Source organism: Notolabrus celidotus, chromosome 4 (genome assembly GCF_009762535.1).
Source record: "Notolabrus celidotus isolate fNotCel1 chromosome 4, fNotCel1.pri, whole genome shotgun sequence".
NCBI lineage: Eukaryota > Metazoa > Chordata > Actinopteri > Labriformes > Labridae > Notolabrus > Notolabrus celidotus.
Window position 1 is genome coordinate 36,643,311 of NC_048275.1, and position 117,797 is coordinate 36,761,107.

The window sequence follows — 117,797 nt, forward strand, 5'->3', positions numbered from 1 at the left end:
GTTACGAAATAAAGTTATTTTCTAATCTATTCTATTCTCATCTACAAGCGCTGCAGTCTGAGAGAGACTATGTAACTGGAGTGCCCTCTATTGGACAAACCACATGATGCTTAAGACACTTAAAGCTGCCCTCAGTGGCTGTGCCAGCAGTGTGAACAGGATTAACACTGATACTTATACTGCTCCACTGCCTCTGTTATCAGTGTATGAACGTGGTGTGAATGGGTGAATGTGACATTGAATTTAAAAGAGCTTTGATAGGTCTGAGGAAGACACAGAGAGCTATAAAAATACAGTCAGTTACTATATGATAGTGCTTGGTACATATATTCATATGACTGTCTGACCTCTGGGTAAAAGTTGGATCATTCTCTGTAACACACCTCCCTCCTCTTTCTTGTGATGGCTCAAGTCCCTCCAAAACATCTTCACAATATCTTGTGATGTACTTATTCCCTCTCTTATGTCCCCAAACAGTCATTTGCATCTCTCAAATATATGTTCAGTAGTTTCACTCATCTGTTGTCTGCTCTGGCATTTCATGAGTGGAAAACAGTCTGAAGGCTCTGCAGATGCAACCTTGATGATGTATCTAAAGAAAGAAGTAGAGAGGTGTAGGAATGCATCCTGCACAGGGTAGAAGGTCTAGTCTTCCCACACATCAGAGAAACCCTGCATGTAAAAGCAGCTGATACTAAACAGTTTCTTTGCATTGATATGAAATAGTTTAGTAAAACCTCAAGTTAATTCACCTCCTCCCTTCTTCTCTTTCCATCCTTCTGTTTGGGTTCTCCTCTCATCTGTGCCGGCCCTTTGAACCTTTCAGCCTAGTTTGAGGGAACAAAAGCAAACAAATCACATTGTCCTCTGAGGAATTTTGGCTTGTTCACTGCCTTTCATGACCTCTTTTTTAGGCACCTCTCTGCCTCTCCTCATTCAGGGTCCCCAAGAAAGTCAATGGTTCCTTACATCCCAGTTTGACAAGTCAGGAGGATACATGCTAATCCCTTTAATCTGGCCTTTCTCCCGCGTGCAGCCACAGGGAGAGAGGGACCACAGAGAGTAATCCTGTCGGAGAAACAATAGGATTAAGGGCCCAACCCGTGAGTGACAATCAGGTATCCACTGACTGATCTGCAAAGCAGGAGCCCCGGCCACTCTCTCTTCAGTGTGACTTTATTTTTGTTTGGCGGGCCCGAGAGGGATGGGGGTGAGATAGGGTGGGCTGTGACAGGAGGAAGGATATTTCTTTGAGGGGCTGCTGGAGGTCTGACAGGCCTGTGGTCCCCTGAACACCAGGGACCCAGGGATGACTGACAGGTGAGGGGTGAGAGCTGGGTGGGTTTGGTATGGGAGGCTGGGAAATTTGTATCCAGGGGTGTGGACTGGGGGGTGATTTCTTTTCATATTTCTGCAGGGATAAATCCTCGGCCATGTGAGTGTGTGTTTTCTGGACTGGACAGAAGCTGCAGGGACACAGCTGACCCGGCCGCTGAGGTGGTTTTAGTTCGCTCATATTTAACTATGACATAGTCTCATTGTTATTTCTTATTGTTTTTACTGCACAGCATGAGGCTGGAATGAATGCATGGGACACACATTGTAATCAATACTTTTGTTATAACATGAAGTCATTTAATACACTGTGAAATAAAATGTAGAGACATGACAGCGTCTACAAATAAATAAGAATTCCCTTTAAGCGAGGCTGAGATTTACTCCAACAGAAGCTTTCAGAAAAAACTTCTGGGGGCTATTTTTCTTTTGCACCATTTTCCCCACATCATGCACAACATATATAAATATAAGAGGAAAAGACATCAAGTGTAACCATCATATTTCATATTTGAACTTAGGCTTTAAAAAGGGAACAAAAATGTCCTCTCTGAGTGAAAATGTCTGAAAAGTGTGTAAGTGTTTGTTTTAATTTATTATTTAATACCACAGTATTCAACAAGATCTATCACAAGATAACATCACATGTGCTCTACCATTTCATATGTAGTGTATATTATTTCAGGAACTGTATATATGGCTATCTAAATGTTTCATAGATAAGAGAAGATACTGCTTTATTGACTCCTGGGAGGAAATTGGGTTGTTGCGATGACACATTCTTAGTAGCAAAGTAGTACAAGAATAATAGAGCACAAATAGAGATGAAAATAAAAGTAAAATAAATAAATAAAAAGAATAGATGAATAAATAAAAATAACATTTAAAGGTATACAAATGTAACCCTGTGATAGGTTGGCGACCTGTCCAGGGTGTACCCTGCCTTCCGCCCAAAGCCAGCTGGGATAGGCTCCAGCCCCCCGTGACCCCTAACGGGATAAGCGGTCAAGATAATGGATGGATGGATGGTATACAAATGTTACACATTGTGTAAATAGTTGTAATTAATTAATTTTACTGAATTTCCTCCGGGGATAAATAAGGTATTTCTGATTTCTAATTCTGATTCTGATTTCTGAATTACAGGCAGTAAGAACATGTTAGTCAGTAGTGACAAGTTGACATGGTGAGATTATGGTTTGGTTATGACAAATTGTAGCAATATAAATAAATAAATAAATAAATATGGTTATGTAGATATTCCTGTACACAGAGGTAATAATACAGGCTAGTGTAACAGTTTTAAGTTTTATTTTATTATTGTGTCATACATCATCATCATACCCCCAGCCTATGGACACCAGGAATTCATGCAGTCCAGGGTCAGAGCGCACAGCACGATCATTCATTGTCAAGAACCAGAGAAAGTAAATGTAAACTAACTTTGGAGACAAAATCAGTGAGCTTAAACACATCAAAATCAAACAACCATTCCAGCTTTTGCTCATCCGTCCACCACAATATTTCAGCAATTTCATAACACAATAATTATCTGAGGTCATCTAAGTTGTCCAGTACAAAGAAACAGGTACTCAGTTTCCACTTCATCCAAATCAAACAGCTTACAAAGACTGCTTTCTTAAATCGACCAACCTCAACAGTTACAAGAAGAACACCAGATCTTAACTTTGCAACCTATGTGTGCAACCAAGGTGACTAATAATTCTATTTTTATATACTGTTGGTAAATATTTATTTGAAGTACTTCTTTAATTGTATTTATTGATAGATTGTAAACTGCTGTATGGAAATGCTGCCAAACCAAGTTTTGTTTTATCTTTTTTGCAATGACAATAAAGTGCCTATCCTATCCTAAGGTGTTTAATGTTTAGTCTAGTCTAGTCTAGTCTAGTCTAGTCTAGTTTAGTCTAGTTTAGTTTAGTTTAGTTTAGTCTAGTCTAGTCTAGTCTAGTTTAGTTTAGTCTAGTCTAGTTTAGTTTAGTTTAGTTTAGTTTAGTCTAGTCTAGTTTAGTTTAGTTTAGTCTAGTCTAGTCTAGTCTAGTTTAGTTTAGTTTAGTTTAGATTAGTTTAGTTTAGTTTAGTTTAGATTAGTTTAGATTAGTTTAGTTTAGATTAGTTTAGTTTAGTTTAGTTTAGATTAGTTTAGTTTAGATTAGTTTAGTTTAGTTTAGTTTAGTTTAGTTTAGTTTAGTTTAGATTAGTTTAGATTCAATTAGTTTAGTTTACTTTAGTCTAGTTTAGTTTAGTTTAGTTTAGTTTAGATTAGTTTAGTTTAGTTTAGTTTAGTTTAGTTTAATTTAGATTAGTTTAGTTTAGTTTAGATTAGTTTAGTTTAGTTTAGATTAGTTTAGATTAGTTTAGTTTAGTTTAGTTTAGTTTAGTTTAGATTGGTTTAGTTTAGTTTAGTTTAGATTAGTTTAGTTTAGTTTAGTTTAGTTTAGTTTAGATTACTTTAGTTTAGTTTGGTTTAGTTTAGTTTAGTTTAGATTAGTTTAGTTTAGTTTAGATTAGATTAGATTAGTTTAGATTAGTTTAGATTAGTTTAGTTTAGTTTAGTTTGGTTTGGTTTAGTTTAGTTTAGTCTAGTTTAGTTTAGTTTAGTCTAGTTTAGTCTAGTCTAGTCTAGTTTAGTTTAATTTAGTTTAGTTTAGTTTAGTTTAGTCTAGTTTAATTTAGATTAGTCTAGTTTAGTTTAGTTTAGTTTAGTTCAGTTTAGTTTAGTTTAGTCTAGTCTAGTCTAGTTTGGTTTAGTTCAGTCTAGTTTAGTTTAGTTTAGTTTAGTTTAGTTTAGTTTAGTTTAGTTTAGTCTAGTCTAGTTTGGTTTAGTTTAGTCTAGTTTAGTCTAGTTTAGTTTAGTTTAGTCTAGTTTAATTTAGATTAGTCTAGTTTAGTTTAGTTTAGTTTAGTTCAGTTTAGTTTAGTTTAGTTTAGTCTAGTCTAGTCTAGTTTGGTTTAGTTTAGTTTAGTTTAGATTAGTTTAGTTTAGTTTAGATTAGTTTAGTTTAGATTGGTTTAGTTTAGTTTAGTTTAGATTAGTTTAGTTTAGTTTAGTTTAGTTTAGTTTAGATTACTTTAGTTTAGTTTGGTTTAGTTTAGTTTAGTTTAGATTAGTTTAGTTTAGTTTAGATTAGATTAGATTAGTTTAGATTAGTTTAGATTAGTTTAGTTTAGTTTGGTTTGGTTTAGTTTAGTTTAGTCTAGTTTAGTTTAGTTTAGTTTAGTTTAGTTTAGTCTAGTTTAGTTTAGTCTAGTCTAGTTTAGTTTAGTCTAGTTTAATTTAGATTAGTCTAGTTTAGTTTAGTTTAGTTCAGTTTAGTTTAGTTTAGTTTAGTCTAGTCTAGTCTAGTTTGGTTTAGTTTAATCTAGTTTAGTTTAGTTTAGTTTAGTTTAGTCTAGTCCAGTTTGGTTTAGTTTAGTCTAGTTTAGTCTAGTTTAGTTTAGTTTAGTTTAGTTTAGTTTAGTCTAGTTTAATTTAGATTAGTCTAGTTTAGTTTAGTTTAGTTTAGTTTAGTTCAGTTTAGTTTAGTTTAGTTTAGTTTAGTTTAGTTTAGTTTAGTCTAGTCTAGTCCAGTCTAGTTTGGTTTAGTTTAGTCTAGCCTAGTTTAGTTTAGTTTAGTTTAGTTTAGTCTAGTTTGGTTTAGTTTAGTCTAGTTTAGTCTAGTTTAGTTTAGTTTAGTTTAGTTTAGTTTAGTTTAGATTAGTCTAGTTTAATTTAATTTAGTTTAGTTTAGTTTAGTTTAGTTTAGTCTAGTCTAGTTTGGTTTAGTTTAGTCTAGTTTAGTTTAGTTTAGTTTAGTTTAGTTTAGTTTAGTGTAGTTTAGTTTAGTTTAGTTTAGATTAGTCTAGTTTAATTTAATTTAGTTTAGTTTAGTTTAGTTTAGTGTAGTTTAGTCTAGTTTAATTTAATTTAGTTTAGTCTAGTCTAGTCTAGTTTGGTTTAGTTTAGTCTAGTTTAGTTTAGTTTAGTTTAGTTTAGTTTAGTTTAGTTTAGTTTAGTTTAGTCTAGTCTAGTCTAGTTTGGTTTAGTTTAGTCTAGTTTAGTTTAGTTTAGTTTAGTTTAGTTTAGTTTAGTTTAGTTTAGTGTAGTTTAGTTTAGTTTAGTCTAGTCTAGTCTAGTTTGGTTTATTTTATTTTATTTTATTTTATTTTAGTCTAGTTTAGTTTAGTTTAGTTTAGATTAGCTTAATTTAATTTAGTTTAGTTTAGTTTAGTTTAGTTTAGTGTAGTTTAGTGTAGTTTAGTCTAGTTTAGTTTAGTTTAGTTTAGTTTAGTCTAGTTTAGTCTAGTTTAGTCTAGTTTAGTTTAGTTTAGTCTAGTCTAGTCTAGTTTGGTTCATTTTATTTTATTTTATTTTATTTTAGTCTAGTTTAGTTTAGTTTAGTTTAGTTTAGATTAGTCTAGTTTAATTTAATTTAGTTTAGTTTAGTTTAGTTTAGTTTAGTTTAGTTTAGTTTAGTTTAGTGTAGTTTAGTCTAGTTTAGTGTAGTTTAGTCTAGTTTAATTTAATTTAGTTTAGTTTAGTCTAGTCTAGTTTAGTTTAGTCTAGTTTAGTTCAGTTATAATTCATCGCGTCATGCACCGAAAAGGTGCCCAGCCTGTATGGTCTTACAAGACACTTCAAAAACAAAACAAAATTGGAGCAACAACATAAGAAGAAAAATAAAAAGAAGAGATAAGTTACTACACTGCTCATGTCCAGCAATGATCTAAAGTAATTAAAAAGCATAGTGGTTACACTTCAGACATTTGACAGAGAGAACAACTAAATCAGACATACAGTGTGCTCCTACACTGCTGAACAGCATTTAACACAAACTGAGCAAACTGGAACACTTTGTGTGTAAACAGGTACTGAAGTCTATCTTCATCAGACATGCAAAACAAATCAGGACAGTTTTCTGATATTTTGTTGAAAAGACGGCACCTGAGATCATGATATGAAGGACAGAAGAACTGAAGGGGAATTTAATTTTCAACTTCCTCCAGATCACACAAGGAACACTTTCTCTCCTCCTCTGGAACAGAGTGGAAGAGACCTGTTTCTAATGCCAGAGGAAGGATACCACATCTCAGCTGAGCACAGACAGACCTCTGAGCTCTGGTTAGGTTAAGAGTGACATAAAGCTCTGGGTGACACATTTGTCTGGACAGACAATAAGTTCTTAGTTTGGGCTTACAGGACTTCTTCTAACCATTTGTTTTTGTAAGTGTCAAATAGTTTTGTTTTAATCTGACTCACTACAAGTTAACTTGTTTCTAAAGATGTATTGGAGACCTACCTTATCAAATATTAATGAAAAAGAAACCCAATACTGGAAGGTAAGAAAGAACAATTACAATAGTAAATTATTATATCACAATGACCATATGCAAATAATCAAAGGTTTTTATATTGGTGTGTTTATATGGTTATGGTCTCAGTATATCCTGTCAGTAGTCGAGATGTGAGCTCCACCTAATGACCACCAGATGGCCCCATCAGTACAAGTATCACATCAGAGTGAGGAGCCCTTTGAAGCTCTGCCGGTCAGAGTAAAGACAGTCTGTTCATTCCTCCAACACAATAATCTGTCCAAAAAGAGACTGAAACCTCAAGCAGTGAGGCACCTCTGATATCCAATCCTCTGTGTGCGCCCCGGCTGCAGCCAGGAGCCGGTCCCAGGCCTCAGAGCCGAAGGAAACAAGCCTCACATCCAGTGAAAAGAGAAGCTGTCCGCTCCATTCAGCTTCAGTGAACTTGGCCAAAGAAAACAGCGGCCGATTCTTCACATCTACTCATGTTACGGTGTTGGTCTTGTTAAGTGCTGGGGGTAAATTACAGGTTAGCCATTGTGTGAAAGGGAATGAGTCACCGCGCGATTTCCATGTGTGACAGGTGCCTGCAGTGGTTACTCTGTGTTTGTTTAGACTAGCAGCACCAGCACTCTGCTCTGTACTCTGGAAATTCCCACTGAAGCTTCATCCTTCATGTAAAGAGTTAACTAAGGAGTGACCAGAGTGAGGCCTCTGAGGGCTCCCTGACACTCACCCTCTCTGATAACTTGTATTTATTTATTTTCTGGCTGAAGGAAAATAGAAAATGTAGAGAACAAGGTGAACACATCAGGCTTGTTCACCTTCTTTTGGTGAGACGTGAAAAAGTTGATCACATGTTTGTTTGGGACGGAAGTGGAGTCAGGACTGAAGCTCATAGAAACAGATCTCTGAGGTCTCTGAGAGCTTCTGAAAGTCTTACAGTCACAGAGGTTACCTGAGTTGGTTTCTTCTTGTTCGTCTAATAATTCAACAAGATGAGGATTCAATCAGAGCAGTATTTACCTCCTGTGTTGTTGTGGTGAAGTTTAGTTCACCAGTTTGAACCTTTTTGATACTTATTTATGGTAAAAAGAAGAATGCAGTGAGGCTCCTAAGTATTTAATAGAGCTTTTTTACTTCAAACCTTTCCTTCTTTAACCACACTGAGTAAGAATACCTGTAGACTCATCTCTTCTCTTTTGAGGCTTTCTTAGCCATCACCAGCTGTGTTAAATATTTGATTCTTATTGGTTAACAAACCCTAACATCAGCTTTTAATTCTGAATAAACGGGTCCCTCAAGTTTTGGGTTGGGACGACCAGATCACACATTCATCCATTCATTCATTCATTCATTTATTCAGATCCCCATTAGCTGCCACCAACGCAGCAGCTACTCTTCCTGGGGTCCACATAAAACAAACATAACATACAAAATATACAGAAAATACAACAACTGAATATACTACAAATGTAAGATATAACAACTGAAAATGCTACAAATGTAAGATACAGCAGCTAGAAATGCTACAAATGTAAGATACAGAAGCTAGAAATGCTTCAAACATGCAATAAAAAAAACAACAACAGGATATTCCCTAAAATTCATTAATATTCATTAATGTTAGGGATATTATTAAGGTGTTCCTTTAAGAGTCTTTTAAAACTGGCTTTACTTGGGGCTTCAACTATAGTGACTGGTAAATTCCACAGTGTGATGGCTCTATACATAACAGATCTGCTCACCGCATCAGTTCTGGGTCTTTTGTTAACTAAATGACCCTGAACAGCCTGCCGGGTACTGTGACTGTGTTGGTCCCTCACATACTTTTTTTGTGAGAACCATAGACTGTATAAAATATGGACGTAGAATCCATGACGTCACCCATCTGTTCCTGAGAGCTGTTTTGAAGCCAATCGACGGCGGCAGCCATATTGGAAATGCGGAACTCAACCAGGCAGAGTGTGATGTAGTGTGAGCCTCCTAGCCAACAGCTATGAGTCACATCAGTCATGTCCTTATTTGGGCAAAAACTCAGAATCTTAATATCTTCTGAACCGTAACGTTTGGAAAAAAAATTCACCCCCCGTACAGTGTGTGCTGAAAGAGAAATTAGCTTCGTAGGGCCAAGCCGTTTTTTGAACCAGGCTGTAAACATGTTTATTAATGCTACAAAGATTGTCTTTTTCCCATTCATGTCTATGTGGTTTTTGGTGTTTCTGCAGCCAGCCTCAAGTGGATTCTCGATGTATTGCAGTTTATAACACTTCCGCATGGGCTTCATAGTTTGAGACCGGAGGTTGCCGCTTGGTGAAAACAGACGATTTGGTTGTTTACTAAAACAGATATTCCTGATAAAATTTGCAAGGTTGCAAATACAAGGTTGCATATACTCAGCCACACACCTGATGGACAGGCCAGAGTGACTCTTGTGGCTCTATTTTGAGCTATTTGAAGTTTAGACAGATCTTTTTTGGCTGCACCTGACTACACCGGTGAGCAGTAATCCAGATGAGATAAACCTAGGGGCTGTGTCACCAACACTCTAGTGGCAGGGGTGAAAAAAAGGGGAGCATCTTCTAATACATGAGATCCCATAACCCAATTTCTTAACAATGTTGCCAATATGTTTCTCCCATGTTAAATGCTCATCAAGTGTCACACCAAGCAAAGTTGTCTCTTGAACCTGTTCAATATCTGAAGAGATAGGCAGAGCTGTAGGTTACTGTTGGTGGCATGTCTGCCCCTGAACAAAATACTTTTTGTTTTAGCTACATTCAGAATAAGTTTATTTTCACAAATCCAATCCATCACTAATTTCAGTTCGGATTGAAGTGTGTTCCTTAATTCATTTATACTAGTTGATGTAAAATATATAGTCATACATGTCTAATCGCTCTGTGGAAAGAAGTTCGTGATTTCACCTCTTCCTGCTGTCGACGTGGCTAGTTTTCAGTAGCCTCAGCTAACAACACGGACGATATTCTTAATATTGCAAAACTTTAGGGTGGTGATTAACGGCTGACCAGTCACCAGCAGAGAAAGAAGAGACAGTGAGAACACTATGTTAACACCAAGCAGCAACCTCCGGTCTCAAACTATGAAGCCCATGCAGAAGTGTTAAAAACTGCAATTCATCGAGAATCCACTTGAGGCTGGCTGCAGAAACACAAACCACATAGACACGAATGGGAAAAAGACAATCTTTGCAGCATTAATAAACATGAAATAAACGGGTTAGCCCTGCGTAGCTAGTCTATCAGCACACACTGTGCAGGGGGTGAATTTTTTTCTAACGCAACAGTTCAGAAGATATTATGATCACCAGTTTTTGCCTAAATAAGGACATGACTGACTTGACTCCTGGTCGGGAACACATAGCTGTTGGCTAGGAGGCTCAAACTCCGCCTGTTTACGTCACACTCTGCCTGGTTGATTTCTGCATTTCCGATATGGCTCCCGCCGACGATTGGCTTCAAAAAAGTTTTCAAGAACAGATGGGTGACATCACAGATACTACGTCCATTATTTATACAGTCTATGGTTAACACACAAGGAGCTGAGGCATTGAGATGTCGAGCAAATTGAAGAAAACAGACACAGAGCAAACACGATGATATGAGCGTTGGTGAAGTTACAGGACTGGTTGAGGGAGAAGAAACGCCAACAGAGTGCCTCTCATTGGAAGACTCGTAATCTTAATATCTTTGAAATCGCGGCGTTAGAAAAAAATTCACCCCCTGTACAGTGTGTGCCGATCAAGAAATGATCTAGTCAGACTACACTTGTTTTTTGTACCAGACTGTAAACATGTTAATTTCTGATGTAAAGATCAGCTTATTTGAATTAGTGTGTATGTGGTTTCTTGTACTTTTGGAGCCAGCCTCAAGTGGATCCTCAATGAACTGCAGTTTTTAGCACTCTCGCATTGGACTCATATTTTCAGACTGGAGGTTGCTGCTTGGTAAAATATGGAATTTTACGTAATTACGTACGAAAAGTGATGCTTGAAGACATCTTGCAACCCCCCCATCAGCGTCTCGCGACCCCCCAGAAGGTCCAGACCCCACTTTGGGAACCCCTGGGCTAATGTATAGTTAGCGAGTAGTTATGCAGATTGAAAGGTGAACAGAACCCTGATGTGGAGTGGAAAGGTTTTGTCTCTTTTATTACCTGTTGACCATCTAAAGACTTCAACAAGTTTACACAAAATACTGATTCAAAGATGATTTAATTGATTTAAAGATGATTTATTTGAAGAGCTAAAACACAGTTCCTCTGATTCCACGGTCTGCAACACGTTCATGGCAGCAGATTCTTCTCAGCCTCCTTGTGGGATGAATTAAGATTAGACTGAACATTTACATCATCCTGTTCATTTGTTCTAATCCACATTCAAGTGAACATTCCCATTAAAGGTAACGTCAGACGAGGTGAACGGGACTTCTGCAGGAATATTGATGTTGACGTTTCTATCCTCACTCAGCTCTCCTTCTTCTCTTTGACGTTGACACACCTTAAAACAGAGACGAGACAAACGTCACAACTCTTCATACTCTCCTTTTCATCCCCATGCTTATGGTTTCAAAGCTATCACCGACTTAGAGATGCTCTCTCCAGCTCTGCTGCTGTTGTCTGGATTGCAGGACAGGGTGTTGCTCCACTTTCCCCTCTCAGAGATGGTTGGTGTCCAGTAGCTCCTCAGGCTTTCTCTCATGTTAGATAGAGTACTGTCACAGATGTGCTGACCACTTGTACTGTAGCTGCGTGCTTCTTTAGACAGTGGTCTGAGTATTGTTTTTTTAGTGTTCCTTGTCACAGATTATAAGCCGTGGTTAAAGAACAGGACCACGCTCAGGTTTGACTAAATATTCCAGCGAGGAGATCTGGTGTCCAGCGTGTTGATGTGGTGACTGCCTCTAACCCCGGCCTCTATGATTAATTCAACCGTCAGGAGTCCCCGGGGGTCACATCTCCTGCATGGGTGTGCAATGTCTGTACGCACCCTGGCCACTCCTCTTAAGTGGCTCTGGCATATTAGCTAATGGACGGCTTATGATCTAATATATGCCATTAATGACCAGCAGGGAGGGTCACTGCTGAGATCACAGTGGACACCGTGGACTGCTTTATTGTTGTTTTACGGTAAGTCTCTCCAGATGTAACGCTCAGTTTCTTTCAACTGCAGTCAGATTATTGTACTGTGTTGCTTCCATGATACCAGCCATGAAAGTCAAGACAGGGTTTAGGAGGCAGAAACATTGTACAGAGAGGTTCAGTGAGTCACATGATCACACAAGTTTGACACACCACAACTGTGAACATCAACAAAAGGTCCTGTAGTCACTGTTGAGGCATGTTTGAGTTGTCAATAACTTCACTGTGAGTCTATTTTCCCCTCCCAGTATGTGTCTCACATTTGGATTACTGTGATCTGATGAGCATACAAATGTGGGGATGCTCAATCTGGATTTTTTTCCTTTTGAGCAGATACCAAGTAATAAGCTGCTTATTATCCGGCTACTAACTTAAGATACACATACGTTGGTAAAAAACACTGAGTAAAGATTGATTTATTGATTTAAAATAATTAACTTTCACTTACATGAAAAACACCAGAGTCAAACTGATCACACGTCATGTCAAATCAATCCACAGAAAAGAGTTCAGACACATTTAGCTTCTGCTTGTTGACACCATAGACCAGGGGTGTCCAAAGTACGGCCCGGGGGCCAATTGCGGCCCAAGGTCCATTTATTTATGGCCCCAAGCTTCCATCTTAAATTGTGTTATTTATAGCAAAGAAATTAATCACAGTTTCTTTCTACAAACAAAACTAAAGTCAATCCAGAAATGTCTCAAAACGCTTCATATGGACTACCTGTCTAAAACCAAAGCACTGGGAATTCTGCAAGACGGCAATAAAGAAGAAACACAAGGACTCTTAAAGTTGACAAGTTTTCAAATTCATGTTTTTATCATGATGTGAAAATGTTCTCGATGAACACTAAAACTTCAGAAGACACAAAAGAGGACACAAGACAAGATCAAGTTATAAAATTGTGCAGAAAAGGCAAAATTTGGTGCATCAAAAATGTTCAGAACTCAGGAAAGTAATTATATAGTTCTTAAAATGTTGTCTGCTGGTCAGAAAGGTCTTAAAAAAAACATGAAAAAGAAGTGTGATGAAATCTAGATCATGATCCTGCCATAGGAAAATAATGATACTAAATATTAAATAAATATTTCATGTATAACTTTTAGGATTCCTAAGTCTCAGTAGGAGCCACTGGCCCTGAGGTATTCTGACAACATCATATGTGGCCCTGCCATTGACCATAAGGTGAGGTCAAACCGTTAGCTTCAGTTAGCATCAAAACAATGTTGCTAAAACGTTAGCTTCAGTTAGCATGCCAAAACAGCAGGTTACGGACATTTTCATCTAGGATCCTGTCCATCAATATGATGAAGGAGTGGAGCAGGTGAGAGAAACTTTAGGTTAGTGATCTCTACAAAGAAAGTTAAACCATGAGCGGTGGTGATGATAGCAGCAGGGTTCAAAGTTGTGACAATAGTTTCTTTTTAAAGGTGTGTGAACCACAGAGCTCAGAGAAGAAGTAGAGCTGAATGAGGACAGTTTCATGTTCAATCCACCACAACAGGCAGAGAAGAATCCATCACCATGGAACGATCACTGACGAGGAATCACTGGGACTATTTTTAAAAACTGTAAACATAAATCATTTAAATCAATAAAATCATCTTTAATCAATGTTTTTAACAACGTGTTTGTATCTTAAGTTAGTAGCCGAGTAATAAGCTGGGATTTGTCTCACCATGTCAGGATTCTATTTCCCATAACTACCTGCTAACCCCACATTATCTCTTACGTGTTTCCTCCTCTCTGATAACAACATACATGTTTTGCAGGTTGCTGTTTTATCCCCTCTAAAACTGTGAAAACATCCACATCAGCATCGCCATTTTTACTCTCTCACCGGCTTGTAGTAGCTGTTCTGAATATCAAGGCAGCTCACATACTGACACCTACTGTGTCAGGATAAATATATACAATATATACAGTTGTGCTCATAACTTTACATACCCTGGCAGAATTTGTGATTTTTTTTGGGCCACTTTTCAGAGAATATGAAAGATAAGAGAAAAACTTTTTTTTCACTCATGGTTAGTGGTCGGGTGAAGCAATTTATTGTAAAACAACTGTGTTTACTCTTTTTATATCATAAAGACAACAGAAACTACCCAAGAAATTATGAATTCTGCCAGGGTAAATGTGTGGCAGTGCCTTCTCTCCCCTGTTGTGTTAACCCTCCTCTCTGCCTTTGCCCCCTCCTTCCTGTGTGCTTGGTGTAGGTGTGGCTCAGGAGACACACCTGTGAGCAATCTGAATCAGCAGCACTACAAATACCTGGTCTTCCTGCCACTTCAGTGCCGGATTGTTCCTTCGCCACGGCGATCCGCCTGCTACCAGTTTTTCACCAGGCGTCTTGGAGCTGGCTTCCTGGATATTTTTGTTTTGCTTCAGTTGTCTCCACAATAAATTGACTGTACTCTTCAATTTGTCTCCGTCTCAGCTCCTGGGTCCCTCTGTTGAGAGCACACCCTGACACGTATAAACACAACTGTATACACTACCAGTCAAAAGTTTAGACACACCTTCTCATTCAATGGTTTTTATTTATTTTAATTATTTCCAACATTGTAGATTAATACTGAAGACATCAAAACTATGAAATAATCTGGTTTTGTCATAATCTGGATTACAACAGTAGTCAAATAGGGCTATCCATTGTGTACTAACCCTACCTCTGAACAACACAACTGATGGTCTCAAACACATTAAGAAGGCAAGTCATTCTACAAATGAACTCTTGACAAGGCTCATATTCATTAGAAACCATTCCAGGAGACCACTTCATGAAGCAGACTGAGAGAATACCAAGAGTGTGCAAAGCTGTCATGAAGGAAAAAGGGGGCTACTTTACAGAATCTAAAATATAAAACAGATTCTGCTTTGTTTAACACTTTTTTGATCATTCAATAATTCCATATATGTTCTTTCATAGTTTTGGTGTCTTCAGTATTAATCTACAGTGTTTACAATCATTACAATAAATACAAACCCTTGAATGAGAAGGTGTGTGCAAACTTTGACTGGTAGTGTATATACATTTTTATTATTAATTTTCTATCAGTTAAAATTGTATTAAATAATCTAATATTCCCATCATCAGCCTGATATATTGAGCATCTCTCCTTAGAAGTTATACAGTATCCTTACTATAACATTTTCTTTAGGAAATGAATCAAATTTACAATGAACGGTAGGACTAAATGTTAACCCCTGATACTTTGTGAACTAAAATGTGTCTGTACTGAATATTAAAAACTGTTCTCTGTATTTATATTTGTCATAAAGGTCCTGATTCACCTTCACATCCCTACATCTCAGGTCTGATGAGGATACAGATTGTCAGTAACGTGGCATGATGATGTTATTCAGTGTGATGATGTTATTCAGTGTGAAAGGTGTAGCTGAAACACCTCCTCATCTTTAGGAAGAATACTGTGAGTCTAAATCAATACTTCAGTGGTATTTTTAAAAATGTGCTTATACTTTTTAGAGAAACACTTACTGCAGCTATACTTTCCTGTCTGATCGTCTTTTTCCCCTCACTGACCACACACACACTCGAACATTAGCTCCAGCTGTTCCGTCCCTGTGTTCTAACACAAGGTGCACTGTATGTGTGGGTTTCATAATCCAGAAGTGAGATCATGCCGGTTTGATCTCTGTCCATCAAGTGGATCCTCACATTGTATGTAGTGGATTTAATGGGGGGTCAAACACTCCGATCCCCTCCGGTGTGTGATGTCAGGTGCAAGGGTCAAACACATGTAAAGCCCGACAGTGTGTTTCCAAAGGGATGAGTGTGATGAGGTTTGTCAAGAAGCTAATGTTCCTTAATCCCTTCAAAGGCGTCAGCTGGATCCAGAGTGTTGGAGGACTTACTCACGGGCTCAGCAGACGACACATGCACATGATTTTTATGTGTTGAGCATTTGTGCTCACAGTGCCTCAAGCTAGCGGATTAACCCTTCCCTGGCAGGCTCCAGCATGCTCCTCGTGTGTTAGAGGAAGTTCTGTCAGGCTCACTTTAGTCTGACTTCACTGAGGATGACGGGTTTTCTCCGTCCACCAGCATCTACATCATCATCATCAACACAGACCGATGCAATCTGAGACTTCAACTGTTAAGATCACAAAGGGTCCTACTTCTGAAACATTTATTATTACATCATGACTTTAATCTGATTATATCTGGAGATCAGTCATAAGAAAAGTTCAGAAACTTATCCTGAAGCGTGTTTCAACTGGAGAAGTGATGATACATGTGTTTTTCAGCTGGAGGAACTTTACCCCTGGACTACGTGCGTTTTGATCGGTGGACCCAGGGTCTAAATTAAGTTCAGGGTAGTTAATCTCCCCTCTGAAAAGCCCCTGCTAGAAGGGCCCCCTGAAAGGTCCAAGGACTTTCGGGGGGTGGGGCCTGCAACGCTGAACGTGTCTGATTGGTAGATTAACCTGCAGTGTTTTTATTCCGCCCGCCGTCCACAATAACATCACACACATCTGTGATTCACTTGATTTCTCTTTCTTTCATTAGTTTTTATTTGTTCTATCTTTTTTGTATGTGTGTGTACTTTTCAAAAGAAGAAGCTGTGATTCTCTTGATTTAGCAGCTTGTAACAGTAGTCTTCTCTCAGCCCACCGTGAATGCGTCTCTCCCGGTGTTACATTTTTAAAAGTGACCCTGTAAACTGGAGACCTTCAGCTGAACGTGTCAGTGTTTGTGGAGTTTACACAGCTGTTGAAACACAGAGGGAGTTCCTGGGAATGCAAACTGGTTTAGTTTTTATTAAGATTTCAAAATATCCTCATCAGATATTTAATGATCGTCTAAAGACGTTTATGAGGGATGCATCCGGCTGAAAGTCTCCAGTTAACAGGGTCGCTGTTTAAACCAAAACACCGGCCGATCTCTGCCACGGCTTTTTGAGTTCAAAAGGATTTTAAAGGCGTGTTGAAACGTCTTTGCTACTCGCACTTATCTCCTCTCACGTTCTGGCTTCTCTTCACTGGCTTCCTGTCAGCTTTAGGATCCAGTATAAAACTGTGTTGTTGGTTTTTCAAAGTCTACATGGGTTGGCACCACCATACCTGAGCGAGTGTTTGAACCTGCATGCTCCAGTCAGGGCACTCAGGTCAAAGCACCAGGTGCTTCTTGATGTCCCAAGAGCAAGGCTAAAAACTCAAGGTGACAGAGCTTTCGCTGTGGCTGCTCCCACACTGTGGAACAGTCTGCCTCTGAATATAAGGACCGCTCAGACAACTGAGAGTTTTAAATCGTTACTTAAAACACACCTCTGTGCTTTGGCATTTAGTACCTGTTGAGCGAGACATCAGACTTTTTATTTTGCTTTAATTTATTGTGGCTTTTTCTTATACTATCTATTGTGCTTTTTTTTTTGAATATCTACTCTTTTAAATTAACTGTTTTTTCTTTAATTGATTTTGTTTTTAAGCTTGTACAGCACTTTGGTCAACTGCAGTTGTTTTAAAATGTGCTATATAAATAAAGTTGACTTGACTTGTTTCAGTGAATCCATCTGTGATGAAATATAGCACCATCTAAAACAGCACCAGCTGAGTCTCTTCATGCTAACAGGCTAACTGTTGTGTTGCTCATAATGATACATGCCTGTCCGTCTGCTTCTATGGTGTCATCTGTGATGAATGGCATTCCTCTTTGTTTTACTGTCCTCTACTGGTCTGGTGGTGTAGTGCATCAACTTTTTTTTCCTCCATACGTCACTGGCCTGATTTGCACAATCTACCCGGGACTTCAGCCCGCGATTGAAACGCAGACAACAATGGGGGCACAGGAACCTTTTAGTTCTGGGGAAAGTAGTTCTGGGGGATAAAAGACCCCGGAACTCTTGGATGAAATGCACCTATGGACTCATATCTCTGCCTGTTGGACGATGTGTCTGTATCTGAGTCTGTTCTGTTTGAGTATTCTTGTGCAGGCAAAGTTTATTTAAAGAAATGAACCCAAACTGAAGGCAGAGATGAGAGCTTCTGAATTCAACATGTGATAACGATTCTGCTGGACCAGACAATGTCTTTTAAAATGTGACCAAATTTATTGTAAAAATAAACACATTTATTGCACTAATGAATTTAAACAGAGTTCATGTGTGTCATCTGATGTTACTGGGGGTCTGTCTGAAGTCCATCGAGTGCAGGGAGGTGGCCAGGGCTGCGTACAGGTGAGAGCTGCTGAACCTCAGGCAGTACACCGGGCTGCTCACCGGGTCCGAGCTCAGCTGGAAGAACTGAACAGAAAATAATTGTTTTAAGTTCTTTGTTTATCTGGAAATCAGATGATAAAATAGTGTTTTAAACTTCATCTCATGAGAGACACAGGATCTTATCAACTGTACACACCTGCAGGCACTCCGTCTGACGTTTGTCCCAAAATCGTACGACGCCGTAGTACGAGGAGCCGCTGGCTATCATGTGATTCCCGTCTGTCTGGATGCAGTAAAGAGCACTGTCATGAGGCTCCTCCCACTCCATCACGCACTTCCTGTAGGAAAGGATGAGAGGGTTTACACACTGGTCAAGATGGACAGGATATAAAGAGGTGGGCTTTCCCCTCACTAACGGTGTTCACTCAAGTCAGCCATGTCCTTATTTGGACAAAGCTTGTAAGTTTAATATCTTCAAGTATAACAAGTTATAAAATAATTCACACCCCGTACAGTGTGTGCTGATAGAGAAATGAGCTATTCAGACCTAAACTGTTTTTTGAACCAGGCTGTAAACATGTTTATTAACTGCTGTAATGGGTGTCTATGTGGTTTCTGGTGTTTCTGCAGCCAGCCTCAAGTGGACCCTTGATGAACTGCAGTTTTTAGCACTTCCTCATTGGCTTCGTATTTTAAGATCGGAGGTTGCTGCCTGGTTAAACCACATGCGCCACTTACAGGTACGGCAACACCACGTAGACAAAGAGTATATTGTGCTTGGGGTGGGATTTAAAAAAAAAAAAAGTCATTACACAATTTAAACTCAATTGTAATAAATCTGAAATTCTTATCATAGGCCCAAAATCCCTCACTTCCACCTGCCCAGACTTCTCACTCACTATTGATAAATCCACTGTTTCAGCATCCACCCACATCCGTAACGATGGTATCATTTTTGATCAGTCCCTCAACTTTTAACAACACATTAACAATATTTCAAAAAACTCTTTCTTCCACCTCAAAAACATCGCCCGTCTCCGCCCCTCCCTTTCCTTCACTGCCGCTGAAACTCTCATCCACGCCTTCATCACCTCAAGACTCCATTATTGCAATAGCATCCTCTACGGTTCACCCAGCACCCTCCTCAACAAATTACAATACATACAAAACTCAGCTGCACGCCTCCTCACTCATACCCGCTCCAGAGACAACATCACCCCAGTCCTCCAGAACCTCCATTGGCTTCCCATCCCCTCAAGAATTCAGTACAAGATCCTCCTCATCACCTATAAAGCCCTCCACAATCTAGCTCCCTCCTACCTCACCGACCTTCTGCAGCCATATAATCCCTCCCACAACCTCCGCTCCACCAACGCCAACCTCCTCACCCCTCTCACCAAACCCAAGCACCAAACCTGGGGGGACAGGGCCCTCTCTGTCACTGCCCCCACCCTCTGGAACTCTCTCCCCCAACACCTCAGATTCTCTCCCTCACTCACCAAATTCAAATCCGGACTCAAAACACACCTTTTTACAAAGGCTTTTAAACTAGAATTGATTGATTTTTTTCTTGTTTTGTTTTATTTTGCTTTTCTGCTTTTCTTTGCTTTGTTTGCACTGTTTTCCTTTGCTTTTCTATTGTATAATCTATTTTCTTGTAAAGTGTCTTGGAGAATCTTTTAAAGCGCTTTTATAAATAAAATGTATTATTATTATTATTATTATTATTAGAGCAAGAGTAGAGAGTGACTGGAACATTCATAGAAATGTAGAGGAGTCAAAAGTGTCGTATTTGTCTTTAAAAATAATACTCAAAAACAGAAACACTACATATCACATCGAGCACATTCATACCCTGACCAGAGGCTGCTATTTAAAGCTGGGGTTGGTAATCAGATTTAGATACACTTTTTGTTATACTGGTTAAAATGATCTTTATGTCCTGATGACAATCAATACATAATGTGTTCTTAAAAAAGAGGTAAAAAAAACTGCTATCTACAGCCGGAGTAAACCTGAGAAAACACCAACCAATCACCGTTTTTGGCTCCCCAAATTTTAAACCAATCAAATCCCGTCCAGCCGTTCTGCCCTCCTCCTGCGCGTACATTTCCCCGGCGTGCACTCCTCTGAGTCCCCGTCTCCTGCCTCTACTTCCCCTGACTCTACTGACTGCCCCTCTCACTCGACCTCGGGCCTGTCCCCTCTGACCTGATGAGGTGCTTTGCTCAGGACTGTAGTCCGGATCAGAGTCTAAAAAGCTCTCACCAACAAGCAGAATAATTAATGACGTTCAGTAAGTCCTACAGAAAATATAGATTTATTGTAGCGTCCGGACACTACATGTTCACGAATCGACTCGTCATCACATGTAGCGATGACGAGCCGATTCGTGAACACGTTGAGTTTTAATAACCGGTCACTGTCGGCCGTGATCACGACAACCAACAAAACAACAATCAATGTTTGAATGAATGAAGAACTTCTCCTCTTGTCTCTCCTCTCTCCCACTCGCACACGCTACACCTCTCCTGATGCCTTCACTGACCGTCAACACTGTAGGAATTAAGAACATCTACACTGAACACGTTTAACAAACAGTAGAGCTGTTACAGTATTACATGTGTTATAACTTTTCTCCTGATATCGTGTCACCGGTACAACTGGATAATGCTAGCATGACAGTTGTGAGTACTAACAGCAGCCATGTTTGTTTGTGTTTTTAACTTTCACTATGAGAATGTTTTGGTGAGGACCGGTTTTGAATCAGTCACGATCATATGGTCGAGAATCAGCGGCGCTCGTGCATGTGAGCGGGGGGGGCGTCGTTTTGGAGGAGCTCTGAGGGAGGAGGGGAGGGGTTAGACGGAGTCATGAGGAAAAGCTACATTCAAATTCATGCTGGTTTTCCGAGACTACCAACCCTAACTTTAAAGCGCCATCAGTGTTATTCACGAGGGATGCACCGCAAATTCGGCCACTGAAAATTTTCGGACGAAAAAGGCCCAAAAGTGCATTTTTCGTTTTTTGGCCGAAATACTTTCATCACCGAAACAACACGACCAAAACAGAATGTTGTGATGACGCAAGAAAAAAACGTGGCCAGTGCGCGCTTGTCTGGATAAGGGCCAGTCAGGTGTCAGCCAGGGAGCGCAACCGGGTCATAATCAGTCTGGCGGCGGAGAAACAAAGCGCTAATGGAGACCTGTCACTCAGCTGCAGCCCTCAGCTGAACGTCTCCGCTGTGAGGAACACCTTCAGTCAGCTGATTCACATCCAAACATGCTTTAAACTTAAAACTCCTCCCTGATAGATGAACCAAATATGAGACCACATGATGTTTGTTCCACGTGATAGAAAATCAAAACAAAATAATGTGTTTGAGTAAGTTCTTAACAATCAATTAATCAATACTTGAATAATTGTTGACATCCCCTGTACACAGTCATAGCCATAAATGCAATGGTACTAATAATTGGCATAATAATTTATTTCGGTGTTTCGGTTTTCCCCATCCCCATTATTCACACATCACTGACACAGCTACTGAGGGCGATTTGGGGTTAAGTGTCACTACAACACCTGTAGACAGTGGTACTTGCGATCAAACCAGCAACCTTCTGTTAGAAAGACACCAGTGCACCAACTTGACCCATTAGAGGTGAAGACGCCTTCACAACACATTTACTCCTGAAGTAACAAGACTAACTACAGAGAGCATTTCAAGAGAATGATGGCAGACACCCTCTCCACTTTTAAGAGTAGGCTTAAAACTTTCCTTTTTGATAAAGCTTATAATTAAAGCTGGATCAGGCTTGGACCAGCTCTTGTTATACTGCTATAGACTTAGACTGCCGGGGGAACTGGCACACTGACACACTGGGATCCTAACCATAGACCTTTCTGGAGTCCCTGAGCTCCCTTGTCTCGTAGGTTCCTCTGAGCTGCCGTAGACGTCCTCCTGCTACAGACGTTCTGGACTCCAGCTGATACGGACGTGCTGGACTCCAGCGGCAACAGCTTCTACGACTCGTCTCATCACTATCACCTCTCTCTCTTACTCCCCTCTATCTGTCTTTTCAGACCCAACTCGGTCGAGGCATGATGTCTGTCTAACATGAGTCTGGTTCTGCTCGAGGTTTCTGCCTGTTAAAGGAAGTTTTTCCTCTCCACTGTAACTAGCTAAATACTGCGAGGTGCAATGCTCATGATGGATTAAGGTGGGGTCAGACTGAGTCTTATCCTGTCTTGGTGTTGGGTCTCTGTTCATAATTTGACATAGAGTGGTCTAGACCTGCTCTGTTTGTAAAAGCGTCTTCAGATAACGTTTGTTGTGAATTGGCGCTATACAAATAAAGATTGATTGATGATTGATTGATTGATGTCACAATCTGATGTTTTAACCAGTGTTACATAACACATGTCTAATAACTGACCACACATTGTGGTACTATTTAAATAATATAATAGGAAAAGATAAATCAAAATTACATAAAGTTTATATAAAGGTGTCAGCTTTCGACCCAATTATAATGGAGTTTGTTCAGGAGTCTGAATCTGGGCTGTAAAACAGATGAAACAGATATACGTATCAGTCTTATCACAGATATCAGTAGTATAAAGTACAGATCAGTCTGACCTGGACCAGCACTGGTGAGAATCCTCTCTGTGTGTATGTTTAGAGCTTTGAGACAACACTGAAATTCCATCTCCTGTTTACAGGATAACCCAATACTGTAGTTAACAAGAAGGTGAGTGTGTGTTCCTCCGTGTGTCTGGGTGTCCTTGTGTGTGTGTTTATGTGTGTGTGTGTGTGTGTGTGTGTGTGTGTGTGTGTGTGTGTGTGTGCAGCAGGAGGCTGGGAGGAGGTTGTGGTGGCTGTGGTTAAGAGAGGGGAAGTATTTTGGGGATAAGTATTTTCTGCCAATAGACATCGATCCTCCATTAGTGCAGCCTCATCAATAAGTGATGGAGAGACACCGGGGGCAGACAGGGGGGCAGCAGAGATGTCTGGAGGCTCTCTCTCCCTCTCACATCAACACACACACACACACACACACACACACACACACACACACGTGAATGCACTCTCTAATTCTGGAGGAGGGAGGTCACGAGTCCCTGATGAACACTTTCTTTAAAGTTTGATTTGAATCATACTCAGAGAATCAGAGATATGAAAGAACGATCACATACAATAAGAGAGTATGAATTAATGCTTGCAGAGTCAGTGACGTCTTTTACATCTCTTCTGTAAACTCAGTTTAAAAGACTTTATGTGAATTCCCCTTTTAATTGCTTTTAATTTAATTTATTTTTATTTATTTATTTAATTGATTCATTTGAATGTATTTATTTGACTATTTACTGTTTTATTATTTAATCTTTTTTATTTATTATTCCAATGTTCTTAATCTATCCCTTTCTTTTTTCTCTGATGAGTCTTCTTTTTAAACCTTTTTATTGTCATTGAATGCCTTTTATTTATTGATTTGATTAAAATTTAATTTATTTATTAATTTAATCAATTTATTTTGATTTATTTCTATTTATTCATTTATTTATTTTACATTAATTTTACTTATTTATTCGTGTATTTATTTGATTTTTTTGTATTCGTGTATTTATTTTGTTTTTATTTTTATCATCTATTTATTTTATTTGTATTTACTTATTCATTTATCATCTTTATTTAACTTATTTATTCATGTATTTATTTTATTTGTATTTATTTATTCATGCATTTATTTGAAAAAAAAAAGACCCATGTAAAATGTATTTTTTGGTCTACTGTTTTATGACTTCATTCTGTTTAATTTATTCTTCATTATTTTATTGTTATTATTATTTTGTATTATTTTTTATTATTTTTATTACTCTTATTACTCTTATTAATATTATTATTATTATTATTATTATTATTATTATTATCATCATTACTACTAATATTATTATCATTATTATAGGAGAGTTCTTAAATGATTCCACAGACTTATTATTAATGTTGGAGCACACCTACAGGACAGTAAGGTTTGATCCTCATTAGGTTGTAGTTATTTCTCTCCTTCAGGAGTTTCACCAGCTTAGAGTAATAACATAGGGAATCTAACTGTTATTGAGAGATTGTAAAGTTAGACTGTGGTTGTGCGTACAGAATCCTGACAGGATGAGACCCTGGTGCAAACATCAGGGTCAAACACAAGTGTATCTTAAAGAGTTTTGAAAATGAGTTATCTTACGACCTAACAGATCCGTTAATGATCTGATGATGATGTTTGATGACAAGGTTTATAGAGAGGAGTTTTATCAGAACAAGAGTGGATTCTTTCCTCCAGAAGAGATGATCGCACAGAAGTCATAAAACCTGATCCCTGATGAGATCTGTGGAGCAGGATCACGTAGAATCTGCTTTATTTGCTTTTGTATAAAAGTGAATTTCTCGTTCTATTCGTGAGTCACAACTTCCAGACAACCTGGACCTCCTGGATGACCCTGGAAGCCTTTTGAGGCCAGTAAGGTTTGCCTGTATGAATTATTGATGTCTAAAGAGGGACCCCCCTCTGCCACCTTTACCCCAACCCAACCCAATTCAGAATCCCCAGAGCGACCTGCCAATCAGATCTGATTTGTCTTACTTGACTGATCTTCTGAAATACAGCCTGAACCCCTTTAATCCCAAAATAAAGGCTCGCTCTCTCAACACGTTAGAGACCCTGCAGGCTCTCACTGAGGAGAGGGGCTGCTGCATTTAAACACCTCCTCCTCAGTGGGTTCACTCTGCTAACACAACTCTCTGCTCAGAGGGATTTTAACTTCATGTCATTTCAAAGCTTTGAATCCTGCACAGATAAAACAGGACAGAGGAGGAGGAGGAAGAGGAGGAGGAGGAGGAGGAGGAGGAGGAGGAGGAGGAGGAGGAGTGTTTTCACTTTTAAGGTGTTTATTTTGAAGCAGTAACTGTGTGTGCAGGAAACACTGGAAAGGCTCACTCAAGACCTGCTGTCGGTCTGTGACAGACAAACCTTCATCAAAGAAATATTAATACATGTTAAATGCAATGAGAATTATCAATCAGGGATGGGATTACGTGATATCTGTCATGTTGCTTTGTTATGATCCATTATTGTTCTTTGTTTGTAGTTTGTTTTCTCTATGTTTCCTGTCTTGTGTTCTTTATTCCCAGTGTGTGTTTTCTCTGGTGCTTCTTAGTTCAGTCTCAGTGTTTCCTGTTTCATTTGGGATTATTTGTTCCTTCTGTGTCTGGTTTAGTTTTACTTCCTGCCCTCGTGTTTCCCTCCAGTTTGATTGCACCGTAATAAGTTCCAGAAACGGAGAAAATCACAACGACTGCAGATGTTTTCTTCTTCTTTTGCTATTTAATCCAGTTAGCATTCTTCTTCTTCTGTTACTTAATGCGTTTAGCACACAGCTTTGAGACGCTCTATAGCCACCGTCTGGCAGGAATATAGTATTACAACCAGGCACCGGTAAAAATGATGAAAAATTGTACTTTTAAAATGAGAAAACATTCAAAGTAAATCTTCAATTTTACTAAGTGAACAAATTTTTGAATATTCGAAAATCATTGCCCCTCCCTAATAAGCACCACATTTGTCTTCGGTGTGTCATCATTGGATTGACAGTTCCTTAAAGGTGACATATCATGCAAAATGGACTTTTTAATGGTTCTCTACCTGAAATATGTTTCCCTGGCATGTCTACAAACCCCCCGAAAATGAAAAGAATCCATTCTGCCCCTGTTCTGATTTCTCCACCTTTCTGTAAATGTGTGTGAAACGAGCCGTTTCAGACTTCAGTGTTTTTGTTACGTAACAACAATATCCGGTCTGTCACGGAGTCAGAGCTCGGAGCTTGTTCAGCCCATAGACTGTATAAAATAATACTGAATCCCTCCTCTGTTTTTCATTACCTGCACAAATGTGTGGTAACAAGGAGCTTAGGAGGGAGGCATGCTAGTTGTAGGCTGTCTTAATAAACACAAAGGTCAGTTTTACTCCCCACGTCTGCAGATTTGAAGATCTAGTGGATGATTTTTATTTGTCATGGATAAGTGCTAGCGCTAATTAGCATAGCCACATAGCTATATGTTCATAGCTGTAGCTGTAGCTGTAGCTGTAGTTTTAGCTGTAGCTGTGTACCAAGACACACGTCGACATACTGACAAATAAAACAACAAGAAACACAGAATCTGTGACCAATCCTTCATAAAAGGTCCTGCTGCCTTTCTGGCAGAGGTCGGTTTTACTCCCCACGTCTGCAGATTTGAAGATCTAGTGGATGATTTTTATTTATCATGGATAAGTGCTAGCGCTAGTTAGCATAGCCACATAGCTACATGTTCGTAGCTGTGTACCAAGACACACGTCTACATACTGATAAATAAAACAACAAGAAACACTAAATCTGTGACCAATCGTTCAGAAAGGTCCTGCTACAGGCGCCTCTCCGTCAGGATCAGATTCAGAGGGTTGAAGTAACGTGATCTCTGAGCAGCCGTGTATATTCAGCCAACATGTAAACATTAGATCAACGTGCTGGAGAGCCGAGGCACATCCACTTCCTGAGGGGGCGTGGTCAGAGGGAAAACAGAGTGTTCTGATGAGGAATGAAGAAGAGGGTTTTTCAGGCAGACCAAAATCTGATTTCAAAGTGTTTTTTTGAGCATAAACTTGAAAGACATGTTTTGGGGACCTCTTTGACCAATATATATTGATGAAAAAAGTGTGATATGTCCCCTTTAAGAGAAAAGTAGTTTCTGACACTTGGTCTCTTTTAAACCTCAGCCTGTTTATGTTTAGCATCTTTGGCCGTCTTTCTGTTTTCTATAAGGAGTTAATCCTGAGTTTGGGTTCTTGTCAGATGCACAGTAGCAGGGGTTTAGTTCATCTTTTTTTGAGCTTTGTTTGTTTTGGCTTGATATTATTTGGTCTTTTCTCTTTCCCCTTCTTGTTGTTTTCGATATTGTGGTTATTCCTTCGTGATAACTATAAGAACTCCTTTGGTCCACAATTGTGTCCACATTTCCCAGACAGCTTCATGTTGATTGTTGTTGTTCTGGCTGCTTGTTGCATTTTGTGTTGCAGAGTTTTGAGACCAACCTGACCAACCTGCATGGCTAACATCAAATGAAAACACACCAGCTTGTTGGACTTAAATTAGACTCTCTGTTTAAAAGCTTAGAGGGAAACAAGTATCAGTGTTTCAGCCTTCACATGCTCTACTACTGAATTCAGATTTATTGAACACTTTGAATCTTTAAGAAAGGAATACAAACTTAACAAACAAACACCTTCATGTTCAAGTTTGTAACTACACTCGTACAATATCCTTCAGAACCAGAACAGAGAGTTCAGTTTCCTCGTCTGTGTCTTTGCACATTCTCTTTTTGAAGTTATATTTTTGGGCAGTTTCGCCTTTAATGGACAGGAAAGCTGAAGAGAGAGGAAATATGGGGAGTGGAGAGTGGGGGATGACATCCAGTAAATTGTTGAGGCTGGAATCGAACCTGTGACCTCTGCGACGAGAGCTATGGCCTCTGTATATTGGGCGAGCCCTTAGACCGCTAGGCCAACGGCGCCCCCATCTTTGCCCATTTTCTGCTAGAAGCCTGAAGTGATGTTTAGAGAAGCTCTGTTGGTGTCATCCTACATTCACTGACAAACACTAAGATAAAATAATTCTGTTAAATCTAAAATCATAATCTGACAGCTGATCACGGTGTTCAGCCACATGTTCAGGAGTACCTCTGCTGCACTAAGTGTTAAGTTGAAGCTGACATGAGACAGAAGGTGACGCACCGTGGGTTTAATCGGAGGTCCCACAGTCGGATGTAGGTATCATAGCCGCAGGTGTACAGCTGGTAGGGAGACTCAAACACCATGTCCAACACACCGGCCCCGCGGCGAAACTCTGAGCCCAGACTGCACACACACTCCAACCTGGAGGAGAGGAGAGGAGAGGAGAGGAGAGGAGAGGAGAGGAGAGGAGAGGAGAGGAGAGGAGAGGAGAGGAGATCCAGTTACTGTGAGATAAACAAGTTTAGTTTGTTGTAAGAGAAATAAATCCATCTGCTGTTTAGCATGTTTGAAATGTGTTGCACAGACTTTATGACGCAGAGCCTGACACGTCGTCCACTCAGAGACATCTTCAAGCTTTCTTATGTTACATCTAGGGTTGCAAAGGGGTGGAAAATTTCCCTTAAATTTTTGGAAAGTTTCCTGTAAATTTCCATGGGAAGTTAAGCTGGGGAATTTGGGAAATTTATGGGAATTTATGGGAATTAACTGGGAATTGAGGGTAATTTAATGGGAAGGTATCATATCCAAGCATAAATATTTGTTTTGTTATAAGCAGACATCCATCCAAAATAATACAACTAAAACAGATTTATTTGTAAGTAGAACTTTATCAAGTGTTAAATATTTTATTGAACAATCAATTATTTCATTAAAGAACAAAAACATGGATGTTGAGTTAAATATTACTCATCCCCCCGACCCAACCCATTCAAAAATTAACAAAAATGCAATCCCAACAAAGTCCTATTTAAAGTGTTAAATGAAAAGAGCTGCTCGCCCTCCAACAAAGTCCCATTCAACATGCAAATAAAAAAGCATCTTTCCTCAAGCTTCTCAAGCCTAGCCTCTGCATTTTTGCTAAACCCTTTCAGGCAATGGGTTCTTCCTGGGTCTCATCAACATCCTTATTTTATTTTATTTAACCTTTATTTAATCAGATAAAAGACCCATTGAGATCGAGACCTCTTTCGCAAGGGTGACCTGGCCAAGAGAGGCAGCAACATACGTCATAGTAAACAAAACAGACAGATAACAACGACAACAAACATTAAAATATAAAATACAAGCAATTTGATCAAATAAAGTGCAGAAGTTATTTTACAGTTACAATCCTCCATGTCCACTTCCTCAACATCCAACTCCGACTCTTTCTCTTCAGTGTCACTGTCCAGCCCTGTTGAGGATGGCTCTGCATAGATATTCAACTGCACTTGCATGAAATCTTGTTGTTTCAGTCAGGATTATGCTAAAATATCTTTTCCCCAACTATATTTAAGTTCCCTATTAAACAGCCAACCTTCAATTTAGTCAATTTCTGGTTTATTCCCATAAATTCCCGTTAATTCCCATGGAAAGTTTCCAAAAGTGAAAATTCCAAGAATTTTGTAACCCTAGTTACATTGGACTGAAATAGACATCAGTTCAAGTTTTGGAGATTGAATCAGAATTTACATTTGACATTTTCACAAAAAAAAACCATGCTTCAGGTTATATCTCGATCTGTGAGAGGAGTGTGTTTATGGTCTGTGTGTCACTGACCCGTCATTAAAACAAGGCTCTGCAGGTGGAACTGGGAACCACATCATTTGAGTTTACGGACAAGTGAGAAATAAAGTGTCTGGGTTGAATTAGTGTAGCATGTGTGTGTATGTGTGTGTGTGTGTGTGTGTGTGTGTGTGTGTGTGTGTGTGTGTGTGTGTGTGTGTGTGTGTGTGTGTGTGTGTGTGTGTGTGTGTGTGTGTGTGTGTGTGACAGTCGCGCCCAGCAGCACCATGCTCTTGTGATCACAGCTCTGTCCTGCTTGCTCCTTGCCTCTTGATTATTGGAGAATAACTTGCACTCAGCGGGGCGGATTATTGCAGAATAACTGTCTCTTTGTTGCCATTTAATACCCTCCATGACCGTGACTGTGTGCAACTCCCGCACGTTTGATACCTGCCCCGTAGCAACCATTTAAAAGAGGCTGCTGGCCTTGGCGACCGAGCAGCCCTGCGCTTTGACTCGTGCCCCCCTCCCTCGCCCTGGAGCTCAATCCGCAGGCTCGGGCTGGTAATCCCCCAGCCTTACCCCAGGGGGCCTTCTTATTGGACCAGGGCTTTCCCCACAGGGCGCCTTATTGGGTGAGAGCTTTCCCATTGCCAGGGTCTCATGACTAAGACCAGGCCAATGGGGAGTCTGTGATGAGGCTGAGTTTGTGCCTGTGTGGGGTAGTGACCCCTCGTTTTCCTCTTACCACTAAAACCAAGAGGCTTAGCACATGCCACACAAAAAGAAACTCATTTAAGTCAAAGGGATACATGCCTGTTCATTCATAACTAAATCATGATGTCTCCATCACAGCACTGGCACTCTTACTCAACAAGATCATCAATTTATTACCCTTCCTTCCGAAACCTACAAACACGACGATTACAATCTAGAGCCGCTCTGAACGAACCGCCACACAGAGGAAAATTAAACCACGGTTTCCATAAAATGCACCTGACACCTGTGCACAGATCTTAAAGCCAGTAATAGCACCGTGCCATGAGTTAGTGCACGGTGCAAAACAGCAGGGACTTTACAAATTGGTAGGTCACTGGCTTTTATGGGCGGCATGTTATTACAGGATGGAGGCATAAGCATATAATCTGTCAAAATGACTGTATCTGTGAGCGAGCGGCGGCTCAAAGTTCTAATCTGACCCTCCTTTCTACTGCTCGTCTGGGTCCACAACGCTGAACACCTGAGTCTGGCCCCAAGCACACCACATGGACGGCTCTGAAACACACTAAATCATAACCGTCACACACAGACCGCTCTTAAAAGGTTGGTGTATTCAGGAGAACTTGAGAGGTGGGACGCTGTAAAGGTCAAAGGGTGGCTGGCGGTGTTAAAGCCATCAAGTTCACAAACAAACAGAAAAAAGCAGGTGACATGTTTGTCTTTTAACTTGATTTATATCTGGATTTTTAAAGGGCTGACACAGACTTTAGCAGGACTGACTGATTCTTTGTTCTTTGCCTTTTTCTGGTACAACAATTTAAAGAGACAGGAAGTATGGGAGAAGAGCGAGGGGACGTCACGCAGAGGACGGTGCCTTCAGTCTGGGTCAAAGCCAGGCCTGGTTTGGGAAGGACTCAAGTCTCTGTAGACCAGGCCCACACAGTAACCATAAAAGCTACACTTGAGCCACAATATCATGACTTCTGACCTGAAATGAAATCGTCCTTCTTTAAGTGGACTCTTCATTTTTTTTATTTTGCACCCATGTGACTTTGAAGCGTACTCAGAAGGCTCTTTTCTAATACAAGCAAAACTTTAGTAGAGATATGTGTGCTGATTATTCATTGTCTGCATCTGTAGGCTGTAATATTTTGCAGCCAGTGCAGTCCAAGCATGTTCTCCTTTATTTTTATTTTATTTTATTTTTCAAGTATTTATCTGATTTTATTGTAATGATTTGAATTTTGTTTTTTATATTTATCTAACTTTGTTTTATTAATTTGATCCAGATTAAATTTTTTTTATTCTAAATATTTCATATTACTTTCCTCTATCTTGTTTTCGTCTTGTATCTTTTTACCCATTTCTGTTGTTTGATGTCTCTGTTCTTTTTTGAAGCACTTTGGCCTGCATGCTTGAATGTATGAAAGGTGCTATATATATAAAAAATGAGCTGAGTTCAGTCTCCTGAACATTACATGAGAAAACAATGTTGAAGCCAAATCTCAAACATCGTTTCCAACATGTTCTTAAAATGAGCTTTCATGTTGGAAAAGGAAATTCCTGCAGACCTGATGGTCCCTAAACAGGCAGGTAATGTATAAAGTCCAGTGAGGATGTTTTCTGCTTTACACGATAGGTTAGAGTTGACTGTGTTAAACTCAAAATAACAAGATTACTTTAAACTGATCATAACACATCAGTTGGTACTATTCAGGCTTACTTTTCATTGGTATGGTTATGCCCTTGCTGTACATACCTAACACTTGACACTTTTGCATGTAATCCAATATTACAGTCTTGAGCTTAAATTGCAGAACTACTGACATATCCTGTATAATAAATGGACCTAGTATTTGTGAAGTGATCCATCTGTTTTGAAGCCAATCGTTAGCAGGTGCACTATTGGAAATGCTGAACTCAACCTAAGTTATGTCGAGGTAGTGTGAGGTAAAGAGGCGGACTTTGAGCCTCCTCGCCAACAGCTGCAGTGTTCCCGCCTGATCATCTCCTTTGAATGGTGTGTATGTGGTTTCTGCAAGCGGCAACCTCAGGCCGTGAGCATTGATGCCAATGTGGAAGTGTTAAAAACTGCATTGAGTGTCCAGTTGAGAATGGCTCCGGAAGTACCGGAAACCACATACACACTCATTCAAAGAAGCCGATCTTTACAGCAGAAATAAACATGTTTACAGTCTGGTTCAAAAAACGAGTGTAGTCTGGATAGCTCATTTCTCTATCGGCACACACTGTATGGGAACACATTATGATAGCCACATCTGACATGATCAGCAGGCGGGAACTCTGTAGCTGTTGGCTAGGAGGCTCAAAGCCCGCCTCTTGCTGTCACACTCGACAGCAGTTATGTTGAGTTCAACATTTTAAATATGGCCGCCGCCGCCGATTGGCCTCAAAACAGCGCTTCAGAAACATATGACATAACGGATACTACATCCATTATTTATACAGACTATGGGTTTCTGGTGTTTCTGTAGCCAGCCTCTAGTGGACACTCGATTAACTGCAGTTTTTAACACTTCTGCATGGGCTTCATATTTTAAGAGCGGAGGTTGCCGCTTGATTGCCGACTGCCTCAGTTGCATGAAAGAAGAACCTACCTGAGTTACGCCCAAATGATCAACTTAGAAACTGGAAACAAAGTCCGACAGTAAAGACAAAATACGTTAAATGCTAAGGTAATTAAAACTTGGTATACTAGAAAGTAACTGCACTGTTTTAATCATTTCATGGACTATCTGTGCAAGTGGTCAAATCTATAAGAAATAGTCCCTTAACTCAACCTTAACATGAACCCTTCTTTAAGTCTGACAAAAAAAATTTACATTTAAATAACAGAAATTGAAAAAGATTGTTTTTTAGTTGAATCATTTTGCAGCTTGAGAACGAAGCAGTTTGAGCTGCAGCTACTTTGTGAGATGGGTAGACTGTTGGCCCTGGGGGGCACAGACTTAGTGATTGTTATGAAGGGGCTGCTGGCTGTGTGACATACAGGGTCTAAGTCCTGATTTCAGCCTGTCTGGTCTCACTGCAGGAGTCAGGTTGGCTTTAGAGGCCACACACACACACACAAATTGGGAAAGGAATCATTAATGAATTGACAATGTAGAAAGAAAAACAAGAAGAGGCTAAAGGTATTATCCTTTAGTCTGGGGAAAGAAAAGTAGTGTGTGTGTGTGTGTGTTTTGTGACAGAGGAGGTTGGAGGCTCTTGTAAAGTTAAGTCAGGAGCCTGGGGACGCACCGGGGAACAGGCCCTTTCGTCAAAAGCCGTCAGACAGGTAGAGAAAGGACACCCTGCTGAGGTTTTTACTTGCTAAAACAAACAGAGGGGAGCCATGCAACCTGCTGCACGTCCACCCAATTTACTCTGCACCTCTGAGGTCTCTGCAGCAGGAATGTGAAAGACAGCAGAGAGGAGGGGCGCCGGCTGCTGGGACCCATCGACAATGACCACCTTCAAAACGTCACATACACACACGCGCACCGCAAAGACAATACTGCTGCAATTTGTACAACAGAGCTCCCGACCCGATGCAGACATTTTACCCGACTCTTTTCAGTTCCAGGAATGTCAGGAATCCTCGCCCGGCCATTTGATTGTAAAAAAGGAGGGCTCCCTTTCTGAAGGAACAGAGGGGAATCTTGGGAGCTGGGAGTGATGGTCGGGGTCCTTTCTCTTTGATGCTTTTTTCCCGCTCTGTGTTTAGCCATGAGCGGAGACAGTGTGAAAAGTTGGGGTGCTGCTCCAATGGCGCCACTTGTGTGGGATCCCTCTCTATATGACTGATTATAAGACCTCTTTGTGTCACCCGGAGGAAAAAAAACACAGAAGTGACTTCAATGAGGAGGAAAAGAGAGAGTGTTAAATTAAGTTCAAATCAAAGCAACACGAGATCAATGGAAGCCTGGGATTTATGACCTCTCGCTTTTTAATGTTACCAAACTTTACCAACCTGCTGTTAGCATTTCAGACAAACCAATGTGACATTTCTGACTGATGACAGGAAGCACAAACAACTCTGGAATTTATCTGAGCTGTTTTCTATTTGTGACCTTCAACATCTTTCATTACAGAGCCTTTAAAGACATATGAGGTCAAAGCGTCTGCTATCAAATGTTTGTTTCCTTTTCTTTGGTGTTAATCATGTTGGACTTGAGTTTCTGACAGGAAGTCTGTAAAGCTTCTCATGTCAGCAAAATAACTTTATCATGATCTGATTTAGGAAGAAAAAAGGATGATAAGTGAAGACTTTCTTCAGCTTTCTAACTCGTCAATGTCTCTCATTTTTCCAACAAGGACAGAAAGAGACAGCTTGGGTCTCTTTACGATGTTCTGGATGTGGCAGCTGTTTTCCTTGAGTGTTGTTTGGTGCTGCAGGTCTTAAGCCTGATTTATACTTCTGCGTTGAATCGACGGCATAGCCTACGCTGGAGGTCCGCATAGCTCCTGCACCTACGCAGAGGCCTACGCACGTAGCTGACGAGCACCTCCTCCAAAATGTGACAACACATTGAATTGACGCGGACCGCAAGCCCTGTGATTGGTCCGCTCGGCGGCATTGTATTTCCGGCATTTGCAGCACTTCCGGTATCCCCGCTCATCGGCCGTGTATTTCATCTCCTCTCTATTCTTCATGTAATCATGTCTGTATGATAAACAGCAACATGTATCAGCTGTAGATTAACAGAACACACTCTGAGTCTCTGTGGCAGAGAAACAGAGATTGTAGCCAGAACCTGGTCTCCTGGGTTCACCAACGTTTACAGTGTTGCTCAAAGACGAGCTGATGAACAGGAAACATGTCTCTGAAGGAACTGTTTGAGACGTGATGCTGCATCATATTTAAAATGAGCAGATATTTTTCAGTTTCCCAAACCTTTAGGAATTAGTGCTATTTATGATGCTTCTATCTGAAAAGTCAAAGAGACGATCAGCTTGAGGACGGGGTGCTCCATGTCTGCAGGTTGAGGGTAGGGAAAGTTTTCACATGCAGCCAGGGAGAAAAACTAATCAGTCGGACTATAGAGGAGGCATGCTTGGTCTGTAAAACCTCACACCATGTCAGCTTCCCTCACCACCTGCGAACTCGGGAATAACCTGCCCACCCATTCCTTCCCTCACTCTTCCTGTGAGTCTCATATCTTCTCCCCTCCTCAAATTTCCCAACCATTTGGAAGCAGGAAGCAGCTTCCTGTGTCAGCCTCTTTTAATTGGCCCAGGTAAAGCTGGGAATTAAAGCAGATCTGGTTGGGATGTATCAGGTTTAAGCCGCGCCTTTCAGAAACAGGAATTTTCAGAGACTCCTTGTTTTAAAATCTTCCTTCACCTACACCGGTGTTTTCAAATCGGAGCTTAGCTCTCTTATTCATTAAAGGCCAGATGGTGCCGTTTAAGACGACACTTCATATCGACCACATCCACGCAGGAACAGGTTGGACTTTAATCAGCGGCTGATTAATAACAGAAAACACCGGTTCATATGCTGAAAGACATTTCTAACAGGAGAGGGTGTTTATCCCTGTCCTGAACGCTCACTGAGGCTTGGTTGAGCCCAACAAGAGGAAGAGGAAGAGATGTTTTATAAAGACACAGGAGGGTTTACTTAAAAGGCAGGGAGACTGTATCTCTGATGTAAAGAGGATATTTGTGTGTGTGTGTGTTTCGTGACTTACCGGTCAACATCCCAAATGCAGAGCGGGGAGAGATTCTCACAGCATGCAGTGCCTGTGACAAAGGAGCTGTGGAGAGAGAGAGAGAGAGAGAGAGAGAGAGAGAGAGAGAGAGAGAGAGAGAGAGAGAGAGAGAGAGAGAGAGAGGGAGAGAGAGAGAGAGAGAGAGAGAGAGAGAGAGAGAGAGAGAGAGAGAGAGAGAGAGAGTTAAAAAAAAAAAGGGAAAACTAGAACCTTTCATAAAATGTTAAAATTGTATTTTATTTTAGTCACTTTTTATTGAATTTATTTATTTATTAATGATCTAGTTCAAATTGTAGTTATTTTTTATTTGATGTATTTATCTATTTTTAAGTATAGCATCTTATTTTCTTTTAATGGTTTAATATTTTAGTGTTTTATTATCTTAGAAATGTATTTCATTTTGGTGAGTTTAATTTCCTGTGTTGAGTTTTAACCAAGCAGCAACCTCCAGTCTAAAAATATGAGTCAATGCGGAAGTGTTAAAAACTGCAGTTCATCGAGGATCCGCTTGAGGCTGGCTCCGGAAGTACCGGAAGTCACATACACATGAATGGGAAAAGACGATCTTTGCAGCATTAATAAACATGTTTACAGCCTGGTACAAACGATGACTGTAGTCTGAATAGCTAATTTCTCGATGTACTCTCACTGTGAGGGGGGTGAATTTTTTTCTAATTCGGCAATTTCGAAGATATTGAGATTACCAGTCTTCCAATGAGAGGCACAGCTGCCTGTGGGAACACTGCAGCTGTTGGCTAGGAGGCTCAAAGCCCGCCTCATTACGTCACACTGGCTCGACAGAAGCAATATGGCTGCCGCAGCCGATTGGCTTCAAAACAGCGTTCAGAAACAGATGGGTGACGTCACGGATACTACGTCCATATTTTATACAGTGGTTTTAACATCTTATTTTTTGTGTTACAATGTCAGTGTATGAAAAGCGCTTTATAAATAAAGTCTGATTGATTGATTTATTGATAAACCACAACAATGGCAGCAAAACCAACATTAAATCACCTGAACCTTCTCAATCCTATCTCAGATATCGGATACTGATTAAATGCTGATCAATCAAACAATCCAAGCCCAAGATATGAGCTGAAAAGCATTAACCAACTGATCAACCTAACCAACGACTGATTGACAACTAGGGATGCACCGATCCGATCCTGGTATCGGATATCGTCTAGATCGGACTTAAAAAGCTAGATCGGATATTGGTGACAAGGGGACGATATATAGTGCCGATCCATATGGTAGATCTATTCATCTTAGTTCTATGCTTTTCTGGGTTTACAACAGCCATGTGTGTCTCTTATGTCATCAGCGCCACCCGGTCTGTGCATTTTTGCCCGGTGGAGCATGATGGAGGATAACTACAGAGGCTCTGCAGTTTAGCTGCATGTCACGCTTCTTTTGCTAACAACAAGTGACTGTACGTCGTCTCTCCTTAAAGCTCCAGCTCGTATTAAGGAGCAGAAACATGCTGAGGCACATTTTATTTATTACTGATTCATTTGTGGAGAATCTTTGATCAATACATTCATCATCTGGTCTATAAAGTGCCAACAATGATGTTCATACTTTCTAAAATTAAATCATGTGAGCTGCTTCAATCAGTCTTCTCTAAGTGTCCTTACACCTGTGTTAGTGTGTGATACGAACTCTACTCATTCAAAGCTCCATCTATTCAAACTGTGGACAAACATTATGGATGCTTTGGGCTACTATACATTAGTAGTATTAAAACATTGTATTAAAAGAAAGAGGCAGTGATAAATATCAGTCCAATAAATGAATGGTTGATAATAGAAGGGATCTATGTTTATTCATTGTTCCCATAATATGATTTTATTTCACACTGTAGATGGCAGTGTGTGATCTACCATCAAATACAGAGAAGAAGAAGAAGTGAGGCCACTACATGCTGATGAAAGGGTAAAGATGGTGTCACCGGTGTGGATGTTTTCACTGTTTCTGAGGAGGATAGCATGATTATAACTTATAAAACAAGCACTACAAGTGTTCCAAGAAGAGGAGAAAGTCCTCAGGTTTCAACACAATGAATCTTTTAAGTCCTGAAAATGAGTCATCGCAACAAGGACGTATTAAGAAGCAGCCAGCATTAGCACCACGAAACAGCAGCAACAGAAAACTGCAGACAGTTCAGCAGAGAGGACTCAGTGAACGTTCAGCACCTGATGATCACCTTCCTCCAGGTAGAGACCGAGGACTTCAATAGCTCATATCTGGACCAGTATCCTGAGTCTCCTCTGCAGACTCTACCTGATGTGATCTCTACACACACTCAAAGTCTGATCCACAACAACATCAGGGATACGAGTCTGAGAGGATGCTGAGTGTGGCGGCCCAGTGATGAAGACTTAAATAATGAAGGAGACGTTACTGCACAGGGACAACCAGAAAATATTGGAAATAACTCTTTGATTCTTACAAAGTGAACGAATATTTGAATATTTGAAAATCATTGTCCATCCCTTCCCCAGAAGAGTGAAGTTCATGGGTTTGAGTGAGGTCTGTGTGACTGATTTCATGAATCAACATATTTATAGATTTAACATCATTTTAATTGAAAATGGGTCAGTTTTAGTTCTGTAGCCTCTGAGGGAAATTTAACTCCATCATTTTCCTTCAGCATACTTACAGCATACCTTCTTTGGCTTGTCAACACATGGAGCAGATGGGGAATGTTAACCCTCCTGTTAAGTCTGTTTATCTGGAACAGCAATACTGTTCCTGGGTCAATTTGACCCGGGGCATATTTAATTATCCAAAAGTGTCAGAACCCAAAAAATCCCAATAAACATTTGTTTTAATCAAATTTTTAGCTCCATTACGAACCATTTAAATCAAGATTTAGTCCACTGGTGTTCTTTAATTCTCACAGATCATGGTTCAATGAGGATAACTCACTCGTTTTCCATTACAATTCAAGTTAAGCCCTAAATATAAATACAATAGTTTTACATGACATAGATTTTTGTTTATTGTATTTAAAATATATATATATTTTCATGAAGTGATGTTGATAAATTACCACGAGACACCTCTTCTGTCACATGCTGTCCAGATTTTTATGCTGCATTTAGCTGGTTTGGAAGGCATATACCGCCTAAGATAGACTTTAAAAAGGGTCAATTTGACCCGCAACATAACAGGAGGGTTAAACAAAGTAATATAAGCCTGGCAGCATCATAACAAATCTTTTAGGATTATTTATTGTAACCTCACATCAATGACAAGAAAACTACTTTTTAGTCAGGCAGAAACCTCAAGCAGGGCCTACCTCAATGGTGAGCAGCCATCTGCCAGAAGTAGAGGGGACAGGGAAGATGGATCAGAGAGACGAATGACGGAGATGGATGGAGACAAACGAGCAGAGAGACAGACAGAAGAACAGGAAGACAAAGTACTGACGTATAATAGAGCCTCGTGGTGGCAGTACCAATAAAGATGGTATAATGATGACTATCAGTCGCTATAACAATAAAACAATAATGAGTATGTTTAGATTTTAGAAGTGGCTTAAAGAGGTGGTCTTTAACTCTGATTCACAGGAAGCTGAAGGACTCAGAGTTAGAGCATGAGATGTGACTGCACAGAGAGAGGAGGAGACAGGTGCTCCCTGTATTTATCAGACTCAGACGCTGACCTGAAAATGAATCTGATGTTGAAATAGTATGACAGAGAACTGAGACCATGCCGTTATAATGTCTCTCTCTTTGTAACTCCATACAGTGTTCTCCTCCAGCTAAAAGCATTCGTCAGTATCTCTGTGTGTGTAGAAGGCGGGTCCTCCCCCCTGTCCGTCAACCCTGTAGGAGGGCACTAAGCCCTGAGACCCAACAGTAGCCCCCCTACCATCAGCACCCCTGGTCATCACCCCACCCTCTACATAGCTCCTTACACCCAAACACACCCGATCAGCCCACTCCCACAGCGCTCCTCCCCTCTCCTTTCACCGCTCCCCCTCCTCCTCCTCCAAATGCATAACATTCAGCGTGCATACCTAGGCTGCTAATTCCAACCTGTCACTCCAATCAAAGGAGCATGGTTTTCTGTGTGTGTGTGGAAACTGATTGTGTGTGTGTTTTTTCTTTTTAATTGGGTTTCAAAGACTGTGTTCCCTGTGTGCCCCGGGTTGACCGTCACCCTCAGCAAATTGTCTCTGCTGTAGTTTATGAATGAACTGGTCTGCAGAGTGTAGTAACCCTCCCTACACGTGTGCTCTCTGCTCTGCAGACACTCAGGTGACCTCCTCCACTAATGAAACACACATTGTTGTGCTACCGTCGTTGCTCTAAGAAGACAGGTGTCTCTTTGTATCATTCAAGTCCTGATCAGTCATTTTGCTTTTAATGACTTCATATGATACAATACGATCAATCAATCTTTATTTATATAGCATCAAATTCCAACAAATGTTCTCCTCAGACTCTTTCCAAACAGAGCAGGTCTAGACCGTACTCTATGTTCTATTATGAACAAAGACCCAACATCAAGACAGGATCAGATCCAGTCCCATCTTCCAGACAGGACTCAGTCTGATCTCATCTTAATCCACCATGAGCAGAGCACTTTGCAGCATTTAGCAAGTTACAGTGGCAAGGACAAACTTCCTTTAACAGGCAGAAACCTCCAGCAGGACCAGACTCATGTTAGACACACATCTGCTGAGACTGAGAGGCAGACACTGCTGATGTGCTCTTGAGCGAGGCACCAAACCCCAGACACAGAGATCAGCCAGGCTACCCCTTCACTTGGATATCTCTCGATCAGTGCATGTCTCTGGGATTGATCGATTTTTTATTCTTCCTCTTCTTAAGAAAACTTACAGTCCTACATAAAGGTGTCTCTCGGTCACCTTGTACCAGGGATGTTTAAGGGCTAGCTGAGCTGATCCTTTATCAAGATTAAACTACAGCAGCTGGAAACAACCGGGAGCTGTCTTTAAAAGTTGTTTACATGTCAAGTTGACAGTCAGAGCTTTGGAAAACTGATAAATGTTCATCTGTAAAAATAGACGGTAGAATGATGAGGAGCCGAGCTGAGAGAAAGAAACAGATATTAAGACTGTCATAACACCATGAGTACAACAAATGAAATTAAAAATATGATTAGTAAGAGAGTAAGAGCAATGCAGGCTTTCTAATTCTGCTTGATAACTTGTTTTTCATTCTTTAAGTCACAAAAGACAAAGTGACAACAAGGCTCATGCAACTGCAGATAATCCAGATGTCCTTCTGTAGATATGTGGGGTCTAAGTAAATTCCTGAGATTGTTCCAGAGGCTGACTGTATGTACATTCAAACCAGAAACCACATTTATGTTGACCCAAAGGTTAACTCCCGGCCTGCGGACCACAGAGAGGGGAAGGAAGCTATTAGCTCCAGCTGTGGTGGAGCACAGGTCAGGACTGCTGTACCTTCATTTCACCACTCAGACAACATGACAGCTCGCTCGGGCTGCTGTCCTGTCCGGCGACACCTTGTCTTTGTTACAATAATCTAGGTCTTCTATACTCTGTGTCGTGGTGCTGACATTAGTGAAGCACTTTGGGCTGCATGCTTGAATGTATGAAAGGTGATTTATAAACAAGATGCATGGAGTTGAGTCATTGTTATGATTTTATTTTATCTTTAAATATTTCATATTACTGTACTTTATCTTGTTTTAGCCTTGTATCATTTTAACTATTGCTGCTATTTTCTGTCTCTGTTTGTGTTTGTTTTGTTTGTTTTGTGGAGCACTATGAGCTGCATGCTGGAATGTATGACAGGGGCTGTATAAATAAAAAACTGTTGAGTTGAGTTCTGATTAACTTGAAAACATTTTAAAAATAGTTTTTTTCCTGCTCAAAATTTGGGCTCTGGCTCCAAGATTATTCCTGTATGACTAGATATGATTGATTCCCTCTTTTCTTCCAGTTTGGACCTGATTAAATGAGAGAAACAGTGTTTTCCGAGCCAGGACCCTCAGCGAGGCCTGGTCCATCGTGGCTGACCCGAGCCATCCTCTTTTTCTTGAATTTCGCCGGCTTCCCTCAGGCCGAAGATTCGCGATGCCGAATAGCAGGACGAATAGGAAGAGGAACTCTTTTGTACCGACAGCAGCTAGTCTGCTTAATAATGCCGCATAACTGTTGTTTCCAGTTGTTACTGTTGTTGTTGTTACCGTCTTGAATGTTTTGATGTTGGTGTTGTACTGTTCTGTTTGTGTCACCGCTGACTGAAAGACAAATTGCCCCCCAGGGATAATAAAGAAACCTTGAACCTTGAACCTTGAACCTTTTTCCCAAGCGGCAACCTCTGGTCTCAAACTATGAAGCCCATGCGGAAGTGTTATAAACTGCAGTACATGGAGAATCCACTTGAGGCTGGCTGCAGAAACACCGGAAACCACATAGACATGAATGGGAAAAAGACGGGGGGTGAATTTTTTTCTAACGTGACGGTTCAGAAGATATTAAGATTACAAGTTTTTGCCCAAATAAGGACATGACTGACGTGACTCCCGGTCGGGAACACATAGCTATTGGCTAGGAGGCTCACCCTACGTCACACTCTGCCTGGTTGAGTTCCGCACTTCCAATATGGCTGCCGCCGTTGATTTGCTTTAAACAGCTCACAGGAACAGATGGGTGACGTCACGAATACTACGTCCATATTTTATACAGTCTATGGTTTTTCCTAACTCTTTAAGAGATTTCTATGTTACACCCACTGACGGAGCTCGTCCAGGTATGCTGTGAGGATCACGCCTACCTCACTTAAAGCCTTAGCTTGTGCATAAATGACAACATCGTCTGCATACAGCCGGACACCAGCTTCATCAAGGCTTATAAACAGAGCAGTAGGGATGTAAGGATATATCACAAGACGGTAAAAAAGCAATACAAATAAGGGTGGATTCAAATCGATTCAACATAATTTGTATCTGGATATTATTTTTAAACAGTAGAAGGTTCTATCTGCATTATACTCCACTTGTTCAACATCATGAAGTCTCATGTTCTGCTCTCTCGTCACTCGCTGATTGGAGGAGTTTTAAGTTTAAAGCATGTTTCAGAATCAGCTGACTGAAGGTGTTGCTTATAGCGGAGACGCTCAACTGGGGGCTGCGGCTGAGTGACAGGTCTTTAAATGCTTATTTTTCTCAATAGGAAGGAGAAAACTGGACACTGTGAGTCCAAAATCGGATTCTGTTCAGTTGTCCTGTTGCAGTAAATCCACATGTTGTAGTCCGAGTCTTCACTCTATGACCATGCGTCCACAGAGATTATTTATGAGCGTGTTAACATTTTGAACACCTCAATGTGATCCGTAGCTGTTTAATTCTGTCAGTTATATACACTGTGTCGTGAAGGAACATTTGATTTTGGGAAAACAATGCATTTGTCATTATTTTTGACATGGAAAACGTTCACGTTTTTTTAATGATTAAAGGTGACATATCATGCAAAATCGACTTTTTAATGGTTCTCTACCTGAAATATGTGTCCCTGGCATGTCTACAAACCCCCCGAGAATGAAAAAAATCCATTCTGCCCCTGTTTTGATTTCTCCACCTTTCTGTAAATGTGTGTGAAACGAGCCGTTTCAGACTTCAGTGTTTTTGTTACGTCACAACAATATCCGGTCTGTAACGGAGTCAGAGCTCGGAGCTTGTTCAGCCCATAGACTGTATAAAATAATACTGAATCCCTCCTCCGTTTTTCATTACCTGCACAAATGTGTGCTAACAAGGAGCTTAGGAGGGAGGCATGCTAGTTGTAGGCTGTCTTAATAAACACAGAGGTCGGTTTTACTCCCCACGTCTGCAGATTTGAAGATCTAGTGGATGATTTTTATTTGTCATGGAAAAGTGCTAGCGCTAATTAGCATAGCTACACAGCTACATGTCGTAGCTGTAGCTGTAGCTGTGTACCAAGACACACGTCGACATACTGACAAATAAAACAACAAGAAACACTAAATCTGTGACCAATCGTTCAGAAAGGTCCTGCTGCCTTTCTGGCAGAGGTCGGTTTTACTCCCCACGTCTGCAGATTTGAAGATCTAGTGGATGATTTTTATTTATCATGGATAAGTGCTAGCGCTAGTTAGCATAGCCACATAGCTACATGTTTGTAGCTGTGTACCAAGACACACGTCTACATACTGATAAATAAAACAACAAGAAACACTAAATCTGTGACCAATCGTTCAGAAAGGTCCTGCTACAGGTGCCTCTCCGTCAGGATCAGATTCTGGATCAGATTCAGAGGGTTGAAGTAACGTGATCTCTGAGCAGCCGTGTATATTCAGCCAACATGTAAACATTAGATCAATGTGCTGGAGAGCCGAGGGCACATCCACTTCCTGAGGGGGCGTGGTCAGAGAGAAAACAGAGTGTTCTGAGGAGGACTGAAGAAGAGGGTTTTTCAGGCATGCCAAAATCTGATTTCAAAGTGTTTTTTTGAGCATAAACTTTAAAGACATGTTTTGGGGACCTCTTAGACCAATATATATTGATGAAAAAAGCGTGATATGTCATCTTTAAAGAATAATTGATCGTTAACATTTCCAAAGATCGATCACAGAAAATACTTGAAATTGACATCCCTAATTCAAAGAGATTGACCTTATTTGTTTTAATATTTAATACTTTCATTTGGGAATCATTCACTTTCCATTTCTCTGTAATTGTTCTGAAATTTTCCAACAATGTATTTTTGTACGGTCATTTAGTTTTTTTGCAGGGTGCTGAAAAAAAGTGTGCAGTGGTTTTATTTGAGTTACAACACACCTTAAAAATGAAAAAGGATTACTTTCTTTACAAAGAAATATAAGAGAAAAAATATATATTGCAACTGTCCATATCTGAGAATTGAAATAAAATAATAGTTATTTAAATTTTGAGATAAATCCAGTTTTCTTGAAAAACGTTAAAGAATCATGAGTGAATCGTATTGTGAACCAACAATCGGGATTCGAATCTGGGTTGAGTGTCTCCTTACATCCCTACAGAGCAGCATAAGTTATCTACACAGATAAAAAGATTCATGTATGATACAGCCCAAAAGGACTGTGGACATGCAGTTTATCAGTCCGGACAGCAGGGACTCAGAGCTGTGGTGGGAAGATGCTGTTGGCATCAAAGGGATGGTGGGGGGTGGGGCTAAGTGGGGCATAGAGGCAGCTGTCAGTCCCATTAAGCAGCGCGCCCATTGGCAGTCCCCCAGTAATTAGTGTTGGGTAAACTCATTTACGGCCCAAATGGGTCGAGCAGGGCCAGGACCAATATGCAAGGAGGGTGACCTCTGACCTGCAAGGGTTATGGTCACACTCACTATCTGGACCCTATTACTCTCCATTACTCACATTACTCACCCCTCACTGGGCTCTGACGCTGGCAGAGCTGGGACAGGGGACAACGGACATACAATGAAAAAATAACTCCCCCCTCATCTACCCCGGCTCTCTCACCCCTCTGGACTCCAACCAGACCTGGACTGGGGTCAGGGCTTGCACTGATATTATAGCTGCTAGGGTCAGAGCCTCTCTCGCCTAATGTGGGGCAGGTGTCCCCCCCTAAACACACACATATTCACACACGCACACACAGTCATATCTCTGGTCAAACACAGGCACCCTCCTCTGCCCGACCTGTGCCTCCCCCCTCCTCTCATCATTAGCAGCACGCTGGGCCTCCGCCGCCGTTTGGGTAACCTCATCAGCCGGCTGAATTATCTAAGGGCCTGTCAGCAGTGTCACACAAACTAACCCCAGTGGGAACCTAGCCACACACACACACTCACACACACATACACACACACTCACAAAGGCACAAATCACAGCAGATATGAAGAAACACAACTACAGATTTTCATGTCTGCAAACATACTCATTCATACAGGCTCATTGACACACACAAACACATACACACACACACACACACACACACACACAAACAAACACACATGCAGTGTGAAGCCCCTGCTGGGGGTTGAGTCTAACAGTACCAACATTGTTAGCTCCAAATCAACACGCAGGCAGCACAGGGGAAGCTTTCCTAACTCCATCACGTCACCACGCTCTGATCCCAGATCAGTTCATCAACATCTACAGGACAGGAACCCACCAATACATCTTTGTGCAAGTCTACAGGAGATTGCATCCTCATCAGTACATTGAACTAAACTAGAACTAGGAAAAAAGGCTGCCTTTACTTAGCATAACTAGGCTGGGCACACATGAAGCTGCAGCAGAGCTCAGGCTGCACGACACTCTAAAGACTGTGGCAGGTATGAACGTGTCTTAGTAAAAGTTGTTAAAAAACTACATTGGTCATAATAATGAAACTTACTTACATACTTTTATTCATACCTAATAACCCGTTTGGCTCCATCCAGTCATACACACACATCAAAAGTAATTAAAACTGCCATAATTCAGCTTAACAGTGACACATCAATAGCTTATATCATGACAGGCAAATCTTTAGTTTGTCTGTGCTTTCAAGCAACTTGATTGACCCTGATAGAAAATCATATTACACTCAAACATATCTAACCATGTTGTTTTTACTTCATCATATGAATGTCTAGTTTAGGTATTAAGATATTTACTTTATAAAGATGATATACTGGGAGATGCAGTGAATCAAACACTGATGAAGACAGAAGCAGCTAATGTTTGAAACTTTAGCTTCATCAATGATGTTTGAAAATGAATCAAAATATAATATGGGATACAAGTTTACGTGAGAGTATCTTTACTTTAAGCTTATTTACATTCTTTTACTGATTTATCTGTTATTTACTGGTTTGCCTGAATGGGTACGTGGGTTTGTACGTGTGCAGGTACATGTTTTTAAGTTTTTATGTATGCAGGGGTATATACATGTACATAAATGAAGAGTTCATTTGCAAAAGCAGATAACTCACTTTTAAATTTTTTTAAAAACTTCTCAAAAAACATATTTTTTTCTATTACTAGCTTAAGGTATTATCAATCAATTGAAGTTGGGTGGCTTTGACTAAGTCAAAATGACATTACTAATTAAAGGTATCTTAAAAATGTTACTTTATCAAAAATCTATATTAAAAAGAAATATTTTTATTGTAAATTTATAAAAACAGTTATCTTTTTTGCAAATACCTCTTCAAATGTATATACGACAACGATCCTACTTGTTTACCAATCCCAGCATTCCACTTTTATTCACAATGAAATTGCAAGCTTTGAATTTTCTTTTACAAAATATTTATTTCTCTCACCACTATTAACACCTCATTTTATAAGAATGTTTAGACAACTGTTTTACCTGTTTGATTTATCTCTTTACTTTCTGAGAAATGCTTTGTAACTTTGACTAGCTGCAAAACTTGATTCAACTTTGTTCTGAATAAAAACTTAAATAAAAAAATATAAATAGAATTCGACAAGTCAATAATAATAACTCTTTAATTCACTCCCTAAACATTAACAAAAAATAAAAGTTGAAATAAAATATTTTTTGGAGGTTATTTTATTTTAAAATTCTGATGTTTTTCTTCTAAGGAAAAACTTTAGAATACCGACTTTAAAACCACAAATTTGAAAATAAAAATCCTCATTCTGATTTCAAAGATTAAGATTGAAGGCAGAAATGTGATATTTTTTATCATCAGAGTTTATGACAGAAATTTGACAGAAAACATTTGTAGAAAAAGTCAGAATTCTGAGTTTAAAGTTACAATTCTGCGTTTCTCCAAATGTTTCCTTCAAATTTCTGACGTAAACTCAAAATTCTGATAACAGAAACACATTTCATTTCTGTCTTTATTCTCATTTTTTTAAAATCAGAATCAGGATTTTTATTTTCAGACTTGTGGGTTTAAAGTCGGTATTCTGAACGTTTTCTTTTGAAGAATAAAAGACAGAATTTTAAAATACAATACCTCCCAAAAATACTTTATTTCACCTAATATTTTTTGTTAATGTTTAGACAGAATTCTGTCTTCAATCTCAATCTTAAAAACAAGAATATATATATATATATATATATATATATATATATATATATATATATATATATATATATATATATATATATATATATATATATATATATATATATGTATATATATGATTTTTTTTCCAACTTTTCTACAGAATTCTGAAAAATAAAAACCTAAATCCTGGCCTCAAACTCAAAATTCTGAAAAAACAAAATCAGAATTCTGATTTCTATTTTTAGAATTCCAAATTCTGACATTTTTATCTGAATTCTGTGATCAGGATTCTGACTTTCTCTTGGACTTATGAATTTAAAAGTCAGAATACTTAAAAAAGGCCTAGACCTATTAAACATATTTTATCAGCACTTCATTAAGTATCTATATAGAGGAAAGCCCTGAAAAACAAACATATATCTGTCTTGTTGATATGGTTATAGTAGTTGCTCTTTGAAAGAGTTTGAGTCTGTCCAGCGGGATGATTGTGCTTCATCTTATTTATAAAGAGAATTTATACTTCTGAATGTGAAAGCTCACCAAAAGGCCTGAAACTCCAACATGTGGTGTTTTAGTGTGTGGAGCTCTGGCTGTGATGGCACCCTGACTGACAAATGATTAAAATTCTTGCCTTTCATAAAAGCCGTCTTGACTTTTTGTTGGAATTAGGGAATTCCAAACAAGTCTTCAATTAAGAGGACATAATACGAACACAAAAAGTAAGTCAGTATTTATCTCAGCCTATGCCCCTAGGACCAATTACACATGAATGCAACAGAACAGCCCACATCCCCGCTCTGGGAATGTGGAGGCATTTGGCTCTGGACTCCAGGGGCGGTTTAGCTTTGCCCGGTAACCCCCCCCACCCCCCCTGACACCCCCGACTCCCATCAGAAAGAGGGTTGTTAATTTGTTGCGCTTGACCCCGGGCTTTGTGGCTGACGTGTATCTAGTTTGTAAAAAGTGCTTTTATCTGCTTTCTAAATATGTCTGAGCTCAAAGGGTTATGATGCTTTTATATTGGTCAGGGAGGGAGACAATAGCCAAAGGGTGCAAGTGCTGACCCCCGCTGACACACACACACACTCACGCACGCACACACACACACACACACACACACACTCTCTCTCTCTCTGTGTTTCTCTCACAGCCTCCTCTGCTTGTCCCTTTGGCTCTTTCTTACAGACTGAACAAACTGATATGCATGGATAAACATATGAATGCACATAACATACACTTTCTCTCCCTTACAAATTCACACTGTTATGCATGGACACACAAACACACGCACGCACATACGCCCAGACCCTGTTGTCCCTGCCCTCCCTCCCTCCCTCCCCCCCCGTGGTCCTTTTGGCTTCTGTTTGTGTCTCCTGTGTGTAGGGTCACAGGGACATTCCTCAGCTGGCCCCTCAGCTCTGTTCACCCGGCTGGAACAGACCGGGACCCAACACAACCGCCGTCCACGCTGGACACACACACCAGACACAACAACACGCTACGCTAGCTTGCTGACTCTGGAGTAATGTTTGGTCACTGTTTTACCTTCGGTGCACGACTCGATAACGGAACAACGAGTGACACAACGTTCAAGTCGTGCAAGAACATCATGAATCTGTTAGAGCAGAGAGTGAAGCAACTGTTGCCTTTAATGAAACGTAACGGATAATGATAATGCAAAACAGAGTAACAACGTCAGTAAAACGACAGTTCATCTGTGATAAACACTGTATCAAAGTTTTCTAATGTTCTTTTTAAATAGTTACAGAGATGTTTTGTGTACTATAAAATTAGTTTAACAAACGTCACTTTAACTAAGGAGTCTAAATCCTCAGCAGGCCGAGTATTACTTCCTGTACCGCAGAAACTATCAGCACAAATGGACGTCTTTGCTTCATCTAAGATCTCTCTAAGTCACCATGAATCTAGTTTTAAAAAGTGGCATTCATACTAACAGCGTGTTACACCCCTCTACCTGAAGATTAGACAGATGATGACAGATATGAATACCTCCTCACTTTCAGTTTTCCTGCTAATGTTATAATGCAGTGATCTCTACTGCAGTCATGTCTGTTTTTAATGCAGTGATTTAGTGGAGATGACTGCATTGAAATCAGACATGACTCTGTAGTGGAAGAGCAGGTGCTGAACTGGCCTTCCTGCAGTCCTGACTCGTCACTTATGTGGCGTTTTATACAACAAAAATATACAATATTCAACATTTGGAAGGTTGTCTTTGAACCATCAAATTCAGTTTTTTACCAACATTTTACACAGTGTCTCAACTTTTTTAGAACTGGGGTTGCGCATTATAATTCACAGTCATGTACACTACCTGTCAAAGTTTGGACACACCTTCTCATTCAATGTTTTTTATTTATTTAATTATTTCAACATTTTAGATTAATACTGAAGACATCAAAACTATGAAATAATCTGGTTTTGTCATAATCTGGATTACAACAGTAATCAAATAGGGCTATCCATTGTGTACTAACCCTACCTCTGAACAACACAACTGATGGTCTCACACACATTAAGAAGGCAAGTCATTCTACAAATGAACTCTTGACAAGGCTCATGTTCATTAGAAACCATTCCAGGAGACCACTTCATGAAGCAGACTGAGAGAATACCAAGAGTGTGCAAAGCTGTCATGAAGGAAAAAGGGGGCTACTTTACAGAATCTAAAATATAAAACAGATTCTGCTTTGTTTAACACTTTTTGGTTCATTCAATAATTCCATATATGTTCTTTCATAGTTTTGATGTCTTCAGTATTAATCTACAGTGTTTACAATCATTACAATAAATACAAACCCTAGAATGAAAAGGTGTGTCCAAACTTTTGACTAGCAGTGTACTGAAATGCAAATTTAACCAACTATGAGGCTTTTGTTCAATTTGATAAATGGATTTGTATTCTTAAACTGTAACCTCACAAATTTTTATTTTGTTTGATTAACCACCAGAAATTAATAGGTACCATTATTGCTCTCCAACTTAATCCCATTTGCCTAATTTATATGAATTGCCTAAATGAGGCTTATCTGTTTCATTGTCATTATTATTTTTTATTTATGTATCTAATATATATATTTTTAAACTTTTTTTAAACCTTTTTACTTACATTTTTTTTTTACGTTATTACATTATTATTTTTATTTATTTGTTTTTAATATTTACCTTTTTTTAAAAACTGTTTTTACGTTGTTACATTATTCATTTTCGAATTATATATGTATTTAATATTTTTCTTTATGTTTTTGTAACTTTTTTTTTTTTTCCGTTGTTACATTTTTAATTCAATCTAATTTAATTTAATTGTTTTTTGTTATTACATGTTTGTCTTTCCTTTCGATATGTAGTTCCTATATGTGCCTTGTTACTTTACTTTGTCTACTTCATCATGTGCTCAGCCCCCTTCTTGTGAAGCACATTTCTTCCACAATTAAAATAACATAAATTAAAATAGAAAATTAAACAAAGTACCTTCATTCTTGTGCACTTGTCTTTAATCTGAAATCTGGATTATTGATAGATTAATGGATACTTTGAGAGCTTAATGGCCTTAGATATACTGCTAAATAGATATTCAGTATGAAACTCAGACTTTAGCACAGCAAAGCAGCATGTATGATTTAAACAACATTTAATGGCTGCTGTGGAAACTTTTGGTTTGAACACTTGAAGTAAACTGGAAAGAGAATCTTCCCCTCTAAACTTCTTAGGGTAACCATCCAGGATGGTCTGGTGATATTTGTGGTGTGAGCCAGTGAAAGGAGGCCTCTGTGACAAGTGTTTATATTGTCGGGGTCAGCGAGGAGCGCGACTGACAGGTTTTAAATTGGGATCCACTAGAGGCAGAGCTTCAGTGATCACAGAGCTTTCTGCTGCTCAAAATGTGGTGGGAGTGACGCTCATTAGGATAATGTGCTGTATGAATGACACTGCCGACAGTACACATCACACACCTCCAAGCTGTTCGGGCTCCATGCTGCCTGGATCAATGCACATGTACAAACTCACACACTCATTGAATTCATCTTTGTAAATACTTCTTCATATGAAACCAGACTCAAGTTATTATTTTTAGTTAAGATGTGAAATAAATCCAACTCTTCACTTCAGCTCCAAATCAACCTCCTGAACTTTAGTTTGATTCAAACACTCAGAACAACTTTTGATAAAAAATCTGGAGATGAGGCCATGAATAAGTGTTTCATTAAGCCAAGTGACAGAACATATACAAAAGTATTTCTTTAACAAAATAATCCTTTAAATCTATTATTTAAAGAGCTTATGTTTTGTTCCTGCCTCACAACAAGAAGGAGAGGATTTCTAACTGAGAAGCTAATTGTCACAAAAAACAGAACCCTTTACTTTAATGTCCTCTCCCATTTATGTATTTTTAAATGTCTTGATTTGTCAAACCACTCAAAGCATATAAAAAAAACAAAAATTTTCAATTTACAGAAATACAAAATGAAGACTGATTGATTATTTTATCAGCCCTTGTGATTAGATCCATTAAAACTCACTCACTGCCTTGCAGGTTCATATGCCCAACAAAAGATTAGAGACACATTTAAGAACAAAGGAAGTTTAAGATTATGAGATTAAAGTCATAAGGAAAAAAAATTGTACATTCATGATTTTATTGTTCTGAATTTACAAGAACAAAGATGTAGACTTATTAGGTTAAAGTTGTGATACTTCAAGAAAAAGTGTCATACATTTACAGGAATAAAGTCCTAAATTCAGGAGAATAAAGTTGTAAAATGAAAAGTTGTACATTTCAGGAATCAAGTTGTACATTTAGGTGAATAAAGTCATAAGAGAAAAAAAAGGTGTAAATGTATGACTTCTTTGTTGTAACTTTATGAGATTAGAGTTAAAATACTACACGAAAAAACATCTACAGAAATAAAGTCCTTAATTTAGGCAAAAAGAGTCGTGAAAGAAAAAGTCATAACTATAGGAGAATGAAATAGTGAGTGAAGAAAATTCTACATTTCTGAGTCTATTTTTGTAAATTTACAAGAATGAAACCATACTTCTATGAGATTAAAGTTATAATACCATGAGAAGAAATTTCAGAAATTTCTGAGAATAAAGTCCTAAATTCAGTAGAATAAAGCTGTTGATGAAAAAGTCATACATTTAGGAGAATAAAACAGAAAAAGTAGTAAATCTATGAGTTTATTTTTGTAAATTTACGAGAATATAACCATACTTTTATGAGATCAAAGTTATAATACCATGAGAAGAAATTTCTAAAATTTACTGGAATGAAGTTGTTCAAAAAGTTGTACAATTTACAGGAATACATTTGTAAATTCCTGTGAATAAAGTCATAAGAGGAAATAAAGTTGTAAATGCATCACTTTTTTCTTGTATATTTGAGAGAATAAAGCCATATTATTACGAGATTTAAGTTGTAATACAACCTATAATCTTCATTTATTGGAATTGAATCTTAAATTAAGGAGAATAAAGTCATGGAAACAAAAGTTGTAAATGCATGACTTTTTTCTTGTAAATTTAAGAGAAAAAACAAGTAAATATGAGATTAATGTTATAATACTGTGAGAAGTAAAAGTCAAACAGTTACAGAAAATGTATTTTCAAATTAAGGAGAATAAAGTTGTTCAAGAAAATGTTGTAAATTCTTGTAGTTTTTCTTGTAAATTCAAGAGAATAGAGCCAGACATTTATGAGATTTAAGTTATAATACTAGGAGAAATAATGTCATAAATTTAAAGGATTGAAGTTGAAAATGTATGAGAATACATTTGTAATCTAGGGATGAAAAATAGTTTTATAAGAGAGAAGCTGTGATCACAGACTTTAGTAATCTATCTGTGGGATAAAACAACATATAGGAGATATCAGAGGAGCAGCCTGCCGCCTGCATTAGATTTAAGAGCATGGATCATCTTGTGAAGTTATTCTCGACAGCTGAGGACAGACGGTGGTTGCAGAAGCGTGCACAGTGCCTATTAGCCTGTCCCTCTTCAAAAACAGACAGCTTCTTTTGCAACGGATTCAGACTCCTCATCCTGTGGGGCTGAAGCTCTTAAAGATGTGTGTGGGAGTTCTGTATTCTGTACTTTATCTGTTTCATGTTAACTGTTTTGATTTCTGGAGACGGACTCAGACAGATGTTTGTCTACACCATGTTTGTGTGATGTAGGGCAGAGTGTGTCTGTGATGTGAATACACAAAAACACTGCTCCCTTGTAAACCCAGGACCTGAGAACACCTGTATGAGGCCAGCATGTAATGAGAGGCCTTTATGCGGCGAGTGTGTGTGTGTGTGTACGGTGTGTGTGTGGAGGTTTTTCTCAATGCGTGTTTATGTGTGTAGTAAGTGTCGGGCATCTCTGAGGTGTGTCTTCAAGAGAATGTCTGCCTGTAATACGTGTCTACATGAGCTATCTGTGCGCATGGAATGTAAGGTGTGTGTGTGTGTGTGTGTGTGTGTGTGAGTGTGTGTGAGTGTGTGTGTGTAATGAGGGGGTTCAGAGGGAGCTGTGATTATTCTCGCCTCCTGTGGTGTGGGTCCTCTGGCTCTGTGGGCCCCAGGGAAAGCGCCCTGTATTTAGCGTGTGGGAACGCACATTCTGCCCCCTTATCGCTGCATTGTTGCAGCCTCGATCTTTTCTTCTCTTTTTTTAACTAATTGAATTCTTGACTCCTGAGCCACAGGGACGGCTCGGGAGAGACCAAAGAGAAAGACATGAATTTCAGGCTTTTTCTTGCGGTTGAGTGGGGCAGAGCAGTGGGGGTGAAATTGGAGTGTGTGAGGTTGGGTGGTGGAGGTGGTGGTGGTGGGGGTGCAGTCAGAGAGGGCTGGCTTTGGCTGGCTGGGTGGCTGCTTTGGCGTCGCCCTGTACTTTGATACTGGAGGTCAAAGGTCGTCCTCCCCCAGCGATGGTGAGAAGTGGCGAATTGGGGACGGTTTATCCAACAATCATTTTCTCCTTTTGGAAATTTTCAAAAGCGCTTTTGGACCCTGCAACATCTTTGTAGTTGTGGTTGAGGAATTCTAGACAAAACAATTGTAGACCCCTCTCTGTTCTCACCTCTCTTCAGGGTAGCTTCTCCCTTCACTGGCTTCTGCCCAGCCCCCCTTCTATACACGAGTGGTCAGTGTAGCGTACACCCCATGCCAAACCCCACCCCGGCTACTTCTCAGGATACCCACCTAGTCTGGCAGGAAATTGGTACAGAGCAATGTGGAGATACGTCTGGCTCTACGCAACTTAGAGAGACCGACCATCAAAGTCAAATAAACAGCATAATCCTTATTGTGAGGACAAGGTATCAATGTTTCTTTTCTCACAGCGCTGGTCTAAAAATTAACAACTCTTTTATGCAGTTGGAAGATTTTTAAAATATTTTTTGTTGATGCATATAGTCTCGGAAGATGGACTGCCTGGGAAATTAAAATTACTTTCAGAAATGTAACAAATTTAGTTTAGTCAATCCATATTTTAGGCACATTTTATTTCCAAATTCACCAGCTTGTTCCAAAATGGTAAGTCGGTGTATATTTATACTAAGAAACTGGAATGAACACATTTTACTCTATTTATCTCATGGATGAGGTAGTTTTTTTTTAAGCATATTATATATATATATATGTATATATATATATATATATATATATATATATACATATATACAGTATAAGTTAACAAAATATGTGGCTCTGTTATACACTACCAGTCAAAAGTTTGGACACACCTTCTCATTCAAGGGTTAGTATTTATTGTAATGATTGTAAACACTGTAGATTAATACTGAAGACATCAACACTATGAAACAACATATATGGAATTATTGAATGAACAAAAAAGTGTTCAACAAAGCAGAATCTGTTTTATATTTTAGATTCTGTAAAGTAGCCCCCTTTTTCCTTCATGACAGCTTTGCACACTCTTGGTATTCTACTAATACTGTATACCATAACCATAGTCATAACCTATTCTTAGCCTGTACATACCTGTAGCAATAGCCAATAGTCACTCATGAAGATATATATCATATCATATTTATTCATCATCCATAACTGTACATTCTGTATTATGTATATTATTTAATTTACTGCTAAAGCACTTCTGGTTAGATGCAATCCATATTTCATTGATTGTACCTGTGACATGCCCAATGACAATAAATTGAATCTAACCTATTTCTCAGTCTGCTTCATGAAGTGGTCTCCTGGAATGGTTTCTAATGAACATGAGCCTTGTCAAGAGTTCATTTGTAGAATGACTTGCATTCTTAATGTGTTTGAGACCATCAGTTGTGTTGTTCAGAGGTAGGGTTAGTACACAATGGATAGACCTATTTGACTACTGTTGTAATCCAGAGTATGGTAAAACCAGATTATTTCATAGTTTTGATGTCTTCAGTATTAATCTACAATGTTGAAAATAATTAAAATAAATAAAAACATTGAATGAGAAGGTGTGTCCAAACTTTTGACAGGTAGTGTACATGACTGTGCATTATAATGTGCAACACCAGTTCTAAAAAAGTTGAGACACTGTGTAAAATGTTGGTAAAAAACTGAATTTGATGGTTCAAAGACAACTTTCCAAATGTTGAATATTGTATATTTTTGTTGTATAAAACGCCACATAAGTGACGAGTCAGGACTGCAGGAAGGCCACTTCAGCACCTGCTCTTCCACTACAGAGTCATGTCTGATTTTAATGCAGTGATCTCCACATTTAGTCTCCATATATTAAACCTTGCACTGCAGAGGCCTCAATGTTAATCAGAGCAGCACTGGGTTGTGATGAAGCTTTACAGACATGACACATACACTCAGAGGTGACTCTGACAATACTGCAGACATCGCCTGCTCATTCATTTAACATGTCTAATTTTATGTAGTAGTCAGAAAAACAAATGATAGAAAAAAATATTAATACGACAACAAAAGTCTGATCTCATGAATCAATAATTCCTTGTTTTTTTTCTATTGTTGATCGTCATTAAAGAATTGAATACCTGCAGACTAACAGCATCTTATAATTACACAGAAATCAAAGGAAATCTATCCTTATTCAAAGTTTGGGTAACTTACTCAACTAACGTAATCTGGAGTTTAAAGGTGACATATCATGCAAAATGGACTTTTTAATGGTTCTTTACCTGAAATATGTTTCCCTGGCATGTCTACAAACCCCCCAAGAATGAAAAAAATCCATTCTGCCCCTGTTCTGATTTCTCCACCTTTCTGTAAATGTGTGTGAAACGAGCCGTTTCAGACTTCAGTGTTTTTGTTACGTAACAACAATATCCGGTCTGTCACGGAGTCAGAGCTCGGAGCTTGTTCAGCCCATAGACTGTATAAAATAATACTGAATCCCTCCCCCGTTTTTCATTACCTGCACAAATGTGTGCTAACAAGGAGCTTAGGAGGGAGGCATGCTAGTTGTAGGCTGTCTTAATAAACACAAAGGTCAGTTTTACTCCCCACGTCTGCAGATTTGAAGATCTAGTGGATGATTTTTATTTGTCATGGATAAGTGCTAGCGCTAATTAGCATAGCCACATAGCTATATGTTCATAGCTGTAGCTGTAGCTGTAGCTGTAGCTGTAGCTGTAGCTGTAGCTGTAGCTGTAGCTGTAGCTGTGTACCAAGACACATGTCTACACACTGACAAATAAAACAACAAGAAACACTAAATCTGTGACCAATCCTTCAGAAAGGTCCTGCTGCCTTTCTGGTAGAGGTCGGTTTTACTCCCCACGTCTGCAGATTTGAAGATCTAGTGGATGATTTTGATTTATCATGGATAAGTGCTAGCGCTAGTTAGCATAGCCACATAGCTACATGTTCGTAGCTGTGTACCAAGACACACGTCTACATACTGATAAATAAAACAACAAGAAACACTAAATCTATGATCAATCGTTCAGAAAGGTCCTGCTACAGGCGCCTCTCCGTCAGGATCAGATTCAGAGGGTTGAAGTAACGCGATCTCTGAGCAGCCGTGTATATTCAGCCAACATGTAAACATTAGATCAACGTGCTGGAGAGCCGAGGCACATCCACTTCCGGAGGGGGCGTGGTCAGAGAGAAAACAGAGTGTTCTGATGAGGAATGAAGAAGAGGACTTTTCAGGCGGACCAAAATCTGATTTCAAAGTGTTTTTTTTGAGCATAAACTTTAAATACATGTTTTTGGGACCTCTTAGACCAATATATATTGATGAAAAAAGCGTGATATGTCCCCTTTAAAACATGGGACAGATAACAAATGACTTTGCTTGTAAATGATCAGAAACCTGGACACAACTATGAGACAAGAATAAGAGTAAAAACAATAACTACATTAAGTCTAAAACCAGAATATTAATGTTCATGGACGTCAAAATCAAAACTAGTAATAGATTACTACGCACGAAAAACCATCAGAGCCATAATATCTAGCAACCAACTGACTCTTGGCCTGGCAGATTATGGGGGCTATATTCAGAATTTGCTGATTATCTGTATCATTGTTTTATTTTACTAATCAACAATACAAAGTATGAATTACAAAGTATAATACTTTTAGTGCATCTGGTTTGGTCCACTACAGTTTGGTACAGTAAACCCAGATCAAATCGTTCACAGGAAGCAGGGAGTTGAACGTATGTCTCATGCCCTGATAATAGAAGCCATTTTTTTTTCCACGAACAACACAGATCTCGGCAAAAAGAGACAGAAAATGATGCATTTCAGTCTGTATTGCCTTTATATCAGCTTGATTTATGTAAAAAGCATGAAAAATATAGCATGAAAACACTTCCTTAATGCTTTTCAAAGCAAAAGCCTTATGCATTTTTTCTGTGCTTTTAGTCTGACAGTTATTTGGTAAAGGAAGTTCCTTTCATAGCACTTTATTCAAGCTTTCATTGGAAATAAAAAGTTATTATGAAATACGTTGGCTGCAGGTAGGCTAAGTTAATTATATAATAACATCAGGTTACAGGAAATGTTTAATGTGTCGATCTCCCTCTCCTTTAACCTCCATCTCTGTGCCCCTCTCTCTGCTCAGCTGGTGTCTGCAGCACCTGTTGTATTTTAACTAGATTGTTTCCTTACAAGACAAACCTCAACACCTGGAAATGTCCCTGATATGAATAAATGTACATAAAACAATAAATATGCCACTTTTACCAAGGTGAAAAATCAGAGCACCATGGACTGTAAAAGGTGTTCAGCTTTCAGAGATAAAATTCACCTTTACTGAAGTTGTAAATATCACTCTATGATAATAAGATAAAGAGTAACCTAGTGTTTTTTGAAAGACAGATTTACATCCTATCACATGTTGGAAAACTGACATTTGAATAACTGAAGCTAACTTATCAGTCCAATGAACGACTAATAATCTGCATCTACCCTGTAAATGTAATATCAGGTGACCCCTAATATTCATTTGATTATGTTACTGGTCATTATACCCTTTCTTCATCTTGCACCATCACAGATTAGGACTGATAATCAAAGAAGATAATCTAATGATGGATACCTTAATCCAGACCCACACCACATGTCAGCAGTAGATAACTTTGAACTGGACAAGCGCCGCCTTGTCCAAGAAACCCTATCAGCCGTGACTGAGTGTGAGAGCTGACCTGCACATTCAGAGCTGCCAGGCCCACACTCCAGCCTGTTGGGTCTTGTTAAAATGAGAGCATGGTCTGCAGGAAACACCTCAGTCAACTACCTGCTAACCACCTGCCCCACTTCCTACTGCCAGGACCTGCACGCACACAGTTAAGGTTAACAACAGTGGAGAGAAAGACGAGAGATACAGGGGGGGGAAAAAGGAGGAGACGTCACTCTATAATATCAATAAAACTTTAGTACCATCCAAAGCCAGGTTTTAAATACTTGAAAATATGACTTAAAATAGCTCCACATAAAAAGGGACAGTGGTAAACAATGGTGCTAATTTTTCTGAAACACCAGTCACATCCCTGTCCCCGAGCTGCTGTTTTCTAATGTTCATCTGCTGTCACTGTCCTTAAAGCTCCCATGAGGAGTTTTTAGCTGGTTATGGTGACCTCAAGCAAGCTGTGGAAAGATAAGCTCCATCAGATCAAGCTCCTCGTTCAGGTACGGTGTGACCATAGTCTGTATAAATAATGGACGTAGTCTCCATGACGTCACCCATCTGTTTCTGAAGCGCTGTTTTGAGGCCAATCGTTGGCGGCAGCCATATTGGAAATGTTGAACTCAACATAACTTCTATTGAGCGATTGTGATGTAAAGAGGCGGGCTTTGAGCCTCCTAGCCAACAGCTACAGTGTTCCCACCTGTCAATCAAGTCAGCTGTGTTTCTCATTGGAAAACTCGTAATCTTAATATCTTTGAAATTGCCGCGTTATGAATAAACTCACCTCCTGTACAGTGTGTGCCGATCGAGAAATGAGCTATCCAGATGACACCCGTCTTTTGTACCAGGCTGTAAACATGTTTATTTCTGCTGTAAAGATCGTCTTCTTTGAATTGGTGTGTATGTGGTTTCTGGTACTTCCGGAGCCAGCCTCAAGCGGATCCTCGATGAACAGCAGTTTTTAGCACTTCCGCATTGGCCTCATATTTCTAGACCGGAGGTTGCCGCTTGGGTGTAATAAGCTTTCAAGCCAAGGAAAGTTTCCATACAAGCTGAAACACCAGCATGCCAGCAGCAGACAGAGCAACAGATGGATGTAGTTCAAGAGAGGAGGACATCACAGACACAAGCTGAGGTCTGAGTGACGATCCTGCGGTAGAAGTGCCAGGATTCAAGCAGCATTCACGGCAGTCTCCTTCAAGTTCATCAAGGAACTGTTAGGTTAAAAGAGTTGCAGGAAGCTAATGTGCTGAGGCAGGAGACAGACCACCAACTGAACCTGAAATACAGGGGATGCATGTTCATAATAAACCCTTCTGAGCTCAGTGTGACATCTAATATGTCCAAGCTGCTGCTGAGAGAAGCCGGGGAGAAGGATGCTCTCTCATTTGGTCCTGTCACAAATTCAAACACCAACAGGACTGATTAGAGCATGTTATAAAGGTATATATCTGTGATGATGATGCATGAAGTTTGCATTGGTAAGAAGTGCATGACACAGGACTTCTACCAGATCCGTGTCCGGTCCGTCTCCGATCCGCTGCAGTCTTGCTCCATGCTCTCTCGTCCTTCAACACCCACCAGTTGTGTTTTCAGAACGCAGCACGGAGCAGGACCTCCGGACAGCTGGAGTCATGTAACCAAGGTTTTCATTCTGTAATCACTGAATGAAGGATTCTCCTCCTCCTCTCCTCATCCATGTTGTCTTTCTGGTCCTCTGAAAACCTCTGACCTGTTGACTCCAGGCCTGGCTCCACTCATGATGACGGTTTGTTGTTGTAGTTAAGTGAAATACGATCTGGTGATAACACAGAGTGTTTGATTCTGAAAATTAACCGGATGTTTTCATTTTGTTTTGGTGAAACCTGACTTCCTGTCCCGCTCCATCTGCTCTGTTGAGATTGATGCGTCGTGCTCCGGCATCCGGCAGAAATACAAGTCTTAAGTATCTGATCTGGAGGGCTCCGACCTGCCGGATCAGAGACGCAGCCGGAACGCAACGGAGCGGATCCAGTGGAAGTTAACACATTGAATAGAATAGAGACCGTAATACGGACCGGACACGGATCAGGTGGAATTTGGCCGTGACACTTGCAAAGCTTGCCTTGACAAGACCGTCAAGAGTAAGCTCACATCCTGGCAAGTCAACACACTTGAGTTATTAGTCCCAAAGGAACATTTCCCGAATAAAGTTTTCAAGAGGAAGCTCACTTAGTGTGGGGGTGGCTGCAGGCTTGGTGGCAGGATGGCAAGACACTACCAAGTTTTCTGTTGGGGATGTTGGAGCTTTGAAGCTTCATCCTGGATAGATCCTTCAGTGTTTTAGATTCAAATGAGAAAGGGCATAGCCATTTGTACCTCCACTGATACTGAAGAGAGAGCAGATGCTTGTTGCTCAAGCAAAGGGAAACATGGATAGCGAATCAGACACCTTTACTCAAGCTTGAGTCCCGTCAGCAATGGATAAATCCCCCTGAGGAAGGTTAACGACATTGTATGATCCCAACACCAGCTTATTCCTGGAACCTCACTGAAGATACTTCTAGAAACATCTTTAACTACCATCTCTTCATCTCCCTCTATCCCTCTCTCCAACACGGTCTCAGCAGATGTTTGTCTAACATGAGTCTGGTCCTGCTGGAGGTTTCTGCCTGTTAAAGGAAGTTTGTCCTTGCCACTGTAACTTGCTAAATGCTGCAAAGTGTTCTTCTCATGGTGGATTAAGATGAGATCAGACTGAGTCCTGTCTGAAAGATGGGACTGGATCTGATCCTGTCTTGATGTTGGGTCTTTGTTAATAATAGAAAATGTTCTTTTAAGCAAAAAACAGAGTCAAAGTTTCTAAACTTTGTGGTAGGGTGAAGACTGAAAACCATGCACAGTAAAGAAGTATCCACACAGGGACAAATCAGAAGAATAATATAAGAAAAAATGATTTGACTCTGTGTTACAGCTGCTGCAGCCTCCTGTAGTGCCTCATCTTATTTTCATGACCCTACCCAAAATGAGCTCTGAGAGTGGGCACAGGCCGGAGCACACGAGAGAAGCAATCTAAAAGCAAAGACAATAAGGCTGAGGTGCACGGACACAGAGGGGATCAATACATTTTCCAAGGCGGGACCGAATGTGGACAGATGTGGCAGCCCTGAACTGACCTTGGCATTTACCTGCAGCCACAATAATCCTCATGAGGGGGTGGAAACAGAGGTAGGATGGTAAGAGAGATTATCAGCTCAACACAAATAAAACAATACTGTTTCTGTTAGCAGAATTATAAGACAACATCAGTTGATGCCTGTTGCACTCGGTGAATGAACACTAGTTCAGAAACAAGCTTTCATGCTGCTCTTTTGGAGTGGTGACGCACAGTGAGGCTGAGAAACAGAAACACACTTGATGGTACTGACATCATTACACAGGGTTCCCACTCTTTTCCAGAGATCATTTTCCAGGACATTTCAAGGACATTTTCAGGGATGATCAAGCTGGTATAACAGTCTAAATTTAGTTCCTAATTTAGTTCCTAAATAGTCTAATATGTTCCTCTCAGTGGAAGTCTACATTGAAAGTATATGGCTATCCATGAAATCATCTCTTACATGCTTAAAAATTATACCAAATTGATGATAGAATAATGCAACCACAGATGTAGAGCACTTCATTAGTGCAACCAAGTAACAATGATGGGCAACTCTCATCTCAGCTTTCTCTTTTCTCAAAAATTATAAAATGAGCTAAGTAAAAAACAAAAGAGTCAGCAAAGGACTCTGGAAGCTGCCTTACTTAAATAAATAAATATTAATAATAATCAAAGGATCAGTACATAAATTGACCTAAATAGAACTGAATGACAAAAATGTCCACAAATGTTGAATGGGGATGTGTTTTTTTAACCTTGTTATATCGCACGCAGTCATGTTGGAATAATTTTCCAGGACATTTTAGTTTTTTCCCATTTTCCAGGTGTTTTCCAGCACTGGAAAACTGGTCAACTATGTTCCAGGTTTTCCAGGACGCGTGGGAACCCTGATTACACCAGCGGGCTTAGATATAAAAAAAAATTGAGTGCTAAGGTGGTGAGTTTGTTCTATGACTTTGAAGGAATCATGTCAGAGAAGATAACCCAAGATACATGATGTTTCTTTGTGCAACATGTAGGCTCAACTGTTTTTCATGCAGGGCTTATGGCCCCTCAGAGCGGACACAGGACGGCTGCATGGCTTGATTTTCATTTCAGCACTCATGTTGACAGACTGGATCTGGACTTAGACTGTCGGTGCATCTCATGTCCATCTTACGCTCTGAAAATTTAGAGAATAGTGGGCTCACCAATTTTCCTGCAAGCTGCATGCAGATCTCTGCCAAATGGACAGACAGGCGACAAGTTGAGGGCTGCACTGGCTTTCTATCAGATATATTTATGTGATATGGTATGGAATCACTTCTGGAATAATTCATGAATCAGAAACAATAGACTGTATAAATAATGGACGTAGTATCCGTGACGTCACCCATCTGTTCCTGAGCGCTGTTTTGAAGCCAATCGTCGTGTATCGTGTAACGTAGCCAACACGCTGCCATGTGTGAACACCATGACGGTGTGAGCCAGAGCCGCCATACAGCTAGGGCTGCCAAGATTAGTCGACTTGTCACGATGACGTCGACCATCAAAATCGTTGGCAAAGTACTTAATAATCAACGTCATCGTTTATTTTTTGAAGCTTTGTTTTTCTCTTGAAACTGCCGCTGTACCTTCCGCTGTCTTGTGTTCCTTTCTGTCCTTGACGCACATGTGCAGTAGTGGTAATCGGGGTCAGCCGTGATGTCACCGGAAAAGTTTTGCCCAACAGTACCATGGCCAGCCGGCTAAGGAGCTCGAAAGTTTGGGAGCATTTTTCCAAAATAAAAGAGAAGAATGTGCAATGCAAAATCCGCAAGGCAGAACTTGCCTGGTAGTACGACGGCGATGCACGAGCATCTGAAAAGGAAGCACGTCGTGGCTGATTCAATTTCTGACAAAGAGGGACAGTCGTCTCGGTAAGCTAATTGGCTAGTTAGCTGCTAACATTAACGTCAACAGTGAGCTGTTTACTTAACAGCGATGTCATGTTTGAATAGGAGATGTTATGATGCTAATATTTTATAACGCTACGTTACAGTGCTAAAAAAATACGTTCCCCTTCAATGGACAACATGGTTACTAACCCAACAACATGCACACCTCGGCAAGCAAATGTCCTGACTGAAGCAATCTTGAACATGTTGGTGTCCGACATGAGACCCCTGTCCATGGTTGGTGATGCTGGTGCGATAAGCTGCAATTTACGTATGATCCGATTAGTCGACTAATCACAAAAATAAACGGTGACAAGTCGATTATCAAAATAATCATTTGTGGCAGCCCTACATACAGCCAAGACACATCCTCTCTGAAGCAACCGTTAAGGATTATCTTTTATTTCCAAGTCTTTGGGCCAAATCTTACATGAGGCACAAAGCAGCAAAAGCAAAGTAAAACCTAGCAAAGCTTTGCAGAGTAGAGAGTGTCATTCATAGACTGTATAAATAATGGTTGTAGCATCTGTGACATCACCCATCATTTCTGAAGTGCTGTTTTGAAGCCAATCGGCGGCAGCCATATTGGAAATATTGAACTCAACATAACTGCTGTTGAGCGAGTGTGACGTAAAGAGGCGGGCTTTGAGTCTCCTCGCCAACAGCTATGAGGCTCAACAGGAGGATTTACAGCCATTGTAATGAACAGTTATACAATCATTTGAATAATTAAAAAGAGTATAACTCTTTTATTATTTTATAACTCTTATTCTTTTTAATGATTGATCTCATTTGTAAGGTGAAACAGTTCAGCCTGCTTTGCTTCTTCACATCCTTGGTGTAACTTTAAGAGTTCTGCTTTAACAGCTGAGGTGAAATGTGTGTCTGTTGTCCTTCCAGGAACTTCCAGGCGTGTTTGTGGTGTGCCGGTCAGAAATGGGTTTAATAGGTTTATCAGTGAGTTGACACCTGGTTTTCAGAGGACTTTTAATTAACCAGGCCGCTGGTCAGTGAGAGGTAGGGAGCAGGTTTCCATTATGAGGGGGCGGCGTGCTGAAGCATGCTCTGCTATTTCAGCCAGCAAATTGGAGAATTAATGATGTGGATAATCTGCCTGTTCCCCTCAGATCTGAGAGACGCTCCCAGGCCTGGATCAGACAGACAAGGCCACCATGCGTGTACGATGATAAACTGGATTTCTTATTTCCTTATGTACGACCGTTTGAGGCGAAAACGGGGACAACTTATCAGCTTTGCAATTATTTACAGGGCTGAGGAACAGATATGAGAGAGCAGGCGGATTTTAAAGACTGAACTTGAAGGAAACTTGAGGAAGGAGAAAGTCTAATATCTTTTAGATCTGCAAAGGTGCTTGCATACTGATGAAGACCTGCTGCAGAACGGTCCTGAACTGTGGAACTTTGTCACCATATTGGATACATACAAAAACTGTACTTCCAGTGAAGCATGTAGCATGATTCTTGTGTTGCAAAGAGAATCAATCCAAACATTATCATGTGATCTGACTTTACACACAGGATTCAACGTCTCTAGAAAGACGTACCTCTGATCATCTCGCCAAGTGAACAGGATGTATTAGATAAACCGAAGAACATGTTATGGCTATTTATGTAGTCCTTATGGCCCTGTCACACCTTGACGATTTAGCCAGCGTATACAAAAATTGTCGAGTCCGCTGGCGTGCATCGCACAAGTTATAGGTAACTTTGTATAAGTTAAAGCTGGGGTTGGTAATCAGATTTAGATCCACTTTTTGTTATACTGGTTAAAATGATCTTTATGTCCTGATGGTAATCAATACATAATGTGTTCTTAAAAAAGAGAGAAGAAAAGCTGCTATCTACAGCCGGAGTAAACCTGGGAAAACACCAACCAATCAGCCTTTTTTGGGTGCCAAAATTTTAAACCAATCAAATCCCGTCCTGCCGTTCTGCCCGCCTCCTGCGCGTACATTTCCCTGGCGTGCACTCTGAGTCCCCGTCTCCTGCCTCTGCTTCCCCTGACTCTACTGACTGCCCCTCTCGCTCAACCTCGGGCCTGTCCCCTCTGACCCGATGAGGTGCTTTGCTCAGGACTGTAGTCCGGATCAGAGTCTAAAAAGCTCTCACCACGGGGCTCTGACAAGAATGAATGACATTTAGTAAGTCCTACAGAAATGTAGATGTACTGTAGCGTCCGTCCGGACGCTGTAGTGATGACGAGCCAGTTCGTGAACACGTTGAGTTTTAATAACCGCTCACTGTCGGCCGTGATCACGCCAACCAACAAAACAACAATCAATGATTGAATGAATGAAGAACTTCTCCTCTTGTCTCTCCTCTCTCCCTCTCGCACACTCTACACCTCTCCTGATGCCTTCACTGACCGTCAACACTGTAGGAATTAAGAGCATCTACACTGAACACGTTTAACAAACAGTAGAGTTGTTACAGTATTATATATGTGTTATAACTTTTCTCCTGATATCGTGTCACCAGTACAACTGGATTATGCTAGAATGACAGTTGTGAGTACTAACAGCAGCCATGTTTGTTTGTGTTTTTAACTTTCACTATGAGAATGTTTTGGTGAGGACCGGTTTTGAATCAGTCACCATCATATGGTCGCAAGTCGGCGGTGCTCGTGCATGTGAGCGGGGGGGCGTCGTTTTGGAGGAGCTCTGAGGGAGGAGGGGAGGGGTTAGACGGAGTCCTGAGAACATGCTACATTCAAATTCATGCTAGTTTTCCGAGACTGCCAACCCCAGCTTTAAGAGCACGCTGAAGCACGGTGGTATACGTCGTACTACAGCGAGTAATTATGCAGCGTATGGATCATACGTCCGGCATACGCCTGCCATAAGTTGTAGGTAAGTTCTGTGATGGTTGACACACGTTCACACACGTTGAGCTTTGCGTCTGTGTGTGTGTGAAGCCTTGGAGCCCTCACTCAGTGTCAAACAGCAGAGCCTCTGAAACAGAAGCTGAATCCAGCATGTCGGAGTCTGCTGGTGTTCAATGATAAAGCTGCTGTTGTTGAATTCAATGAAGTTCAAAATGTGACGTTTTTGAAAGCACTGCAGTCAATAATACCTCTTTTTGGCCAACGCGACATGGGTTTCATTTCTGGGCTGGCGCTCGCACCGGTTGAACTTGTGAACCATCACGGCATCGTTTGTTTTTCCGCCTACTCGAGCCGTGGAAGAGGCACGACATGACGTCAGATTTACGTGACCGCTTTTCCCAGCAGCGCTAGCGCAAACTTTCCCTCACAACAACAACGGTGGCGGACAACGGCAGCTTGTCTCCTCGGCCGAACACTGCTTTGCCTCTGAATCCATTAGTCTCTTTTATTTTTCGCTACAGGACAATGGTGGAAACACGATAGGTTGTGTTTTTGATCATGGCAACCCCGCCCCCAGTCCCTCGTCCCTCGCCCCCCGCTCCTCGCCCCTTGCCCCTCGCCCCTCGCCCCTGACGTAAGCTGTTTGCGGTTCTAGCCCAGCAAGGAGTCAGAGCCGCTCTGGAACCAGTTTTCCCGGCCAGGAGCCGGTTCACTCCCAGTCAAAACATGAAAAAACGGTACTCAATTGAGTGCCGACTCCAAACCGGCCCTGAAACTGCCTCGGTCGAAAAAGGGGTATAAGTGTAACTTGTTGTAAAGATCATAGGCTGTGTTCCTGCTGGTTTCACTCCTCTGACACTCTCCACGGCTCATCATGTTCTTACAAAGAGAGACTGCAGAGTTTTTAATAACACACACCTTTTTGAATCACCAATGAAGAGCATCTCATTTCAACACGTATACATCCTCATTAACGAGCTGCAGCATTTTATACACTTTGTCTGTGTTATTACGCTGCAGCATGCTTTGCACAAGTAGACTATAGTTGGGCATAAATTACGAATATGATATGTATACGTCCCAAAACTGAAAAATACATCAGTGTATGTCAGCGTAAGAGGCATTTTGATACGTTGGGAAAACACTGGCTACATCGTCAAGGTGTGACAGGGCCATTACAAGATGTTTTCATGCTATTCGCAACTAATAAAATAAACATTGTAAAGAGGGTAAAATTGTGTTTTCCAGTCTTTAAAACTTCCACTGAACTTGTTTTTCTGACAAAGCACCACCAAAATAGTCCACCTCTTTGTGACTCCTGTAAACAAAGTCTTGAGTGAATCCTTACCTCAATGTGGGACTAATAGCAACCGACCACACTCTGTCATACATGGGAATTGTGTGTCTGGTGCAGCTGGAAGCCAGAGTCCAAATCTATAAAAACAAAACACACCAGTAAGAACCTTTAAAAACGTGTGCAGGATCACACGTATGATGGCATAGTTATGTTGGTTTTCTGACCCGGGCTGTTCTGTCTCTGGACCCACTGATGATGAGTCCATCTTTAGAGTCCAGGCAGTTCACTTCCTGGTTATGACCGGATAGCTCCATCGACATGTTACTCTTTCTGCTGTGGACCAGGATCTTACCATCGCTGAAAAAGACAGAGATTACTTATTTGTAAATTTGCTTGAAACGTTAGCATCGTGTAGGGTTAGCATGCAGAAATATCAGAAGGACTTCAGCCTCTCTGAAATACAGATAATAATAAATAACCCTCTTTACTTTACTTTGCACAAACATGTCATGCGTAACAATGAACAATATGCGCAGTATTATGAAACATAAGCTTAATATTTTTAGATACACCAGATGTGTGTCTAATATGAGTCTGGTCCTGCTGGAGGTTTCTGCCTGTTAAAGGAAGTTTGTCCTTGCCACTGTAACTTGCTAAATGCTGCAAAGTGCTCTGCTCATGGTGGATTAAGATGAGATCAGACTGAGTCCTGTCTGGAAGATGGGACTGGATCTGATCCTGTCTTGATGTTGGGTCTTTGTTAATAATAGAACATAGAGTACGGTCTAGACCAGCTCTGTTTGGAAAGAGTCTGAGGAGAACATTTGTTGGGATTTGGCGCTATTCAAAAAAGTCTTCTAAGAGAAGTAGAAAACATGTCCGAGCTACCTTCCACCGCTTATCAGGTGCGAGTCTGTCAGAACAAAGCGGCAGACGTCCCCCTTGTGACCCGAGTAGATCTCAAATGGACTGCGCTGGAGCCTCCCGCTGTCCTGGCGCTGACGGTACACTTTGATATCTGCAGCTTGAGACAGAAACACCGTGTCCCCATCCAGCTGCAACCACGGCAACAATCTGAAAAGTAAAGGTATGGTTTAAGAAAAATGGACGACTTAAAAGTGACAAATTCAACTTGATAGATATGACTGATATGCAATGTTATATATTATGTGTTGTGCTGCATATTGTGAAAGTAATGTGGAATAAAAAAGGTCAAAGAATTTCAGCCTTTAAACACTGTGAGGGGAAATGACTCTCACTTTGTTTTCCATTTGAGAGGAACAGCCTTCTTGCAGACTCCATCGTACCAGTTCTGAGCGACCTTCACTCTCTCCTTCAGCGGGATGTGAGGGTATCTGCAACAACAGCAACACTCTAGCATTACAGTGTGGACTCAGAGAGGATGAAGAGAACAGAGAGAGTTAGGATGGAAATTCAGATTTGACCCTTCTGCATTCTCCAATATTATTCACATGATGTTATTGAATGGTAACAGTTGGCTGCTTTAGATGACACACTAATGACACATTTACTCACTTCCCTCTAGTGGTTTCTCTCTGTGTGGGCACTTCTAGTTCGATATGTTCAGAGTTTAAAATGTGTCTGAGAAGTTTGTACCTCCCTCTGATATGATAATATTGTCACGGTAATAGTCCCAATGATAATTTTAAGCAGTGAGGTGCATAGGTGATCTGGAGCATTGAGGAGAGTGGGCCTCATCCATAAAACAGTCACGCACATTTTTGAAATAACACACTCAGACCCTTGGGATTGTTTTGCAATGAGTTCTGAGTCATGAAGCAGCAAGTAGCATCAGAAAAATGGGAAACAATCACATTTTCCAGATATTTATTGGTACTGTTTGACAAGATTAGAAATATTTGCTCTACTTATTAAGTTACTTATTAATTTACTTATTTATTTATTCATTTACATCCTTATGTATTTACTTATAAAGTTACTTATTTATTTACTTCTTTGCTTACTTATTTATTTACTTCTTTGCTTACTTATTTATTTACTTATTTATGTACTTACTTATTCATTCATTTATCATTTACTTACTTCTTTGTTTACCAATTTATTTACTTACCTATTTATTTAATTTTTTATTTACTTACTTATTTATTTACTTACTGATTTATTTACTTATTTGCTTATTTATTTATTTATTTACTTACTTCTTTATTTAATTATTTATTTACTTATGTATTTACTTATTTAATTACTTATGCACTTATTTATTTACTTATTCAATTGCTTACTTATTCATTCACTAACTTATTTATCTAATTATTTGCTTAGTTATTTATTCATTTAGGTATTCATTTACTTATTCATTTATCATTTATTTATTTATTTATTTATTCATTTATTTATGTATTTATTTACTTAAATATTTATTTACATATTTACATATTTACATATTTATTTATTTATTTATTTATTTATTTATTTATTTATTTACTTACTTATTTATTTATTTAAAGGGACAGTGCATGTTAATGAACATTTCAGCATAGCATATGACAGAGTTGGCCATAAGGCTAATTTTCATCTGCAGTCCCTGGCAGGTCAAAACAGAGTTCATAACAAACGCTAGAGATAAATAACAACTGATGGAAACAACACATCATGATGACAACAGTGCAAATAAGTGCATTAAAGTGGCATTCAGCATAATGGAGTGATATATCTGGAGTTGTACCGAATAAACATGGACCAACACAAGTTAAGTTGTTGTCAGACTAAGGTATTCGACACGTGGCATTATGACAACACTTTCCTACAGTTACCCAATTCACTTCAATTGAAGGCCACCCATCTGACCTGGAGGTCTGTGTTCAGACTGCATCACAGCTCACAGCCTGTCTGATTGTATTATCCCAGTGACTCTTTCCATGATGCCTCTGCAGGCTCAGCCTCCGGTGATGAACTCTGAGGTTACAGTTTTACACCAAAAGCACATCACCAACATCCTCCAGATATAAGACCCCAGTTATAAAAACCCTTAGTTTACTTTAGTGATTAACTCTCCTCCAAAGCCTGAGACATTGAAAGTAACAGATGACTGTTTCCTGAAAGTTATGACTGGTTGACCAAATACATCATGTTCAGCCAGTGTGCTTACAGAGCAGACTAAACAGGTCACTGCCCCAGATCTCAAGCAGTCCAAAAGCTTTGTCTCACTTTAACCTGGTTTGTCCTGTTTGAGCATTTGTACCAGAGGCCAAGTGGACAATAACTGCACCGGTGAGTTCTTCCTTATGAGCTGTGCTTCTGTGAAACTGGTTTAAGACAAGCTACATCAGATTCTGGATTATTGTGAAGGATCATTTCAACACAAATCTAATCTGTGGCCATGAAACTGTAGGCTACATCTTACGATGAGAGTGGAAGTAAGGGGGTGTATGAGGAGGGCTCAGTTTAGGTCATCTGATCCTGCAGGTGTGGCTTTAAGTTATCTGGTATGAAAGGACTCTAAATCTGTCAGGTAACCATAAAATACTACGACCAGTACTTGTACTATTCTCCATCTCTGTACATATATATCCATATATATTTATATTGCATATTTCACCTTAGCTGCCTCACAGTGCACGTTACATTTGGTCTTTTTATATCACCCTGGAGTGACCCTGTTTCCATCTGTCATAATCACAACATGTCAACCTGTCTCTTCTACATAACATGTCCTTACTGCCTGTATAATTGCAACTATTTATACCATGTGTAACATTTATAAGTACCGTTACATTTTAATTTGATTTGTATTTTTTTATGTTTTTAAAATGTTATATATTATATTGTCAGGGTATGCTATTTGTGACGTACTGATCCCTCTCCTTTGCACCTGTCTCACAAACTTTTACGAAAATGTGCTACATATAAATGCAAAGAAACTAGCCTGTTGCAATGCAATTCAAATGGTTGACTTTAAAATAACTCCTTCCTCTAACAAGGAAGTAGGAAGCTTAGGCATTTATCGACCAGAGGAACTTTACTCTGGAACTACGTAGGCTTTGACCGGTGGACCCAGGGTCCTAAATGTAGTTCAGGGGTAGTTAATCACCCCCCTAAAAAGCCCCTGCTAGGGGGGTAGTACTTTTCAAAGGTCCTGGGACTTTCAGGGGGTGGGGCCTGCAATGCTGAACGTGTCTGATTGGTAGATTAACCGCAGTGTTCTTATTCCACCCACCGTCCACAATAACATCACACACATCTGTGATTCACTTGATTTCTCTTTCTTTCATTAGTTTTTATTTGTTCTATCTTTTTTGTATGTGTGTGTACTTTTCAAAAGAAGAAGCTGTGATTCTCTTGATTAAGCAGCTTGTAACAGTAGTCTTCTCTCAGCCCACCGTGAATGCGTCTCTCCCGGTGTTCCGGTTTTAAAAGTGACCCTGTAAACTGGAGACCTTCAGCTGAACGTGTCAGTGTTTGTGGAGTTTACACAGCTGTTGAAACACAGAGGGAGTTCCTGGGAATGCAAACTAGTTTAGTTTTTATTAAGATTTCAAAATATCCTCATCAGATATTTAATGATCGTCTAAAGACGTTTATGAGGGATGCATCCGGCTGAAAGTCTCCAGTTAACAGGGTCGCTGTTTAAACCAAAACACCGGCCGATCTCTGCCACGGCTTTTTGAGTTCAAAAGGATTTTAAAGCCGTGTTGAAACGTCTTTGCTACTCGAGCTTATCTCCTCTCACGTGTTGATTCAGTGAATCCATCTGTGATGAAATATAGCACCATCTAAAACGGAGCCAGCTGAGTCTCTTCATGCTAACAGGCTAACTGTTGTGTTGCTCATAATGATACCTGCCTGTCCATCTGCTTCTATGGTGTCATCTGTGATGAATGGCATTCCTCTTTGTTTTACTGCCCTCAACTGGTCTGGTGGTGTAGTGGATTTACCCCTTTTTTTTTCTCCATACGTCACTGGTCTGATTTACACAATCTACCCAGGACTTCAGCCCACAACAATGGGGGCAGAGGAACCTTTTAGTTCCGGGTAAAGTAGTTCTGGGGTCTAAAAGACCGCTTGGTCGAAATGCACCTTTAGTTTAAGATTTTTTGGTGGCACCAGGGGTTGTGAAGGGGGGTCCAGGACACCCCAGGACACCCCTGTGGACATGCCCCTGAGTGCTGGAGGCTTTGAGCCAACCTTGCAGGTACCAAACCAGCCCTGCTGTATGTCAGTCTCTTCTTTACCATAACCTTCTGACTCTACACTGATTCAAAGACTGGCTTCATTGAGATCACATAGCATGCGGCTGAAGTAGCCGTAGTTGACACACTGAGCCTGTACAACAACAACAAAGTTTATGCTAATGCTAATGAGTGAGCTTACATGTCCGTCCCACTCCGAGTAATTCCAGTGTTTAAAAACTCTTTGGCGATCTTCCTCCACACCACATCCCGGTTCACATAGTAGTAAATCCTTCTACAGACTTGAGACAGACGACAGAGAGATCTGTAGTCCAAGCAGGACAGGATCTGATAGAGAACATCTTCAGGGAGCTGTAAGAACAGCATGGTGAGCCCTCTGACAGCACGCTGAGTCCGGCCCTGGGCTCTCTGATCCCGGGTCCCGACGGGGGGATGTCCCGCTCACGCCGGCACTTCTTACAAAAAGGTGTTAAAGTAGGTAGACAATATTCCATCTTCAGTGAGGATACAAACAGGGTAAACAGGAAGCCATGCTAGCAGAAATGCTGCAACGGATGACGCGGGCGATACGTAGCTGGACGTGATGACGTATGGGTCTGGGTTCCGCTGCCGGTGGGTTCCTTTTTTAATTTCATCACTTTTAATTAAATGTTCTTCTTTTACATTGTTTTTAGGCGGATTGAATATTATTTTGAGTCTTTTAAATTAATCACAAATAAATACTAAAAACAAATACAACTACTCGTCTGTCCCCATAAGATGAAAGACAACAATGATAATAATAATAATAATAATAATAATAATAATAATAATAATAATAATAATAATAATAATAATAATAATGATAACTTTATTTATATCGCACCTTTAATTTTAACGATGCAAAACAAAATGCAATGCAAGAGTTTAAAAGGATTACACGTCAATTAAACAGAATGAAGTGGTGGGACAATAGACCAATAGACCAAAATCATTGTTTAGAGATTGTTCAAGGATAAATAAATAAGATAAATAAATGAAAATTCATTAAAGAAAATGGAGAAGTAAATAAAAGCATTAAAAAAACAATAAAAGAGGTTTTCAGAGTAAGAGGGTGACATCGCATTCGGAAAATTGGAAAAAGTGTTCAGGATAAATTAAGAACATTAAAATAATAAATGAAAAATAATAATGATAATAATAAATTGAACAATAAATAATCAAATAAAATAATTTTAAAAAAATGAAAACAATTAATTAGTTGGATAAAAACTAAAAATAATAATACAATAGAAGTAAAACCAGTAAGAAGCATGAAGTCACTTAAAAGCAAGTCTGTAAAAATCGGTCTTAAGAAGGGATTTAAAAGATGTCAATAATAACAATAATACATTTTATTTATAACGCCCTTAACATTAAGGGCAAATCCCAAAGTGCTACAGGACACATCCCTAAAACAGCAAAGGTTAAACAAAACAAGGTTAAAAACAGACTATAAGAACAAATGTAAGAATAAAAACTGCGAACAGCCCACTTGTTATAAATAAGAAATATGCTAAAATTTAAATTATAATACAACACAAAATTATGTATATAGGGATAAGTTGGAGTAAAATAAAAAGTATTGCAATAAGTACAACATGTGAAATGTGTAGGGATATATTCATCCAGGAAAGATACAATTACATTTAAGGTGATTTTTAAGGTGTTTTAATTGAATTTATAGAATATCATAAATTGAATTAGGTGAGATGATTGTTAAAATGAACAGTATGAAGGAAGTGTTGATGCAGAGTATTGAAGAGCTGAGTTATTTCACATGAATCTTAGTATTTATGTGTTTAATTTTAAATATTTTTTTTGCTAATATAGAACAATGTAGCTATATTTTTTCTTTGTCTCAAGAACTGGTGTGAATATTTATGTTTATTTATTATATAAAACACTGATCTGTCTCTCAATTATTTGGAACAGTTGTCTATTTTATATTTTATATTTCCAGGTTTAAAAAGTGCACACAGGTAAGAGAAGTTTCAATGGTTTACCTGTGACACGGTGGGACTTTATGCAGCCCTCTCACACCAGCCACCATTTTTCTACTAGGCTTTCAGCATGACAGTGACTCAAGTAAGTTGTTGTAGGATGTTGAGCTTGAAGGCCTTGGTCCCAGTGGGGCCCTTATTCCTCCAAAGATCTTCCATCTTTTCTTTTTCTTTCTCTCTTTTTAATTTTGTAATCACCAAAAGGATAAAAAAAAAACAACCTGTGGTGACCCCTCAATCCTGGCCCTGGCATAGATCTCTATGTGCAGTAATATGTCGGGATACGAGATCCAAAATATAACAAAAACTTAAATAAAATATTATATTTTGCTGACATGGTGCTTTCTCCAGCCCCATGCCTCAGATAGTTTAATATGAATGATATCAATAAATGTGTTTCTCCATGGATTCAGTGTGACTGTGTGAGGAGGCTTCCAGTGTTAAGCTAGAATCTTTCAGCCAGCAGTGATGTGTCTATTCATACATATTAGTTTGTTTACTGCTTTGTTTGTATGACTATTTTGACATATGTATTTTAAATCTGCTTTGCTTGTTTTATTTTTTGTGCATGTGAAGCACTTTGTAACCAAGTGTTTTAAAAGTGATATATCAATAAAGTTTTACTTACTTACTTACTTACTTACTTACTTACTTACTTACTTACTTACTTACTTACTTACTTACTTACTTACTTACTTACTTACTTACATGTTAGTTTTGATTAGGTGGTATCATTCAGCTGTAGCAGGGAGAGAGAGCATGATGCACAACCTCACTCCAAAACATCTTCACAGCTTGCATGCCCAGTACATAGTCAGGAGTCTGTCTGTGCACATGGTGCAGTTTGGAGAGTCGTGTCATGAGATAAGCCTTCCCCAGAGTAAGATGAGCCCTACAGAATATAATTAAAAGGACTCTGCAAGTGATTTGGATTTAAAAAGCAATGCAAACTGAAGACCATATTTCGTCCCAGTAAAGCATTGATTCTCCAGTACGGAGCTTCAAGTCCTTCGGCCATACTCGAGCAGGTCTTCAGAGGGGTTGATGGGCCTTGTGTTGCACACAGGGCACAGCTGGAACACCAAATGTACCTCGTGTTTGGCTTTTTTATTTGAAGCTAGCCGTCATCATATTTGGATGGCAGAATAGAGTCTTTAACAAATGCATGTTAACAAAGTTAAAGCTCATATGAGGAGTTAATTGCTGACTATGAAACAGACTGAAATGAACTGTGCTGCCTCTTTACGACCTAAAAATAAAACGAGACCTTCAGCATCAGTACTGACTGTTTATGTATTGTCATTCTTAATGCCTGTAACCACTGCGGGGGGTAGGCGTCACACCAGTAGACACTCTCTTTATTACTTTTGCACAGAGAGTATTCACAGTGAGTCATATTCTTTGTGTTTGGTCAGAAAACTCTTCTTACACATGTAGAGGACAAGATCAGCAGAGTTAAGATAGATCACTTTGTCCACAGGGGGCGCCAAAATTGACTCAAACAGAAAGTTACTCACTGGAGCTTTAAACAGTTTGAGAGCCTATTCTCATTGCAATATGAGTTATTGATTTGCAAAACGAACAAACCAGCTGTGATAAAAAATATGAAAGAGTGAGCAGAGTCAGGCATTTGTTGTTTATAATTTAATTAGAAACATCTTTATATGAAAGTTTATTTTTTGAGTTACTTTTATGAGGGGCAGAGACAAACGAGAAAGCTTCCATAAGAGGTTCAGATGTTTTAAAGGGTTAACAGAGATTCTAAATATATGTGATAATAAAGTGTGCTTAATGTTTGAAGGCCATTTTCTTGCTAAATGACAAAAACTAATGAATAATAACTTAATAAAGTTAATTAAATAAACTTTGTCCTCTGAGTAATGACGCCTGATTTTAAACACCAGAAAAACAACGTGTATGCAGACCTTTAATTTAACTCAAATCAACTCATTATCATTATAGCACCCTTCATACATTCATGCCATACACTGTATAAATGATGGACATAGTATCTGTGACGTCACCCATCTGTTTCTGAAGCGCTGTTTTGAGGCTAATTGTCGGCGGCAGCCATATTGAGCCTCCTAGCCAACAGCTACAGTGTTCCCACCTGTTGATCAAGTCAGCTGTACCTCTTATTGGAAGACTCGTAATCTTAATATCTTCGAAATTGCCACGTTATGAAAAAATGTACCGCCCGTACAGTGTGTGCCGATCGAGAAATGAGCTATCCACTCTACACTCGTTTTTTGAACCAGGCTGTAAACATGTATGTATTTCTGCTGTAAAGATCCTCTTCTTTGAATGGGTGTGTATGTGGTTTCCGGTACTTCCGGAGCCAGCCTCAAGTGGATCCTTGATGAACTGCAGTTTTTAACACTTCCACATTGGCTTCAATTCTTGCGGCTGGAGGTTGCTGTTTGGGCGAGATAAGTAATTGATTTAAAAAACTAACAAAGCCAACTGTGATAGAAAATAGTAATAGTAAAGAGTGAGCATAGTCAGGCGTTTATCATATAACATCATTGGACGAATCCTGATATTGATTTTCTTTTTGAGTTACTTTTATGAGGGAAAAAGACAAAAGAGAAAGCTTCTATAAGAGGTTCAGATGTTTCAAAGGGTCAACAGAGATCATACAGAGTCAGATCATCTAAATGTAAATATATGTGATAATAAAGTGTAAGAAAAAGTCTTTCTTAAGATTTGCTTGATGTTTAAAGGTATTTTTCTTGCTCACTGACAAACCTCATAAATAATAACTTGAGTTTATTGAATAAACTTTGTTCTCTGAGTAATGGCACCTGATTTTAAACACCAGAAAAACTTTGACGCAGACCTTTAATTTAACTCAACTCAACTCAACTCAACTGAAAATAAAATCATTACTATCAAATAAAATCATTACTATCAAATAACATCATTAAGGTCAAATCAACAAAATACAATCATTAAGATCAAATCAATAGAATAAAATCATTATGATCAAATCAATAAAATCAAATCATTAAGATCAAATCAATAAAATAAAATCATTACTATCAAATAACATCATTAAGGTCAAATCAACAAAATACAATCATTAAGATCAAATCAATAGAATAAAATCATTATGATCAAATCAATAAAATCAAATCATTAAGGTCAAATCAATAAAATAAAATCATTACGATCAAATCAATAAAATAAAATCATTATGATCAAATCAATAAAATAAAATCATTACTATCAAATAAATCATTAAGGTCAAATCAACGAAATACAATCATTGAGATCAAATCAATAGAATAAAATCATTATGATCAAATCAATAAAATCAAATCAATAAAATAAAATCATTACGATCAAATCAATAAAATAAAATCATTAACATCAATTAAATAAATATAAAGCATTAATATCAAATCAATAAAATCATTAAGATCAAATCAATAAATAAAATCATTACGATCAAATAAATAAAATCAAATCATTATGATCAAATTAAATCAATAAAATCAGTAAGATCAAATCAATACAATAAAATCATTAAGATCAAATCAATAAAATCAAATCATTATGATCAAATCAATAAAATAAAATCATTACTATCAAATAAATCATTAAGGTCAAATCAACGAAATACAATCATTAAGATCAAATCAATAAAATAAAATCATTAAGATCAAATCAATAAAATAAAATCATTACAATCAAATCAATAAAATAAAATCATTATGATCACATCAATAAAATAAAATCATTAACATCAATTAAATAAATTAAAAGCATTAATATCAAATCAATAAAATCATTAAGATCAAATCAATAAATAAAATCATTACGATCAAATAAATAAAATAAGATCATTAAGATCAAATCAAAAAATAAAATCAGTAAGATCAAATCATTACAATAAAATCATTAAGATCAAATCAATAAAATAAGATCATTAAGATCAAATCAAAAAATAAAATCATAACGATCAAATCAATAAAATAAAATCATTACAATCAAATAAAATCAATAAAATCATTAAGATCAAATCAAATCAATAAAATCATAACGATCAAATCAATAAAATAAAATCTTTACGATCAAATCAAATAAAATAAAATCATTGAGATCAAATCAATAAAATCTAATCATTCAGATCAAATCAAATCAATAAAATCATAACGATCAAATCAAATTCAAATAAAATCAATAAAATCAAATCAATCAATTAAATATAATCTGAACAATGACCATAATGGTAAAAAATAAAATGCAAATAAAAGATGTGATTGAAACGATAGAATAAAATAAAATAAATTAAAATAATGCTAAAACAATGACCATAATGGTATTAATGCAGTCCAGGGCTTTGCTCTTGTTTACTCTATACGGTTTTGCACTCTCTACTTTGCTGCTGTATCACTTTAAATTGCCTGTAGGATGAATAAAGGAATATCTTATCTTATATCTTATCTTTAAAGGAAATTACTCCAAGTTAAAAGCTAGATTAAAATGGTCTTAAGTCTTAAGTTTACTTTTAAGAACAATCAGAGAGCTTTCTGTTTTAATGTCCAGAGAGTTCAGAGTTTAGAGGGATAAAAATAGAAAACCCTCTCTCTCTTTGTGAGGAACATTTAAAAGAGAAGCATTCTAGGACCTCGGTGATCGTGGTAACAACTCTTCAACAACAAACTCTCTTTGAAGGAAAGCTTTTTCCAGAGTACGATACGACCCAACGATCTCTCTAACTGGAGAACGATGTGAGGCCATGTTTGACACAAATCTGCATCAGCTCTCTCTCCCTGCCCCAATCTGTGTCACAGTCAAATGCCTGCGAAAAGTTGATTGACCCTTTGACATTTTCCGAGGTGCTTAACCGTTTAGCATCAGTAGCAATAATTTGTGCTCATTCACATCATGAGGCTCCTCAAGCCTTCAGTTACGAGTGGCATCCCTGCAGCTCTTTGATCAGCTGAGCACAACCGCACATAATTGAAATATGCAGATCGTTTCTCTTTCTTTCTTTTTCAAAACGACATGTCCTCTTGTTGAAAGCTGCGCTCTCTAAAGGGCCATGTCCCAAACACTGGGCCGTCCAAAAAAATCATTTATGGTTGGCTTTCCAGCTGAACTGTCATGGCTAAAAGGAAATGAAGAGGTTGGGAGGAGGGATGCGGGTAGTGGAGGGGACATTTGGGGGTTGTGATGGGGGTGCTTCAAGGGGGCTAAGGGTGGGGGGGGGGGGGGGGTGGGGGGGGTCTTCCCTTTTGATCTTTTTAGGGCAGCAAAGAGGGAGGGGGGCTCTGCCTGAGCTGGCAAACACATTTAGCTGGTAATTGTTCAGATCAGACTGACAATCAGTCTTGGAAATGCATGGACAAACAAAAGTTTACAGCTCCAATTGGAAAAGTCAACAGGTCTCGCATAAGGCCGTACATAAACAATGAAACTGTCGAGCTGGAGCTTCACTTTGATCAGTTGTTTGCGTTTCAATTATCCAGCCTGGTTAGACTGGTGGCTTTTGTTAACAGCGCTGAATGGAGGCTTGGATTTAATGGGCTGCTTGTCATTTTTGATAGAGAATACATTCACCTAACTGCATCTGCACTCATCTGAACGGCCTCGAAGCAGAGCTGGTGTTCACCACCCTGATGATGGAGGGTTTATCTCCTCATAACTACAGTCATATATGTTACCTTCCTCTCTATTGCAGCAACAGAAGAAACCCCTCAGTTTGGTTATCTGTGCAATGAGCTTATTTTCTCATTCTCTCATTTTCTCATAATGTTTTCATTAAAATGTTGTTCTCTCATTAACAAGTTTATCAGGTTACCTTATCAAAAACAAGCCTGTATAACACCGAGGTCTGTCATCCTCAGGGCTGAACACGCACACACTCACTTTGCCAGACAGATAAATTGCACTATGATAAAGTTTTTGCACTGCTATAAACCGTATTGTATTATATTCATTAGCTCACTTCTTTTAACTTTAGCTTATCTTTTTCTTGCTACGTCTTTTTTTATCCAATTTCTTCGTCTTGTGTGTATTTCCAATGTTTATCTGTTGTTGTCGTTGCTCAGGTCTGAGAGAGAAACACAATATCAAATCCTCTGTATGTCTGGTGCATACTGCAGTTTTTGACAATAAAGAAGACTTGAGACTTTAAACTTTATCTCCCTGCATGAAATCATTTCTGTTGCTTGACTAAAAACACACTCTCATATGTGTATATATAATGCATATTTTTTGTTGTTGTTGCAGGTGAACATAGTATAATAATTTCTGTCAGTCACAGTTCAAACAGCCGGGGCATTATAATTATGACAGAATGATAAGCAGTGTCTGAACCTCTACTCTCCTCCGTGGGCCTTTATCTGAAGTATGCATTACAAGCAAGACGTTTACAGTGTGTCAAATAAAGAAATAGATACAGATATGATCATATATATAAACACAGTAATGCAATAGTGTCATAGCAAAAAAGGAAATCAGTGCTTCTCAGATCTGTGGATGCAGCTCTGTTGGATGTACCAAGATCCCACCTTATAACACCATTCTCAATTAGAGCTCCAAGACTGTGGAACTCCCATTCACGATAAGAAAGTCCACAACCTTAGCTTCTTTTAAATCGTCGCTCAAGATCTTCCTATATAAATAAGGAGGCTTTTATAAACTCTTAAATTATGGCTATTTTTCTGCCCTCTGATGTCCTGTTTTTCACGTCTGTCCTGTTTTTATTTGCTTTGTATTTTTCTGCATTTTTGTTGTGAAGTGCCATATTCACCTTATTTTTAAATGTGGAAGTAAAGCTATTCCATACTTCCTCTTCTTGTGCCGGACATCCGGTTTATAATATTCGTCATTGAGTAGCTTTTTGTACCAGTTATTATAACAACCTCTGAAGGCACACACACTCCATTTTCTGCAAAGACATAACTGTGGAGAGATTTTCTGCTCTTTGAATGGGTTACGTTACCGGCATTTAGCATTGGCCGGAAGTAAGAAACCGAAAGTGCTTCACAAAATATCCATTGATTGCCTGTGTTTGTTAAACCGCTGAAAATAAGGTGAATAAATAAAGTTTATTATATATATATATATATTGGCCATTACCTGTCCTGCCTGATTTCTCCATTGTTATACTAACAAGTGAATCCACTGATGTATAGAAGGATGTTGGCACAGTCTTCGTTATCCATACACGCTGAAAACCACAGGAGTCTTTGGTTTTATAAACTTTCTTCCTGCAGTCATCTTTGAAGTTTTGTCATTTGCACCCTGAAACTTTGGACGGGAGGACACGCCCAATGGTGAGCAGGAATGTCCCCTCTTGGTTCGACTCACGTAGGGGAAGAGTTTGTAGAGCTGAAGCGTCGTGAAGGTGTTAAAGAAGTTTGGATGAATGAGATGTATTTCTCCAAACGTTGACTCAGAGACTTTATTCTATTCTGATATCACTGATGATGGAGTTTGTGTTTGTTCTAACAACAGGATATAAATGAGACAGAGGCATGTCCTTTAGGTAGAACTAAAATCATAACTGGATGTTTAACATGTGGCCTATCAGCTGGAGCATTAGCACAGGTATAAAACAGAAAGAAGATATTGATTGACAGTTTGTACATTTGTCCCTGCTGTCTAAACTGAGTTGTAACACTGATGAGAAATTAAACACTTTCTGTAGATCTCAATGAGCTGTTATGAAGTAAAGGTTTGTTAAGTACTCCAGATTTATTTTTCACACCTGACTTTGTTTAAATTATTTTTTTGATCTATCTTACTTTGTCAAGAGATTTATTTTTAAACTGAACACTCCCAGCAGTCTGTACTGAATCTTTATCCATGATGCACACTGTGTTCTGTAAGAGGCAGCTGTGCTGTTAAACAGACACAGGTTACCATCACGAGCAAACAACACAATATAAAAACCAAACAATCAAACTAATGAATACATTTCTACAAAACGAGAATGAGTTCATGACAGCAAAATAATCCTTCTTTGATAACCTTTTGTTTGTATCTATGTCTTTAATTTCTCCTCAGTGGGATAAATAAAAGCTGTATATTAAAAATGTATGGATACTTTGAAAACTAGGATAAAACAAATGTGTCTACAATATTTCATTATGTGTACAATTTTATTTAAGAAATCATACCAGGTCAAATTTTTATGCTAAACTCGGATGTATAAAAAATGAATCATCCAATTCAGGCTAGAATAATGAAGTTTATCTCAGGCGCCAGGAAGAATCCAAGAATCAGACATCTGCGTGAAGAGCAAATTCTGAAAGAGACAAATTATACCTCATTCTGTCACATAAAGATTCAGCAAACCTAAATTATTTCAGTTTTCTTTTTATTTCTAGGAACTTTTTCTAAGTTCACCACAACATATTCTGTTTCTTTCCTTCAACCAAAATTATTAGTCATTTTTTCCTGGTACCTTCAAAAGACCTCTCAATGGTGGGATTTCTCTCAGCTCAGTATAATTTAATGGAATCAAATGACACATGTTCGGTATCTGAAACTATGTATGTGAAGCCTCACCTGATCAAAATACCTCTAAACGTGATCAAATCTTATTTTCAGAAGCACTTTGGTATATTCTTAAGACTTAAGAACAATTAATGTTGATCTTTCAAAACCTACTCTTATTGTATTTCATATTTATCAGTAACTTATCAGTAAACTGACTCGAGAAGTTCAGATTACAGCTTTTCTGGAAGTCTTCACTGTTTCAGAGAATATAAAAGTGTCTGGAGGTAGAGAGTGGTTTTTGACTGGAGCAGCTTCTGTGTCAGATTGTGGCATTCAAGGCTGCTTAGGGAGGAAGGGTCGCGTTCTCCGGTCACCCCTGCTATTCTAGGGCCTCCGCAGGGGGTTTGAGGCAGGGGTTAAATTGCTCCCTAAGCAAATGAAGAAGGTAGCTGTGTTTGTTTATCCGGGGTTAAAGATGATGCTTGCGGCTCAATAAAATGGATGAAAGCGACGTTACCCCCGTTTTTTTGCGCTGGAATTGCTCCACATTTGCATGGCAGCACTAGCGACATAGAAGGTGTGATTTTTCCCACAGACCGGCTCTTCCCTGAGGTTCACTCTGACTTTACAGACACAGCGGTGGGGGCTGGAACAGAAAGGACAGGCTAGTGCCGTAATTTAATCAATTTACACAAAGTCTACCATCCTTCCAGAGGGTTGAAGCAACATCATTCCCATGTTGAGTCTTCTGCTAAACTATAATCTCTCTTTAAAACTATCAGTTATGAGTATTTTTCCAAAACTTGGTGCTAAGTCTTCAGAGTGTCTCAAAGCACGGGCTTTAATTGATTGACCTGATGTCTTCTTTAGGAAGGAAAAGATCCCTCCGCTAATCCAATGTGGAAGGAGCTAAGCAGATTAATGCCAAGCATTGTCAAGACCATTCAATGTGATGCTTTGGGTTAGATAATCCCTCACAGGTCAGGATTAACTCGTAGAGAAGGACATTTTTACGTTTTTATTAAGTTAAATATACTTCATGAAAAGGATATCAAGTTCCATGATATGAGCTTTGAAGATATGCCCCAGGGGAAAATTTTACTGCTCAAAGCTTTCTCTTCTAAATATCTGGAGAAAAAATTGAGATCCTCACTTCAGCCTCATTCAAGTTTCAAATTGTTCTCATTCGTTTCTCATTCGTTTCTCCTAAAATTCACTAGGAGAAATAATTGAGACCATAACACAAGTCTTATTTGAGACTTAAATGAGAGATCTCATTAATGGCTCATTTTCTTCTCTTTTTTTAAATATATTTTTGGCCTTTTTGCCTTTATTTGACAGGACAGCTGAAGAGAGACAGGAAATGTGGGGAGTAGTGAGCGGGGGAAGACATGCAGGAAATGGTCGACCGTCCGGGAATCAAACCGGCGACCCCTACGACGGGGACTGTAGCCTCTGTATGCGGGGCGCTTCCCAGAGGAAAATTTTACTGCTCAAGGATTTCTCTTCTAAGTCTCGGGAGACAAAATTGAGATTCTCATTTCAGCCTCAATCAAGTTTCAAATTGTTCTCATTCGTTTCTCATTAGTTTCTCCTAAAATTCACTAGGAGAAATAATTGAGACCATGACATGAGTCTTATTTGAGACTTAAATGAGAGATCTCATTAATGGTTAATTTTCTTCTCTTTTTTTAAATGTTTTTTGGCTTTTTTGACTTTATTTGACAGGACAGCTGAAGAGAGACAGGAAAAGTGGGGAGTAGTGAGCGGGGGAAGACATGCAGGAGATGGTCGACTGGCTGGGAATCGAACCAGCGACCCCTGGGATGAGGACTGTAGCCTCTGTATGTGGGGCGCTTAGACCGCTAGGCCACCAGCGCCCAAAAGAATCTGCCCCTCCTTTAATTGTAATAATCTGGCTAAATCTGGTCAACCCTTTTGCGGCCCATATTTTAAATAAATGGTCTGTCATACCTGGTATGAAATCTCTACCTTTTGCAATTTCTCTCAAATCCACTAAATCTTTGTGAAGTTATTTTGTTCTAAACAGACTTGTAAAGGAATGACCAGATTGTGAAGTCAAAGAAGAGATCGTTTGACATCTAAATAGCTGATCTTTCAAGTGGTTCAAATGTTTTAATGAGAATTGCAAGTTTGTGGACAGTTACATTGAAATCTTAATTTTGCAGGGCACTATAAATGTTCCTGAAAAGATGAGCTCAGGCTCTTTCTTTGCTCCATCTGAGCTCAACTTGAGACACAAAAACTGAGTCTGACAAAAACAAATGGATGAGGTTAGATTGAGACAATTGAGAGAGCTCCCTGGTTTCTCCACCTGAGCTCAAAAGGAGTCACAACACTTGAGAAATACCTGAGAATCATTTCAGATTTTGACCAGATCTCCTTTTGAACTGAAAGGGAGACTAAGCTGAGACTTTTTGCAACTTTTTTCTGGAGGCAAGAATGAGAAACAGGAGACATAAGCTATAATCTCATTTTGCTTTCAAACAGATCTCATTGTTGTCTAGGAGACAGAAATGAAACACGTTTGAGATCTCCTCTCTAAATTTCTTTTCCTATGGGTTAGTCCGCTAGGCCACAAGACAATTGAGAGAGCTCCCTGATTTCTCCACCTGAGCTCAAAAGGAGTCACAAAACTTGAGAAATACCTGAGAATCATTTCAGATTTTGACGAGATCTCCTTTTGAACTGAAAGGGAGACCAAGCTGAGACTTTTTGCAACTTTTTTTCTGAAGGCAAGAATGAGAAACAGGAGACATAAGCTATAGTCTCATTTTGCTTTCAAACAGATCTCATTGTTGTCTAGGAGACAGAAATGAAACACTTTTGAGATCTCCTCTCTAAGTTTCTTTTCCTATGGGACATGCTGTTAATTATATATGAAGACGCTCACGTAAAGGTAAACATAGGAAAGGAGTCAAAGTGTCCATTTCCATAACCTGGAGTTATCTTGATTTAGAACAAGCGTTCAGTCAAACAACCAATGGAAAATATTCCGTCTTTGGTTTCTCAAGCGTCATCCATGTACTCTTCTTTCATTGTTACATTCAAAATGGAAAACCTAGTATTGATTGAAAGCTTTATCTTGGTTATGTCATCTTATAGTGTTAATGAAATAAAATAAGAATGATTAAAAAACATGCAGAAGTGTTTATATTTTCTCTGTTTGTCTCTGATGTTTGTAAAACTGCATCAGGATCAGTGATAAGGGATTAAATACATTTTAAGATGTTACTTTTAAGAATTGCATTGATGTTTATTTCCCTATTTCTAACACTGTCAGCATTAAAGGCTGGATCACAATGTGATTAACGTTTTTTGGAATCTTTTTTTTTATCATCATGTACATTTGTATTTGTCTTTCAGCCCACTGTAGTTAAGCCACCGCAGTGTCTTCTTGCTTCCTCCCGGCGCCCTGATGAAAAAGAACAACACCACTGTGCTTTTGAATGCCACACATGTCACATAAAGATACAAATAATCTGCACTTCTAGTCAAAAAGAATTAAAATATCTCTAAAGGACTTTTGAGTTTGAGCTACCTACGAGCTGAGCACCCAGGAGCAGCCGATCAAACTGATGCATAAACTGTATAAATAATGGACGTGGTCTCCGTGACGTCACCCATCTGTTTCCGGGTCTGGTGGAGGAACAGTTCTGTAACGACAGACCACGGCTTACACATTCAGCTTCTCGTTAGCAGTAGTTAAAGACCGGCAAGCAGAGACCACAAGGTGGCACGCAGCACAGCAACACTGCTTCACTACGCTTCAGATGGATGTGTGTTTGCACGTCAACCAGCCAATGTTAAATGATTGAATTAAAAAAACGTAAGTATGGTAACATGGGGTTAAAACAAGAGTAGTGAGGTAACAGAGGATTATGTTTTGAACCTCATATTAACATTAAAATCACACAAAGAGTCTCTTAAGCTTAAACTGGTAATGACTACTAAAATGAATTTCCCCTCATCTTCCAAAAAACTCCTTTGTTGCAAGTTGTGACAAGATGAATGAGATCATTTACACTGTGTCTTAGGACCTCAAAACAGTTCAGGCTTCTGGGTCTTGGCCATGATTTTGCGCTACATGTTTGACTGAGGGAACAGACCTGGATCATTTTGAGAAGTGGTAACAAATCAGGGGGTGTTACCCTCCTTGGCCTGGGTTGTTCTGACATATGTGAGATCAGTGGAACAAAATAAATGAGACAAGATTACGTAGAAGAAGTGGTCGAAGATTGCTTCTGATCAAACTCTGGTGAACACAAACTCCCCAGAAATCTGAACATATAGCAACTTGACTCATCAGTCTCCGGCAGAACATTTGGCAGTTTGCATTAAAATAGAGAGATGGACTAACTTCTACTACTTACTCACCATCTCGGTCTTGGCCTTTGCTCAACACTGCTCGGCAATCAGAATCAGAATCAGAATCAGCTTTATTGGTCAGGTATGCTTGAACACACAAGGAATTTGACTTTGGTAAACTGTGCTCTCTTTGTACAAGGCATACGAATAAGACATACAAATAAAAAATAAAATAAAAATACAATAACAATAACATCAGCTATAAATACAAAATAACAACAAATAGGCTTGACTAATATGTACAGGCTAAAATAATATGATAAAGTGCAGTGGTGAGTAGCAGAGGTAGTTTTTACATTATAAAAATAGTAGTTCAATAATACAAAAAATAGAAATATGGAATTCTGCTTGAGAATTGTTGCATTGTGTATCTCCATGTATATTTACAGAGAGTATTGATCCAACAGGTATGACACTGTTATGGTTTAGTGTTCATCAGAGTGACAGCCTGGGGGAGGAAACTGTTCTATGACGGGTTGTTTTGGCGCACAGTGATCTGTAGCGCCTGCCGGAGGGGAGGAGTTTCAAGAATTTGTGTCCAGGGTGTGAGGGGTCAGCGGTGATGCTACCTGCCCGTTTCCTGACCCGGGACCGGTACATGTCCTGGATGGGGGGGCAGGTCAACACAGATGATTTTTTCTGCAGTCCTTATAGTCCGTTGCAGTCTGTGTTTGTCTAGTTTGGTTGCAGATCCAAACCAGACAGTGATGGAGGTACACAGAACAGACTGGATGATGGAGGTGTAGAACATGATCAGCAGCTCCTGGGGCAGGTTGTACTTCCTGAGCTGACGCAGGAAGTACATCCTCTGCTGGGCCTTTTTTCTGATTGTGTCTATGTGGGAGGTCCACCTATGTGGGAGATAGTGGATCCCAGGAACCTGAAAGAGTCCACAGTAGACACGGTTCTGTTCAGGATGGTGAGGGGGGGTGGCTTCTCCTGAAGTCCACTGTGATCTCTACCGTCTTGAGCGGGTTCAGCTCCAGAAAGCAGTGAAAGCCCCTCTTGTTCATCCACAAGAGGTTTGCAAACTTTACCACTGTGTCAACGGGCAGACTTTAATTAATGATCATTCCTAGATTAGAGTACGTTAGAGCTCTCACACCAATCGGTGCTCAGACCCTGATAAATAGGACAGACTCCACATTTCAGCAGATTGATTTGATATGATCTGGTGTTCCCTGCATTGCATCACTTTTGCAATTCAGAATTAACAACTGTGGTCAGTAGTCTTGATCAATCAATCTATCAGAATCAAGAAGGCTGGGTATTAAGTCTCATTTAACCTAAATATGCTTATATTCATTTATTAAACCAAACTAGTACACGGTCACTACTGTTGAAAATACAAGTCTGTAAACTTACGTAAACTCAAATCAATACATTGGTGGATGACACTAACTGGAAGAGTAAGTAGCTCATTTCACACCCTATACACAAACAAATTAATACACTGATCTTAACTACAAATACACACACACACACACACACACACACACACACACACACACTGGTGTCCGATCTGATGAAGCAACAGGGTGTTAAAAGGCGGAAGATGAAAGAAAAACAGTGGAGATACTGAGAGTTACACGACCTGAAGGAAGCTAAAGCCTAAAAACAAACACGGAGGTATCATCCCCACAACAGCAAAGCTCTCTGACACTGACGCGCTGCTATCTTCTGAAAAGGAAGGGGGGGTCTGCATGACTTCAAATGACCTTGTTATCCCTGTTGGGATCAGACTAAGAATACTCTCCCTGTTAGTTTTCCCTGGTCAGGTTTCATGTGGGGAGAAACCGAAGACCACAGTTTCCTTTTGGTTCAGATCAGCTCAGAGAGACGGTGATGGGTGCAGGTGTATAAGGTCCTTATTACCAACAAGATACTGATCCAGCCTCAGACACTTCCATTACACACATTTACTAATCAGTTGTTAACTTTCCTTCAATGACTTTAAACATATTTGAAAATAATTGAGGTTTCAGACCTGAAACAGGCAGTAATATACGAAAGTAAGTGGAGTTACTGACCCCGCCCACAACACATTAGGTTCAGATAATTCTCTTTTGTTTCACTTTATTTCTGCTTTGATAATGTTTCCCTGATACGAGTTATAGCCGGTGATTCATGCCCTCGTTTCAGAGAGTGGTTTGGTCAAGGAAAGGGAAAAATCAGGTTTTGGTTAAATATTACTTCATAAAGTGTGTTGTATGTTGAAAAAAAAGTACAGAAATCAGGTTAAAAATTAAAACTTCTATAATAAGTTTTCAACAAAAAGTAATGTCTTTTTATGAACTAGAATGAATCCCCCCTCCAATTCCAAAAAAATCCTCTGTTGCAAGATGAAACAAGACGAATTAGATCATTTCCACTGTGTTCTAGTACTTCAAAACAATTTAGGTTTCTGGGTCATGGCTAACGTGACAACAATGACTAGCCTGATGATTTGTATATTGTAATTTCTGTCAAACAAGACCATTTTTGGCATGCTTATGAAACAGCTAGATGATGACTGATACATTTGACTGATTCAAATCAAATTTCATTGTCATTTTTTTCATACCAACAAAACAAAAGAGCATTTCAAGGAGATCCTTGTAAAATATAGTAATAAAAGTATACAGTACCAGTCAAAAGTTTGGACACACCTTCTCATTCAATGGTTTTATTTATTTTAATTACTTTCAACATAGTAGATTAATACTGAAGACATCAAAACTATGAAATAATCTGGTTCTACCATAATCTGGATTACAACAGTAGTCAAATAGGACTATCCATTGCATACTTACCCTACCTCTGAACAACACAACTGATGGTCTCAAACATATTAAAGCTAGGGTTGGTAGTCACAGAAAACTAGCATGAATTTGAATGTAGCATTTCCTCAGGACTCCGTCTAACCCCTCCCCCCCTCCCCTCGGAGCTCCCCCAAAACGACGCCCACGCTCACATGCACGAGCGCCGCTGCTTCACGACCATATGATGGTGACTGATTCAAAACCGGTCCTCAGCACATGGTTTGTGTTTTGCACTACGTCAACTCATGTCTCACTCAGCGGTAAGAAAACACCAAAACATTCTCATAGTGAAAGTTCAAAACACAAACAAACATGAAATGTACGCTCTGCAGGAGGCGGGCAGAACGGCAGGACGGGATCTGATTGGTTTCATCATTTGGCTCCTGATGGCAGGGATTGGTTGGTGTTTTCCCAGGTTTACTCCGGCTGTAGATAGCAGCTTTTTTTACCTCTTTTTTAAGAACACATTATGTATTGATTGCCCTCGGGACGGAAAGGTCATTTTAACCAGTATAACAAAAAGTGGATCTTAATCTGACTACCAACCCCAGCTTTAAACATCACCAAAAGGTTACAGTTGCTGAGAGCAGATATTGTAAAGCAAGACAAAACATCACATTGTGCTGACACATTCAGGATCAACATTTTGTGACCAGCTAAATGTAAAACAGACCATAGGGTTATTACACGTGTACTGTGGTCTATGAGACTGAGACAGGACTCTTCATGCAGTGATGCTATGGAGGGTACAAATGTTAGGACCTGTGGAAACCTCAACCAACATATACTGCAATGGCCTGCAGCAGACAGGGAGACAGACAGTGATGGATCACTGACCACATACAGCTGACTAACAAACAAGCTGACAGTATGTAAACAGTAAATTAATTATCAGTGGTGTAGACGGCAGCTCCGTCAGATTTGCAGTTGTTCCTGAATGTTTACTCTGGATTTAAAGCACCGTCACTGTCGGCCTGCAGGCTTCACGGATCTCATGACATCAGAACTGAGAGGCAAAATAAGTATCTTTAAAATGTTTATGGTGGTACACACTGAAAAGTCTGTGATCTGTACCTTATTGGTACTTTTGATAGATGACATCTACAAACTAACTTCCAAGAAATAGACATCTGTTCTCTTAATCATAAAGAGGCATACACATAAATAATTATAATGATCAAGAACTCATCAGCACCACTGGTCTTCATCCAACCCAGCATGTTACTCTGCTGCTCACATCTCTCCACTAACTTCCACAGTGAATTCACAACCCTGTTGCTTTTCACTAAACATTAATAATTTTATTTGGAGAAAACTTTTCAAAAACCAAGTTACAAAGCGCCTTACATGGGCAGCAAAATGAAACAGGCAGTTCATAAAATAACAGAAGTCACGATAAAGGAATAAAAACAAATTTTAAAAGACACAAAGAATAGAACTCTAAAGGAATACAAATATTTTAAAATATATTTCTTAAAATAAAATAAAATAAAACAAAATAAAATAAAATAAAATAAAATAAAATAAAATAAAATAAAATAAAATAAAATAAAATAAAATCAGTAAAGGATATCCAGTAAAAGTCTGTTTTTCCACCTCAACTCCTTCATCCATAGGTCTGCAGTCCTTCCTCCCCAATATGAAAGAGGTCTGGTACTCCCAGGAGAACCAAGTGATAGATAGATGTTTAGATGTCCTTAATAAGGAAATTTGTTGTCACGGTCTGTACAAGAATACATACATAAAACATACATAAATAAACAATAAACACCAACCCAGCCTCACAACAATGGTGCACATCATCCCACATATATACACACTGGACAAATATAAACACACAGGACACTTTACTGGGGCATTTTGTTCAGAAGTGCTATGGCAGAATGGAGAACGCTCCTGCCAAACCGTCTGCAGTACGGGGATCTACAGTTGTGCTCATAAGTTTACATACCCTGGCAGAATTTGGGATTTTTTTGGCCAGTTTTCAGAGAATATGAATGATAAAGAGAGAAAAACTATTTTTTCACTCAGCAAAATTTTTATCAACCAACTGTGTTTACTCTTTTAATATCATAAAGACAACAGAAACTACCCAAGAAATCATCAATTCTGCCAGGGTATGTAAACCTATGAGCACAACTGTATACTGATTCCTCTTCATCCTCAGAGACCCTTAATACCTTTGAGAAAGTTCTGTCATGAACCCCAACTCATTTGGTGATATTGATTCCGATGATAATGAGGTTATTCATGATGAAGTCTATGGTGATGATGCTAATAAATAAAATCCAACCAGCCTGTACATGACCTCTGTGCACTACCTGCGTCTGAAGTTGTTTGTGGCTCTCACTCACATGATCGTTTCCTCCTCTGCAGATCCTTGCTTGTGTTTAGTTTTAGTTTATTACTTTATTTGACAGGGACAGTGCACAACACAGCTGCTGACAAAGAACACGTCTTCATGACGTCAGAGTATAGATCCTCCTGGTCAAACATTACTCCAATACAAGTGAAAGTTGTTCAGTCAGATTATGACTTGAGTTAAAGTCCTGGAGTACTTGCTTTTAAAAATACTGAAGTATTCAAAGTACTTTTTAAAATATCTCTAAACGTATTTTCACAAAGCATGAGGTCAGTCAAGAATGCATGGGTGAACATTCTGCTCCGTTCTGTTTATCTAGAAAACATGATTTCATATCTAAAAAGTCTACCATGAAATCTAAACTAAGTTACTACAAGCACAGAATGTGTCTTTGTCCCCTCTTCTTGGTCTGAGCTTCAGGGTCGCCTGAAACTGGACTGTTTAATTCGATTGGAGGATTTCAAAACTAGGATAAAGGATGATCTGATCAGCTTGTGCACCTTTTTTTAAAGCTTAACACTGATAATTTATAAATCAATGTAATAGTTACTAGCCACTGTATGTTTTGTCCTGTTCTATTTGTGAAACTTTTTATGCTGCTGTCTTGGCCAGGACTCCCTTGAAAAAGAGACTTTGTATCTCAATGGGACTATTCCTGGTAAAATAAAGGTTAAAAAAAACCCCCCAAAATAAAAAAATAAAAAACAGACAAGTTTACAATGTTCCTCTGGAATCAAAGCAGCGTGTTAGCTCCAGACCTCCACATGCTTTCTCAGGTTAGATGCTGATGTTTTGGAGGCTGTGATGAAGTTTGTGTGGTAAACAGATCAGAGATTTACAACAATACAAACAATCATTCTTTATTTAAACACCTCAAACGTGGGTTTAAAATATGGCCGTGGTGCTCAGGTAGAGACTGATCTGAAGAACGTTTGATCTACGCTCAACCCAGGTACGGCTACACCACTGAGACAAACCAAACACAAGAACACCAACAGTTTACGGTCTTTGGGATCTGATTTCAGAAAAGAAAACTCATGAGCTGACTTCAAAGATAAAGTAGAGAGTAACTAGAGCACTGATAGAAATGTAGAGGAGTCAAAAGGATGATATTTGTCTTTAAATGGAGTAAAAGTAAGAAGTTCACAAAAAATGATACTCAAGTAAAGTACAGATACTCATAACATGTACTCAAGTACATTTACTTTGTTAAAGTCCAACACTTTATATATCTTCAACTTTTCCTTTTTTCTCTTCTTTTTATAATTGTTTTTAATATGAATCCTTCTTATAAACTCTTGTATTTTGTCTTCAGTTGTATCTATCTATTCTGTTCTACATTGATGCTTGGTCTTCATGTTAAATGTTTTTATTAAGAGGCCACTCGATAAGCCCGTCAGGGTTTTTTGGCTCCTCCTGCATGTTTCCTGTCACTAAAGTTAGTGCTTAGTTATATTGTTGAATTTATCTGTTATATCTTGGCTCTTGTTAATGAGCAGGAGTGTTTTGTTTTCTTCTTTTATATGTGCAATACAATAAGTTTAAAAAAAAAAAGTAAATATGGGCACATAAATAAAAAGAACATCTTATTAATCATGAGACAAAGTTTTTGTGAACTCAAAACCACAACAATCAGGAAAAATCGACAAAAAAAGTCCTTTTTTAAACGTTGTGCCCTGAACTGTCAAAATATTTCTAAACTGATTCCTTGACTCGAGCAGTGGTGGACAAACAAGTAACAAAGTAAATTTACTTGAGTACTGGGGCGCTGGTGGCCTAACGGTCTAAGCGCCCCACATACAGAGGCCATGGTCCTCATCACAGAGGTCGCAGGTTTGATTCCAGCCTTGACCATTTGCTGCATGTCCTCCCCATCTCTCTGCTCCCCACATGTCCTGTCTCTCTTCGGCTGTCCTATCCATGAAGGCAAAAATGCCCAAAAAATATAACTTAAAAAAAAATAATTGACTTGAGTACTGTACTTAAGTAATTGTTTTGAGTATCTGTACTTTACTTGAGTATTATTTTGGGGGGATACTTATTACTTTTACTCCACTACATTCAGAAGACAATCATTGTACTTTGACTCCTACATTTCTACCAGTGCTCTAGTTACTCACTACTTTATCTTTGAAGTCAGCTCATGAATTTCCTTCTCTTTTCTGAAATCTGATCCTAAGACAGTAAACTGTGTTTGTGTAGTTCTGTTTGTCTCAGTGGTTTAGTTGTACCTGTATATCGTGTGTCTCCATGGTTGAACGTGGAGCAAACACAGAGCATCACTCAGATCAGACAGTTCATGTAGAGGTGGTAATGATGGCTATAATTCTCCACCTGAGCACCCATGGTCATATCTTCAGAGCCGTGTTAGAGGTTTTTGAAATGAAGAATGATACGTATGGTTTGAAATGTTCTCCCTGTTTCCCACTCTGCCCAAACATACAAACATTCACTGTCCAACCTGAGAGAGCGTGTTGAGCTACGTAACGTTTGTTTCATTCCAGATGAACATTTCAAACTAAGGTGTCTGTGCTTGGAGTAACTTAGTGTCTGTTTTTATTCCATGGTTTAGTTTTTAGAGATTTCAAGTAATGGTTCTTAATAATCATAATGTAACAGAATGTACTCCTATGTGTTCTTGACTGCACTTATGCTTTGTGAAAATACAATGTTTGAGATATTTTAAAAAGTACTTTGAATACTTCAGTATGTTTAAAAGCAAGTACTCCAGGACTTTAACTCAAGTAATAATCTGACTGATCAACTTTCACTTGTATTGGAGTAATGTTTGACCAGGAGGATCTATACTTTGACTTCAGTAATGAAGACGTGTACTTTGTCCACAACTGGACTTGAGCTTGGGTGCATGAAGACAGCATCTGGGGTTTCCCCCCTTTTTGACAATATCGTTCTATTCTTCAAGAGCACCTTGCTTCTACTTTCTGATTTTAGTAAACATGTTGCCTTGTCAATGTTTCAGATGAAGTGGGCACAGATGTGTTAATCTGTAACTATGACACCTAAATAAATATTCTTTAATTCTGTCTATTTAAAACAAATAATTGTTTATCACATTTTGCATCTCGTGTCCAACATGTTGCAGACTTTGGTCAAAGTGCAAACACAGTGAGAGTGTGAGGATGAGGCAGGTGTGTGAGGGGCTGCAACAAGTACCAGACAAGAATGTAATATCAGTATTTTAATGTACATTTATTACACATTTTAAATAAATATTCCATCCTTAAAATTATTATACACATCCTCAAATAAAAATATAGTTATATATATATTTATATATATTTATAAAAACAGACATTCAGGGGGCAACAAGAACACAAAAGGGTGAGGGGTAGTTTGTGTCAGGGGCTTCCTTACACTTCAATGCATTTTGTACACAGAAACATTACAGTCAGATTACAGGAAACCTGTGATTATCAAATGTAGCTGCCACATGGATCCATCAGATGCTACTAAAGCTCTGTTTGCTTCAGCCGTGAGAGAAAGAAACAGAGTGATACCAGTCAGGATGCAGCATCCAGCAGAAGCTTTCACACTGCAGTGTTACCACCATATGCAACGTTTACTGACACCCGGTGCTCTCCAACACAGTGTGTGACAGTTTGTGTCCCTAGTCGCAGCGTTCCCTGGCAGTGCGGTCAATCAGGGCCCTTCAAGTCTCCTTGAGCAGCAGGCGAGAGTCAAAAAATGACTCCACTGGTCAAAATAAAATAAAAAACTAAACACATAGCACTCTACCGAGATGTCCTTGAGAAGTCAGACAAGTTATGTGCATCTATGAACAAAATGTCCTCTATCTTTTTTTTTCACGCAGGTCAGTACTAAGTCTGGAGTACAAAAATAGATTTCTCATGTTTTCTTCGTCTATGTACAGCCTTGTTTTTTTGAGAAAATAGAACAAACTACACATTAAGATATAATAACGCTCAGTATAAAAATGTCTGTAGAGGTCTTTTGGAGGGCAGAGGAGTTTTCAGCTGCTGGTACTTCAGTCAGTCTGTCAGTTTATCCTCTTCCCCTCTCTTTCTTTTCTTCCTTCTCAGCGCTCTGACGAGTATTTCGTACGTTTAGTCCTTTGACTGAAGGGGTAGTGGATGAAGTCGAAAGGGTGATGGTGACTTGAGTGGGCGGGCTGCTGTCCCTTGGGCAGCCTCTTCATGAAATGGACCTCGCGCTGGTGCTGGCGTGTCCGCGAGCCTTTCCGTGGTCGGCCTCGGCGTGTAAAGGCCATGTACCAGTTCTCGTAGCGAGCGTTCCTCAGGGCCGTGTAGTTGTTCTCCAGGACGATCTCCGTGAAGATGCAGTCGCGGCCTTGTCCGTTTTTCTGCAGAGACACAAACAAACACAGACGGCTGTTAGAGACGAGTCCTCAGTGAAGATTTACAGATGGGAAATATCAGATGTATAAAGGCTTCCCTGTGCAGCCGGTCCCCTGCATGCACACACACTCACACAGCACTCCCCTCTTACATGCAGCATATGTTACACTCATTACAGATCAGAGAGAGGGGGATGACAGTAAGCGATGACTCTTCTCCCCCTTCAGAAAACATCCAGCAGCCCTTGTGGGTCAGTAGCTGCAGGATGGATCCCCCTGCCATAAAGCCTTAATCAGACCCAAGTATCACTTTCACCCCAGGTTTGATCTCCTGTTGCATTCACAGTGTGGCTAAATTTATCCCACCAAGTCTGCTTGAATTAGACCCTGATCAATAGATCCTGAACTACATCTCAGGAGTCCTCCTCAGGGTTCAGTTAAAGCCTCATTCGATCAGACGGTGAATAAAAAGAAGACCTCCATGAAGCTAAAAGACATGATATGAATGTCGTCAGTGAGAAAACGTACAGTAAGGTCAGCTGACGCAGTGCTCACTGGCACGGACACACAGTGCTAACCTACTGTAACATGCTCCCACCTTTCTGCACAGAATAGAGTGTTAAAAATAGTCATGGTACACCCGTGTGCTTACATACAGTCAGAAGACTCTCTCTGTGTTCATTCTTTCTCTCTCTAACACACACACACACACACACACACACACACTGGGGCCAGGGCAGGCTGTGACTGGGCCCGTAGCTCAGGGCAGATGGTGTACGAGGCAGGGTGCTGGGTGGGTGAAGGGGGGGTGGTGTGTTTGGGGGAGCTGCAGAGAGGATGGCAGCTCTGTTTATTAGTCGTCACAGTGAGAGAGGGACGCTGAGATGGCCTGCACACCTTTACACTCACATAACACCAACAGCAGTTTAAGAAAACCATGATACCTGCAGCCGTGTGTCACAGAACTCCGGATCAAAACCGTCATACAACAACTCTGCACTGATCATAGAAGAGCTTTACATAAGCAGCACTGCCATCCTCCATATGACAGCACATGCATAACACACACACATATGCTGGATACACTGCTTTTAATGCATGAGAGACTGCAGCTCCATGAAAAACATACAAACACTGTCTCAAGATTTTCTCACACTTCCCTGCCGACACTTGGATGAATTGTTTTTCCTTTAGAGTAGGGTTTATATGGGTTTAGAAAATATGGTGTACACTACCAGTCTAAAGTTTGGACACACCTTCTCATTCAATGGTTTTTATTTATTTTAATTATTTTCAACATTGTAGATTAATACTGAAGACATCAAAACTATGAAATAATCTGGTTTTACCATAATCTGGCTATCCATTGTGTACTAACCCTACCTCTGAACAACACAACTGATGGTCTCAAACACATTAATAAGGCAAGTCATTCTACAAATGAACTCTTGACAAGGCTCATGTTCATTAGAAACCATTCCAGGAGACCACTTCATGAAGCAGACTGAGAGAATACCAAGAGTGTGCAAAGCTGTCATGAAGGAAAAAGGGGGCTACTTTACAGAATCTAAAATATAAAACAGATTCTGCTTTGTTTAACACTTTTTGGTTCATTCAATATTTGCATATATGTTCTTTCATAGTTTTGATGTCTTAGGTATTATTCTACAGTGTTTACAATGACTAAAATAAATACAAACCCTTGAATGAGAAGGTGTTTTTTTTGACTAAATCTTTAAACTCATGAAACTGATGCACCTTATCTTATTTCAAACTATTTCAGGGCCGAAAAGAAAAGCTGTCTCTCCACTGATTCAGAGTCACATGAAAAGCACTTCCAGTTACTAGAATATGACACCAATTTGATTGAATCTTTACGTTCTAAAACATGATATTTTCACTTTCCTCAAACATCCAGCGAGCTGATGAGCACTAAATGATTTTAAATTCTCTGCTCTCAACACGTTGTCCTCATTAATCAGTGTCTGTCCCTACCTATTTGTCCACTAAACAAACACTAAATCCTCCCCTTCACTCTGATAGCTGTGCTGCCACCACCGTTGACACTTTGAACCCGGCTACAATAAGCTAGTCAACCTTTTGCCTCTGCTCCTGCTGGCTGAGGTCAACTGTTCCCCTCACCTTGCCGATGAGCTTCCCCCTCTTGTTCATGCAGATGTAGAAGCCCGTCTCAGCTCCCTTGATGCGTACTCGACTCCCGAATGTGTCCGTTTCCACGACCAGTTTGGCTGAAAATAAGGAAGAGACAAAAAGAGAATTGTAAGCGACTACAGCTCAGAGCAGCACGCTGGGTTAGAGGTTAACATGGATGCAACATGTTACAGCGCATGATCACAAAAACATTAAACACTAAAATGCTTGCTGTGTTTCTAAGAATGCATGCTCTCTTTTTCCTCCTATGCGCACACACACTCTCTCTCCACACACACACAGACACAGAAAACCTGTGGGACCATTCCTGGGGATTTATGCAAGCTGAGATTCTTGCGAAATGATAAAACCACGTGTCTGTGGGTTCTTTGAAAGCTAAAGAGGAGATCCTGGCAGGCCCATCATGAATTCCTTTTCAAATAAATCTGCATTGACCTCACACATAAAGCTCCACATCTATCTCTATATCCTGACTACTGCTGAGGGAAACAGGAAATACACACAGTTTTCAGAGCATGACTTTACGGAGCTTTACACATCTTTTACTTTGCTTTTCAACAAGAAGTTAAAGATAATTTCACTTTGTGCATGTATAAAATGTGCATGGACATATTTCTCTTTTCAGAGATATGATGCAGAACTTTAAACGCCACTATCAGATGATGCATTATGATACATTATGATCCACACTGTCTCATAAAAATGGCTCCTTGGCTTCTGCCAGGGCGTCAATGTGGTCACTACAGTCAACCAACACACTGACAATCGTCTCCTCTTGGTGACTGAGCTCAGCACAATGACACAGCTACATGTTCATTGTTATCAGAAGGTTTTAGAGGATAGTTGGATGTTCAGTTTCTTCTATTTTTCAGTAATAAATTATCTGAACAACATCAACAGAAAGTGGGCCAAAGGGTTTTTCTACGCCTGCTCGGTTGGTTTGATTCTGAGGCTGGATGAAGAGGGGAGCTTGAAGCTGGGGGTGGAGGGGAAGACGGAGCTATGCAGGAAATGTTCAGGAGTCAGAAGTAAGATTGCTTCTAATGGCTCTTCCAGACCTGCGGGATCTCTGGAGGATCACCTTCAGAACCATCTACAAACCACTGGACAGTTTCCCTCCACGCAGAAGCTCAGAGAGGGATCACAGAGAGACCGTCTCCAGCAGTCAGCTGAGAGGATGAGGGCCACAGGCCTCAAGAAAACAGCCATGGTAGAAATACCAATAAGTAGATGAGAGCATCTTTGACTGACTGAATAAACGGGCCTTCATCCAACTCTGTCTACCAATGTGCTGTCTGCATCAGGAAGACCTTCTATCACTACATCTGGTATTAACGAAACTAACACAAACATTGAAATGAATTATGTCTCATGAGCTGAAGATTTTTTCTCTTTTATTTGAGATATGTTGCTTTTTTAACTTTAATGTAATTTAATGACATCAGATTGTTGGCTTTGAGCCAAAAAAATATGAAAACCAAATAATTTGAATTAAAAAGTTTATTCCAAAAAGAGAGAAGTGGATCAAATATATGTTCAATAATTTACATATTTTAAATTAAATGTGTATCATAATAATAATAATAATAATAATAATAATAATAATAATAATAATAATAATAATAATTATAATAATAATTATAATTATATTATTACATCTATTTGCTCTCCAACAGCACGTGATAGAGAGAGGGATTATTTTTTAACTTCATTTTAATGTAATTGAATTATATCTGGAAGCCTTGGATCCTCAGACACCGGCCGGCCGCTCACAGGAGCGCACTTCAGAAGATTTATTTCGTTAGTTTTAGTGTCGTTATTTTTTGTATTATTAAATAAAAAGAAGAAAAGGATTTGTGTTGAATTAAAATTAAAAAATAAACTTCACCTGTTCAGTAAAATCCTGTCCGAGTGAGAGAAATGAATCTTAGTTTTTTTAGGGGTTGGTTTCTCAGTGGTGGGTATCAAAGATGGGGTTCGTGTCTGCTTACCGTGCACATCTCCATCGTCGGCCATGGCGTTGATCTTCTTGTTGGGCAGGACCTGCACGTGCTTGCCGCTGGTCCGACTGTACAGCTGGTAGATCCGGATCAACCTGCGGCTGACGCGGTCCGTCACTTTGCTCTGCTCGCTTACATGCTGCGTGAAATTAGGCGGGGACTGATTGGTTACCTGTCAGAAATTAGACGTCATCACAATCATCATTATGTGTTCATTCGTCCTACTAACGTGTATTTATTTTTACTGACATTAAACTGAGGGAGAAAAAACGAGTCTGAATAAGTTGTGAGAATGAGGCCAATTGTGTGTTTTCTGGTCACTGTAGGAAATGGTTTAAACACTTAAGCACAGTGGGAAAAGATATCCTCACGCAACAACAGCTTGTTGTTGTTTTTTCCCAGAGCGACAAGTGTAACAAGTTCCAGGAGAGCTGCTGCCAAATGAAATTAACAGCTTCCAAAAAAGACGCACGGCGTGATTACAGGTTGTGCGCACAGGAGAATGTGCGCCACCGCGCAGAGGGAAAAAATACTTTCTGATCGAGAAAGACTTCATCTGACTTCCTGTATCATCTCAAGTATCAGAGCATCCACTTTAAATTCACATGAAGCCGTATTTAGTGTTTATATGAGTCTCTGTCCGCTGTGCTCGCTGTGATGGAATGACTGCTGCTAACGGAAACATTGGCCTTGCTCACTTTGAACCCCACGACATTTTTCACAAGACTCGCGAGCATTTTCCCTCTGCCCCGATGCCCCGTCTGTGCCCGCGCGCCCTGTGCCAGGGCCGGTGTGTTCATCAGCAACCTGCCAGCGGGCCGCGCGCCCCGCTGCCCGGCGCACCGTGGGAGCCATCCGATATTGTTGTATCACAGAATGTTCGGATGGTCCCTCACCTTCCCTGTCCCACTGTTACCGCGCCATGAATGTATGACTTCGCTTTGTTTTAGAGGTTTTTGACCATATAATAATTCATTCAGCGCAGAGTAAAAAACACAACATTCTGAAACATGTAAATGAAATAAAAAAAGGTACATACCTGAGCATAATAGCAAAATGCAAGCAAGTGTAGCAACCTGCGAAGAGGGAGAAAGAGAATAACAAGCGTTATGTTTCATCGGAGCTGAAGGAGCACCAACAATGAGTCAGGAGTGGAAGAGAGGAAGGACAGCACTTACAGATAGCTGCGTCGGGGTGGGATGAGTCGCATGTTGGATGATGGTGACAAATAACCTTCCAGGTAATATAGAGAGCAGATCTCGTTAGAAATCAAACAGCCAAGTCCAAAGATTTCACTGAAATCCACAAAAGGTCAGAGGTGCTGTCAGAGATTCTCACGCGTGTCCCGCGGACACATTCTCCATCAAACTAATGTCCATCACCGGAGAGCTCCTGCTCTGCTGACGTCTGCAGGCTGAATAAGAGTGGTAAATGATGATTTCTTATTAAATCAAGGGCAGTCTGACTCTATCTGACGGCTCTGTAGAGTCTAAGTGCACTTGCAAAGGCAGATCTGTGCGATGAAGTTTGGCGAAAAGCGCTGTAGGGTCTTTAGTTTTTCGTCCGCGCTGTCAGACTAATCCTCCAGGTTTGTAATCCCTGTGGTGCTTTGCGGCCTTCAGGTGTGTGTGATGCCGGCTTGCTCGGGCTCCTCAGAGTTCTCCCAGTGACTCGATGCTGCTGCTCCGCTCGGCTGTGTCAGGACTGCAGACAGGACGCTCCTTCTCTCCTCTCTCTGCTCCCATCCCACACCGCTCCCGTGTCAAGCCTCTCACTCGGCGCTAACACACCCCCGGTTAAAATGGCAGGCTGATCTGCTAAGAACAAGCCCCCTTTTTCTGCAGAACAAAAGCAGACAGCCCCAGTCCCACTCCCCCCTCCCTCCCCCTTGATTTAAAACATCTCTTTACCTGAGGAGCGGTCCACACTGGGTAGGGGGAGAAAGGGCGAGGAGGAGCCTGGGCTGGCTGCGCTGCGACCACAAGTCTGAGAAAGAAAAAACACTGTAATGCAAAATGACTCTGATCATGATGATACACATTTGTAAGTTTATACTGATAGCTGATGAAACATGATGACCCCGCGGACCCCCGCGGCGCATCCCTTCCCCTCTCATGTCCATGTATTCTCTGTTCTTCCAGTTTTGGGGACGCGCTGCGCGCTGAGCGGAGCCGGAGCTGCAGCTTTGTGTATTGACAGAGCAAAGTGTGAGACATATTAACAGGATTACAGGCGATTAGCGTTTTGGAAACACTCCCTCCCTTCATTTGATAAAGAGTTTCTTCTTCTTCTCCTCTTCAAGGGTTAAGTCATCTGATGCGACAAACCGACTTTTACAGACGTGCCCATGCATTTATATGAAGTTCTGCAGGACAGAGTGAAACATGGGCTCATTAAGACCAACATGGCGCGTTCACACCTCACGGCCTGGCTAAGGACATTAATTACACCCTTTCATTTTTGACATAAGTGATGCTCCACATCAATTATCTGCGAGCCGCACCCTTTTATTAATACATCTCTCAGCAGAATGACCCTATCACTCAGACTTTAATGATTGATCTGACCATTCATTAGACTGCTGGGTATCGAGCACCACAGGGACACAGAAACTCAGCGCAGGCTGCTGAGTAAACATAACTTCAAGTGTCGTTACATTAGCTGCAGAGGCGCGAGATGGCCCATTGAGGTGTCTGTTTTAAGTGTAAAGGAGTTCATTCTGCAGAGGTAACTCCACTCAAGCACCAAAGAGGTGCACGTGAGAACATCCAGAGTGCAAAACAACAACGTGATCATTTTAATGTGTTCTCATTTTCAGAAGAAAGAGCTGAGAAATGGTGACTTACTGATGAAAGAGAGCCACGTTGAGACTGACATCCCAAACAGCCACTGCCTCCCTGCATGCAGAGAGGATGCTTCATTGCCAGCCTGTCATACAGACTTCAATCACCAGTGGGCGCTCCAGAGGAGATTATTAGCCTGAGTCAGTTGCCCCCAATGTCCTTGGTGGTGTATTAATGTGAGGACAGTAGCAAAAACATATGGAGCTGTGAACTTGTCTGTATATCACAGATTCATCCTTTATCTGCTCCACTGACAGGCTTCATGTTGTCATGTGTTTGTTTTTCTGTTTCATTCCCTCCCTCCCATTATCATCTGCTGATACTGTGAGAGTGTGTGTGAGTGCATGTGTGTGTGTGTGTGTGTGTGTGTGTGTGTGTGTGTGTGTGTGTGTGTTGTGTTGTGTGTGTGTGTGAGAGAGAAAGAAAGAGAGAAAGAGAGAGAGAGGACACAATTCTAACAAGTAACCCTCATATGAGACATGGTGCTGTTTTGATGCAGGGTGGTGTTGCTAAAAGCTGTATTGTATGATAGTGAGCATGTGTGTGTGTGTGTGTGTGTGTGTGTGTGTGTGTGTGTGTGTGTGTGTGTGTGTGTGTGTGTGTGTGTGTGTGTGTGTTTGTGTGATGAGCGGCAGGTAGCTGCCACTTTGTACCCTGGCTCAGGGCCTGGCTGCCCTCCCCTTAACCCCAGGAGCTCTGCATCCATCAGCAGCCCAGCAGGGGGCAAACACCCTTCCCCCCTCTGCTGCTTCTCTCCCTCTGTCTTCTCTGTACCTCCATTCATGACCAGAACTACAACCATTGGGTAGATCAAAACATATGAAACAACATCATATTTAAAAATGGCTGTTCTGAACATTTGTCATTGAAGTTGCTCCTGAATGATTCCCCTGATCAGCGGGAACACGTCATTAAAGAAGCATCTGGACCATCATGGGGTGGTAAAACTTAAAATGTGAAGATGAGGGTTAGATTTATGCGTTCACCACTTGGACTGAAGTGAGTAGAATTCAGTTTGTGTCTCTCATATAGCTGAAAAGTGACATTAAAAAGAATCCACAGCAACATGTCAACTCGAAATCCTCACCTTTCATCCCGAATCATCTCCAGGACAAGATGAAGAGTCATTCCAAGTTCATGTTGAAGGTTCAGATAGCTTTCATTACAATCATCCACCTTTCCCCATCTTGCTTCACCCCCTTCAGTTGACTACCTTGGTTACACCTCTCTCTCCATTACTCCTGCTCTGCATTCCAATGTGCAGCCATCTGCCACCTCCAGCCCTCCCTCTGCTCTACCTTCTCCCTCCATCATGTTCCCTTCACTTCCCTCCCAATATGAAATCAAACATTAAGGTGTCTATGGTTGGAAATCAGTCATGTTAAATCAGATACTGTACACTCATGGCCTAACATGAGATGCATCACATTACCAGACCAGACTCCTAAAACTGGACACCTTTCTATCCTCACTGTGTGTGAAGCATTAAATCTAAAACATAGAGTTTAAAAGCTCTATATGATCAAAACCATCATATCTGAAAACATTTTTAAATCTCTATTACCGCTCTACAATATCTCACTCAAATAATGCAGGTTTTGTTGTTCTGTAAAAGTAGTATGGGAGGTAGAGCCTTCAGTTTTTAGGCCACTCTACTTTGGAATCATCTACCAGTCAGGGTCTGGGAGGCAGATACCCTCTCTACTTTTAAGAGTAGGCTTCAAACTTTCCTTTTTGATAAAGCTTAGGCTTCACCAGCCCCTATAATCAAGCGGCTATAAGCCCTTTCCCTTCTCTGATTCTGATTTTAATATCGACAGTTTTGCACCCTGGTTACACCTCCCCATCCAAATAATATCACAGAGGTGTGATGGTGGAACAAAGCTGTCTCACCAGAAGGAAAAACTGAGGCGATATAGAGGCGAGACGGGATCAATATGAGCCGGCAGAGCAGGAACAGTTTGTATGTGTGTGTGTTTTGTGTGTGTGTGCATGTCTGAGTGTGTGAATGTGAACCTCAGTGTATTCACTGATCAAGAAATGTTGTGACATAATATGAAATCACACGCTGGGACATCAACATTGAGCTGTATCAGGATCAAGCTGGCGATGATGAGCAGAGCTGCATTACAGAAAGGGTTACAGTCCGATGGGGGTCTGCACTCTGAGCTGCTGTCCCTCCCTCTCTTCTCTGTCTGTATGCCATCATTTCATATCAATGCATCCATCTCACTGTAGAACATCTCCCTGAAGGGTTTGTGGATCCTTGTTGCAGACCGCCTGAGGTTGTGGACGTACTAAATCATTCACTTATCATTATCATAGATCATTAACACATTGTTTTTGTTGTTCTTGTGTACATCTCCTCGTCTGTCTGTTTTCTTTATATCTGCTTCTTTCTTTCTGTCTTTCCATCAGTCTTCTTATCTTCATCCAGTATGACTTTTGGCTGCTCACTGATGAGGCTCCTGCCTGTTTGAAGAAAGGTTTCCTCTCCACCAATAACTAGTGGATTAATACAGAAGAAGATAGGGCCACTGGAAAAAGTAAGGTGCTATATATATATATATATATTAAATTCTGAGATCAAATCTGAATTATGACATGAATCCCAGAATTATGACATGAATCCCTGAAATGTTACTTTTTTCTCAGAATAATGGCTCTAATCTAACAATTGTGACTTTTTTCTCAGAATTATGACTTTAATCCCAGAATTATGACTTTTTTTCTGAGAATAATGACTTTGTTCTCCATCCATCCATCCGTCCATCCATCCATCCATCCATCCATCCATCCATCCATCCATCCATCCATTATCTTGACCGCTTATCCCGTTAGGGGTCACGGGGGGCTGGAGCCTATCCCAGCTGGCTTCGGGCGGAAGGCAGGGTACACCCTGGACAGGTCGCCAACCCATCACAGGGCGACTTTGTTCTCAGAATAAAAATAAAAAATAAAAAATGCACTTTTGTTTTTTTCCAGTGACCATGATCTTCTCCTGTAGATTAATGATAGGGCTGTAAACACAGTATAAAACCAAAGATCTGAACCTCCTCTTTGTTAAGTGCTATGAGATTATATTGTCTTTATTTAGACTCTAAAATCAAAAAAGATAACTTTTGTTGTAATCTTGCTTGATATATTGTATATATGATCACTTAGACGTGGCTTAATAACAGATTAGAGGAAGTCTCTCAATGGAGTCATTCCCTCCCTCTCAGGGTCAACAGAGGCGTCTAGAAATATGCATGGTGTCCTCTTCTATCTGTAATTATGCCTCATTATAAACCCTCGCTGTCAGAGTACAGGAAGTGTATTCTGTTGTTCTGTTCAGCCTTAAAATAAATAACATTCAAATAATCAAAGAGCTGAGCTACAAGTCTCAAATAACTCTGTGCTCTGTGGTACTCCAGTCACTTTCTCAGGCTCCCAGACATGAGGTGAGTGTGCCTTCAACTGTTTATCCATCTGGACAGAGAGAGAGAGAGAGAGAGAGAGAGAGAGAGAGAGAGAGAGAGAGAGAGAGAGAGAGAGAGAGAGAGAGAGAGAGAGAGAGAGAGAGAGACTGGCATCTATGAACTTACAGACATTTCCAGTCTCAAATCCAGGGTGTCTTTGATTGCCCTGCTGGGTTTGACCAAATCTACCCTCCTTCAAGGAACACATGCTTGTAATACCCATTCCATATGACCACTTAAACCCTGCAGCACAGAGGCTTCAGCCCCTGTTTGCCTCTGCTCTGGTGCTTCGAATCTGTTCAGCACTGGGTCTTACAGCGGGGCCATGTTTGCAGGAGAAGGTTCTGCAGAGCATCGCCCTCATCCATCGTTTGGTACTGAGAAGTAAAAGTGAAGGCATGGGTGCAAGATATAATTTATTTAATCACATGTGGTTGATGTTGGGAATCCTTTATGATCATTTATTCATTCCCTCTGTCACAAACTCTGTTGTTGTTTCAAACCCAAACACTGTCCTGAACTCCTGAACTTGTTACACACTGTCTCAACCTCAAGATAAATTAAAGTGAGAAGTTTTAGTATAAAAATATCAACTGCTGACCCATATCTCCTCCCAATGTGCAATAACAAAGCCTAAATACTGCTGCAGTGGGTGCTGACATATCACACTGGTGACGCACTTTGAAGCCAAAGCATGTGCAGAAGTGATCTGTCGGGTGGAGCTGCAGGATTGATGTCACTCCCTGTATGCCAACCAAAACACAAATTTAACAGAGCGGTGAACCATCACAGATCCCTCAGGTGGGTTCACAGTCCACGGCAGACTCGTGTGTCAGTCTGAAGCGGACACTTCAAAAGTGTCCATGCCTCTTGTTATATTTTTCTCGCCTTTACTTTTTCTAGTGAAGAATGATGGAGGAGCTGCGTTTGTAAACAGAGCTGTCAGTCATGACGTCACATCCCATCTTTTTAGCAACAAATCATAGACTGAAACTCAACTACTCTGAAAAATAAATTAGGGTTTAAACCGTCCTCACAGAAATGACTGATGTGTGTTATAATTGTCTAGTTTGACCTAGAGCCCAACATGGAGGAGGCAGGTGGTATGACCTTTACTTCAGTCAGTGGGAGGAGCTCTCTTTCAGCGAGCCTTTGCAGTCCCTGAAACTGTGACTTTTAAAATGCTGCTGACCCTGTCCACTTTGAAAACTTCACGAATGGCTTTAATCTGTACCGCTAAATGCATACCTGCCAACATTGGACTGTAAAAAATAAGGATATTTTCTGGAGTATGGTAAAATCAGCTTATACCCAGGGACCCCGTCCATATATAACCCTAAACTGCAGATTAATACATTTAATAAACGGATATGTAAGTCGAATACTTTAAATGTCTCTTAATTTCAAGTTTTGCAGTAAAATATTGAACTTCCTGGGAATGCATACTAGTTTTTTATTAAGATTTCAAAATATTATTTAATATAATTATTTTTCTCCATACGTCACTGGCCTGATTTGCACAATCTACCCAGGACTTCAGCCCACGGTCGAAACGCAGACAACAATAGGGGCACAGGAACCTGTTAGTTCAGGGGTAAGTAGTTCTGGGGGCTAAAAGACCCCGGAACTCTTGGTCAAAATGCACCTAGACTGCTGACAATGGATGGATGTATTTTAAATATAAAAAAGCATGATACCACCTTGTATTCATAGCTTGTGAGGATCTTGGTGGGGACTGGCACTGGGCACTGCAATCATACAGGTGCAGTGTTCTACAAGGTTAAAGGTTCAGGGTACATTTGCCATCTTTCAAAAGGGTTACACAAGGAAATGTACTTTTAACCCTTTCATACAACTCACACAAAGATAATTCCATTTCATTATCTTCACCACTTATCCCGTTCGGGGTTGCAGGATTCTGGAGCCTATCCCAGCTGACATTGGGTGGAAAGCAGGGGGGCACACCCTGGACAGGTCGCCAACCTATAGGGCTAACACAGAGAGACAGAAAACCATTCATGTGCACATGTAATTTAGAGTGACTGATCAACCTAGTGAGCATGTTTTTAGACTGTGGGAGGAAGCCAGAGAGAACCCACACATGCATGGGGAGAACATGCAAACTCCACACAGAAAGGCACCAACCCAGCCGGGGATTCGAAACAGGAACCGTCTTGTTGTGAGACAACAGTGCTACCCACTGCACCACCGTGCAGCTGACACAAAGATCATACAAACATGAATTCAAATAAAACATTCTACACTTGAATAGTGTTTTAGGGCAATATAAAGTAGACAGTCTACTGTTGGAGACTAAATATAGATGACAGATGACAGACAGGGGTGAAAGTGAGAGAACGGCCCATCTCGACTGACAGCAGAGACAACACAGATCAGGTTCTTATTACTGCAGGATGTCAGTGACTCAGACTTCTTTGCAGTGATAAACCTCAAATGTTGCTCACTTTTCTGGGATCCTAGCTAAATGTGTGTCTAACATGAGTCTGGTCCTGCTGGAGGTTTCTGCCTGTTAAAGGAAGTTTGTCCTTGCCACTGTAACTTGCTAAATGCTGCAAAGTGCTCTGCTCATGGTGGATTAAGATGAGATCAGACTGAGTCCTGTCTGTAAGATGGGACTGGATCTTATCCTGTCTTGATGTTGGGTCTTTGTTAATAATAGAACATAGAGTACGGTCTAGACCTGCTCTGTTTGGAAAGAGTCTGAGGAGAACATTTGTGGCACTTGGCATTATATAAATAAAGATTGATTGATATCCATTTACTGCACATATTTTGGATTATTATGCATGTTTACTCCCATGTCATTAGACAATAACATCAGATAGCTGGTCTTCTACTGTGACTCCCAGTACACCACACACACCAGAACTGAGAGTACACTCATCTGCAATACCACCATCCAATATCACTATAACTGTGCAATATCAAAATGTTCTACATGCAATAATGTGACTTCCACTCAAACTTTTATTTTTATATGTAAATCATTTATAAAAACGTTCAGACAGAAAGGTAGAGTAGTGATATGACTGCACTGTTGCACATTTTTAGTTGTCAGTTGTGTGTTTTATTCCTTCTGTGTCCCCAGCCGTACATGTCTTAGCTGCAGTATCAGAAGTCTGAGCGTCGTTGAAGTGTCAGTGATGCTCTTCCAGTCTGTCAGTGTCGTCCAGTTACAGGCAGAAGGGTCGAGGACCACCACGGTGACACACACTCCTCTAATTACACACCCAGACCTGTAAGTGACTGGCCTCAAATGGAGGCTGTCCTTTGACACACACATGATGTCACAGGGTCATGTTGATGTAGAGGTCAGCTAAGACTTTCTACAGAGAGCCTCGTGTGTTCCATGACTTGACCCAAGCTCACAGATGATCTCAGACTGCTGTTCTTGTTTCTGCTTACAGTCACATAGACGGTTGACAAAAGACTGCAGCTAGAGAACATCATGCTGTTGGACAAAACCAGAAATACATCTCCCAAAAACACCATCCTGAAACCTACTGGCCACTGTGTAATCATGATATATCCTCTTGGAGTGAAAACCAGTCATTGTTGAGTTCCTGTGCAGCCAGCAGTTATGTAATGTATGGTTAGCAGGTATGGGGAAAAGAATCCTGACAGAGTGGGACAAGACCCTGAAGGGATTCTATTTCCCATACCTACTAACCATACATTATACCGCTTATTACCCGGCGACTAACTTAAGATACAAACACGTTGGTAAAAACATTGATTAAAGATGATTTTATTGATTTAAATGATTTATGTTTACAGTTTTTAAAAATAGTCCCAGTGATTCCTCGTCAGTGATCGTTCCATGGTGATGGATTCTTCTCTGCCTGTTGTGGTGGATTGAACATGAAACTGTCCTCATTCAGCTCTCCTTCTTCTCTGAGCTCTGTGGTTCACACACCTTTAAAAAGAAACTAATGTCACAACTTTGAACCCTGCTGCTATCATCACCACCGCTCATGGTTTAAGTTTCTTTGTAGAGATCGCTAACCTAAAGTTTCTCTCACCTGCTCCGCTCCTTCATCAGATTGATGGACAGGACCCAATATGAAAACGTCTGTAGCCTGCTGATTTAGCATGATACAGAAAAGCTAATGTTTTAGCCACATTGTTTTGATGCTAACGGAAGCTAATGGTTTTACCTCACCATAAGGTCTATGGCAGTCCTATTCATTAGCGGCCCGCGGGCCACTTGCGGCCCAAAAGTAACTGCTGAGTGATTGTGACTTAGGTCCGGCAAGAAAAACATCTTTTACTAACACTGACAAGTGCTGCTCTTTTATTGTGTTTCTGCCCTTTTGGATGTGGCAATACGTTAATAAACATCCAGTGTGTTTGTTATCTTATCTATTTGTTTTTATTTTAAACGGTTAACTTTGCTCACTGCCTGCTAAAAATGTCCGGCCCAGCTCATGTTCTCATGGTCTGAAATTCCCTCCCGACCAAATATTTAATTGAATAGCCCTGGTCTGTGGTGTCAACAAGCAGAAGCTAAATGTGTCTGAACTCTTTTCTGTGGATTGATTTGACATGACGTGTGATCAGTTTGCCTCTGGTGTTGCTCATGTTATTGAAAGTTAATAACCACTGTCAAGGGGGTTTGACCAATCAGAATCAAGCATCTTACACAACTGGAAGATCAGTAAGAAAGATGGGTAATAATTAGCTGGAAAGCTTTTATTTCAGTTGGATGACAAACTTCAGCAGCAAGACTGAAGTTGGTGATGAGAAACTACATCATAGTAGATGACTTAATGCATATGTCTGTTTACAACTGTAATTCAAGCTGAATTGTTTTCAAATGAATAGCATTGAGTTCTGGGATTACATCACCGCAGATTGTTCCACCCAGGCAGCAACCTCTGATCTTGAAATATAAAGCCCATGCGTAAAGGCTGATTTATACTTCTGCGTCTCCCCTACGCAGCAGGGGCTGACGCGGACATGAGCCCCACATACTTGTGGGTCGATGTGTCCGTGTCGCGCAGCAATTCTCCTCCGAAACGCCTGAGGGCAGTGTGGTCTCTCTGATAGCCGGTCGCCTGCTTCCGGTCCCGCTACGATCTCTGTTTACTTTTCCACAGAGTTTCAGAGTGTGTTATGTTAATCTACAGCTGATACATGTTGCTGTTTATCATACAGACATGATTACATGAAGAATAGAGAGGAGGAGATGAAATACACGGCCGATGTGTGGCCGATGTCCGGGATCCCGGAAGTGCTGTGAATGCGGGAAAGACAAAGCCGTCGAGCGGACCAATCACAGAGCTTGCGGTCCGCGTCGGCTCTACGCGCAGTTACATTTTGGAGGAGGTGCACGTCAGCTACGTGCGTAGGCCTCTGCGTAGGTACGGGAGCTACGCGGACCTACGGCGTAGGCTACGCCGTCGATTCGACGCAGAAGTATAAATCAGCCTTAAGTGTTAAAAACTGCAGTTAATTAATCGTCCACTTGAGGCTGGCTGCAGAAACACCAGAAACCACATACACACCAATTCAAAGAAGACGATCTTTACAGCAGAAATAAACATGTTTACAGCCTGGTTAAAAAAACAGTTATTCTGTTTCAGGAATAAGTTGTTATTTTTGAAGAAGTCAAATAAGGACATGGCTGACTTGATTGACAGACGGGAACCCTGTAGCTGTTAGTGAGGAGGCTCAAACCCCGCCTCTTTACCTCACACTAACTCAGATTAAGTTAGGTTGAGTTCAACATTTCGAATATGGCTCTCGACAAAGATCGGCTTCAAAACAGGACTTCACAAACAGATGGGTGACGTCACGGATACTACGTCCATTAATTATACAAACTATGATCTGACTATTCTCACTCTCCATATGAAAGGTTTTCCTGTGCACAGAAATTATAGAATGAAACACTCATGAATGATACTACTCAGACCACAGACACAAGTCCTGAACACCTTCAATAACAAAATCTGCTCTTGCTCCAACAACTTCTGGATTTTACTGAGACCTGATTCCTGCAACATGCTCTCTGAGTTTTAAAAAGCACACATGTCACAAAGATGGAAATGTGTCACAGAGCGGCACATTTGAACTTGTTAATATCAGTAAAGCCTCTGAATGTACTTCAGACACGGCCATGTTCTCCGGGCTTACTTAAGACCTCTGGATGTGGCTGCTTTTCACATCCTACACACACACACACACACACACACACACACACACACACACACACACACACACACACACACACACTCTCTCTCCAGCACACATGGAGGTGAGGCAGTAAAAATACCTGGCAACCTGCCGCTGCTAAGAATTAGCCGGGTAAGTGAACCTCTGAGAGGCGATCAAACTGTGGGCACATGCACACATGCCTTCACAATCACACACCTACATGCATGAATGTCACAAATACAAGTCAATGAAAGACACACATGTGTGATGTCTTTTGTAATATACTACTGCACTTAAAATGCACTCATGGACACTAAAATATGTATATAATTTCTACACAAACACACATGGTGAAATGATCAACCCTTGCATCTGCACACATTCGGTATTCTTAATATTCATGTGAAGTATATAAAAAACTCACACACACTCAAATATAGAAGTAGAAAACACAAACAAACACACATGCTGCTCAGAGCACCCACTGCCCACACACACACGCTTCCAGGCGTGGGCAGGGTGGTGAGGTGGACTAGTCTAAACCAGCGTGGGAAACTGTTTCCACAGTTGGCGAGTGGAGCTGCGTGGGTTTAAGGCGGAAGGTTCTTGGTTCACACTGATGGAGTCATGGTGTGAGGAGTGTGTGTGTGTGTGTGGACGTGTGTGTAAGGTAGGGTCTATCCACCAACTGATTTGAATCCCAACTGCTCCCAAATTTCCCACAGCTCTCTACCCGTGTGTGTGTGTGTGTGTGTGTGTGTGTGTGTGTGTGTGTGTGTGTGTGTGTGTGTGTGTGTGGATATGTGAAGTACGACGGCGTGTTAGGGTCACCTTACAGGAAAAATACATTTAAACACTGAGACTACAGTCGTAACATAACCAGAATAAAGTAATAAATTAAATGTCATAATAAGTCAGAATTCTACACTAAGTTTAACTTTTATTCTAGTTTGAAGGGACGGATCAGAGGAGCAACCTGCAGCCTCTTAAACTTAACCTTGGAGCATTTGTGAAGTTATACTTTAATATAAACTTAATTTAAAAAAGAAGCACACTGCTTCTCTTGACAGGATCTGACCAAATATCTTTGCCCCAGTGGTTTGGTCACTGTAGTTGCTAACATTAGTGCTAGCTTGCTAACAGCAACATAATCAACAGTACAAGTAAATTTAGCATCTTAATACTTCTCTAGGTTCATCCTGGACACATATGTCAAAGTATGAAGTCAATCAATCAATCTTTATTTGTTTAATACCAAATCCCAAACAGAGCAGGTCTAGACCGTACTCTATGTTCCATTATTAACAAAGACCCAACATCAAGACAGGATCAGATCCAGTCCCATCTTACAGACAGGACTCTGTCTGATCTCATCTTAATCCACCATGAGCAGAGCACTTTGCAGCATTTAGCAAGTTACAGTGGCAAGAACAAACTTCCTTTAACAGGCAGAAACCTCCAGCAGGACCAGACTCATGTTAGACACACATCTGCTGAGACCGTGTTGGAGAGAGGGATAGAGGGAGATGAAGAGAGAGAGAGACAGATGATAGTGGTGAGACAGATAGTAGTAGTTGTAGCAGAGGTTGTCTCAGTCTGCTCCTCTATGGTTCTTTTACATAACTAACATGTTTCTCTGTTCTCGCTGCATTTGCTGTGAAATCTTAAAGCTGGTTGATTTAGATCCACTTTTTGTTATACTGGTTAAAATTATCTTTCTGTCCCGATGTCAATCAATACATAATGTGTTCTTAAAAAAGAGGTAAAAAAAGCTGCTATCTACAGCCGGAGTAAACCTGGGAAAACACCAACCAATCCCTGCCATCAGGAGCCAAATGATGAAACCAATCAAATCCCGTCCTGCCGTTCTGCCCGCCTCCTGCAAAGCGTACATTTCATGTTTGTTTGTGTTTTTAACTTTCACTATGAGAATGTTTTGGTGTTTTCTTACCACTGAGTGAGACATGAGTTGACGTAGTGCAAAACACAAACCATGTGCTGAGGACCGGTTTTGAATCAGTCACCATCATATGGTCGTGAAGCAGCGGTGCTCGTGCATGTGAGCGGGGGCGTCGTTTTGGAGGAGCTCCGAGGGGAGGGGGGGAGGGGTTAGACGGAGTCCTGAGGAAATGCTACATTCAAATTCATGCTAGTTTTCTGTGTCTACCAACCCTAGCTTTAATGTGTTTGAGACCATCAGTTGTGTTGTTCAGAGGTAGGGTTAGTACACCATGGATAGCCCTATTTGACTACTGTTGTAATCCAGATTATGGTAAAACCAGATTATTTCATAGTTTTGATGTCTTCAGTATTAATCTACATGTTGAAAGTAATTAAAATAAATAAAACCATTCAATGAGAAGGTGTGTCCAAACTTTGGACTGGTAGTGTAAACTTTTATTACTATATTTTACAAGGATCTCCTTGAAATGCTCTTTTATTTTGTTGATATGAAAAAAATGACAATAAAATTTGATTTGAATCAGTCAAATGTATCAGTCATCATCAAGCTGTTTCATAAGCGTGCCAAAAATTGTCTTGTTTGACAGAAATTACAATATACAAATCATCAGGCTAGTCATTGTTGTCACGTTAGCCATGACCCAGAAACCTAAATTGTTTTGAAGTACTAAGACACAGTGGAGATTCATTCTAGTTCATAAAAAGGCATTATTATTATTTGAAAACTTATTATAGAAGCTTGAGAATGAGAATGTTTTGGTGTTTTCTTACCACTGAGTGAGACATGAGTTGACGTAGTGCAAAACACAAACGATGTGCTGAGGACCGGTTTTGAATCAGTCACCATCATATGGTCATGAAGCAGCGGCGCTTGTGCATGTGAGTGGAGGCGTCGTTTTGGAGGAGCTCCGAGGGGAGGGGGGGAGGGGTTAGACGGAGTCCTGAGGAAATGCTACATTCAAATTCATGCTAGTTTTCTGTGACTAACAACCCTAGCTTTAAAGGTGACATATCATGCAAAATTGACTTTTTAATGGTTCTCTACCTGAAATATGTTTCCCTGGCATGTCTACAAACCCCCCGAGAATGAA

General features: G+C 39.9%; 2 protein-coding genes across 3 annotated transcripts; both read right to left on the reverse strand.

The window, feature by feature from the left end:
* Positions 1 to 17,856: 17,856 nt before the first annotated feature.
* Positions 17,857 to 74,305, reverse strand: fbxw4 (F-box and WD repeat domain containing 4). The gene is made up of 9 exons (XM_034681890.1): positions 73,904 to 74,305; positions 69,811 to 69,906; positions 69,440 to 69,625; positions 68,776 to 68,908; positions 68,603 to 68,688; positions 35,705 to 35,770; positions 27,807 to 27,947; positions 18,185 to 18,326; positions 17,857 to 18,072 (listed from the first exon to the last, which is right to left on the reverse strand). The coding sequence occupies exons 1-9, from the start codon at positions 74,086 to 74,088 to the stop codon at positions 17,938 to 17,940; spliced, it is 1,170 nt and encodes a 389-aa protein (XP_034537781.1). The 5' UTR covers positions 74,089 to 74,305; the 3' UTR covers positions 17,857 to 17,937.
* Positions 74,306 to 96,993: 22,688 nt separating this feature from the next.
* On the reverse strand, positions 96,994 to 103,976 carry fgf8a (fibroblast growth factor 8a). Of its 2 annotated transcripts, none has more exons than XM_034682135.1 (5): positions 103,439 to 103,976; positions 103,300 to 103,336; positions 102,252 to 102,399; positions 100,231 to 100,337; positions 96,994 to 98,094 (listed from the first exon to the last, which is right to left on the reverse strand). In XM_034682135.1, exons 1-5 carry the CDS (start codon positions 103,468 to 103,470, stop codon positions 97,810 to 97,812), a joined length of 609 nt encoding a protein of 202 aa, XP_034538026.1. In that variant the 5' UTR covers positions 103,471 to 103,976; the 3' UTR covers positions 96,994 to 97,809. The 2 variants fall into 2 exon arrangements, with proteins under 2 accessions (XP_034538026.1, XP_034538025.1); XM_034682134.1 differs by having other exon boundaries at positions 102,252 to 102,432.
* Positions 103,977 to 117,797: the final 13,821 nt, after the last annotated feature.

What these genes read in the sequence shown, in the direction of transcription:
- fgf8a (XM_034682134.1), bottom strand. Translation starts at nt 103,470, where the DNA reads ATGCGACTCATCCCACCCCGACGCAGCTATCT. An exon ending in CATTTTGCTATTATGCTCAG is followed by an intron (nt 102,433 to 103,299) that starts GTATGTACCTTT and finishes AATTTCTGACAG; the next exon opens with GTAACCAATCAGTCCCCGCC. An exon ending in GGGGGAAGCTCATCGGCAAG is followed by an intron (nt 98,095 to 100,230) that starts GTGAGGGGAACA and finishes GTGTCTCTGCAG; the next exon opens with AAAAACGGACAAGGCCGCGA.
- fbxw4 (XM_034681890.1), bottom strand. Translation starts at nt 74,088, where the DNA reads ATGCTGTTCTTACAGCTCCCTGAAGATGTTCTCTATCAGATCCTGTCC. An exon ending in CCTCTCAAATGGAAAACAAA is followed by an intron (nt 69,626 to 69,810) that starts GTGAGAGTCATT and finishes TTTACTTTTCAG; the next exon opens with ATTGTTGCCGTGGTTGCAGC. An exon ending in TGCATTTGGGATGTTGACCG is followed by an intron (nt 27,948 to 35,704) that starts GTAAGTCACGAA and finishes CCTCTCCTCCAG; the next exon opens with GTTGGAGTGTGTGTGCAGTC.